The sequence below is a fragment of the Astatotilapia calliptera genome, chromosome 11 (genome assembly GCF_964374335.1).
Source record: "Astatotilapia calliptera chromosome 11, fAstCal68.1, whole genome shotgun sequence".
In the NCBI taxonomy this organism is placed as follows: domain Eukaryota; kingdom Metazoa; phylum Chordata; class Actinopteri; order Cichliformes; family Cichlidae; genus Astatotilapia; species Astatotilapia calliptera.
This window is the reverse complement of record NC_137432.1, coordinates 9481651-9603546: the sequence shown is the minus strand read 5'-3', so window position 1 is coordinate 9603546 and position 121896 is coordinate 9481651. Positions and strand designations below refer to the sequence as shown.

At 42.3% G+C, this 121896-nt stretch overlaps 6 protein-coding genes across 13 annotated transcripts in view; 1 reads left to right on the top strand and 5 right to left on the bottom strand.

The window, feature by feature from the left end:
* Positions 1–1700: 1700 nt before the first annotated feature.
* Positions 1701–6834, top strand: oprd1b (opioid receptor, delta 1b). The gene is made up of 3 exons (XM_026185893.2): positions 1701–2288; positions 3594–3949; positions 4128–6834. The coding sequence occupies exons 1-3, from the start codon at positions 2077–2079 to the stop codon at positions 4655–4657; spliced, it is 1098 nt and encodes a 365-aa protein (XP_026041678.1). The 5' UTR covers positions 1701–2076; the 3' UTR covers positions 4658–6834.
* A 7741-nt stretch (positions 6835–14575) lies between these two features.
* Positions 14576–22508, bottom strand: rcc1 (regulator of chromosome condensation 1). The gene is made up of 10 exons (XM_026185826.2): positions 22376–22508; positions 21066–21162; positions 20559–20746; positions 20267–20446; positions 19799–19895; positions 19576–19698; positions 19296–19436; positions 19072–19191; positions 18830–18982; positions 14576–15343 (listed from the first exon to the last, which is right to left on the bottom strand). Exons 2-10 carry the CDS (start codon positions 21142–21144, stop codon positions 15168–15170), a joined length of 1257 nt encoding a protein of 418 aa, XP_026041611.1. The 5' UTR covers positions 21145–21162; positions 22376–22508; the 3' UTR covers positions 14576–15167.
* A 1620-nt stretch (positions 22509–24128) lies between these two features.
* On the bottom strand, positions 24129–48489 carry phactr4b (phosphatase and actin regulator 4b). Of its 6 annotated transcripts, none has more exons than XM_026184770.2 (16): positions 48269–48489; positions 41775–41889; positions 41473–41517; positions 36612–36782; positions 35435–35515; positions 34130–34633; positions 32499–32822; positions 30144–30275; positions 28595–29120; positions 27976–28277; positions 27658–27856; positions 27421–27476; positions 27092–27153; positions 26866–27003; positions 26589–26665; positions 24129–25647 (listed from the first exon to the last, which is right to left on the bottom strand). In XM_026184770.2, exons 3-16 carry the CDS (start codon positions 41483–41485, stop codon positions 25632–25634), a joined length of 2601 nt encoding a protein of 866 aa, XP_026040555.1. In that variant the 5' UTR covers positions 41486–41517; positions 41775–41889; positions 48269–48489; the 3' UTR covers positions 24129–25631. The 6 variants fall into 6 exon arrangements, with proteins under 6 accessions (XP_026040555.1, XP_026040556.1, XP_026040554.1 ...); XM_026184771.2 differs by lacking the exon at positions 48269–48489 and adding an exon at positions 47311–47452; XM_026184775.2 differs by lacking the exon at positions 30144–30275 and having other exon boundaries at positions 24135–25647.
* A 12563-nt stretch (positions 48490–61052) lies between these two features.
* LOC113032724 (endothelin-2) lies at positions 61053–63689 on the bottom strand. 2 transcript variants are annotated; one of them, XM_026185784.2, is made up of 5 exons: positions 63447–63689; positions 62853–63009; positions 62523–62636; positions 61850–61903; positions 61053–61735 (listed from the first exon to the last, which is right to left on the bottom strand). In XM_026185784.2, the coding sequence occupies exons 1-5, from the start codon at positions 63562–63564 to the stop codon at positions 61660–61662; spliced, it is 519 nt and encodes a 172-aa protein (XP_026041569.2). In that variant the 5' UTR covers positions 63565–63689; the 3' UTR covers positions 61053–61659. The 2 variants fall into 2 exon arrangements, with proteins under 2 accessions (XP_026041569.2, XP_026041568.2); XM_026185783.2 differs by having other exon boundaries at positions 61053–61738; positions 63447–63684.
* A 5196-nt stretch (positions 63690–68885) lies between these two features.
* Positions 68886–106012, bottom strand: hivep3b (HIVEP zinc finger 3b). The gene is made up of 9 exons (XM_026184113.2): positions 105741–106012; positions 79446–81795; positions 78820–79106; positions 76655–78688; positions 76172–76320; positions 71777–71952; positions 71519–71620; positions 70089–70756; positions 68886–69907 (listed from the first exon to the last, which is right to left on the bottom strand). Exons 2-9 carry the CDS (start codon positions 81442–81444, stop codon positions 69248–69250), a joined length of 6075 nt encoding a protein of 2024 aa, XP_026039898.1. The 5' UTR covers positions 81445–81795; positions 105741–106012; the 3' UTR covers positions 68886–69247.
* Positions 106013–109928: 3916 nt separating this feature from the next.
* serinc2l (serine incorporator 2, like) overlaps positions 109929–121896 on the bottom strand; it is a 17064-nt gene continuing 5096 nt past the window's right edge. The window contains exons 1-10 of one of the 2 annotated variants that reach the window (XM_026183929.2): positions 121010–121169; positions 120104–120265; positions 116402–116589; positions 116196–116275; positions 115926–116060; positions 115517–115686; positions 113693–113783; positions 112454–112604; positions 112162–112371; positions 109929–111673 (exon numbers count right to left, since the gene is read on the bottom strand). In XM_026183929.2, the coding sequence (XP_026039714.1) occupies positions 111535–111673; positions 112162–112371; positions 112454–112604; positions 113693–113783; positions 115517–115686; positions 115926–116060; positions 116196–116275; positions 116402–116589; positions 120104–120265; positions 121010–121048 (1365 nt within the window). In that variant the 5' untranslated portion in view covers positions 121049–121169 and the 3' untranslated portion in view covers positions 109929–111534. Of the gene's footprint in view, positions 111674–112161; positions 112372–112453; positions 112605–113692; positions 113784–115516; positions 115687–115925; positions 116061–116195; positions 116276–116401; positions 116590–120103; positions 120266–121009; positions 121170–121896 lie in introns of those variants that run through there. The other variant, XM_080307767.1, reaches the window with a different exon arrangement.

The following is a 121896-nucleotide window of genomic DNA, read 5'->3' as shown; positions in this document are numbered from 1 at the left end:
AGACAGAGCATGTCAGTTTTAAAGAGTACAAAAAAGACAATGGGAAATCTCACAGAGATTTTAAAGGAAAAGAACAGCAAGTTAGAAAATGATGGAAAAGTAAAGGATCACTAAAAGTCAGAATCAACAGACATTTGACTGAACATCAGAAATGTTAACCTGGCTGCTCTCAAGGAACAGTCCTCCTCACCAGACTTCATAGCACTCAAACACTGAACAACTGGCAGATCAGTCCAGTACAAAACACAAGCTTGTGAAATCTAAAAATGCTCTTTTCTTAGGGAGACACAAATAGTCTATTTCAAAGACACTGCAAAGGTGTTACCTGCTATGGCTTACCAGAGATTATGGCTCTTCCATTAACTGGAGGTGATGGTTTGATCATTGCCTGTCTGTATGGCAGAGTTTCCATGGGCAAGATACTGAAAACCTAACATGTTCTCCAGCATGTCCATTAGTAGGACAAATGCTGTATGTATAGCACAAACACACTGTGTGAATGTTCCTAGTAAGTAAGCACTAAATAAATGCAGTCCATTTACCATTTAAATGCTGCCCGTTCACTGCTTTGTGCTGCGCTGATGGCCGTTCCTTAAAGGTCAGTCTGCAGAGTGCATCGATTATTGCAATTTTAATACAGCCACAGGAGAATCTGTATCTGTGCATGTTCAAAAAAAACCCCACATGTTAGAGAAAGACTCAAATGCATGACACACTCAATTTCAGGAGCCATAAAGCATTACATGCTGCAGCCTGTTTGTAATGGTTTTTGATGTCCAGGTTAATGGAAAGGCAGCTACAGATAAATGAATGCTTTCATTAAAATTGGAAAAAGATGTCTGCTTGGCACTCTCAGAAAAAGAGTAATGAAGGACCTATGATCTGCTGCCAGCTGTACATGTTAGGCTGTAAAGCTTCAGTAAATCTAATGTTAGTAAACAAATTAAATGTTCTAATAAGTAAAAACACAACAGTGATACAGTGATATCCAGGGACAAGAAAAGCTTCATCACATTTATATTACTAAAAAATGGCCCCCACTTATTAAATATTCACCCAGAGTAAATACACAGTTCTCAAATGGAGGCGCATATGTATTTGTAGGCTTGTGTCAGTGTGTTTGCTCATATAGCTGTGATCAGTACTGTGAGGGTCATAAGCCGGTAATTTGGGACATTAGGGTTTTACAACTTAGACTCTTTAAACATTTGCAACCCATCGCTAAACAGTTATTGACTGATCTGCCATAACTAGGATGGATGACAGGAACAGCAGGAAAACCACAGGTTTACAGAGCGTGTTTGGCGAGATCTATTTAGGCAAAATTACTAAATTAGGGTGCAAAGGTCACTGATAGGATTCATGAGTGAAATGATAAACTGGTTTAACCATTAAAAAACAGTTAACATAATTGAGTTGTTAATAAAGCTGGTGATCTGGTGTCGTTTTTAACATCGGCTGACTTCCTCGTTTTACCCTAATACATCATTAATGTGTAAAGTTCTTAAAGTGTTTCACTTGGCAGCGTGTTTTTTCTTTCAAAAATATCAAAATCAATAAAAAGTTATCAAAGTATCACTTAAGATCTGCAGACTTCCATGGGGTTTTCACAACGACCTCCCAAAGGCGGTTCCAAATCACATGACTTCATTTGTAATTCCCTAACATCCACGCACTTGCTGCTATGCAGTAATGCTATCAAAAGCAAGCTAAATGTTTCCCTGGTGCTGTCAGGTGGTAACGTGATGGTGACCGCCCGGTGAGAAGAGTCAGGCTGTAGAACATGTTATGGCATCTTGGTTATGACTGGCAATCGTCTGATGATGAAGCATTTTTAATTCACGCGTTCTGAAAAAAAGTCTCTTTAGGCAAGGTAAGAACTTGTCAGGGAAACGGTCTGCTTGTTCTTTGTGCGCCAGTGCGCAGAGACGCACGCGCCACTCACACGCGGGCGGGCGAGACGCAGAGGCACAGCTCTCACATCCTCCGAGCGCCCGATGACTTAATTTGTCGCACAGTTTTCGTGCGCTCGTACTTCTCGAATTATTGCGCTCTGTTCGCACCTGGATCCCCGCAATGGAGTTTTCCACTCTTCTCCCGGACTATTTCTACTCGGTCTCAGTAACTCCTTTCAATGTTACGCGCTCTGAGGATCTGCTTTCCATTCCTGGCAACGAGACCAACAAGGACAGAAGACTTGTCATCCACGTTTGCATCACGGCTCTCTACTCTCTCGTCTGCGTGGTGGGACTGGTGGGAAACGTGCTTGTAATGTACGGGGTGGTCAGGTAAGAAGGACACGCTATTCAGATAACGATAACCCAAAGGGAATGTGTTGAAAGGAAGACAAAATAATTTACTTGCTCGACACGTTTTAAAAGGTGAAAAGCGACACACTCATGCACATATGACAGAAACCCCAATATGGATAGGATAAATATGTTTTCATGTGATCAGGGTTTATTTTAAATGACCATAAAGTACTCTGTATGTTACGTATTAAAATATAGCAGAACAATTTCACATATTTCTATTCGAGGGAAATCCATTTTCACTCTCGTACTTTATTTGTGATGGTCCCCTTTGTAACTGCCCACAGTGCCAGTTGCGCCTGAGAGCCGCTCTCCATCACATCCACCCACCCACCCACCCACCCACACACACACACACACACACACACACACACACACACACACACACACACACACACACACCTCCCACATGTAAGAAGAGGATGGAGCGTAATCTACAGTTTAGCCCTGAAATTATTTAATTGCACCAATTATTCCTGTAAGAGAGTGGGGTTGTAAATTGAGATGATAAACCAAAGCTCAACCTTAAAAAGCGATACTGTGTCGATATGATGTATTCTCGATTTTGGGGATTTCTTTTTTAATTTTTGAAAAAGAAATGAAGAAAACTTTAAATATATCACTCACACTCCCAGGCAAAGCAGTTACGCACATGATGAGATCAGTGCTGTAATACATAGATGTCTTAATACCTGGGAATAAGATGTGTCTCCCACAATCCTTTCAGAGTCTGATATTTTACAGCAAAACACTTCAGAAACATAATTTAGTCAAATGTGACCCACAGAGTGTCATGTTGTGGGCTGATGTGGAGCAATCCATATTAAAAGAGCCAGGCAAATGTTAAGCTGGCACTCAGAAAAAAAACACACACACACACAAAATAATTTTAATCTAAAATCAAGTAGGAGTTTGGAGGGCTTTGAGCTATAATCAATTCATTACATGGAAATGTGTTTTAATGGAGGCTCCAGAGAAGCTGACGAGCTGCTGTGCATTTAGTGTAGCGCTCTAATGACATTATGCACCTAAAAAAATCTTATTTATTTAGAGGAAATAGCAGATTATTGGTTTTATGGTTAAATGAATTAAATAAAACTTTGTAACTTTTAAAATTTTAATGGAAGTCGTGAGTCAGCCACACGAGACATCCTCTTTGTGTTATAGCAACAGCCAGACCTTGGGAAGAAATCCAGTCTCCTCCAGCTGACAATTGTTCCCATCCGCTGTGTGTCACAATCTGTTTAAAGTGTGCTCTGCACTTTTCTTCCCACCAAACAGGTACACGAAGATGAAGACAGCCACAAACATTTACATCTTCAACTTGGCTCTGGCCGACGCTCTCGCCACCAGCACCCTTCCTTTCCAGAGCGCCAAGTACCTGATGAGCACGTGGCCGTTTGGGGAGCTCCTGTGTAAAGTGGTGATAGCCATTGACTACTACAACATGTTCACCAGCATCTTCACGCTCACCATGATGAGCGTGGATCGCTACATCGCTGTGTGTCATCCGGTCAAGGCCCTGGACTTCCGCACGCCCGCCAAAGCCAAGCTTATCAACGTCGCCATCTGGATCCTCTCCTCTGCTATCGGAGTCCCCGTGATGATCATGGCTGTTACCAAGGTGACAGAAGAAGGTGAGGGAATTTTCATTGCTGCTGTTAAAAAAAAAAAGAGGCGCTGGAAAATACTATTGCTCTGTGAAAACATACTGGCTGTTTAAAAGGAAAAATAAAACAGACTTTTGAGTTGTGTTATTAATTTCAGTTAGCCTCTCCTTCTTTTATTAAACTTGCAATTGTTTTACCTCCTCAGGAGTCACTTTGTGCTCTCTTGGATTTCCTGAACCGGAAAGGTACTGGGACACGGTGACAAAAATCTGTGTATTCATTTTTGCCTTCGTGGTGCCCGTCCTGGTCATCACCGTTTGCTATGGGCTGATGATCCTGCGTCTTAAGAGTGTCCGTCTGCTTTCTGGCTCCAAAGAGAAGGACAAGAACCTGCGGCGGATCACCCGGATGGTCCTGGTTGTCGTGGCGGTTTTCATAATCTGCTGGACTCCCATTCACATCTTCGTCATTGTCAAGACCGCTGTGAAAATTGACCGCAAGAATCTCCTGACCATGGCCTGCTGGCATATTTGCATAGCTCTGGGCTACACCAACAGCAGTCTGAACCCTGTGCTGTATGCCTTGATGGATGAGAACTTCAAAAGGTGCTTCAGGGATTTCTGCCTGCCCTATCGCTCCCGCCCGGAGCAGAGCAGCTTCTCCAGAGTCCGCAACAGCACGCGGGAGCCCGCGTCCGTTTGTGCCCCTGCGCCGACAGCGAAGCCGCCCGCCTGACTAGGTATGGATCAGCTGGGTGGGAGAGCAGTGCATGATGACCTCCAGACTGAAGTCACGCAGTTCTCCACCACAGGAGTCTGAATTTAAACATGCAGGCTTCTGAGCTGCTGTTTAAATGAATGATTGATTGTTTTTGAAACTTTTATGTGTCACAAGGTTTTGGGGTGGGGGGTTCTTTCAGGACAATCACAAACATCCCCGTGTGTCCCTGTGTATGATAATATGTATTTAAAAATGCATATAAATTACTGCAGTGTGTAAAAAAATACACACCAATAATGCACCTATCTCAACAGTACATGCGCACTGGGAAGCCGACAAGCTGACTTTTAGCTTTAACTGTGTTTGTGGGATTTCACATATTAGGTAAACAATGGGAGTCATTGCACCATATGTGCTCAGTCCATAAATTAGCAGGATATCAAGAAGGACGTTGATCCTAAGCATACAGACATTGCCAGCAAGGTGTATTTTTATGGCCAAGCGGTGGCGATTGTGTGATTGGCTGAGTCAGTCAGCTGACCACAATCAAAAAGATCATATGTTTTCCTTACTGAAAACCAGACTGACTGATGATGCCAGTCGTTGCTGGCAGAGCAAACACTGCTGTCTCCTCACATGTGTGGAGCACAGACTTTCACTGATTTACAGACAAATATCAGACCCGGGGACTTTATTGATTGCCGCTTGTTATTCATCTAACACTAAAATTGTGGGATCGTTTCATAAAAGGGCTACCAATCTGTTAATCTTACACACAAAGGTTGATTTGATAAAGCTCTTTCAAAGCTGGTGACCGTTTTAGCCAATGTGCACTCTGCCACTTTAGCTGGCCATGTCATCAGAGTGAGGTAGAGGTTCCTTTTTGTTTGGCATTTTTGTTGGAAGTCTAAAAAGTGTCTCAACAACTGTTCAGAATGTGCACTAGTTTTCTAACATCTTATTTTTTCATTTACAAATGTTTATTCTTGCAATTTAACAATTAGAAATTGCATGTTTATTCTCTTTCGTTAGCTCTGTTAGCTAGTAAAACCTCCACTATCTTATTGCTGTTGAGCTGAGTGATAATTCTCCGTGGGCTGGTCACTAAAAGCAGATTCTTTCATGTCAACACGTTTAAAAACTCACTAATATCATGCATGTAAGGTTGAGGCTTTATTTGCTTTCTGTCGGTGATATTTGAACTAGCAGATGTTTCACATAAGGAAAGATGCCGGTTAAAGAGATATCAAAAAACATGAAAATACTGCCTTCGTGAATAAGCAGCGATGACTGTTTGGCTGACTCTATGTTTCCGCTCCTGTAGTAGTTAGGCAATAACCAAAAAGCTGTTCAGCTGGCAGATGGGTGACAAGCTGAAGGGGACAATGGAAATGCAGTGGAAATGCTGTTTCAAGTCAGCGATAGATCACTAAATAGCCTCAAATTGACCTGGAGGAAAATCTGAATTAGATCAAATGCATTAGTGGGCAGGAAGAATCTTCTTAAACATATTAAACCTAATGGACAATTTTCCAGTGATGATTGCTGGACATTTACACAAGAGAGAGAATTCAAATTGATGCCTCTCGTTTTGATAGTGCAGCAATGTAGTGTTGCTTTGGCAGTATTGTGTATATACACGAGTACGAACTGTGTCAGATCTGTACATAATATCACGGTGTAATGATATTTTTCAGTATTTTGATTGTGATTTATTTTATTTCAGTGTGCTGTTTAGCTGTCGTACCATCGAGTCAAATCTGATATAACTATATACACATAGTTAAAATGTGAGGAGAAGTATTCCAGATCTTGAAAGGAAATAGGTCTCTGTCTCCTGTCTGGACAATCTCTAACTGGGTTTTTTTATAGGCACAGTAAAAATGTCCTGCAGTGTGGATGATAGTATTTTCAGCTGAATGAAAGTAAGTAATGCCTTTTTCAACTTGTGTTTCTGTGTTTTTGCATACAGATGTTTGACTGTCTGTGCTTGATCTTTAAAATCTGTTTATATTCTGCAGTATCTAAAGTACTTTAATGTGCATATGTAATAACTGCTTTTGTTTTTGAAAAACAAAAAAAAGCCCCACTGTCATACAGACTAGTATAAGTTGTATCTTGGACTTTTATTTTGAAATATTGTTGATTATCATCACTGTTTCAATAAAACATCCACCTGTATGTGATCATTATTACAGATCCTGTTAAAAATTACTGACACTGTGGAAGTTTCACATGTGATCTCTTGGTTGGATTGAGTGTAATGAGCAGGCAATGCAGATGGGACATAGTGTCATCTGGTTGCCTGAGCGTAGGGCGTTGGGGTAGGCACAACACATTTAAAGTCCATCTTTAAATTAAGCACAATTTGAAATAAGTGTGGAGTAATCCTGTGATCTTTGTATGAATGGAAGGCTGAGGCTGGTAATCCCCTATACAGCACTGTGCAAAAGTCTCGAGACACCACTCACTTCTTTATATTTTGCTAGGAAAATGGGAAATTTATTGGGAAAATTGTATGGGATATGTATTGAAACACACGTGAACATTTGCGGTTATTTGTTCTGTTCTGTGAAAATTAATAGCCAGCTCTTGTTCCCACTGATGCAAATTACGATTTCATGCAGTGAAGTCATAACAACAACTGGTTAAAACTGGTTTGTTGTCTGGATTTTGATATTTATCTACCTTTTTATATTTATTTAGGTTAACAGTCTAATCATATTCTGATTATTAAAAATAATCTGCTTTTCTTGTCACATAATAAAAAGGCATACAATTCTGTATTCGCACAAGTTATACACTTCAAATGTAAATGAAGCTGTAATAGACTGATTACAAATCATTTAGCTGCACCTGATTATATAATGACTGTCGCTTTTGTATGTCTGTATATCTCCTCCTAGACAAGTGGACCAATTTTGATGAAACTTTGCTCAAAGACTACTAACTTCTGCATTTTATAGAAATTCCACAATCAAATTTATTTGTACATTTGACAGCTCAATCCTGCACCAAATGAAACTGAACGCCAGCATTCACTCATGCTCTGGAATATCAGATAAGAACAGTGTGTCAGTTCAAACACATTTCTGAAAGACTTTGTTCATGTGGGATATTTATTTGATAGCTATATCAACAAGCCTTTCCACAGCCTACCTTTCAGCTGGTTTGAATGCTGTCCTTTTGCAGGGGCAGCATATGAAGCGTGGTTTGTTCACAGTGGTAACACCTGGTGTGCAGTGGGAAATGGACTGGTTCTTATATAGTTTTTATTCTGCACTATACTGACGCATTCACCAACTTATACAAGCACTTTTATATAGTTTATATGGTTTTAGTTTCATGTACTTTTAAAAACTAAACATTTCACTTACAGGCTACCACGGCTAACGCTGCAATGCATTCTGGGTAGCTAGTTCAAATGGGTTGCACTCAGAATCCTGAATTGAAGAATTCAGAAGAAACTTCTACCATCAGTTTTGCTCAACTTCAAAGCCACAGCACTGATGACAGATCCACAATGTGTGAATTCATGTCCAGTGCTCTTACATTCAGTCAGCTGGCTACAGCGGCCGTCTACACCTTCAAATTACATTCTGGTTTCTACAAGTCCTGCTTACAAACCAGAGTTTATGTTCCTAACTTGTATTTCTTTTCAGAGACCTTTGCATTCTTAAGCTCTTAACCGCTGCTCCATCTCAAAGCAGCCTTTCCATTACGTCCCATGACGTAATGTGTCATTCGGTTATGTCGCAGAGACTTTCATTTCAATGGAAATGCTAGATGCTTGGTCAGCACACCAAGAAATATTTCTGGAAGAGAAAAGAGGTAATGAAACACACATGGGTACTGAAGACACCAGTTCAGTATTCAGTATCTACAGGCACTTTGATCAAACACAGTAAAACAATCACAGACAAATGCATAGAAGATTTACCCAAACACCACCTACAGCCACACACAGAATCCAAAGTGGAAGACACACTGGCATTTTTAAGCCTGCTCGAGTGGATGCTGTGTTTGGATTCTGTAAAAAGAATCACACCTGTTGAAGGTCTGGGACATCGTTTTATTACGATGAAACATCTTCCCAAGGACCCTGCAGTAGATTGCTATGTGGAGTCATCCCACATGAGCATGAAAGTGTGCCCACTCCTCAGTCCAGAAAATGAAATCGAAAACTTTGTTACCTCAAGTGAAATCATAAAAAACAGAAAACAAAGCAGTCTAGACTGTCATCCACTTCTGACAACCGTGCGATTGCAGCTGAAATCCAAAGAAACCGACAAAATAGAGCAGCTGCACGCAACAGGATCAGCCCGCATTTAGAAGGCTTGCATAGCATGCAGAAGATGACATGTCTTGGGGTAAAAAGGTCAAACCAGTCTCTGCAGATAAATCAGATCAGCAGAGGCTGGGTGTCAAACCTGGGATAACCCCCCCAAAAATCTGGTAGAATCCAATGATTCTAGCATGGAAAGTACAAGTACCTGTACAAGTACAGACAGGGGAGAAGGAACAGTCAATAGAGATCCTGCTAAACGTTGGATTTCATTACGGAAAGGGGTCAAAAACTTTTTCTTAAGGCTAGTTGGCTTTTCTTCAAAAATTGAAGAAACTTAAATTCTTTACCATCAACCCTCCCCAACCGGTCATGGCAGATGGCCTGGTTCTGTCACAGGTTTCTTCCTGTTAAAAGGGAGTTTTTTCCTGTCCACTGTTGCCAAAGTGCTTGCTCACAGGGGATCATCAGATTGTTGGGGTTTCTTTCTTATATTGTGGGGTCTTTACTCTACAGTATAAAACGCCTTGAAGCAACTGTTTTTTGTTAATTTTTTAAAATGTAAAAAATAAAATGTAATCAAGTCTTACTTTCAAGGTGTTTTTTGTTTTGTCACTGGTGTCACTGTCTCTGGGTCTGCCACTTTTTGATAAGTGTTAGCCTGATCTCCTTCAAACTTGAATTGATCAGGACCCTAGTAGCTCCAGAGTTGAATTTGAGGTGACTGGAAATACAGTATACGAAGCAAATACTGAGTTTGAAAGTCGAAATTTGACAAGATTTATTCTTCAACACACCCTGAACGTCATTTCTTTAAGCAGTCTTCAGGAATAGTTCTCCAGGCTTCTTGAAGGACACTCAGAGCTCTTCTTGGGATGTTTGCTGCCTTTTGCTCTGATCTCTGTTAAGGGCGTCTTACACTGCTTCACTAATACTGAGGTCGAGGCTTCGGGGAGGCACATCCATGATTTGATGGTGGTCCATTGTGCGTTTTTCTATCCAGGTATATTTTTTTACTGCAGTGAGTTTGGGATCACTGTCATGCTGAAAATGTAAGCGTCTAGATGATATTGCAGGATGTATCAAGTCCAGATCTGATTAAACTTTTCTGCGTTCATAATTCCATCAATCTTGACAAAATCTGTCTCTCTGTCTCGTTTCAATTTGGCAGAGTTTTTTTGGGGAAAAAAATACTATTTTATAGCTGTCGAACTGTGTTTTATTCTGCATTTTTAAATAGATTTAACTAAAGAAATGGGAACAAATGATCTGTTTTTGTGACATGTGGCTAGTAACACAGAGGCTAATGATGCTATTTAGAATTTGTTCTGTTATCTCTGTCATGTGTAGACACAACGCTGGTTCATCCCTTGCCTTTCTATGTTTCAGTGATTCATAGGTCAGTGTTAAATCTTGTTAAGTAAACAAACAAAAACAAAAATCACTCTTCTGCAAATAAGTGAAAGACGAACTATTGTTCAGGAGCGCTTAAAAAAAAGAAGCAAAACATAAAGAAACAAGTGTTGGTTCAAGACTTTTGCACAATACTGTATTATGCTATTGTTAACAAATCCCATGAGAAGACCTAAATCAACATGCTAGTTTAACTCCCCACAACTTAATGTCTTCTGCTGCGCCTCTTTGGCTCTATAGCAAATCAAAATTAAAGAAATAACGTGTCCTTGTGATTGATAATGTGCTAATGTTGTGCTGGCTCTAGCGATGTGTTTTTAATTATATTTTATTTTTTAATTTTATTTACTCGACTAACTGGTACTCATCTTGAAGAATACAAGGACAGGACGAATTGCGCCGCAGTGCATTCAAAACAATTAAGACTCTCGCTGAGCAACTGCCTGAGAAGAAAACACTACAGACACATTTAACACTTAAGTGACACATGCTTGCAGCGAACGTCAGCTAGGCTTCGGGAAGATGAGGCGAACACAACAACATCTTGGCCATATATATTTATTTATTGTGGCTGATGGATTGTGTGTTCAAATGTTCATTTTTTTAAAGACTGATAAGATTCTCTGCCCAGAATGACTGATGATGTCTTAGAAAACAGAAACCTATAGATGGCATCAGGCTCTCTGCTGAAAGTTGAAATATGTCACTCAAACGCCTGGAGTGAGAAATGTTCAGTCTTGATGTCTCAGACGGTCCTGTGTATTACATCACAGTGCTAACAAAGAGAGACCAGACACATCTGTGATTGGGGGAGTGAAGGAGAGCAGAGCTTGCTGAAGATTTCTTTGAAACCTCACTAGAAGCGTGCTCCTTCTGACAGTCACATGGCTCTGCCTGCACGTTCGCTATTTAAAAGACAAAGCATTAAAAAAATATAAAGAATTTAGTTAAAAACATTTGTCTGGCTTCTGACGTGACTGCATGCTCACCCCTCAAGCACCCAGATTTACAGCACTGCCACAACTGTGACATTTGCTTAATTTTTTCATTGTTTCACATTTTCTATAAAACAAGTACAGTCAAACACTGAGATGCTGTGGTCTAGCTGCAGAGTGACACACGCTTAATGAAGTGCTTTGGTGTTTTAACCCTCGCTCACGGCGGCTCATATGCTCAACAGAATGGAGAACAGAGAAAATCTCACTGAAGCATTCACAACAGCGCTGCATTGTGTGTGTCCCTGCTCATATCGCTTTGCTGGGAGCAAAAGCTCAGATTTGTTGTTTGGCTTAATAAAAGACAATCATCTTGTTTGGGAAACTGGGATAAATACACAACTTGAGCTCTATTATATCGCGATGATGCAGTCATGTAAATCTTTCAGTATAAAAAACATAACAGACATCTCTGCATGGCTGACAGCGTGTTTTCACTTTACAATCTCATCTAGGCTGACAATGCAGAACTGGGCAGAATATGAGCCATCTCTCTCTCTCTTTCTTTTTTTTAAAGAAACTGTTAAATGTCTCGGTTTAAACATCAGATAGTTTTTGTGTGGTATAGTGAATAAAATCTGGATTTATGGGATTTCCAAATCAATGCATTATGTTTTTATTTACATTTTACACAGTGGTTTGTATATAAGTCATTGAGTCAGGGACCTATCCTACATAGGAGGCCTGGCTGGATGGTGTAGGTACTAGAATGAAGAGGATACAGTCGTGAAACTTTACAAGCAACCAGTTCAGGTCAGAATAACAGTTTAAAGATGTGGTTTGAGCCTTAATTACTCAATTCCGTCACGAGACTGTCTCAGTTTCCCTCTTCCCTGCTGTCAGTTAGCTGCTGTCCATGAAGGTGACTTAAACCCAGTGCTAAACACAGTCCATAAGACAGATACATCACATTTTGTTGAAGTGATGCGTTGCATACAATTGTGCTTTGCTAGTGTTTAATGTGTTGTGTTATCCTATCGGGACAAGACGTCTTTTAAAAAAAGCATTATTTTCAAAAGATGTTGCGTTCTTTTAAGCCTCTGCACGGCTCTTGATTCACTGCTGTGGGCCTCAGGAGATCCCCTCATACCAGCGGATGAGCAGTTCAACCTATCAAGGCAGTCACTAATAACTCCTAGCATGGATCACAGAGGACGGAAGACCAGCAGCTTAACAGCAAGAGAGTCATTTATTCACTAATAAGATCTGATTTCGGTTCGCCAGCGCACATGCTCTCAGGCATGTTTTCTCCAAGTGAGACTCTCCTCCTATTAAAGCCTGACACCAAACAACATCCTAACATGAACCATGTGCCTGCTTAAAGACAATATCTGCACCTACTGAATGTAGTCTCTTTCCACTTGCTAAATGCAAGTCATTAAGCAGTGCATCTTTAAAGTGCTTTAAGTTGAATAAAAACACACATCAGTGTGAAGTGTGCCGTTTGGTCGATATCAGTGTTTCTGAGGCTGCTCCTTCTCCTCTCTACATTTAACCTGCCTAAACACACATTCAGATGCATATTATCCAAACTGTGTTAATTCTATATGAGGCAGAAATTCGATATAAAGACAGATTGATTTGGACAACTGCTTCCTGCTGCACGCATTTAACAGATTCTTACCAGCAAATGAAAGAAACTCGGAGAAAAGCCTCTCCAAAGAATTCAAGTCATCAGCCCACTTTGGATTTTCATGATTAGGTCACACTTGAGAAATAGCACTCAAGACTTTATGAAATAGCATGTTAATTAAAAAAAGCAGCAGGGTAACTCAAGAGCTGCTACATCCCAGATTGATGCAGAGCTACATGATGCTAAATTTGTGATGTTTTCATCTTTTTTTTTTCACGTGATGCTGCTCATGAAGAGTCTGTCAGAGGTGTGTAGTCTAAAGCCCTGCAGAGAGTGGTACCCAAATATGAGCTTATGAGAGACGTATGTAGATCTCCGAGTGACTGTGCACGTGTGCAGGTGTGTGAGAGTAGCTGTTCTCCTCTTTTATTTGTGAAATGAAGAGGATCAGAGCCAAAAGTGAAAGGAACTAATGGCAGGATGTCACTGCCGACTTCCTGTATGAATGTGAGTCTTTGTGCTGAGAAGCTTTTGGACTATAATAAGATGAATGCTTCAGTATGTGGAAAGCTGATAAAAGCATCAATCCTTGACATCTCCTGGCAACCTTTCCAAACTCTGCAGATTCAATCTCTAACATTTAGCCCACTGATGCCCTGAAGGTGCATCAAAGGAACACTATATTTATTACAGAATCAAGGATCTTTATGTGATCTACACTGGAGGTTCTTTAACAAGTAAAATAAATAAATAATTAATGGTTATTTAATTAGAAATAACATTACACACAGAATAAATGTTTCAGGTCTTACATTGGATTAACGAAATAAGGAAACATTAGTGATATTGATGCAGAACTGCAATGCTTTGTTCACCCACAGGGACTTTATTAGCTACACGTGTCCAACGTCTCCTTAATGCAAATATCTAATCAGCCAATTACTTGGCAGCAACAAGGGGAAGATGACCTCAAGTTGAAACCAAACATTAGAATGAGGGAGAAAAGTGATTTAAGTGACTTCCCGCACAAATATAAGCTTTACAGAGAATGGTCTGAAAAACAAAAACAAAAAATCTATCCTATGAGCGGCAGTTCTCGGGGAAAAAATACCTTGATGAAGTCAGAGGAGAAAGGCCAGACTGCTACAAGGTGATAGAAAGGCAACAGTAACTCGTAGCGACATGAAAACATAGATCCATCCTGCCTTGTATCATCAATTCAGGCTGCTGGTGGTGTTGTAATGGTGTGGGGAACATTTTATATCGCGTATCCATCTGCTGAAGACTGCTTGAGTTCACTGTACTTGAATGGCCTCCACAGTCACCAGATCTCAATCCAGTAAAGCAACATTGGGATGCATTGGAAACGCAGATTCTCATCATGAATGTACAATTTATAAATCTGCAGTAACTGTGTGATGCTGTCATGTCAACATGGACTAAAATCTCTTAGCAATGTTTCCAGCATTGTGTTGCACGAGTATTCAACAATAAACAGCTCAGTGAGTGGGCCTCTATTTGCCTTTTCTGTAGCACAAATACACACACGCACACAGACAAATGTTCTTTTTACAGTTAAAGAAAAGCAGCAAGGGTTTACTATCAAAAAGCTGTAACCAGGATCTTATTAATACACAGTAAATGAAATGAAGTAAATGTGTCTTGTATTTTCCTTAAAAAAGAAATCAGCTTTATTTTTCAGACAGGAAATGCAACAAAATACAGGATACAGTATGATGTGTTACCAAATGTCCAAACAGTTACAACAAATTTGTGTGCACTGGGTAGAACGAACAGTAGTCGCACATGTTAAACTCACCAGGCGTACAGGTCCTGTCTGACAAAGATCTAATCTACTTATTGCTTTAATGAAAACATTAAAAAGACTATTTTATGTCCTTAAACATCCTGCACTGCCATTTCGTTTATGTACATGCACAGTCATAAACATCACATATAACATCTTAGAGTCATACAAATGACCAGATGAAAAGACTTTAAAGGACTGTCAAAAACTAGCTTTAAAAAAAATAGTCTTTCATTTGTCATGATCTACCAAAAACATCACAACATTCCCCAATGCCAAGGGCACAGGAGCTTCCATAAAAGAGGACAAACCTCACCTCTCCCCTCTATCACGCACGTCTCACACTCCCTCGGCTCAGCATAGGAAGTCACATTCATCAACACCCTTCCCCTGATTTAGGCACCCTGGCCCCACCTTGAAGCGCCCCCTTCACTCTCTGTCAGTGCAGGACATCAGCTCTCCTGCTTGTCTTTGACCAAAAGGACGGTGTGCTGCCCTCCACTGGAGGCCATCAGTACTTCACGGTTCTCCAGCTGTTTGCCTGTCATCTTCACAGGACTCCACTCATCATCTTCCTCTCCAGTGCCAAGCTGCAGGTTGGTGCCCATGCCCCAGGCATACACAGATCCTGGAGTAGGAAAAAGTGACAGTAAGGAGAGCGAGCAACCTTTTATTCTCTAAGGGTGTCGACTGTGTGAAAACCCAGGAGTGAAAGTTTAGTACTTGTTGCACTGTGAGTGATGGCTCTGATAAGAATCCTGCTTCACAATTTTGTGTCAGACAGTCAGTCACACATTTACTGAAGACTTTTTTCCATATCTAAAAACTTTCTAACCATTAAAGAATAAGTTTGGACACATTATTGAATGTTTTTTCATTATTTTATATAGATACAAACTGAAGACATCAAATATATGAGGCAATATATATAGAATTATTTTGCAAAGAAAAAATTGATAAATTATTCTAAATATGTTTTATATTTCAGATTCCTCAAAGTAGCCACTTTTTGCTTTGTTAACAGTGTTGTAAACTCTTGGCCTTCTCTTAATGAGCTTCATGATGTAGTCACCTGAAATGGTTTTTACTTCACAGTTGTGCCTTGTCAGGGTTCATTTCTGAAATTTCTTGCTTTCTTAACAGAGTTGGGACCATCAGTTGTGTTGTGCAGAAGTCAGGTTGGTACACAGCTGACAGCCCTATTTGGCAACTGTTAGAATTCATGTTATGGCAAGAACCAATCAGCTAAATAAAGAGAAACGACAGTCCATCATTACTTTAAGAACTAAAGGTCAGTCAGTCCAGAAAACTGCAAAAACTCTAAATGTGTCCCCAAAGTCCAGTCGCAAAAACCATCAAGAACTATAACAAAACTGGTTCATATAAGGTCCGCCCCAGGAAAGGAAGACCAAGAGTCACCTCTGCTGCTGAGGATAAATTCATCCGAGTCACCAGCCTCAGAAACCGCAAGTTAACAGCACTTCAGATTAGAGCCCAGATAAATGCCACACAGAGTTCCAGTAGCAGACACATCTCTACATCAACTGTTCAGAGGAGACGAATCAGGCCTTTGTGGTCAAATAGCTGCTAAGAAACCACGACTAAGCAAAAAACATCAAGAAACACAAGGAATGGACATTAGACCAGTGGAAATCTGTGCTTTGGGTCTGATGAGTCCAAATTGAGATCTTTGCTTCCACCCGCTGTGTCTTTGTGTGATGTAGAAAAGGTGAACGGATGGTGTCTACATGTAGGGTTCCCAACGATGGTGTGATGGTTTGGGGGTGCTTTGCTGGTGACACTGTTTGGAATTTATTCAAAACTGAACCAGCATGGCTACCACAGCACCCTGCAGCCACATGCCATCCCATCCAGTTTGCGATTAGTTGGACCCAAATTATTCTTCAACAGGACAATGACCGAAAACACACCTCCAGGCTGTGTAAGGGTTATTTGACCAAGAAGGAGAGTGATGGAGTGCTGCATCAGATGGCCTGGCCTCCACAGTCACCTGACCTAAACCCAACCAAGATGGTTTGGGATGAGATGGATGGCAGGGTGAAGGCAAAAGTGCCAACAAGCGCTCAGCATCTCTATGAACTGCTTCAATACTGTTGAAGGAGACTGTTCAAGGTGACTACCTCATGAAGCTCATAGAGAGAACGCCAAGAGTGTCCAAAGCAGTAATCAAAGCAAAGGGTGGCTATTTTAAAGAATCTCAAATATAAAACATGTTGAGTTACTTCACACTTTTTTGTTTCCTACATAATTCCATGTGTGTTCATTCATAGTTTTCATGCCTTCAGTGAGAATCTTCAATATAAATAGTCATGAAAATAAAGAAAAACCATTAAATAAGAAGGTGTGTGCAGATGTGACTGGTAGTGTAAGTTACAACTGGTAGTTAACGTACAGTAATAGCTTCAAGTAGAGCTGGGCGATAGAACGATAACGATATGTATCGCGATATAACTTTTACTCGATAGAGAAATTAAGCTATCGCGATAGACCTCGCCGCTCTTGTCCTCTTAAAAAAAAAAAAAAAAAGGTCAGCCAATCCAAATTAAGCAGCGCAGAGCCGAACCAATCACAGCCGCAGCGTCACGTCGCGTGACTTGTTACGTGCAGCACAAGTGCCAAGCCGCACGTGTGTTTGTTTGGGAAACAGCCAGCGGGTAATGGAGGAAATGAGTGTGCCGACTAGAAAAATCAACCGAGCGTGACCGAAGAGAAAACAGATGATGGTTCCAATGCCGGAGAGATTGTCGAACGGAAGAGCCATAGAAGTTTCGTAGTGTGAAGGTATTTCGGCTATTTCAAGTCTGACAAAAAACAGAGTAGCGTGCACTGTAAATTGTGCCGAAAGCAAGTCTGGAAATACAATGAACTGGTGCATGTGTCACACTGTGCGCCACGTTATTGTTTCGGTGAAATGAATTTCTACAATACTGTTACTGTTAATTCTACTCTCTGCAGTGTTTAAATGCTTACATATACACACAGTTACTGTCCCTCCACACATACGACTCGGTTCTGCTTCTATGCCCCAGCTTTGTTTACTTTTTCCCACCGAGGCTTCTAGACTTCTGATTGGCCAACATTTCTGCACGGTTAGGAATCTAGCGCCACCTGCTGCTTTGGCATGTTCATAGCAGCGTTTTCCTTCATTTCTGCCTTTATGTGTGGACGGGATTAGTTTTTAAAACGAAAACGGAAAATCTCCGTTTTCAAAAATACCCGTGTACGTGTGGACGTAGCCTCAGTCTCTGACTGGAAGCGCTAATTCGTCATTCGGCTTTTGTCAGACTAAAGTAACTGTTAAAACTGTTTGAAAAGCTAAGCTATACAACAAGGAGAGATTGAGAATTTCCTTTTAGTTCTCAGTTTATTTGATATTGACAAAAGTTAGTCAGTTTTGTCTGTTCTTCTGTAAAACAAACTAAGATTTATTTTTAGAATTAATATTTTGTTTCTAAGTGGAATTGACAATTTAGTCTGATTCGTTTGTTCTATTTTGAAACTTAAACGCTTTAGCGGCTGCCTTTTGTGTAGTTTGCAATATTTGCCTTTATCTATCTGAAAAAGTCTCATGTTCCTTAAGTACATCTACCCTGTTGAACTTATTATGGGAAATAAATATTTAAATAAAAACAAGCTGCTGATTATTTCACATTTTACTTGTGAGCAACGGCACATTTAAATCTTACAAATATAGTTATTTGGCTTATATCGTGATAGATATCGTTATCGCCTGAAATGAAAAAAACATATCGTGATATGAAAAAATCTCATATCGCCCAGCTCTAGCTTCAAGTATCCCTACAAAACAAGGTTAACTGTGATCTCCTGCTAATAAACCTCACATTACTTTCTCTTCATGCCTAAAGTTGGATTAAACTTGCTGCCATCTCACTGTCACCAGCAGCAATGTCTAAACAAACAGGAAATGAGGGGTCATGTGTTTGTAAGATAAATTTAAAGCTAGGACGATTTAGGGCAAAGCATAGTGTCTCATTGCACTTCAATGCTTCAGAAGAAAATAATAACAAAAAAAAGGGGCTGCAAACAGACTCAGTTGTTTTACTCTTCCCATCCTGATTGCCTTGGTTCTCACCTTCTCTGGTAACTGCATAGCTGACAGACGCCCCGCACGACACTCCTTTAGCCAGCTCTATCCCCATCACAGGTGTGGGCTCGCTCTTCTCTTCAGCCCCTTCTCCCAGACCAAGACGACCATACTCTGCTCTTCCCAGGCTATATACCTGCCCTGAAAGACAAGAGTCCAACACTCCAGCTGACTTGAGTGCTAACAGATGATGCGTAACATCTGCCTGCAATTACACACAGCCAGCTTACCTTCAGCATCAAGGCAAAGTGTGTGATGCTGTCCTCCAGAGAAGTCTACCCAGGCAGTGGTCGAGTTCTTGAAACATGTAAGCTTTACAGGGACAAAACACATCTTGGTGCTTTTGGTGCCTAAAAAGATTCATTTGAAATGATACAGTCACTGTCGCAGTCACAAATAGTACATGGCAGTAGAGTTTACAAAGGATAACGCAGGAGTGACGAGTCACACTGACCCAGCTGGTGATAGTTTGAGAGGCCAAATCCATACACATGGCCCTCTTTTGACACAGCAAAGGTGACGTACGCTCCACAGAAGGCGTCAACGAAGTGAACTTTCCCTTTCACTTTTACCATCTGTGGAACCAGCAGCCGCTCTGAGATCACAAAAATAAACAGGAGTGATGTATAGAACATTAAAGACAGTATAAAAAAGAAACATTTATGTAATCAGATATTAACATAAATCTACAGTTTTTGATCCACCAAAAAACAGAAAAGGTGTGTGCTACGTACCAAGGCCTTTCCTGCCTCCTCTGTTTGAAAAGTGTTCAGGCACTCTTCCCAGCTGCCCCTGCTCAGCTGAGCCAGACGTGTATAGATTTCCTTCCAGCGTCACCATTACCACGTGATCATTACCTAGTAAAGAAATCAGTTACACAAATATCCCAGTTAGAAACTCATTTATAGTGCACACATAGTAACATAAAGCACTAAACAAAAACCTTTTCTTTTTTACCTGAAACTATTTTAACAACGTGTTCTGTTAAAGGGACTTTAACTGGTAGAGCACACGTTTTCATCGGCTCCAGAAGACCAATAACTCCATTATTATCCTAAGAAAACAGGGTAATATGCAGACAACATGTTAGACAGTCAAAACATTAAATAAATTTCAAAGTCTTTTCCCTACATTGTGTAGAATTACAAGAAGATTATGATTTTATTCATTAAAATTAAATGCTTTCTGATTCCACTGCATACATACTACAATATACTAAAATAGTTTTTATACATTCATTTTACAGCGTTAATAAATGTTTAGGAACAACATTTAGGGTTTGGATAATAATATAGTGCTGAAGGAAAAATGATTTGAAACCTTTGAACAAAAACAATTACATAGAAAGTAATGGAAGGGTGATAAAAATAGTTGCTGAGACAGCACACAGGACCAGACTCCCTAACTAGCAGGGATAGCACTAACCCTGAAAGAGCCCCAGATGTACACCGATCCATCCTCTGTGAGTGCGGCTGTGTGGCTGTCCCCTGCCGATACCTGGACCACCTTCTCATTCAGCGTCACCTTTCCCGGGATCATCTCAGACCCCTCCTCTGATGTGTCCCGACCAAGAGCCCCTTCGTCATTACAGCCAAACGTGTAAATCTAAACAAAGAAAACAGTTTACATGAGAAACTAAGAAGCTCTTTGTTAAACGCTACAAACAGGTTGCCATTACATTTTTTTGAAGTGAGAAATAAGACAGATGTTTGCTTACATTTCCAGTTTCGCCGAGGCACACGGTGTGCATGCCTCCAGCTGTCACCTGAACAATTTTCTCTGGCAGGGACAGAAGTGCTGGCTTCTTCCTTTCAATGACATCTTCCCCTAAACCCAACTGTCCAACATCACCTTGGCCCAAAACAAGAACCTGCCCCGCCTCTTTGAAATGACTCCTGTGTGAAACTGAAACACATATACAACCAGTTTCATAGTGAGCACTGAATTTTATTGGTTTGATGGAAAACACATGGAAAATGATGAAATTAGTAAAAAGTTAGTAAAAACACTGACAATGCAGTGTGATACACTTGGGAGTCAAAAGCCTTCCTCTCACATATGTCCATAATACTTGCTTAACAGAAATATCTTACTTCAGCAAACTCAAATACAAGTGGTGTACATGTTTAAATGCAATGCCACTTTTTAGCTGGACTATCAGTTGTTCAAACTGAATCTGGTTACACCTTTATAAACTCCTGTTTTGAAAAGGGAAGTGACTTACCTTTCACCTTTTTGGAGTCTTTATCATCTTCCACAATAGCAGCAGACTTTCTCTTGGTGGTTGTCTTTTTGGCAGGCATGATAGCAACACTTTTGGACTTTAAGAAAATATAAGGTTGTGTGTAAATTGGGTAAGTTTCTTAACTAAATGGATAATGTGAGTTAAACAGTACAACAAAGTAATTTAAAGTACGCTAGAATTCTTACACCACACAAAATAAAAGAAACAAAAAGGCTAAACAGATAGTTATTAGATACCACAAATGTCTCAAATTTACAAGGCAAGGCAAGGCAGATAATTAAGTACATGAACAGCCGACATTTAACCTAAAAGTCATTTGCATGTCTACCCTGGGGATGAGTAAAGTATACATCCATCTCTCTATATTACTTACCGATACTCATAATGAGTATTTTAATTGCAGACAGAAAAGCAACGTGGACCACAATAACAAAACACTAGTGTAACCTGGAGAAAACCAGGCTACACTAGTATGATCTCTCTAAATACAAAAGCGTTTATAGACCACAATCACCCTCAAACCAGAGTCCAGACCACAGTGGTCCTGACTCTTAGACAGCACTACAGACTAGCCAGCAGACCAACATAATACACAAAAAGCCTTTTGTTGTTGTTCTAAGACTGCCCAGCAGTTCTTAGGGTTCAACAGCTGTCGGAGCCTAACTTCAATGGTTCTTTCACCCCACAAACAGCTGCGCTTCAGTCACCCCTGCTTCTCATGCTGATAAGAGACCACTGCCCACAAAAATAAGGACACGTGGTACAGTTTGAAATGAGAGTCAGTTTTAGCTTTTGGTCCCCACTATAGATCGTACGACAGACGCTGGGATTTCATAAGGAAGTGCTTGGATAGTGCTATCATCTCCTTTACAGCGCTGGACAGTTTAAATTAAGCTGCGTGATCTAACGCTGGCAGTGCCCATGTGTCCCTTGCTAACATTCAGTTAACTTGGCTGCTGAACGAGTTGTATGTGGTTTAAAACATTGACTGTAAATGATCGTGTCACAACGAGCAACGAACACAGCGAGAAAGCAAGATAGTAAATATAAGTTGTTACAGCTTAACCAAAGTTAGTTGGCCGGCATTGAAAGTAAAGCTTTTCAGCCAAATGCCGGCTAACTGTTTGCTAGCCAATGCTAGCTGGCTAGCTAGGGTGTTAGCGTGACATTGAATGAATGAAACCGAGAAACATAATTTAACAATGTAACTGCGTGCGATTCAGTGGTGCAGTATTTCTCGATACTTGTTTAATCCATCTGTAAAGTGTAGGAGGTGATAATTAACTGACCTGTGAAATGTTGAAGAGTGCAGTTTGAAGTGAACGTGCACAGCCTGGTTCCCGGTCTCGAGACGTGCTACGTTACGTTCTGTGGAACCTTTGGAACGCCCGCCTCATTAAAGAGACAGTAACACTCAGAGCCACAGGAAGATGGACACAGACAGATGTTTACATGTATATATGTCTATCTATCTATGATAAAGTGCATCCGGCGAAGCCATGTATCTGCATAAATTAAGTAATACTTGGTGCTGGAGGAAGTACTCCTATCATCTTTCTCAGAACTGGGACAGGTAGCTCTGGTGAATGAATCGGGCTACAGATCAGTTATAAATGTAAAAGTACTAACGTCTGGTGGAACACTCAGTTTTTATTATAACCAAAGATATGAGAGTATTTTCTACTCCTACTTCTTCTTATTTTGGCTGTTTCCTTTAGGGGTCGCCACAGCAGATCATCTGGCTCCATCTCACCCTCAGTACCTCAAGTACTTCAAAAAGTGCAGAATTTAGGTAAAGGTACACGTCAATAGCTGTAATAGGGCAGTGTATTATTGTTAACAAACAAAAACACCCAACAACAACAATGTAAAAGTAGTGGTATTTTCATCTAAAGTTGAATGCGTAATATAAAACCTTTACCTTATATAGTTAATATTTCTGTTATCTTGTACAGCTCAATAATTAAGCAAGCTGTATGTAATGTAAAGAAAATGCTGACCAGCTGATATTAACACAGAGACTGTTGGGAATCTTTTGATTTTCACCTTAATCCATCTTGTATCACTTTTATGTCTAATTGATATTAAGAGATAAAAATTTATCAGTAACCTACAAACCTTTTTTTTTTTAGGTTGTCCCTTATCTGTTGTATATTTTGTAACTAGATTTCCTTTTGTCCAACCCAGACCTTAAAGATCTGTGAACATATTTTACCTTCAGTCTTGTCTTTCTTTCTTTAGCTGACGCTAAAGCTACTAGCAAAACTCTCAATTTTCTCACTGTGAAGACCTTTACCTACACATTTAATCCCAATAATATGAAAAGTGCAATTTCAACTATACCTCTCGGTTTTTTGTACACGATGAAGACATACTGCTGTAGTAAATGAAAGAAATCTATTAGCACAAACAAATAAACAAGTAAAATTACAGAAAAGGTTCTGGCAGCTAACTGTCCAGACTTTTCAGTAATTACAAAATTGAAAGATGTTGGTAATTCACACAAGATTAGTTTTTCATTGTTCTAATTATTTACTTATTTTTACTGTGGGCCCATTGTAAAAATAAATGACTATAGTCCATATGAAAAAGCAGGAACTTTTGATTATTTATCTATGGCTTAATTACTCCCATATGGGAGATTTTATCAGTAGGAAAACCTGTAAAATTTCTAAAAATATAGTTAAAAGTTTAAAATCTATTCCCTCCTTCACATATTCCAAAACTACCATCAAGTGGCCCAGATTGGAGTCTTTGCGGGAACAAATCTGGCCCCCAGGGCTCATGTTTGACACCTCCACCCTTTGGTGTCAATCTAAAATATAACCTATTACTTAAAATACATTTTAAATTACACTAAAGGCCTTTAAACCAGCAATTAAAAAAAAAAAATAATCAAAAGACAGTGCAAAAACTTAAATCGCCACCAGGTGTTGCTGCAAACCCACTGTTTCTTTAGGCGTTCCAGCTTAGACAAAAGACTCAACCTGAACAGTCATTTGGTCTACTGGACCTCAGTTGCAGAGTTGTTTCACAAGAAGGTTCGAGGAATTGCAAGATTTTTAATTAGATCCAGACTATTTACAATTAAAAAGAAGACTGTCAGCTCATACAACTCCACATTCAATTAAAAATGAACTCAGATTTACAGAAAGGTGCACTTTCATATTCCCATTCTTGTAGCATTTAATCATAAACTCATGTTCTGCTTAAAAAAATAGCAACCTATAATACTTTTATATTTAAAATTTCTTTTCAAATAAAAGGAAGACAAGATATACAGAAGCATCAGATAAACCTATATCAACTTATACACACAGCACTGAGAACCCTGTAAGCTACTGGCCAGACAAGACAAGGTAAAACACTTCTGCAGTTTCAAAAAGTTCCAGCCAAACTGAGTTTCTGTTGACCGATTATGCGTTTTCAGGTGTGGTTTTTTTCCTTTTTTTGTGATAAATCCCTGATCTACACTTGAAGCAACTTACATTTAACTCTTAGTTTAGACACTATCGTAACGACCTTATTTAAAATGGCTACAGAATGTATTGCATGTTCAATCTTTAAAGGGAAGTACAAAAACTTACAAAAGAAAAAAGTATAAATGAAGAGAGATTATCCAGACGCGGTGGCACTGGATTTTGTAATGGCTCATGCAGTGGGTTGCAGAAATCAGTGATATGAAAACCAGTATTGGGTGTGTTGGCACGCATTAAAACACCAACAGCCTCCTGACCTTTTTCTATAGCTATTAAAAGGCCGACTCACATCACAACCACAAACACAGGCAAGCCAAATAATAATAATAATAATAATCATAATAATAAAGAAGGCTCAAAGAAAAGCTGTCACTACCCTTGTGATCAAAATTGTAATAGAAAATATTTTGTGCATTACAGAATATTTTGCAATGAGATCTCTTCCAGTTTCACTCTAACGTATCACAGCAGCAGTCTGTAGAGTGGATAACAAACACACGATATCCCAGAGATGTCCAGTTCTAAAACAGAATATTTAAGTCTTCAGCCAACTCCTGACCGTTTGTGTCTATTATTACTGTGTGAAGTGTTATAGGTCATCATTATTGTTACCATTTTTATTCTACGTTATTACATTAGCAAAGATGAGTTAGCTTTTCCATATACAGTAAAGAAGAAGAAGAAAAAAGAAAAAGGCAACACAGGACGAGGCCGCATTAAAGGTTGTAACTATATCCGAGTCCCTGAGGGGCACCACACAACAGCAGAGTGAGAGTAAGCCCTGTAGGTCCTTTGCCACTTCTCCACTTTATTGGCACGTGGTTCCCCCTGCCGTCTGGGAGAAATACTGCATCTGGTCTCCACCCACCAACACCTCGGTTCAGTGAAAGCAATGTAGTGAGAGGGCGATGGAGGACAAGCAAGAAGCATTCTCGTGTGGAGTCGGTTCCAGGCTTTCCCTGATAACAGTACATTCAAGAGGCGCAAAAGGGCGATCTGTCTGCATAGGGAGCAGATGCTTCTTTGCCGGAGATCTTAAGTGCTTCTTTATCCGGAAGCAGGGATGTTAAGGCCGATGGAACCTAAAGAAACAAACAGCTCTCATGAGGCAAGATCACACCTTTGTAATCCTTAAGCTTTTAATGCACGGAAATTCATTATATTGCTATTTAAGGTACAGATTTTGCTCTAAAAGTCTTCTTCTGCCCGTTGTTAGTGCTGGATTCTGCCATTCAACCAGGCATGCACAAGAAAGATGACTACATGGATGTTTACTGGTCACAACTCTATTAATGTAGTAGCAGATCACCACTGCTGCTAATTCATATTTAAAGTGTTTAGGTGCAAGCAACACAAGATGGCTTTAAGTGTAAAGCAATCACAGGACACAGTGCATGTGTAGCTAAGGCAGCCGATGTCTACAGACTAAAATAAGTGACATCCTGAAGGTCGTTAACAATTGAAGGAGTATGAAATAAACAGTGTTGACACAGTAGCAAGGTAACAAGCTCCTTTGGCTAAAACCTGCTGTTGGGGGGGAGATGTCTTCAGGATGAGCGCCAAGGTTGGCTGCAAATGGCAGGAAGTGTTCAAAGATGCATCACTCTCAAGTGTGCATTACATATTTCATTGTTTCCCTGACACAACCAGGAGAAATAAATAACAACAAAAACAAAACTGTGTGGTGTTTGCATGGCTTCCCTGTGCTCCAGGTACCCGTCTTCCTCCCAAAGGCCTAGGTTTTGGGTGGTCATGCATGTTAGCTTAATGGGTGATTCTAAATTGGCCGTAGATGTGAACGCGAGTGTGAGAGGTTCATCTGTCTCTCCTTTAGCTCTGCGATGGACTCATGAGCTGTCCAGAGTGTTATAAACCAGTTTCTCGGTTTATAACAGCTGAGATAGACTCCGTACCCCACCAATATGAAGTAGTGGTGTAGAAAAACAAATCAGCAAAACACAGTACCTCACTCATTTGACCAAAGCAATCAATCAGCCAGTCAAGTTTCAACTAAAAGGTCTACCTTGTGTAAATTCTGCTCTCTTCATGAACCTCCATTTCAGTGCTCTTATAATCATTGAGCTCCTTCCGGATGGCCGCCTAGACAAAACAGCAATTTGGTTAAACATGAACTCAGAAAGAAAACGAGACAATATACTGCTAAAAATTACATTAACCTAAAGGAGTTGCACATGTTTAACATTTAAAATCATATGTTTGTAACACTGTCTTGGACATTTTGTAAAGTGCTGTATCAGAAAGCGGGTGTGCCGATAAAGCCTTTATATGCAGCTGATTACCTTGTCGGCAGGAGTGAGCTTAGTCCACGGCTTGTCTGCTCTTCTATCGTAGTCCTGGGCATCTGTGACTTCCACATACTCGTGGAATCGCAAGATTTTTCTTGCCTGTAGTTCTGCAACCGTGGGTCTTTGACTCAGCTACAATAAAGATGTTTTTTTTATGTCAGTTTAATATCAGGTAAATACATGGTTTAACACTGGGATGTTTGCCGGCGTGCTGCTTCACCTTTCTGGTCAGCCGTCGCTTGATCTCTCGAACTTCGGCTTGTCTGTCAGCCTGATTTTTAGCTGAGGGGAGAACAAAGATGGGAGAAAGAATAGAAGAGCCAAATTTAGACTTTGGCATAAAAGGCTTGGTTTGATGGCAGGTTTAAAAGCAATTTCTAAAATTAGATATGTGCTTGTTGTTGACAGATGTGAAATGTACTTTGTTGACAAATGCTGAGGCAAAAGCATCAGACGAAAGAATGAGGAGGGGTTTTGCTAAAACCCAGAAACAAAGGAGTCCAAACAAGTCAAGGATCATGAACAAAGACAGAGAGAGTTAATACTAACGCTGGAGGATGTTTCTTTGCTCGAGTTCCTCAGCAGTGGGTCTCTGACTTAGTCGCCTGAAATTAAAAAAAAGAAAAGAAAAAAGAAAAATGGAGTCCTATTTTTACACATTTACTTCACTTGGACATTCAGGTAATAAGCAGGTCAAGGATCTTTTAAAAATTGGTCTAATTTCTTCAGGAAATGCAGTTTCACTGCTGTCATTTTAAACAATACAATGATACCGCTCATCTTTACCTCGTGAGTGCAGTGCCGATTTGTGTGCGAATGGCTTCCCACTGCTCTCTGCTCTGCCAAGTGAGGCCGGTCTGTCCTGGAGGGTGGTCATCTCGGCTGCTTCTCTCCTGCGTAAACCTATCCCTGTCGGGAGCAGAGGGACGGCTGCTCAGCTTCAGAGCCAGGGTGTCCTTTCTCTTCACCCTGCTGGCCAGTGCGCCTGGATAAAAGCCAAGCGGAGAGATGCAGTAAGCTGAGAAGGAGCAGCAACACTGCACAGGTTTACAAAGAGTCCAGAAAAGCCACTAAATGACCTCCGAATCAGTTTGTTATGCTTACTCATCGGGGGCTCATCCTCCTCATCTTCATCTGAGTCTTCATCTTTATGAGGCACAGGACCATCTGAATCACTGTCCTCCCCGTGCATGTCGTGTTCGCCTTCCTCATCCTCATCCTCCTCGTCTTCTTCCTCGTCGTCGTCATTGCCGTTTCCCCGTGGGATCACACAAATGCCAGCGTCACCGACCAAGCACCGGCGACTCCTTGGCTCCAGCTCTGGCTGTGGAATCTCCCCATCATACTCCTCCTCTTCCTCATCATCTTCTTCCTCTTCTTCTTCCTCTGAGTAGTCATCCTCAGATCTAACAGGAAAAAAATACATGCATATAAAACATTTTTTCTGGTTTTTTTGGGCTAATCCTGAAGACGTGTTTTTCAATGAATTTAACTGAAATATGTCCCTCCAGCTATATCTGACTTTACAATGATGAAGACTGGACTTTTTTTCAGCTTGAAATGGATATACAAGTAAGTCCAAAGTGTACACAGCTTAGAAAATGGATGAAAAAGATCCGAAAGCTACATGCAAAGACAGATCACGTGCAGACTCCATACTTCTTCACCATGTACTGTCTTTGTATACACTGATTCATAGACTTTTCTGTGCAGAGAAACTTACAGTTTTAGTGGTTGAATGCTGACAGGCAGAGGGCGACCTCCTCCTTGGTACTCTAGAGGTGTTTCGAAAAGCAGTGTGTGTGCCCGCTGCGACCCATCTGGATGTGGCTGAGCCGGGCCGGGACTGGACAGGGCTCGCTGGATCATGATGTGCAGCGGTACGGGAGCCGGGCGCTGGGGAGACTCATTGGTCGGGCTCGGTGGGTCGAAAAGCATTGGTATGGGTTGGGGGAGAGGATGGGGGTAGGAGTGCTGATGGTGGAGGTGGTGGGTCTGTATGTGTTGGCGGGGTGGAGAAGGTGGTATGTGAGTCGGCAGGGGAGGGGACGGAGGAGGGGGAGGCAGCTGGAAGCCCAAGGGGAGGCTGCTGTGTTCCTCCAGAGAAAGTGGTGAGGGGATGATGGGATGGCTTGAAGCAGAGTCCTCTGTGTTGCGTTTGGTGACTGGGGTGGTCCTCTTAGGAGGCATCGGAGGAGAGGGTTTGGCCGGAACAAGGCTAGCGCCCCCTGTTGCTTGGGTGAAGTCACCTGCAAAACGAAAAAGAGCTAATCCAACCATAACTGCTAAAGAAAAACAGCTACAGCTTAGGCGTGTGAGTGATTTGCTAGCAAGTGCTTTACTTTTGAATCTAGTTTGTCACTGTGACGCAAGTGCACAAGCATCAGTCACACATGTATAACATACCCGGTATGACAGAAGACACACGAATGCTGGGATTACATGTCTGACTGAGCATTACTGCATCCGTACAGCAAGTTGGTTCACATGACGGCCATGAACGCACACTTTGCTCTAAAAGACCAGTGTGCAGCGAGTGCTCCAGGTCACAGAGACAAAAAAGATGCATCCATGCTCTTCACAGCCAGACTAACCCCGCACCGACACTTTTTCTATTAGCGTAGTAAAGCTCCTGAAGCTCCTAAACAAAAAGCTCAAATGCAAACCTTCCAGTTTTGCATGCACATTTGCATATTTGCTATTTGGCTCTTAAGACTTCAGAGGACAGCTTTAAGGCAACATTTCTGTTAAAAGCAGACATAATAAGTGAACAGTGCTGACAGACTTACAACATGCAGTAACCTACACTGTAATGGACTTCCTCTCTATAATAAGTCGAGCCCTTATGTTAGAAACATTTTGCCTTTTTATTCTTCGACCCATTCAGTCATCCATTCAAGTCCACCCATCCATCCCATTTGAGTGAGAGCTGAGTGGATTAGAGACATAAAATTCATTTGATGCATAGCAGAACACAGCTGGAACCCGCTAAAGGCCCTCCCTTATTCAGAGGCAAAATACACTCAACTGCACTCACACAGAAGTTGTCTCCTGCATACAGTAAGCACACTCATTATCAGCTTGTTATATGCATGCGGCTCTTATATACCAGGTCCAAAGCAATGAAGGCCGGTGAACAAGTTAAAGGCTTTTCAGAAGACATATGTTGGCAGCAGGAAAGGATGCGACATGATGAAGTGTGCAGACTCTGAAGAGGGCATTCCAGAAATTGGCACCCCAGCCAAAGAAATACCAGGGGGGCATCCTTTTACCTGAGCGCAGGCCTCCAGCCCGCCGGCACAGGTAGACAGGCAGGGACAGGTAGACATCATAGTCGCACTCTCGCTTCCAGCAGGACCAGTAGAGTGGAAGCTGAGCGTTTTCTCCCCCCTGCAGGGCGGAGACTAACAGGGACGAGATGGAGGCCTTCAGCTTGTATGTTTAATGAATGCAGCTACTTTCTGGTGTCGTGTTGTTGATTTCATAAGTTACGGCTGTGGTCAGAAGTTTACATCCACTCATCGTGGGCATGAATTTCATAGTAATTCTGGGCATTTAATGATTGATTTGAACTGTTTCAACTTTTCTTTTTCCAGGGTGGAATGATTGTGCAGCAAACATCTTTAATGAGTTAAAAAAAAAGAATTTGGTGCACACAATTTAAATTATTTTGGGTTTCCTCTAATCCACACAGAGTCACGGATCTGACTTTTAAGTGTAGTCTACAGATTTTCCTGACTGAGGTCGGGTCTTTGGAAAGGCCATTCGAGAAGCTTAATGTTATCCTGCTTTATCCATCCCAAAACCAGTTTTGTTGTGTGTTGGGATCATTGTCTTGTTGGAATTTCAACCATCTAGCTGCTGATTTGAGGTTGAAGAAGTTGAAGAATTTAGAGGTAGTCATTCTTCTTCATTATTCCATCCACTTTATGCGATGTACCAGTACCCCTGACAGCAAAACAGCCCCAGAGCATGATGCTACCAACACCATGCTCGACAGTACCATGTTCCTAGGTCTTGTCTGACTACAAAACATTTGTCTAGAAGGAATTTGGTTTGTCCATGTGGGCAGCTGAAAATTTCAGTCGAGCTTCAAGGTGTCGGTTTTTTCTTTGTCGATATCCTCTCAGTCCAGTAAAACCAGTTTACCGTCATTCATATCATATTCGGTCACCTTTCTCACTCAACATGTGTTAATAGACCTCTCTGCTGAGTCATACCTTTTATTAATCTCTGGCTGTCTTCCACAGCATGTCTTTATCCTGTCTTCCTTCTCTCACCCCAACCGGTCACAGCAGATGGCCCCGCCCCTCCTGAGCTGGAGGTTTCTTCCTATTAAAAGGGAGTTTTTCCTTCCCACTGTCGCCAAAGTGCTTGCTCATAGGGGGGGTCACATGATTGTTGGGGTTTTTTCTCTGTATGTATTATTGTAGGGTCTACCTTACAATACAAAGAGCCTTGAGGCAACTGTTGTTGCGATTTGGCACTATATAAATAAAATTGAATTGAATTGAATTTCATATTGACAGTTTCGGTCTTTTTCCAAAACTTGGCAAAGTAGTTACATATCCATATAACATGATCTTATGTAAGTAAAGTGTCTGGTTGAGGTGTAACTTGCTGAGGAACATTTATCCCAACATTAGTGGGGGTGAGTGTATATATTTGAGCCTGTATGTATACTTCTGATCGAGTGGATCGAGAAAACCCAGAATAAAATCAAACTTGTGCCCCAAATTCGTGTTTTTAAAGTCATTACACACGTACGCTCTACGATCATTCCACCCTGGATGATCATGACGATGCCAGTGATGAGCGGATGCAATCTTTTGAACACAACTGTATATAAACAGAGTTGCACTATGAGGGAATGGTACTGTTTCCCGAAGTGATAATCACTAAACAAACACATAGGTAAGAACATGATTACTATCCTTGTAACTGTAACAGTATCCGCTTCACGGTGTGTTTTATTAACACCTTTTGTCTCAGTTGTTCTTTGTCCATAAACTTGGCCACAAAGCAAAGAAGCCTCCTGGCTTTTAAAATACAGTCACTTCATAGTAAACTGTCAACAAGTGTACTGAGAAATTAGATTTCGAGGAGTTCTCTGTAGTGTAAATGTTAACCTGAAACTAGTTTAAGTTCCTAACTGACTCATTTTGTATTCTATTTGTGTCAAGAACAACAATTAGTATAATAAACTGATGACAAATGGGGCATTTTTGTAATCCCCCCCTCCCCCCCTACTGGGAATTAAAACACGATCCCAGATGAGGCAAAACCACAGAACCGCTACACTGTATCTGTGGAAGCAGTGGCCCACAGCCACAGGAGTCCTTGTTATCCTCATAGCGTAAAATGCTGGAATACGTTTCTGCTACAATAATCCAGGCTTAATAAGTAATTAACTGGGGAAAAGCAGCTCGTGCTGTTAAGATAGTATCGTATACAGGATGTTGTGCTGAAGAGTTTACCATCAGTAGTGCACTGACGCATAAATGTACATACTGTATACGCCAGCTGGAAAACTACACGCTAACTGAGCAGGGGTTGGATTGTTGATGTATGCTTCCTGTCCCTGCAACATCTGTTAACCTAAGAAGCTACTGTTAGTAAAAGCTTACCCAGCATGGCCGCGTTGCCCCTGTTCACAGGCTTGGGTGGAGGCAGAGGGGGCTGCTTGGCGGGCTGAGAAGTGGGGGTAAGGGCAGCGGCTGAAGACTGCTGAGTGTTGGAACACGCAGAAGACACCGATCGAACAGGTTTGGACGTCACACCCGACGGAGAAGAGAACTGGCTCGTGGGGTGGTTGGATGGAGTTCGAGGTGGACACTCGCTGCCAGGTTCAGGGGTGGAGCTCACCAGCCATTTTGGAGGCATGATCACCTGTTTGGGTGGCAGAGGTTCACGTAGGGTGTCCAGGTCAGGAGCAAAATGGCTGTCTGATTCTAAAAAAAAAAGGAAAAAGCAGCTAACCATATAGTTTTATATCATAACATGTAATTCTGCTTATATAATTTTAAAAGTTACAGCACGTCAACTGAGACTGATAAACTTAAGCAATACATGATTGGTTTTCAGCTGCAGTGCATATACTGTATTCTATTTATGCATGATCATAAGAAATACACTTCAGTGAATTAGCAAAATCTCACCAAATATCCCAGTGGATTGCTATAAATGTTTCAGCTCAGAGACTCAGCGATGAGCCACTTTTCTACAGCTCTAAGCACTCCAAGCACTCTCTGTGATAGCACTTGTTTGAGAATGGCATTATCTAGGGATCAGCTGTGAAGATAAACAGAGTAGGCGGCTGCAATTACCACCAAAAAAAACCCACCTCCCTCTGCCCACCCCACTATACCCGCGAGCCGGCCCCCACGCTGTTCCCACCGCTGCGCCCACGCCATTCCTGCCGCTCTCAGGTTCGGGGCTATTTATTTACAGAAGTGTTATCAGTGTGATGCCATGTAAATCAAAGAGGAACTAATCCAGGGGAAAGCAGGAAGTCAGACTGAAGAACAGAGAGAGAGGAAGCAGGAGATGTGATAAAGATAGAAATGCGAGTGGGAGAGGTAAAAAAAAGTAGCATCATTAAAAAGAAAAAAACAAGGTAAGATGAAAAGAAGAGCAGAGCAATGACACATGAAGGAAAGTGGACAAAATTTTCTTTCTTCTTTGCTGCAATGACGTGCTATAGTGTTTGCATACTTTTCAACTCCTAGCATGTTTACACATTGGCACAGAATAACCTGTCACGTGAGCGATAACCACACAGCTGAGATCTAAAAACAGAGCTAAACACCATTATTTTTGAACAAATTCTATTTTTCTGGGAAATCAATTAGCTGTGGCACTTTACCAATTATCACTGAGCTCACTGTGCTAGCCTTAAAGGGCAATAATGAGTATAGCGATCGCGCCACATTAATTAGGAGAGGAGAAGAGAGGACGAGCTATTCCCTCATGTTCCTGAATAAGAAGCATAGCTGGAGCAGGCCTCCCGGGAGCTGACAGGAGCCCGTCTATATCTGGGAGGACAGCATATAAGCAGAAAAGTGACAGCAAAAGGGAGGGGATAAGGTACCCAAGAATCACCGACTTTTCGAATATGAAGGAGGTTAAGGTGTAAAAGGTGTGCACTTCATCGGTTATGGCCTTACACTGACAACAGCAGTGCTGCTATGATTGCAACTTGTAAAAATTGGTGGAAAAATTCAGATTGCAGGGAGGACAACTACTGGAAGTGACTCACCTCTCCGGGCCCTCCCCTCCTCAGCAGATGCATGCCGAGGGAGTGTAGGCTTCCAGTCTCCTTCTGCAGGCCGACTCCTCCTGCCGTCCTCGGATGGGGCCTTCTGCAGTCCTGGCCTCTTTTGCCCGTCGTCAGGGTGAAGCCTGCCACCATGTCTGCTCTCTTCCATTTGTCCGTGAATGTGGCCCTGCCAGGCCATATTAGACTTCCACTCGCCCTCCCCTTGCGCCCGTGCCCCAATCCCTGCGCTTCTCCGTCCATCGTCATGCAGTCCTGTTCCCCTGGAGCCCAAAGCTCCACGGCGGTCTCCATCTGAGGGAGAACAACGGCCCCTTCGGTCATCTGGCTGGGCGAGCCATGCAGGGTTCATCCTAAAATCTGAATCTGAGGGGAGTTGGCCCTGGTTGCATGGGCTCCTGACACCACTGATGACTCCTCCTCCTCCAACAGGCAGAGTGTGGCCATTCTTTACATACGACTGCTTCACATTTTGTGCTTCTCCATCTAAAAAGATTGGTCAAAAACACTTGGTGAATACTCAAATAAATACATTAGAAGACTGAATGATATTCTGAGCTACTGAGAAAGTGCGGAAGGACATTACATGCTAAATTGATACATCTTTTAAAGTTTTACATACTGGTAGTGCTGTGTTCAATATTCTACAATTAACCTGATGCATGGCAAGATAACTGATAACTATCCAACTGAGCCATAACACTGTTAAACATACTTTTTGCTGCTTATTTCTTCTTTAAATCTGGATTTCAGATACAGTGAGGGGTGATTTTTGGGGAGATTTTAAAGACTACAAAATCAATACAGAAACTGTTCAAAAATAATTGCTATTTGCAGTTTTCTTTCCCACAGTAATAAAATGTGCCCTTAACTCAAGCCCCATGGACAGTCAGTGTTTGCCGTGATGAAGAAGCTGCTGTAGATTTAATAAATGGGCTCCTGCAACAGCGGGACCAGCAGAACGTTTGCACACCCCCCCTTTCTAAGCTATTTTGCTGCAAGGCACAATTTGTTCCACTTTTCCTCAGCTCTGGAGAGTGGCAAGTAATTTTAAACAGACATTGCATTACTTTGAGAAACAGCAAGGTGAAAGCAGTTTTTTCTCAAATTTGTTTTTCTAAATTTGTCTCAGGCACCTGCTGCATGGGAAGACAGCGTTCCTGCTATCATGTGCTGAAGACTTAACTGTACCGTCTGAGTGGGCGTTATTGCCTCGGGGCTGCTGCTGTCAGACGCAGACAAAGCTTTGCAAAGATATCACATTTTGAATCACACAAGTCCCCTCACCACTGTCCGGGACCTCCTTCAGCACCCCCTGTTCTATAAGCTCCTGTCGGGTGCGCCTTGTCGACATCTGCCTCTCTAGTTCTGTCAAGAGCAAAAGGAAATGACATTTTATAGACCATTTTTTCACCAAGATATTTATGATTTAAAATTTTCACTGTGATCTCATGCACCAGAAGCAATATATATAGATATATATATGTTGTGCTAATTCGAGTCACTGAACTGGACCTCTTCACCATGCTTTCTGGTTGTAAGTTTCCCATATTATTCAGTAACACTTAGAATCAGTTAGCAAGTATCTTTATATATAACATACTGTATATAACATGTGGGTGTGGCTTCTAGGCCTGAAAAGTGAAGCCAATTCAGAAGTGTCTTAAATCAGTATACTTTTAATGACCAGCAAGGGCAACTCTACTGGTTGCAGAAAGAAGTCAGATTGTACAAAAGTACATAGTACTCTACAAAAGGATAAACACCCTGTAACTGTCAAGTTTCTGCGATACTTTGCTCTCGGTTTTTCGTACAGATGCAGCGGTCTCTTATCACGTCCGGCATCAAACCATCGAGGAGACAGCCAAAAGTCTAGAACTTCAGTAACCAGCAGGTGTCACAGTAAAAACATCCATCTTTCATATACAGTCTATGGACACGACTTTCCTGTCCTGCAGGTTTTAGATGTGTCCTTGATCCAACACAGCTGATTCAAATGGCTAAATGACCTCCTCAATATGTCTTGAAGTTCTCCAGAGGCCTGGGAATGAACTAATCATTTGATTCAGGTGTGTTGACACAGGGTGAGATCTAAAACCTGCAGAACAACGGCACTCGAGGCCAGGAGTTGCCTAAACCTGCATTAGATGATATGTTAGAACTCCACCCTCTAAATGTTCACAGATGGCATGTGCCACACTGCTAAAGAGACGATTAATTAGCCAAAAAGGACGCTTCAAAACGCAAGGGCACCATGATATACACGTCATCTCTTAACGAGACATCTTGTATTCATCTTATTGTATTATGTGCACTGAAAATAGCGAGAGACAAACTTGCTTGTAACATTTGGGCGGAAACATGTTCACAGAGGAATTTTAATGACATTTGAATACAACTGATATGGCCGCTGGGGTGAAAGGAGAGGTGGCATTCGCAAAGAGAACAAGTTTGCAGCACAAACCTTCAGAAGTTTCTTTGAACTTCTCGCTGCTTTTTTTCTTCCTCCACTTCCACGGCTTGAAGATCTTGCCAAGGGTCGAGAACTTGCCCTTGCGCTTCGGGGGAGGGGTGCTGTCCCCGGTGCTGCCTCCCTCTCCCACCATTGTGCTGTGGTGCTGCTCAGCTTCATCATCTAAAACAGAAAGCACAAATTTAAAACAAATACAATAGAACTTATAACATGAAATTATAGACACCCCACTCAGCAGCGGCGCTTTCTATTTTAACTGAGCTCATCTGCTGCTTTTTAACGAGGGCCAGGATCATTATGGCGGTTATTATCTTTAGCTGTTAGTTCTCGGGGGCCGAGCGTGCTTTGGCAGGGTGACGCTGAGAGCTCACGGACTCCTCCACGTATCCACAGCTAACAGGAGAAGCCTAACACTGGCTCTGAGCCAGGATTTCTCGCTGTCAAGTACTCACATTCCTTAACCGGATGGAGTCTAGTGCCTTATCAGCCTTTCAGCCCTCGCTGCTCCCATAGAGAAGAGGGGCACACACGAATGCAGACATAAGCAGCAGAAAAAGGTTGTCAGTCATTCTGCATACATATATAAAATATATACACATGTACACACCCACACATACAGGTAACAAGAAGCAAAAGCTCTTTAAAAACCACTAATTATCATTAGGTGTCACCAAGGCTTCAAGAACTCAACTCAAAAGCAATCTGCAGACATGGCTACATACTCTGGGTCACATGACTGACAGGCCAACTGACAGCGCGCTGAGCTTGGAGAGGCTTTCAAACAGGCTGCAGCTGCTGTATTCAGCAGACATAATATTTACCAGCAGAGAGAGAACAGAGTCCGATGTAAAACATCCAGTCTCGGGCTCACACAGGATGTCTTGGCGACAGTAATGCCCTGCAGTCTGATTCCCACAACAATATGCTCTCACACAATACTGATGTGGCTTACTTAGCAGTCCAGGGAACACTAAAACAACAAAACGTTATTCCTGGATAGAAACTTTTTCTTTATTTGAGACACACACACACACTGATACGCATACATCAGTATCAGCTAGCTGCAGTCCAGCACCCCTGGAGCTGGCAGGGTTTCAGTATCTTGCTAAGTGACACTACAGAAAGGCGAATGGTTGCTGACACAAGATTCAAACCCATTTTTTGCAGCTGAAGGACAGGCACATTAACTCCACACTGCTGGCGGTGTAAAATTTGAGTTGAGTGTTTACACAGACCTCAGAAGCCTGACAGACTGTAAACCTCGGATAGGAAAACAGTTTTAATCACAATACTTCAACTTCATACCCTACTGTGAGTTTAAAAATGGCATTTTTGACAAGTAGTTAAAAAGCAGACACTAATCTACCTTGAAGAGGGGTGCTAAGTGTCCAGCTTGCATGGTGGTGGGACTTAAAACAGCACGCCATGAGGACGCAAGGAGCATTCAGCAACCAAAAATCTACTGTCCTGTGTATATGCCAGCATCAAATCACAGATGACGAAAACGCAGGAGACCAAGTTGCAGAGAGTTGACGGAAACTACAGCAGAGAGTCCGGAGTCGAGAGACATGTCCACGCTGTGGAAATCCAGCTTATCTCTGCGAGGTAGAAATCTGAGGACTCAGACCAGCTGCCATAACATCCAGATTAAGCATTGCTTAAGGCAGCTTCTCCGCGATCCAGAACTGAGGTTCTCACACACAGCAGACCGTTCTGTCAGAGACGCCTCTGCCACAGTGGCTCAGCTGAAGCCAGTGAAGCAGGATAAGAGCTGGCTGTGCCAGGCCTGCACACTCCAAAGCACTGCAGAGATGACGATGGCAGAGGACTCAGCCCATGCAGCAGGCATCTATTTGAAAGCTACGACTGACCATATCCTCAGCGGTCTTTTCCGTTAGCCAGTGAAGCTCGATTATAAAAGGTGCCAATCCACTAGTACAAAAAAAAAGTCCTCAAAAAAGAAACAAGTACAGAAGACCCAAATCAGCTGTCACGTTCAAGAGAGCTTGTAGATCCACTCCAAATTATTCTTCACAGATACAGAGAAAAACTCTCCAACATGCCATTGTTTCAGCTGTAGTGTGAAGAGGTCTGGCATGTTGTGACACTATAGCTGAGTGTGACTGTGGGTTTTGGAATTGGAGTAGAGGGTAAAAAAAGGGCTACAAAGAGAGAAAAAGTACAGACATAATGTGGCGGGCTGGGATGGGGGGGGCTGGAAACGCAGTCACAGAATCAGGGTGGAGTGCCGTTTCCTCCCAGAGAACAAAGGCAGCCTCTTCCCCTCATATTCAATAACATAGTCCACTGTACAGCTCATGGAAACACTATGCTCGAAGGTACAACAGGGAAACTAATGAATGATGATATATAAAAAAATAGCTCCATTCATAACAGAGCTACATTCTTAATAGTGTTACTCTAATGAGAAAGTCTGCCCAGATAAGCCACAGCAGACAGGAAACACGAGAGTGTGTGACTGTGCTGGTGTCTTCCTATGACATAGCCATATCCAGAAGGCACACCTACTACTCCCCCATGCAACTGGCCAGATTTCCCTCTAACCTCATGATTCACTGAGTCATGGCAGGCTGGTCAGGTGAGCATGTGGGTAAAGGAGATTGTTGCTGTAAAGGAGCATGCTATCCCGATCGCTAACACAAAAACCAAAAGTCCAGGCGGATAAATATTAGGAAATACCTCCAACCTCGGTGTAACAGTTACCTTTGTCAGGGCCGATTATGACATTTAATCCACTTACGAGCGCTGACTGTTTCCTGCGAAAAAACGTGTTCCCTAACATTTTCAACAATTTAAGATCCAGTAGAAATAAATGTCATTACATGACACTGTAATATGAGTAACGTTTTACTGCTGTACATCTTTTTACTCACTACTTGCATAAAATGCACGATCATATAACATCGTGCGGCGCTTAGAAACTTGGAATAATTGGTGCGGTACAAAATTATGTAAAACCTCTGAGCCAGACAACATATGCAATCTGATGTTCCTGTGCAGTGTAACATAAGAAAATAAGTGCACAAGTCATGCATGAGTGTGTTAAAAACACTGTAGAGAATTAGCCACATGATCCCAGTGATTTAGCATTCCTTGTGGTGGTAAACATGAATGAGGGGCAGAATTAGGAGGGAGGCTACGCAACATTTGTGCAAAGTTTATTACACAATCACCAATCCTCAGCTCTGCTCTATCCTCTATCCTTGAAAACTAGTAAACGAGAAAATAGTTTCATGTTGTTGATGTTAGCGATGGAGGAAACCACAGCTGTGTAAAGTACACCAAGAATGTAAGCCCAGAAACTCACCACTGCGGCTATGTTGTTGTTGTTGTGGGTCCTGAGCTGAGATCTCCACACGGAGGCTCTGTCCCATGATCCAGCCCCCGAGGGGCCCCTACCTGTCCTGCACCTTTAAGTGTGCGCCTTACACGATACAGATCAACTCCTTCACCTGCCGTGCTTCTTCTGCGACAAAGTCCCCGTATGCCCTAAGATCTTTTATGCTTCTCTGTGTCTGTCATCTAGCCGCCTTCTGTGCCTTTTCTTCAATCCTTCCCCCATCCCTCCTTCGCACAATATCCTCAGACCTCCCCTCCCTCCCTCCTGGAGTTGGACTCCCCCTTCCTTGCTGACCCTCCCTCCTTGGCTCATAGCACAGGTCAGCATTCACTGAAAGATGCCTACCATTCCAGGGAAAAGACACGTTTTGTTTTCAATACGGCGCGTGTTGTAGTATGCGGTGCAGTGCGTGTACTCAGTAATATCCGTACAATGTAAAATATTCCTTTATAGTGAATTAAAAAGAGTTAACCAACACAGAAGACACTAGACCTGAAGCTGCAGATCTCAGACCACAACACACAAGATATAGTTATATATACACAACTATAATGGAACTATAGTAATGTAATTTCAATCAGTACCCTTGACCAGTAGAAATGCTTTGCAAGATCAGATGCATTACTGTTTCTAAGGAAAGGTCCAGTATGCTCTCATCGCCATCAACAGAATGACACTGACCAGGTTGAGTGGACAGTTTGATCAGAGAAATAAACATTGCACTTTCTATACAGGGTTTGCACGCTAACATTAGCTGACTCCTGCTCAGTAACCTAATGTTAGTGCAGGGTGTTTATCATGCTGCTCGCCTCCTTTAATGTCTCCAGGCACCATTTTATACACTTTTTTAACTCCCTTATATCACATTTTAAAAAGACTTGGAAGGATTAGCATGACTTTGAAATATGTTTGCCAAGAAGCACAGTCTTGTATCAGGCTTGAAAATAAAGAGGAGAGGCAAAGAAAAAGTGAGCACTTTCTGTAAATGAGAAGAAAAGCGGGAGTGGACCCCCTGAATTAGTGCTTTGATTTCGTTTGACGTTCGAGTGTCTTTAGAAGAAAAAAAAAATCTCATCTGAGCCTCAGAGGAATCCAGAGCACTGTGCTGTGTCATTATGCCTGGATAGATCAGAGCTTTGTGAGCATTTGGCTGCATCTCGAGCTGCTTCTAAAGATGGAGAGCTAGTGTGTTCGGCAGCGTTCCTTTTCTCTTCCTGTGCCCCACATAAAGCCACCACGCCGGGCTGGCTTCCAGCGAGAACTGAGCCAATCCGCATGACTCCAGAACCTGTTGGCCTGACCTGGATAACAGACTGGGACAGGCTACTTCAGCAGGGAGGGAGACTAAGTCAGGTACGCACATATGTACATAAACATCCCCAGCCCTGTCTGACAAGAGTGTGCAATGAGTCATTCACGATGGGGGAATAAAGTGAAACACAGCATTAACACTGCATTTAAAAAAACCACAACGCGTAACTCGGTACTCACCACGGTTTTCCATTACAGAGTTTGAGGCACACCAATCAACATCTCCTGAAAAACACAAGTTTAATACATGAGCAGACACATTCTCAGCTCTACATTTGTTTCATTTTATACCTTTATATAATTCATTTTATTCTGTTATTTCAATTTATAGTTTTTAATGCAATTTTTCCCTTTTATGTATTAGCTATAACATTTTAGATTGCCTTCAGATATAAAGCATATGATATATAAATAAAACTCCTGTGCATTGACTTCTGTATATTTAATTGGATTTGTGCAACTGCAAAAAGTCGTACACATACACTACACAAAGTCATGGGAGGGGTGTGGGTGGTCGGGGTTCTTGGCAACAGTACAGCAGTATTTTTTCAGGTCTCTAGCATGTTGACGATGCCACCTCCAACCATCCTATCCACTCTGAAAGAGAGAAAAACAAGGTCGATCACATCACAGTCTGACATACAACACACAACTAGGAGATCCACACTTCCCAGGAATTTTCCGATAAGACTGCGAAGAGAAACCGATTACACCTGGGCGTGAAAATACAGGCACACCGACTAAAAGTCACAACTAGACAAATAATACTCCATATCTCAGAGCTTGAACCTGTCCGGGAATAAATGTCCGGAAAAGATGTATCTATGAGTTTGGATGAAGCAAAAAAAGTAATTTCTAATACCAGACTGAATCTATTGTGTATTTGAAGGTGCGTGCTGTAGGAGAAAGAAAGCAGAAGGAAATACTACAAAGGCCTTTAGAAGCCCCTGTGTAACAAAAACTGATACAATTTGGTCAGACTTTACAGAGCTTAAAGCAGACTATAGCTCCAGTCCACTAAATCACAAAAGGTCTGATGCCACAGTTTGTATCCATTGATGTATACATGGTGACGGTAATGAGTAAATGGCTTTCTGGCATTCATTCAAATCAGAGTCGTGTGTAAAATGACACTTCAGTTATGTAACCGCTCATGGACAAGCTCACAAATAGCAATTTTATGTACTCAAAGTGGTGCACCGTCCATTCTTTGCAATAGAAAAGCTGGAAAACAGAAGCAAAATCACAACACAAAAGCTTTGATAATTAAGGCAGCAAAGAAAACCAAGCAGAAATATTTACTTTTGCAGTACTGACTGATTAACAAGTATAACTGCTGTATAATTAGAAGTAAAAATACATTGTCAACGATATAGTGTTGATGCACATCTAGCTAAGCTTTGTAGCACATTGAGTCAACACTATGTTTTTGGGAATCGTCCTTCATTTGGTCCATCTTCTGTCATGTTGCCTTCAAATACTAACACAAGACTGCAAAGACTTTACAACCACACTGGTTTGGACCAATCTACTGCAGTTTTAATCAAATGGATTAAATCAATCATACACATACTGGGTATATTATTTAAAGCAGCGGTCCCCAACCCCAGGGCCATGGTCTGCAAGTCATTTGGTACCGGGCCGCGAGAGTTGAAGCTCGTGTGTGAAATTTATGGTTTTCAGAGTTTTTATCATTAACTCGGTTTCCCTGGGTCTTTTCCCGTGTTGTAGTTGTGTGTCTTATTTTGAAATAAATATTAACGCGTTACCATAGCAACCAGAGAGGATTAAGGGGCAGAGAGGAGGATGTTGTTGGCACATTTCAGGAGGGCGCTGCTAATAAAGTTACACAATTACACAGTGAATTTGCGCTTATCATTATATTTACAAAATACCACAGTTTTTGTCTTGGTCGTATCATTTTATTTTGTTGTATTTATCCGCGACACATTAAAGGCCGGTCCGTGAAAATATTGTCTGACATTAAAGCGGTCCGTGGCGCAAAAAAGGTTGCGGATCGCTGATCTAAAGTATGTAAACTGTCGGGAATTTTGGGGGGACCAGGTGTTGATGTCATGCACACTTTGCTTGAGATTTGTTTGCCATCTTGGACGTGTCATAATGACCAGTTGCTATGGAAAAATGTGCATTCGCCGACTGGTTGGCACTGGTTCCTGGAGGTTGCTGGCTCTCGCTGAATCAAATTACGATTGAAAAACTCTTCCTAGCGACTGCTTTGGTTTCAGGCAGACTTCCATGGTTGACTGCAGTTTTTCATGTTTGTCTGTAAACACTCACTAACAACCATTTCCATGCAAACTCAGGGTGACTGCAGCAATGTGCTAGCAACCAAAGCAAGCACAAGGAGGTTTTTGCCAACCAGAAAGGGAATACAGATTTTGTGTGACTGGGGATATAGTAACCACTTTCCTAGCATATGCCAACAACCTCCAAATTGGCTGACAAGTTAATTGTCACATGCTTAGTGGAATGATAATATCAAAGGGCTAGGTATAGATTAAAGCCTGTTGGTGAGATGAGACAGAATGAACTAAGGCAGAACTCCACCCTCTCAAATCTACTGTGTTGGTGGGTTTCTTAGTCATATACTGCAGGAATCATATACTTTCTTTGCACATGACAACATCTGAATGGTGGGGAATTATTTCATACATTTCTGACATTTCTAGAAAGTTATAAATAAAACAATATTACGAGTCTGTTATGGCATCTTTAAATCTCCTTCAAGTGACTATTGTTGTGATTTTGCACAATATTAATACAATTAAATTGAAATGATTTAAAGTTTCAGCTATAAAGAAAATAAGTTGTTATTTTCTAATTAATTCATTAGTTCTAGTCCCAGCTGAACCTGATTAATAATTCAAGACAGTGTGTTTGTTGATTGTTTAAATGGTTCAATGACAGAACAAGACATGCAAGCATGATTGTACAGCAGAGCGCAAATTAGACATTCTTAGCAATAAAATAGCTGAAATGCTATGGAAGCCACATCTTTTAGAGAAAATCAGGCACAAATGTTTTCTGCAGTGAGAAAACCACAAGCAATCTAATGTGAAAAAAACCAAACAAAAACGCTGGTTATAATTGTCAGTGTACGAAGTGGCCCAAACCCAGACCATAAAGTTTGGCTTTGGGCCACAAAATTCCTTCTTGCTCTTAAATACTACTGATGAGCCTCACTGCAAGGCAAAATTCTGGGTTTTAATGGCCTTCATATCATCTTACATTTGAGTAAATTAGGCAAACTGCAGCTTTATTGCCTTGAAATCTAATGGTTTTGCCAGTGAGGGATATATTAAGAGAAAGTGTGCTGGCTTTTGTTACCGGAGGCCCTTGACTAGATCATTAACATTATCACTGGCCAATGTCCTACCCTGAAGGTAAGCTCTGTCAGTCTAAGGAAGCTGTGATCGTATTGCAAAATAATCCAAATATCACATATATAAACGCAAACAGTTCACTACATATATAATTCTGGATATTCAGTTTGGAATTCTTCTCTATTTCTCCTCTAGGGCAATTTTCTGGCAGGTCAGAGGTCAGCTTCCCTTTCAAAAGAAGAAGTGTAAGTAACATCACTTGCACATCAAACAGGCCAAACAGCACTGCCTGAAAGCCTGAAATTACTGTAGCCTTCGTAGTGCAGCCATTCGCATACAGACTCACACAGACTGGATGAGAACCCTAACACCACTGAGACGAGGCAGATGCATTTGTGGTCAGAGATGAAATTTTTTACACTCCCGCCCAGTGCCACAGCCTTGGCTAGATGACTCAAAATAATCGAGCTGTGCGGTGAGTGTTCCACGGAAAGAGAAAATATCTCTAGGTCTTCAAAGTACGAGCGGATTAAAGGCAGGGGGTGGAAATTAAAACACTGGGACTTTTCCATATATATCTATACATATAAACAGGATTATTCGACTACACTTCACTTCAGGCTTTTCATAAATAAAGAACTGGCTTGAGGAGATACGTTCCACAGGAAAATATTGTTCTGTTTCACTTGCTGTTGTCACGCTCACAGCCAGTCACAGATAAAAAAAAGGGATGTTCATGGCCTAGTTCCTTATTGAGTTGTTAACCCTATACCTGCTTTTTGATTGTACAGAACAGATCGATATGAAAGTAATGTGTTTATCGAAACTATGCAGGACCTCTGAGTTTTAACCATGAAAGATACCTTCTCAGAGGCCCCTAACAGCTGCCATATATCGCTTCACACAGCTGGACAAGCAGATCGAAGAAAACGGGATGCACACAATCAATTAATGACACAAACTCTTAATTCGAGCTGACCTCTTCGGAGAGAAGAATACATAAAAAAGCCTAACTTACCTGCCCACTTTATCAATCACTATTCACAAACTACATCCCTGCATGGCCGATTATTTCAGCCTGGCTTCCAAATCCCAAATGCACCAACCAGGTATGTGAAAGTGACTGTTAAAGACCGCCTAGAGGTCCCGACTGTGTAATCTTCTGCGGAGTGCACACACCCTCACTGGCGCAGTCTACTAGTGTTGATTCAATTACGATGGGAGCGGAAACGGCAGCAGCTGGCTGAGTTATGCCATCTTTAAATAGCAGTCTGCTTCTCACTCCAGGGTTCTGGGCACAAAAAGCTGCCAAATCACTGGAAGAAAGTAATTAACTCCATGCTTAAGTCCTAACAAGGTAGACTCTAACAAACTGAACACAACGAGCAAATGTTTGAATACAAGTTATTATGTGCAGCAGGTAGGCTGAGCTGAGGCATACTTACAGGCCAATTCCAGTGAGGTATCAAAAAGAAATAAGGATTGTAAAACAGAACATGGCGATCGAACCCATGTTGCTGTGTCTACGCTTGGACCTTTCTGTAGCTGTCTGTCCCGGGCTGCACAGTTTCTACACCTCTTTCCGAAATGGATGGACGAGGGTGTCTGTTCCCAATCTGTGCTGGGAGAGCGTCATCAGAGCCTGCCCCAGAAAAGTGCCTCTCACCACAGGGACCAGTGCCCCACTTTTACAAGGAGCCCAAAAAGCTCCTCGCCTTTGCTAAACTTTTCTTCTGTAGTGTCCTTCCACCTGCGTGAAGGCTGCACTGCAGGGGAACCAAGCATAACTTAAGTGAAGTTATTTGATTATCGGCGACAAGCTCTGCCATGGCGCACATGCATGTTTACACACCGGAGCCCACTTCTGCTCCCTGCCAGCGGATGCCCTGTGAACGAGGATTGATCTGAGACATTCAGCAAAGAGCTTTTAAGGAATGTGATGCTCAGACTAGTCTCATCTGCGCGGTTTAACCAAATGAATCAGGCACAGTCGACAGCTTAACCATTGTGGTTCTCCTCTTAATGGTCCATTAAAGAGGAGGCTTCCAGTGGGAAGTGGAAAGAGCCCGAACACAAGCCATGAGCTTCTTTTTTTCTGCAAGAGCACATTAACTTCAAGAGTTATTATGGTGGATGGAACCACAGGAAATGGATTTCATTGCATGTTTAAGGAGAGAAAACACCTGATGAGACCATTAGCCAAGTTTTATCGTGTGTCAGATTCAGTAGCTGCATTGAATGCATTGAAAAGAAATTGAGACAATAAAATAATAGCCTTATTATAAACACATTTTTATTCCTCTCCATCAGGAGGCTCTCTGAGATGGAAGTTTATCAGCCTGGTCTGGAGTAAAACTGAATAATTTACTTCACTCTCATTTCCTCATGGCAGTATAGCTTATAACGTCCTTGAAGTATGCACTCTCCATAATAATGGGCTGCGATGAATCCGTATAAGAAAAGAAAAAATTACAATAAATATAAATTGCCCTGCCAGACTGCCATTTCTCCAATCACACTTTGATGTCAGACACATGCACATCTTTCATCGCTGCCCTAACAATCCATGTCCTAATTAGACCTACACGGACAGCGGATTTCTAATTGTATCGCCGAGATTAAACTGACTCTTACTTAACCGGTTTTCATTCCCGAGACAAAAATACAAAATTACCTGAGAGGTTGAATCGGGCAATGTCGTAAAAAAGCATGAAATTAAACAGCTGCTACTCCCCGGCACCAGGAGAGGAAAAACGGGAGCCCGTGCGAGAAGGCTCGCGGCACCGACCTGCCCTCTCTCTCCCCGCGAGCGGATCTCGCGCCAGTGGAGTCAAGATGCTGCTGAGTGAACGAGAGACCGGAGTCAAGTTAGCCACGCAGCGAAAACGGCGACTTCCGGTGTCACACCTCAAAATAAAAACTCTGCCGGTAGACACATTTTATGAAATAGAGTAAATAAACAAATAAACATAAATAGAGTGGGGTCTGTTATCCCCCGATTTGTCATTGTTCCTGACATTTCCGCCATGCTGTGATTTATCAAGCCTACAGATGCAGGCCCTGAGGCAATGTATTACCCTTTTAATTATTACTGTGAGCTGAAGATGGGCCTATAGGTGTTACACCCCACCATAAATGCATCATATGTCCTTAAAAGTAATCCATGTTTTTTTCTTTTTCTTTTGCACACCAGCACCAACACTTACACAGAGATAAGACAGCTATAGGGACAATCGTTTTGGCCATTTCTCTTTCTCAGTATATATAGTTTAGATGTAGCATATATGGCACAATATGACGCGGATAAATAACCGGTCTGCGGACCTTCCGACGACATTCATCGGCACACACCATGCACATCCTGATCATCCAGATCCTTTGTTGTGCACGGTCTCCTGAGCAGAGCATCAGCGGGGAAAATGGAGTTCCAGGGTGTGAAACAATTGCAGCAGGAGCAAAGATGTGTGCTGACCCTGTGGCACTCGCTTTGTGCAGAAACACAGCACTTTCACGCGCAGCATCGCACTGTGAACGTGCAAATCGCTTTCTGAAAACGGCTGCTTCGCACTGACCAACTTGAGAGCGCAACTTGCAGGTTATTGTCTGTGCAGACATCTCTGCAGCAAACTCACCGTGTTGTACTCGCTGCTCGGGAATCAGCAGCCCTACATCCCTCCTGACGAACGTCCCTCCTCCGCCGCCTCCTCTTTTGAAAGTACTTACAGCCGACTTAAAAATAGCAGCCCGGTCATTTCCTCACCTCACACTTTCCCCTTCTTCCAGTGCCCGGTCCAAACATTTTGCGCACTTACCGGAAACCATCCCGAGCTGCGCATCTCGGTACCGGTAGTCCTCAGTGGGAGCGACAGCGCCGCATTAGCCGTTGAGAATACGGCTTCTCTCTTTGTTGTGAAGACTTCAATACCCACCAGGCTTTGCAGTCCACAGCTCTGGGGTGGGAAGGGGGTGGAGGGGCATACCGTTATGTTGTCCAGCTTCACACTCTCAGGATGAAGACCCTCTCTTCCCTTCCTTAAAAATAACAAAATAATAAAGGCAGCCCTGACGTACAGATTGAGCCTGCTATCATTTTAACCCCCATATGACATTTTATTAAACACACACCCTGAGTTATAACGCTGTAAGAATGAGACTGATGCCGAAAATAAAATACAACCATTTAAACATTTAATAATAATAACAGTGACAACAACTATAATAACAATAATAAACTACATTAAGTTATTGATGGGATTGTTGTAAAGCAATAATCTCAGTGTATTATATGCTCTGTGAAATTCTGTATTGTTCTTGTTTTTCCAGTATCTCTTCATAGAGACCATTCTCACTAAATCGATTGGCTGCTTCCATTTTGGGGGCGCTTATGTTTGATGCTTTTTGAATTATTTGATGATTTGTCACAAAAAAATATCAAAAAATCTTCTTTAGTTGAGTAAATGGGAGGAGTAAAGCGGACCAATTAACCAACAGTGTGGGAAAAAAATCTTCAAAATTTTACTCCCAAGTCATAAAAAAAGAAAACTAAAGAAAAGAGCATTCTTTAAACAATGTATTCCTCTGAGCTAACAGATGTATCCTTTTTATTCCTGCTCTTTTGGCCCCATAGTGAAAATTTAGAATCAACTTTACTTAACTCTGTTTCAGCAGTAATAAGGATATGAAATTACAGTCAATTCTCTACTGAAAACGGGGGACTGTGTATAAAATGATAGTAAATAAACACTTCATTCAAAATTCATGTCAAATTCCTTAAATAAAAGCTTAAAGTCTTCACTTTGCTCAAATATTGATTTTTTTGATCAGTTGTGAACAGAGTCCAGCAAATTATGGACCCAGCTGAATGGCAGTCTGACAGCAGCTGTTCAAACTCTGAAACAATGACGCCTGCATCATGCAGAGGAACTGGACACACTCTTTCAATTTCAAGGATTTATCAGAAAATTTAAAAAAAAGATGATTTAAAAGCTTGTAGATCCACCCTAAGCAGCAATAACCTGAAGTAACTGCAGAGTTGCTATTGTCTTTCCTCCTTGTTGATGACCAGTTAATGAAACATTTAACTAGAAGCACCTGGCTGCTACTTACCCTCTTAATTACTATGGGAGCAATAAGGGTACCCTTCATTTTCCACACACTGCTTTTCGGCTTAGTTGTTATAAAATAAATAATGATATGGTGCAACACATCACATTTACTTTCAACATCAGATTATTTTTTGTCCTGATAAGTAAAACCTTAGAATTGAAAGCAGCTATACTTTCTTTTTCACATGACTTCATACACATTTAGATATAAAACAGCAGGCATGTTGAGGGATGAAAAAAGTTCTGGGAATGGGAACATTTTCTTCCAGTATTGAAAAATGGCCGTTACACCTTATTCTAGTTTCTCAGGCATCTGGGGAAGTCCTGTTCTCTGACTGCAATTTTACCACAGACCTCAAACTACACAAAGAGAATAAACATAAATTTCTGCTCATGGAGAAGTGAAAAAGGCTTACCATATTGCTAATAAAGTGTCCATGAGAGGATCTAGATCAGTTGACCTGTCAGTATCATTAAAACTGTACTTGCTAACTTTCATGCATTCCATCTGGATAAACTTTGAATTGCGTTTAAAAATCAGAAAAGACTGCAGGGTAACACCTGCTCATGGCACACCCACCAAACTGAGGGTAGAGAAGGCTGTGAATGCATATAACAACACCTCATCATTTGCTGGCAGCAGTAAACACACAGCATGGGTCATTTAAACAGCTTCCCCAGAATTTCCACAAACTGTCTTTTTCAAACCTTTGGGTATCACAGGTTACATCCCCAGATCAAATCTCTATCTGAGTGAGCGGACCAGCATGTTCTGCTGACAGTGAATCAGATAAGAACACTGTTGTTTCCCTAGAGGAGGCACCAAGTTCACAAACTACCCTCAAACAAAGTTAGACATGAGATTGCGCTCAGTTGCTCAACTGTAACTGAATAAGTACACTTGGCAGATGTATGTGCATTTGTTCTCTTTTGAATGTAGCTAGTGCCACATATGTAAAGATAGGTCCACACAGCCACAGCATAATGCAGTCTGGGCCCTCATGCTAACTGTCTGATGAAAACAGATAAATTAGTATAAAGTATAAAGTAGTGAATTCGAGAATTAATTCCTTAACAAATCTTTCAGTTTTAACTGTTTATGTACTGTGTATAAAAGCTGTCTGTGTAATGGGAGCATTTTAGTATATAGTGCATATATATTTCTCGAGGTGGGATAGAACTGTTATCAGTTATCTCTTAACATCCACAACCTCACCAATACAGTTGCTTTACTTGTTAAGGACATTTTTTTTCTTTTAAAAAACTAGATACTTTTACCTTTAAAAAATGCTCTGAAATATTTGTATTAATGGGACCTTTCACTTCTTTTGTTTTGTTTTTCATTTTGGGTGTGCCAAATGGATAAACATAACCCTACCCTTAACCATAAACCTTAACCTCTAACAATGCTTCTCTAACATATGGGGTCCCACAAGGGTTAGTTTTGGGACCATTATTATTTTCTTGCTTGCTTGCTTCCATTAACTGTCATTATTTATTGTTTTAATGACATTTCTTATCAGTTATATGCCGATGACATTCAGTTGTATATGTCTTTTAAGCCTCATAAGCTGGATAGGCTGTTGACCCTAGTCCACTAAAAATCCAGGTTACTAACTGGATCTGTTACCTTTTTTCAACAAGATGGAGACCACGGTGGTAGCTCCTCTTGAACTGCCAAAAAGCTGATTCAGTTCATCTGGACGTAGCGTTTTCAGTGGGAGATACATTTCGTCACTCATCCAACTGACTTCTTCAGTCTCAGCTGACTGCAGGTTTCCTCAGCCTTATAAACAGTACGTTTGCACAATGAATGAAACTAACACCACTGATGAACAATGGGCTGGGAGGTCAGTTTCTTGATCATTAATATGCAAACTGTCATGACGATTGATCATAGTCCTACCCTGGAACACCACCAAGTCATTGGTTCAGGTATGTGGATAACACCTGGGTGAAAATCAGATCTCAGGATGTACCACTATTCGCTATTCACATTAAGTCGGTGGACCAACACATCAAATTCATCAGGGAGGATAATGAAAAGGCAGGTTAGCCTTCTTAGACTGTGAGATTTCCATCAGTAATGGGGCACATTTAAAAGTCGATGTTCACCGTAAACCTACGGGTGTCATCAGGACGCTACAACACAGAGTAAACACCATCCCCACAGATACAGCGACCAGGGAAGTAGAAGAATCATATCAAGAAGGCCCTGAGTAAATGAGGTTATCCCAGCTTTGTCAAAGCTAGGAAGGCACCTACAGAAAGCTCCAGACAATCCAGGAGAGAAGGACAACTGTTGTTTAAACGAAAACCCTTAGCGATCCCTTATGTGTCAGGAGTATCGGAACAGCTGAGACGTATTTTTCTCTAAACACAGAGTCTCTGTGGCTTTTAAACCCCAAAGCACATTGAGTCAAAAATTGGTCCACCCCAAGGATCGGGTCTCCTGGCACAAACAGAGTAATGTAGTGTACGCTGTTGATTGCCAGAAGGATTGCCGGGATTTATACATCTGGGAACCTAAACAACCTCTGGCGAAGCGTATGACACAACACAGAAGAGCTAACTCGTCAGGCCAGGACTCCGCAGTCTATTCACACCTACAGGCCAGTGGACACTCTTTCAATGACGAGGATGTGCACATCCTGGACAGGGAGGAACGCTGGTTTGAGCGTGGAGTCAAGGAGGCCATTTAGGTGAAAAGGGAAAGACCATCTCTGAATCGAGGAGGGGGCCTAAGGGTACATCTGTCGCCATCTTACAATGCTGTGATTGCAGCCATTCCCCAACTCTCTGTGAATGGTACTCATGGCCATTGATCATTGATCAATAGTCTTTGATCAGTGGTTGTTGATCAATGGTCATGACATTTTGCATATTAATGATCAAGAAACTGACTTCACAGCCCGTTGCTTGCCAGTGATCTGGTTTCAGTCATTGTGTAATGTACTGTTTATAACGTTGAGGAAACCTGCAGTCAGCTGAGACTGAAGAAGCCACTTGGATGAGTGACGAAATGTTTCTGCCACCAAAAATTCTACATCCAGATGAACAGAATCAACTTTTTGGGATTTCTTTACCTGGATGATTGAGCATCAAGACACTCCTCTTGAACTAGAGTCTCCTCAGCTGAACTGGAAAAATTTTTTTCATGTTTTTTATTTAAATAAGCTAAAATTGATACTTTGAGCCTGGCTACATTTAACATTGAACATAAATTCTAAAACTTAATATATTGCATAATGTTACCCTGCCCCCAAACCCCTTTAAAAATTTGTTGAACCCATAGCATCCAAAGCTGCTTTATTTCTTGTTTTCATAACAAACCAACACCAGAGCACATTTTGAATCAATCATGGCCACTTCAGATTTCAACACAGGTTTTGATTGTTACAATGACAATGCCGTGAAGGTGTGTGTAATTAATGTTAAAAATTCTGGTGAAATATACATCCATTTTTTTCATGACAGAGCAGATCTGTGATTATTTCTTAAAATGAGCCACTTCATGTTGTGTTGTTTTCTGGATTTTACTGAACTGAAATGTTTAATTATTCAGGTTAAATCCATTAGGAATCATACAGACCATTTCTACATGCAACATGCATATACTTGCTGCATTTGATGCATTTTAACCATATAGAGTACAGAATGTAACACCTGCATACGTGTAAAGAAATGGCTTTGATTTTGCCACCCCACCTGATTTCCATGCCACCCAAAGAAAATTCCTCTAGAGCCGCCCCTGCTCCCAATAGATCTTAGGAATCGTTTCAAATATTTTTTTTATTTTATTTTAATATCCATTTTACAAAACACACTGCTGCTCACTGCTGCTCTTTGTTCACAGGCTCAGAATTTGTTAGTTGTTCCTCAAACCTGACTAAAGACCAGGGAAGACAGAGCGTTTTAGTCTGTGACACCAAAGCTCTGGAACAGTATACCAGTACATTCAGCTGACTTTGATAATAAATAGTTTAAAACCTTTTTGATTAAACAATCTTTCTGTTGAGAATTTTTATTGGACTATTATTTATTTATTTTAAAAATTATATATCTTCAATATGAATCAAATTATCAGCCAATGTGTGTCCCGGCAGTGTTCAAATACTCTGTGTTTGGGGTGGGGCAGTTTTTTTGTTTTGTTTTGTTTTAATGACAAACTTTTCCAGATTTACTTTCCCCTATTTTTAATTGAAAGCACAAGCTTTAAGTCTGAGCAGCAAGTCAATAGTAAGTACCTGTTTCTTATTATTTTCTCAAGTGAAATAATGATAACCAGAGGCCATCTACTGGTCAACTGCAGTGATGACATGCTTCTTCACTCCAATCAACAAATACACAGTTTTCACTTTCACTATAACTTTATCATCACAATGCAACTTGGTTTCTTTGAGCGTATTCTTATGTCTATTTTGTAAAAGTGTGCCAACAATTTAATAACATAACAACAGCACGGTTCAAGGCTGTTATAAACAACAACAAAAAATAACTATATAACTATATTATTATAAATGTCTTAAATCCTCTTTCAGTTGTTTATCTAGTGCGTGCAATCAGCAAAATCCTCACTGTGTAAGATAAGAAAGAAAACGAAAATGAGTACAGTTTAGGAGGGGAGTGTATGAGGTGTTATCTCTAATTAATATAACCCCAGCACTGCACACTTTGTGTGGAAAGTCTGACTGTATACCACTGTGGTCACATCAGCAAATTCTGAACTGTTTATACATCCCAAACACAGGTATTTATGACATCATGATTGCTTTAGATGTTTTAGGTGTTCCTAGTTAAGGGAGTGCTGAGGGCATATCTACAGCAATAAAGCCTATCAAGAAACAGATGACTAAGAAAAGCCACATTCTGTAATGTTCAAATGATCACTGAGAGATTTCTCAGTGTTTTTCACTGAGAAATCTCTTTAGAGCCTCTGTAGAGGCTTTAATCTGCTAATATTGCTAAGGTCTGCTATCACTGATAAACTGAGCATAAAATAACCAATGGATAACCTTCCTTGAAAATGGCTTTTCTTGGATTTACTCCACAATCATGACAAGATCTCGTAACAACTCAAAGCGAAAGAGTCGTTGAAAAAGTCAACAGAGCACATTTCTGCTTTCATAAAGGATCAGTTTATCCTTCTCTCAAACAGGTCTTTGCATTTTGTCCTTTATCCTAATTTTTTGCTGATTTCTCTGAGCCAAGTTTAAAAAAAACAGCTAGGTACTGCACAGTGTGGAATCCTCCACGGGTTAAGTGGTGCATATGTTGACATGAATGGGACAGGCAGCTGTTTCAGCCAAAATACAGAAAAATGATCCTGTGCTCTGGTGGTAAAGAATGACTGCAGTGCACAATGGAGGGTAAAACTCACACTTGATTTACTGTAAAGGTTATTTTGTGTTTTTGATCGCAAGATTCAGTAAACAGACTGGAAATAAAAACAAAAACAAAACAAAACCATCCCTTATAAAGGAACAGCTGTGTGCATATATGAGCGTAATGTGTATGTGTCTGTACTGTATGTGGCTAACATACTGGGCTATTGCTGTGTATTTTATACATATATGCAAATTGTGCTTTAATGTACTTTTCCCCATTTTTAAATATATTCTTCTTATTCTTATTATTATTAGTAGTATTAGTATTAATGTATTCCTTAATGTTAAGCACCTTGATCAGTGCTTGCTGTTTTAAAGCTGTTTATAAATAAAGTTGGCTTGACTTGTCTACATACCCAGAGAACAGTTGTGTATGTGACAACATCAGTCTGTAGTTGTTGATAAGAATTTTTATGAATACCTAATACAGTCCTGTTAAAAAACAACAACAACAAAAACACAATGCAGTTATTTGTAAAATCGTTTAAACTCCAGATTTAATTGAAAAGTGCACAAAAGCAACACATTAAAAGGTGAAACCAAGAAAAACAAGAATATACTCATTCTGAATTTGATGCCTGCAGCACATTAAGAACTTGAGATGGTATACTTCCTATACAATACTTAGTAATGCTTAACACGCTGGAGTATGTGAAAACTAAGTTATTTAATAATGTGATCTGAGAGTGTATCAGGTGAAAAGATGGGAAGAGGTTCACCAAGCTGTGAAATATTTCACGCATGAGTGGTTCAGCAATTTAACAATAACATTTCTCAGTGCTATTTGAAATTGGTGCTTGGGGTTGGAAATACTTCTGAATACAGTTCTTGCACGCTGAAATGCTTCTTTGCGATACATTTTGTAAAATAAGGTTTAAGCAAGAACATAACACGCCACCTTTTGTGTAACAGAGATCATTTAAAGTGGACTGAAGTCCTGTGGTCCAACCAAGTAAATTCAGATTTTCTCCTGAAAATGAAGGAGACTGTGTCCTCTAGACTAAAGAGAAGGGCCACGTGGTGTGTTCTTTGCAAACAGGTTTAAAGCAAACATCTGCAACAGTATTATGGTGAAAGATTTTTACAGGATGGACCAGCATGGCTCAGTCATAAAAAAAAGTTTAGGAGCTAAAGCAGTCAACCATTGACAAAGTATGACAGACGAAACTTGCTACAAGAAGATTTGATGCAACACAGTGACAAACATGCTCCTCTGCCAGCTTTTTCCAAGTGATGCATTCTTTCCAAAATGAAAAATGTCTTATTTTCAACATCTGCCGTCAGCACACAGTTCAGCTTGTTATGTTGTATTTTCAAAGAGTCTTTAAATGATTTGCAGATGACTACATTCTGTTTTTATTTACACTTTAAACAGAACACTAGCTTTTTCTTTCTTTAACCTCCTAAGACCTGAACTCTTCCATGGCATGCATTTTTAATTTCTCTTTGATATTTGGGCATATTGAGATCCGATGAATGCAAAAACAAAGAATCACCAGATTTTTTTTTTAACTTAATTTTTGTTTCTAAGAAAAATGAGAGCCACATATGAGGATGTTTGTTTTAAATTTTGATGAAACAGAGGCAGTATAATGTCCTCGTAAGTGGATATCAGGCACTTGTAGAGCAAAATTTAGTATTTTGGTCTAGACAACCAAAAATGTGATGTCCACATATGTGGACGCCAGGTCCTAGGAGGTTAAATCAAACTGACAAGGTTGCACTCCTTTATAGTAGCAAACACCATTAAACGCACTTAATGGTGCCCAGGATGAACAGAAGGAGGACAGAGGGCTTTTCAATTCCTATGCAATTATCTTACACATTTAACATGTCCACATTTTCTTGATTTACTGCTGAGCTTTTATTCTTGGTTAAGGATGGGTGATACAGCAGGCTATTTTAAGAGAGGGAACATGCTGTTAACGATCCTGATCAATGCCAGTTGGCTGTGACCCAGAAAATGCCTTTTGAAGTAAAGCGGAGTGCAGAAAGCCAAAGCATTTCAGGAATGTTTACAGAGTGTGCTGAATCAGTAGGGGCTGTGTGTTATGTTATGTGATCATTTGAAGCTAATTAAACTCCAGGGTCACTGCCGGTGCGGTGAATGAGTCATTTGGAGAATTCAGTGTTGTGCAACTGCATCATGCTTACCATATGAATAAACAAGATGGATTTTCAGGAAACTGGTGTTGACTGTATGATGTCTGCCTAGTTGTGAAATATACACAGACAGGTATGAAATATTTCAGCTGACAGGTCAGCGTCTGTGTTTGCTGAGAAAACAACTCTCACGTTACAAAAGCATGAACCCAAACACAATCTGTCACTTACATAACTCATATTAGGAGAGCTGTCAGTATTGGTATTAGGAGAACACAAGTAATAATTATGACTTTAGAGGGGTTTAACAGCTTCGTCACATACCTGCAGGTGAAGAAATGCTCTGTATCCCAGACATGCATTTATTCTGATCAATTATTGAGTCATCATTCCACGAACTACAGTTCCTCACCAAAACTCTGCATCCCATGAAAGATGATTAAAGGAATAGGCAGGAAATTATATCTGTGGAAAACTATGGCTCTGAGAGGTACTTATGTCAAGCCTGAATTCTGCTGTACGTTGCGTGTTAGTGGAAGGAGCAGCTTCACAGACAAACTGGCTTTTCAGAAAGAAGCACACTGTAGAAACTATTTGTGCTCTTGTGTTTAATTAAAACAACGTTTCAATATAAAGCACAAACGTTGCAGCGCAAGCTAGAATCTCCAGTACGGTCCGCATCTTCACCACTTTGTCAAAGGTTAAAACACAGCTATACTCAATCAATAAACCAGGTGACCATGATATGTAACTCGTACTGACTTTAGGTGTGTGTAGCCTTCAGTCGTCAATGGGCAAATCAGTGCTCATGTATGCAACACAATGCTGAATGTGACACAGAAGGAGTGAAGAACCGGGAGAATAATGGACAATTGGACTTATCACTGAGATAAAGAGAGTTTGTCTGATTGGTAAAGAGGAACTTCCTGCATTGGAGATGGCTGAAGATGGCAGAAGCAAGACCTTGGTATTTGTATTGTATATCTCTGTGCACAGCATAATCATGATCAGTAAGTCACGATAAAGACAGAAGAACTGGCGATAAAATACACGGTACTGCCATCATTTTTCCCTGACCCATCCAGGTCACAAGTATATAACATCAAACCACCAAGCCTGCAGGCTGCTTCTACAAACATTTGTGAATGGGTCGCTCTCAGGAGCTTAGTGAATTCAAGCGTGGTACCGTGATAGGATGCAACAAGTCCAGTCATGAAATTTCTTCACCACTAAATATTCCACAGTCAGTTGTTAGTGGCATTATAGCAAAATGGAAGCAACTGGGAACAACAGCGACAAAGCAGTAGTCCACGGAAAAATCACAGAGCCAGCTGCAGTGAGATGTGTTCTCTGGCCTTGAGGCAACTCTTATTGTAATTTGTCAAGATATAAATAAAACTGAATTGAACAGAACTGGAACAACGAATCACGCTGGCAATCCAGGGTTTGGTAATTGCTGGGGGGACAGTATTTGTCTGACTGCACTGTGCCAAGTATAAAGTTTGGTGGAAGGGGGGTTATGGTGTGAGCTTGTGCTTTAGGAGTTGGGCTTGGCCCCTTAGTTCCAGTGAAAGGAACTCTTAATGTTTCAGCGTACCAAGACATTTGGGATGGCCCCTTCCTGTTCCAACATGACTGCGCACCAGTGCGCAAAGTCCATAAAGACATGGATGACCAAGTTTGGTGTGAAAGAACTTCCCAGACCTGATGGAACAGCTTCCATTCAACATCAGTGTAACATGGTCAGAAATTTCCATAAACACTCCTGCACAGTTTAGGCTGTTATAACTGCAAAGGGGTGAACATCATAATAATCCCACTGGATTAAGAATGGAATGCACATCAAGTTCATATGTGTAGGTGAGCAATGGCAATATAGTGTATTTGCTCAGTGCACTATGAGCTATTACCTATAATTTGATTGATTGTAGATGAATTGTTTCTTCTCTTGCCACAGCTTTAACCACTTTATCTATTTTATTTTAAAAATATTCATAAAATAATTGGAAATGAAGGGCAATCTACCTGCTCACCATTATTAATCCCTGTAGTGTGGCTTTATAGGACTGAAAAAACAGCATCCTGATGTGGTTACAAGTGCAGTGACGCTGTACTAAGACACTGAAGTTGCAGAACAGCTATACAACCACTACAAAGTTTCACAAAATCAAAGGTCAGGTGTTTGTACATCGACACATGATTCTTTTTTAATCATCATTTGACACAAAATTGGAGAAACATTGTTATTGTATTATTATTGTACAGCCACTTGTCTATTACACCTCCCACAAGGTATCTGTAAGACACACCACTGAAACATAACAGCTACACCCAAACGGCTTTTGTCTTTGTGGAAACCAATTAAACACAAAATTGGCAAGTGCATAAAATTCAGTTTAATGTTTGTCAGACTTTCTTTTTTTTTTTTAGATCAAGAGATAACTCACTCACGTGCAATTTAGGGCATAGTGCATGTCCACTGTTTTGGATTTTTCCAGCCTGTTTTCATACACACATTTCAATTTTACATCTTAATTTACTAACTTTTTTATTTTATGCACCATGCTTGTATTTTCTGTATCTGAATGAAATTGGAAAGCAATTTATATTGAAGGACAAAAGCTGATCATTTATAAAAGGCCTGAGTAGCGCACTCTCTACTGGCAATGGAGAAATACTGCCAGAGTGTTGGTGGAAACCAGTAAAGCTCATCCATCAGCAGTAACGTGGTTTACTAGAGCCTCTCCTGTTCCAGCACCATGGACAGAGTTCTGCACTGAGACAGCCTGTGCTTTCTCACAGCTTAGCTGACACAGTCATATTTCTTTGTAAGTTAATTATTAATCATTACAGTCATTACAGTTGTTTATTACTGCTGTTGGTCCCTCTTGGCAAGCAGAATGAGGAAATGCCCTAATTTAAAATGCATGACCACAACATCAACCCCGAATGAACGTATATAGACTTCCTGTCATTTCCCTGCTCTCACTTCTTCTTTCATGTATTGCAGGTAGCTTGTAAGGCAAGGATAAAGCAGAGTATCAGAGCTGTGTGAAGCGTTGTGAAACTGCATCTGAAGATGTCTGCTATTACTGTGTCCACTGTGGATTCAGGCAGTCTGTTTGTGAGGAAAAGCTGAGACTGTGTTCAGGCCTGTTTGGAAAAGTGGGCTGCAGGGGGTCTCCCCAGAAAGCGTTGAAGGGAAGTTATGACCTGAAAAGAAATGCAGTCAAGCAGGAAATCCTACTCCAGAAATAAAAAGGCATACTATCACTCGTGTGTAGCTGTTAGTGTTTTTTGATTAGAAAGTGAGGGCCGGTCAGTTTTCTTCCACTTTATCCATTTGATGACAGATAAATCATCTCTGATAATTGCTTCCTTTGGGACTTTGACGCTCATCTGCCCTCTTACATATTCACGTGTGAACGGAGAGTATGTGCTGTACAAACAGTCGGTAAGGAACACGGAGCGAGTGGGAATTTCAAAGCGTGTTCTCACCCTCTGGTTTACAAAAACATGCATTCTTTCCATAGATCCTTATGAAAACAAAGCCTGTGCTGCCTTTGAACAGCAGGTAAACTTATAACTGATGTGAAGCGCAGATTCCTGAACCATTCACCCATGTCAGGCCTCTGTTTGATCTCTGACAATATGTTTGATCCACACACAATTGAATAGCAACAGCTGCTAAATATGGTTCCCTCAGATCAATTTTCCCATGTGATTTATTAAGAGTAATCACCTCTCTGCTTTCCTGAAGCAAACACAGGACGCCACAAAGTGAAACGTAAGAGACATAACATAAGACAACGCACACAACGTCATGTGCATTTTCTTTATTGTTTGATTAAAAGAACTGACAGCTTTATAAATGTATTTACTTTTACACACAATATGCTTTTGTACAGAAATCTTGTAATATCCTTGAAAAAAAAACTTCATTTAACAAAGTCAAAAACCCCCAATGATAGTGAAAAAGTTAATTTTATAAGCTGTAGTATTAGAGCTCTATAATATAGTAAATAGAGTCTTATGCAACAGCAAAAATATGACTCGTACATACGAAGTACAAGTCTCCTCTTCCTCTTTCTGTCTTCTTAGTCGGTGCTGGCCTGGCCTGTCTGCACAGTCACACAGCTCTGACACACCAAAAGGCAAAAGTCACACATGACCTGATAACTCATATCAGCTGCGATCCTCTTCTTCTGTTTCCATTACGCCTGCAGAACTGGCGGCATATTTTCCGCCCCCTAATTGCAGGTACGAACAGACGATCTTTGTGGCGCTTTGGCTTTTCTCCATGGCCTTCCTGTGTGGGACTCATCTCTCAGCCCTTTGTTTCCCCTCCTCTGTATCAAAGGAGGGTAATTTGTTCAGGTGCTCACTGCTCTCTCTCTCATTTTCCCCCTGCTCCAGTAGCTCCACTGTTTAGCCAGCGCGCTTCACCTGAGCCCACGGAGACTTGCCTCTGTCTGAATCATGTGCACCCTGCGCCCTCTTCACTCTGCTGCACACAAAAAAGACAAACGTCAGCCACCAACTTCAAATATCATCATAATCATCATAATATAACTTATATATCGGTTTTAAAGGCATTTTAAAAACTTTCACAGCTCACCTGAGAATGCTGACTGAGTGCCGTTTTTGTCTTTGCAGAGTTTTGATTTCAGGGCTGCAGAGAAAGAGCCAATAAAACACCAATAGTCATGCTTAAGCTGAAGGTTGTCACTTTAAAAACTTTTATTGATCATGATCCAGCGCTGCTTATTTTTTAGCACTCTGTGTTAACCTAAAAGACTCTTATCTTTACAGGCTCACTAAATGTTTTATGTTCCAGGCCCACAATCAGCAGTTATCGTTTCTGTCAAGGTTTGAAGAATGCTGCCATTCAACCATGCCTCTTCTTGTGTTCTCTGTTTAGCGCTTCACTGATATCCAGATCCAGATACATAAATCACAGGACAGGGACCAGGCCGGCTTTATTACACGATCTGTGTAATCTGCACATCTAAGCCGATCAGAAACAACCTGCTTGAACTTTGTACGCTTACTCCACTCCCTCAGCTCCAGCTGCATTGTTTTGACAGTCACACCCTTGGACAAGTGGGACTCAGTGAAAACATATTTAGGCTAATAATAGCACGAGCTGTTTCCTTATACCTACTTCTCCCTGTCATCCTCAAAGGGAAATATTACCTGCCTTTACCTACAGTGAGCTAAACATATATTCTCAGCTTTGCCTTTAATCTAGTGCTTTACATTGAGGTTTTGAGGCTGTATGAGGTGCTCACCTGAGATAGCAGAATTTGGTGCAGGGTTGGTCATCGCGGTTGGCACATGTGCAGCGGCCAGTGGATCGTCTGCGTCGAGAAAAAGCACCACCAAGACCATAAACTGTTGTCTTGCTGTAGAGAGAAATACAAAGTCAGTGCCTTGCTCGTGATATAACCAGCCTGCAGACTTTGCTCTTTGATATCTCACTGCTGCCGACTACAGTGATAATGACAGCAAAGTTGTTCTGCAGCGTCTGGGCTGCAAGGCTGTGAGATGTGTCACTACTATACAGGAAAATATGCTCAGAGCCTTCAGGCATTTTTCACGGCGCTTCCTTTTAAGCTCACCTGGGTGTGTTGATCCATATGATGTCCAGGTGGCAGAAATAGTGACACTCTGAGTCCAGCGGGTTAGAGCAGGCACAGCGTTTGGTCCTCAATCGATGTGTTGGGACTCTTTCTTGAACCTCCACCTCCATCTGGTTCATCACTGGTAGACCTAAACCTAGTCAGAGATGGGAAGGGTTAACCAAACACAACATCAGCTCCAGCTAAGTAACAATACCTGTCAGTAGTCTGGCTCACTTTCGTTATTTTCCACATATTTAAAAAGATATATATATATATATATAGAGAGAAACACCGATCTAGATTCAAATTGATTCTGATCATTTACAATGACCAAGCAAATGAATCTATGAATACTTTGGCATAATAAGGACTCACAAACACTCCAGTTTCTCTTTGTGATTTTAGGTTTAAAAACAGCAGCAGCTTTAAAGGTGTTACAAACAAGCTGCTGTATGTTGCATATTTAACATGTCACTGCGCACAGTGTGGCTGTGATTAATGCCAGTGTGTAAATATAGTTGATTGTAGGCTGTTGTCTTACAAAAAACTGTGCCATGAACACCCCACTGAAAAAGAATATATAGCACTTACCATCTTGCACTGAAGCCCAAAGAGTGACGAGAAGCAGAACGCTGCTCTGAGCAGACATAGTGGACGGATGGAGCTCTGCAGAGACTGTTATCCATACAGTTGCAACTGTGTTCTTCATGTGCTGCCAGTGTCTGGTCTGAAGCTGTCTGAACTGTGCCACTCTTTTTTATACATCTCCTCGCCCCTCTCACTTGATGACACATTGAAAGCTCCACCCACATCTGCCTGTCATGGACTTTCAGTGTAGGACCCCAGGATGTGTGAGCTTGTGGCACATTTTCCAAGTATCTGCTGCTCTGGAAGTCATCTGTAACAGAGGTAAATGTCATTTAGAGATTACATTTGAATGACATTTATGATACCGGTCTGATTTTGAATGAGGGATTGCCTGGCTTTGTGCTGGTGGATAAGGTGAGAGGTGGAAGAAGGGGATGGAGGAAGACGTGAGGTCTGAAGAGTTGTTTATCTAATAAAGCGGAAACACGGGGAGGAGGAACAAGACAATGGATCACTGTGACCACTGTGGGAGGGGAGATGCTGCGATATGCTGGTATGCAATGGAGACATTTTAAATTAAACTAACTTTGTCTTCTCAGTAACAGTTTCTGTATTGTATCAAATGATCAATAGAATAAAGGTTAATTGATTTCCAGAATCCCAGCACAATGCTTTTTGTTTCCAAAGATTAACATGCAGATATATCAGAGACACTGTGACCCTTTTTCTTGAGTAATCAAGGCTGTAACCCTAACCCAAAGAAGTATAACATGAAACCGTGGGTGTGCTTTGAAAACTTGTGACACCAGATCAAAATCACACCCCTCCATCCTCAATCCGTGGTGAAGTTGAGCACACAGATAGTGTGGCTCATCCCTGCCCACATGCACTTGGTCTCTCGGTCAAGTCAAGCCAAGGCAGGTCAGCCGTGCCAGAGTCACGCAGATAGCCAAATGGCCGCCTTCAAACATGTAAATACATTAAGTACACGTTGGATTATCACTATTGCGCTTCATTGCTGTCATTTCCCAAATGCTCATCAGCTATCTGATAGGAAAATGAAGTAATGAATAGCAAAATTTTGAGTATGTCAAGCTGTTATGATGAAACAATACATTTTAGCCATTGTTTTTTCCCCATTCTAATGACAGAGGAAGCATGCAAAGCTGCCAGTGACAGATGGACATGAGAGGATGACAGAATCTACTGTTTGTTTGCTATAAGAGCTGATAAAAGCTTACGCATGAATGTGCAGAACAAGCAGGAAGCAGACAGCACTTTTCCTCTGTAGGGCAGGCATGCCCGGAAAACACTTGGATATGGAAAGTATGCTGGAAAAAACACAAGACAGCGACTTAAACATAAAATAGGAAGAGGTGAACCTACAGTGGTAGCCACAGACTGACAGAAGCGAGGCTGCCATATCGCGCCAACACCAGTAGGTGGTAGGTGAAGTGTCTTGCCCAAGGACACAACGACCAGGACAGACAGAGCAGGGGATCGAACCAGCAACCTTCCGGTTACAAGACGAGCTTCCCAACCCTCTGAACCACAGTCGCCCCAATACGTGGTGCACTCTACGGCTCAGCCTCTTTTACACCAACTTGGCACAAGTCTATCAAGTGTCTAGATGTAATCTGACAGTCTTGTTTAGGGGAGGGGAACACATTTTCCTCTTACATAAAAATGTGGGGATTGTGTGATGTGGTGTGACCGCTATCACTGCTGCTTTGTGATTGGGGGAATTCTTCACATTTGTCTCCCAGAGGTTAGTAGTTCAGCTCCCTGAGAAACACAGATGTGTCCTCCTAAAGCACACCCCCGGGGATCGACGTGTCACATTAGGCAGCCCTCTGCATCACTGCATGCAAAGCAGTGGAAAAGACAGCAAGCAAGAGGAATAGCCAGAGAGTGTCTTTATATTAAACCACACAATGATGTCTTTGCAGGCTTCTGTCCTGGAAGCTGTTTACTTTTAATTAAAAATCCACCCTCCTCAGTTGACTCCTTGATAAAACTTCCTACTATCCCAGCAGGGCTCCGTAAGGCGTTGGCATCTGCAATGTTTCGGAGGAGGAAGACGAATCTGTTGCTTCAGACTGCTTTTGATGGACTAAGTGTCTAAAAATAAAAGTGCCCCACTGCTGCCTGTTTTTTAATACTTTCTGTGCAACATTTTATTCACACCAGCTCTCAGGTTTTTGGCTCCTCGTCAAAAAAACTGGCGTGTAACGGCTGAGTAAGCTTTACGTAATCTCTTGCTGGTTGTGTGATTAAACATTGCTGTGCAAACTAAAAGTAAGACCAAAAACACCGGATGGCCTGAGACGCGATGGGAGAGATACTGTTTATCTGAATATTGCCCTGTGTGTTGATCTTGTTTTACACTGCCCGACGCACACCGAGAGTTGCGCGTGCCAGCGTGATCAGAAGATTGTGAGGCTTGATAAAGCTGATCTTCATAATCTCAAACTAATTCTTTAGAAGTGATAAATATATGTGCTTTCATAATAAAAAAAATGGGAGTAACAGAATGACACATATAGACAGTCACAGTTCTTGGAACTTATAACTTCTGGTTAAGAATTAGAAGGTGTGTCACCTGCTGACCCCAATGAAATCTAAAGCCAGTGAGACCAGGAAGCAGACTTGCTCCAGTGGTTCTGAGCTGAGGCTTAGGAGTACGCCCTGATTCTAGCATAGCAGCTTCATGGAAGAGAAATATATTTTTCATCTGAAACTGGTGACATCTAGTGGGGGTGCTGAAGCTGTACAGCTGCCTGGCTCGCTGACAGAAACATCTCGAACACTCAGTTTGATTGTGATTACTGTGCTTGCTGCTTTACAGGCACGAGAGCTCAAAGGATAATCTGCACGAACATATTGTGAACAAACCCTAGATCTTAACACACCTTAACACATATTGAACTGTGCAAAAGTCTTGAGCTTTCTGAAGGTTTTTTCAGTGGTTTTCTTTGGAAGTTGGCTGCTTTTTCACTCATTTTCAGTTTTAAATATAATCTTTACCTGTTAAGAGGAGACTGTCATAAAAAAAAACATCATTTGTTCCCATTTGTTTAGTTAAATCTGTGGCACATGCCATAGGTTATCTCAGCACAGTGTGCTCCATAGAAAATTGAGGAAACTTGATAAGTGCAGGGCAAACACGGGTTTCAGGTCTAAAAAACAACCTACGGCAGATGAACAGTATCTTAAGTCATGTCATTATAAAACAGAAGAAAACTGGAGGAGATCCTAAGTGGGCCAGACCAGTGAAATTCCCCTTTCTGTCAGTATAAAAATGTTTAACTACACATTTACTCACCACATCCTCATCTAGGTTTGACTGCATTTCTAATAGATAATGGCACATGGTTTGAGCACAGATTAAAAATGCAGTTTGGGGAAGGCTAGGCAGATCCCCACATATTAAAGAGAGGTGAATGAATGTTTATTTTAAAAAGGAGGTAAGGTAGGGCATTAAAAACGAGAAGAAACGGCTAGTGGTGCAGGGGACATGCATGAGGTGTGGGCCTTCTGTCTGACACCCCTGGGCTAAAGCATCTGTGCTGAAGGTCTATGCTCTATACTTACAGAAATTACAAGCTTGCCTAAGAGCGTCCAGCATGTCTTGATGAATAAAGGTTAGATTGTACAAGCTCTGTTTGTGCCTCATGCACTGCATGTTCCAATAAATCACTGCATCCATTTCCCATTTTCCCATCAAAATAACTTCAATTGCATTTTATTTATATAGCACCAAATGACAACAACAGTCACCTCAAGGCGCTTTTGTATTGTAAGGTAAAGACCCTACAATAGTACAAAGCTAAAATCCCAGACAATCATATGACCCCCTCTGAGTAAGCACTTTGGCAACAGTAGATATTTATCATATGATTTTAACGTTTTGTCTGCTTTTCAACTGAAGCCAATGCTGATAATGTTAAGAAATCATCAAATGTGTGAAAACAATTTGTCCTAAACTTGACAAACTGTTCTGTTCAAAATGTTCCGCTAAGGCCAAAAAGAAGAAAGTCACGACCTCAGAGTCTGGTGCATTTTTTGTTTTTATTTCTTTAATGACTAGAAATTTTGCTGTGTGAAATCCGCAGGGCACTTGATCTTCTGGTACCAGCCGACGACTCGGCGTCTTAACTTTTTGTCACCAGTTCAAGATACAAGAACATCATGAAAAAGACACACAGATGTAATAAAAAGTTTCTTTCCCCCCCCAATAACAAAAAGTTTAAAAAAAAACCCCAAAAAACAAAAAACCTTGAAACAATAATAATTATCATCAAAGAATAATAAATAAGAAGCACTCTTCCCTGTACAGACATATATTCTAGTCTAAAATCTCTTGTAATAAAAATAGAACTTCAGTGCATTTCCTTTGACACATTTCTGCTGCCCCTTCAGCACGTCTGCGATACAACTCTTAGTTATCCTGGCATTAAAGCAATGGCCTTTACAAAAGAAACAATCAAGGGACAAAGTATTAACCCTCCAGAAGAACATTTTTAAAAAAGCTGATATAAAATTTCACAGCCTTCTCTTTACTATACATCTCAAAAACACAAACCTGGACATAAAAGGCACAAGTAACTACAATTTTCAGTAATACTGGACAAACAAAAATGGAATTCTTTTTGATGAACAATTTTGGTCATTTACAAATGTATTTCTATTCCTTTCACATTGACAGCCCTGTTTCCAACAAAGTCAGGACCTGGATAAAAATGTGCATAAAAACAGAGTGCAGTTAAATGTGCACGTTTTGTACCCTAATATGAGAATAGCAAAACTTTTATTACTTTATATTCTTACTGTGGTTTTTGTTATGCTAGATAAAAGAAATCAACACACAGACAGGCAACCATGACGTGAAAAACTGGTGCTATGGTTCGAATACTCAAAAACTTCTTTAAATTCTTCTGTAAATCATGGATGCTGTGTCCTGCAGGCTAAAGACATATACATCTGGCTTGTGCTAAATCAGGTTTAGGATCAGCATGTGGTGCTATGTGGATTGTCTTTTTTTAGGCATGGTGATATACATTCTGCATATGACCATGAAGGCACCGAGGCTCCATCCAGGTGCCAGCGCTGCCCGCCTCTCACTCAGACTGCTGCAAATATTTTTCTTAAGAAATGTAGAAATAAATATAGCAAAATGATCCCAAAATGTTCTGAGTATTAAAATTGTGTTTAAAGCAAAACTAAGAAAAAAAGGTGCTCTCAGAGTTATAGAACGCGGTGCCCTCCTTTCCACAACACTTGGTGTTTTAAAGGGTTGTGCTGCTGTCCCGAAGTTCTTTAAAGATGGTGCTTAACATGACTTCAACTTAAAAATGTGCATATACAATTCAAAAAATTAATGTTTCTACTTTCAACATTTGTTATATTGTCACCAATTTTCAGTTTAATGTGAGATTTAAATCATTTGCAAATCACTGTATTCTGTTTTTATTTTACCGTACATTTTACAAAGTGTCAAAGTGTACCAGCTTCCTTTGGAAACAGGGTTGTATTTACATTATTACCATATATATATGTATATATACATATACATATACACACATATATATATATATGCACAAACATTGTTTTCATAAAGAAAAAAGTGCATCTTTATAACAAACCTGAATATTGCCAAAACAAACATTTAAATGAACAATAGTATTGAAAATGTATATAAAACCCAAAGCAATTACAAAAAAACAAACAAACAAACAAAACAGACTAGTGTAGCAAACAATAAAGCAAAATGGGATACACGATGCATCGAAGTGTAGACGCTGTCAAGTTCTCTGGTCTCTTGTGGCGGAGTCTCCTTTAGCTCCTCCCGCCACCATATCACTACCAGATGTTCGTTCCTCCCTCTCTGGCTGTTGTCCGATGACACTCGAGGCTACCGGGGGTGTTAGACTAGGGGGTGCTCTTGAACGGTCGTCACTGGCGCAGTGCTCAGTGGTCTCAGTAGAGGACCCGTGGGTGTGGACGGAGCTGTGCGAGCTGCCATATTGCTTTGAGTCTGTGGCCTCCAACTCTGGTTTGGAAAATGTTAGTGCTGTGCTAAGACCTTGCTGCCCTGACTGGCTGGTTCCTGCTGTCTGGTGCTCTGACCAGTGGTCTCCAGGAGTCCTAAGCCCTTGAGTCCTGGGGGTCCCGCCCCAGTATGTTTCAAACCTGGCCAGTGATGGCCCCTCCATTGGGGGTGATGTTGGGGACGTCGGGGTAGTAGCGTGGGACCTTGGTCTTGCCTGTACAATTTGGATCCCTCCTATTGGGATCATCGAATAAGGGACCTTGGCTTGCTGGGAGTGCATGGGAAGATGGCTGAAGATGTTGTCTGTTGTCTGGAGGCCAGGATAACCCTCACAAGTGGAAATGCGAAAAGCAGGTGGAAACAAGCTGGTGTCTGACCATGTTGGCCCTTCTCCTGCTGTTCTGCTTTTCTCCTGTAGGTGGAGCAAAGACTATGTTATTGCTAGCTCATGAGCCTGCTCTAGTACACAAAGTCCTGAGAGCTTTTTGAGAGACAGTGTAGAGAAGACATATGGATTGCTTAATGTTTCTCTGGTTAAAAGTGCAGCCACATATCTGTGACTCGTCTATGAACTAATTAGAAAATAGACTTACCACTCTCATGTGACTACCTGATGTACCAGGGTTCTCCCACGGTAAGTACCCAGGGGTTCTGTGCTGCATCCCCAGGGGCGAGGGAGGCGTTGGAACCTGTGACGATCGGTAGCAGCTGGGTGAAAGGGGAAGGAGAGGAGAAAGGGGTCTGATGGGAGAAGGTCCTCGTTCGGGGGAAGGTGAGACATGTCGGCTGGGTGAGGGGAGCTCTGTCCTCGGAGAGAGGCTCTGGATGGGTGACGAATACTCCAGGCGGGGGGAGAGGCTGCGGCTGGGGGAACAGCTCTCACTGCTTGGGGAGAAGGCTCTTGGAGATGCTTTCCAGCCTCGCCGGGAGAACACTGCTCTCCTGCTCCCCGGCGAGGCAGCTCTTCTGCCGGGCCAAACTCCACGTGGGGAGGGCTCCTGACTGGTGCAGGGAATGGGACCCGGAGGCTCGGGGTCAGGAGTGCCTTGCTTCGAGTGCCTGCTGGAGCTTGAACGCCCCCCTGTTGATGGGTGGGTGTCAGACGATACAGAGGACGGTGGGTTCTCGTGGGACGTGGACTCCTCTTCCTCTTCTTCGTCATCGTCGTCGTCGTTGTCTTCGTCGTCATCCGACTCCTCCACGTCAGAAAACTGATGCTCCTCCTGTTCCTCCGAGCCGCACACACGCTCTTCACTCCCTGCTGTTTGTGCAGACACAGAAAAACACGCAGACTTTAGATATCTATTCATGCCAACACCATGGGCCCTAAAATCTCATTTACTGGATGCGCAAAGTCGTGCAATAAATCCTCACACAAAAGTCACAAAACAGCGATTTACAGGAACAAGCACAAAGCGTGAGGACAGTCAAAGCAAAGGACAAACCAAACCCGGCACCCTTCAAACGCACTTTATAAATAGACTGAGAATGAAAAGGAATTTAATTGAAAAGCGCCATGCCTCTATTCACAAACTATCTCAGCAGCCTTGTGAATGGAAAGACAGTTTAAATGGCGCATCCTTGGCTGTGATGAGTGTAGTCTGTTGGCAAGAAAGAGACAGCGAGAGAGAGGAGGGGTTGCAGAGGAAGGTTAGGGAGGAGATCGTGAAGGCTTTGAGGCTTTTTTTCCAGCTTTGACGGGGAGGTGTCAGCTGTGGCAAAAGGGCTCAGCTTTGTTTCGTTATATACCAAGAACTCATCCTTAAGGACAGGTTACAGCAGCCAGACTGTTGCAACAACATCAGGACGCTGTGGCATGTTCTGTATTCTTCATTTATTTATCTTATACTTTTTCAAATTTCTTATGCAAGGCCAGAGGGAGGAGAATAGAACATCGTGTTGCATAAGCTGTCAGTGCTGAACAGCTACTATTCTTCACAGGCAGGAGTTCATCCAGCTGTGTACCAAGATTTCTCCACAGGGGGAAGGCAAGTATGTGAGATTCATCCAACACCTGAAGTACCTGTTTCCTCGCTCTCCGGCTCATCCAATGATGACTCAGATACACCCATTGCCTGGCATTTTTTCCCATGAGCCTTTGACTTCATGTGTTTTGTAAGGTTTCCTAGGAAGAGAAAAAGAAAGAGAGTTTAAGACAAATGAGATGATCATTTTAGCAGCACAGCCAATAATGTGATCACTGGGCAAAAACAGCATTTTTACATTTAGGACCAAAGAGCTCATCACGTTTTAATAAACAGAACCCAAATTTTCCATTCACCTTTGGTTTTGAAGGCAAAGTTGCAGTGTTTGCAAATGTATGGACGGACATCGGTGTGCGTTTTGATGTGCTTTTTCAGCATGCTTGGCTTCTTGCAGCGGATGCCGCACTCTCCGCATATGTACTTTCCCCTGCCGCGACCTCTCACGTAAACATACTCCTCATTGGACTTATACCTATGAGAAACAGACAGGTAAGAGATCAGAGACAGCAACTTTAAGGCTGCATTTATTAGATTTTAGGTCACTTGAGGAAAACCGGAACAAGCTGTAAGCACAACATTCACATTACCCCATTTGCAAATTTATCACGGTTATGGTGAGCAGATGCAGGGCAACATAACATTTAAGTCCAGTAATACCCCCTCTTTCTGATTTTATGTCTCTGTCTCATCTCGAAAAAACATTTTCCTCTTTATCTTCTAAACTGGTGCAGTCCCTGAATGTGTCGCTTGATGTGAAAGCGACAAGACCGGTTATTTCTGTACTGAAAACAGCACCACTATAAGCATACATTCACTGAATGAGTGTGTGTGTGTTACTGCTAATAAATACTCATAAAGTGAACTTGAGACCAGAACCAACCGAGGCAGATGCAAAATAATCAAACAGGAAGTCGACTTGTTTAGATGTTTGCTTCGACAGTCACACTCTGACAGACAGAAAACACTTAAGCATGGAAGAAATGAATGAGTGAATGAGGCATATTGCATAAAGCGCTATATAAGAACCAATTCATTTACTATTTGCCATTACATAACAACTGGGGACTAAGTAATCAGTGATGAGAGCCATTTTTTCTGAAACTGTGTCCAAATGTTCAGGCATTTCTACAATATATACAAAGGTCCGCTAAGCAGGGTGTGAAAGCATAACAGAAAACAATTATTAGCAAAAATATTAGAATGAGAAGGGTTAGATTAGAATCAGCAGTTAACCTAACCCCACTAACTGCATGTCGTTGAGGTGTGGGAGTACCCGGAGTACGACTGTGGCCTCACAGCAAGAAATAGCCATCTTCAAACCTTCTGCTCAGCGTTCAGTTTGTGTGTTTTTCCTTCCTGCGTGATTTTAAAAAGCTTTTTTTATTTTTATGTCAATATAATTCAGCTTTGATCGTTGTTCATTAACACTTAAAAAACATAAAAACTTCAGACTGTGTATTTTTTTAACCTTTTAAAGTCGATTTGGCACTTAGTTGTGATGTTTTAGCTTTGCGGTATGGGCCTTGAGATTGCAACAGGGCAACGAATGTATTCACAATGACAACCCATTCAGCACAGAGCAGAACGGCCAACCTGAGGAAAACAAAGGTAATAGAAAACCGCAGATAAAATATGAGACCCGCTCATCCAGATAACCTCAAATTTGGCACTGCACTTACTCGTGTCCTCGGCAGCGCACCTGCCAAGTTTAAAGTGGATCTGATGAATGTTTGACGAGATAGGATGAGATAAGACAGCCAGACACACATACACATATTTCTTGATTTATCTGAGAGACAGAGCATTATGTTCGCCAGCTAGTTTTCAGTTAAACCCTGAAAACAGCTGCTAGGAGCCCAGAAGGTGATAATGAAAGCTGCAAACCCCAAAGCCCAAAATATGCACTCAAAGATACTTGGAGGATTACTGCAGAGTGCAGTCATCATTCTTTCTTCTTTCACATTGCACTGCGAGCAAATTCAGTGATAATAACAAAGATAACTGTGGAAGTTAGTGATTGCAGCACAGATACATGCACAAACACACACACACACAAAACTGAGAAACAAGGCTTTCTTTATGGTGCAGGTTGGGGAAGCCCCACCAAAACCCCTTCAGCACTGAGTCCCTCCACTACACCCTGGTGCAAAGAATAGCAGCTATTCTGCTCTGAACGGGTGGCCCTGCCAACAACATCAGCGGCTAAAGAGAGGGAAGGGAAGCCTGGCTATGGCCACCAACCTAAAATAGATACTACATATAAAAATCAAGCAACACATTTAGGTCTACTCTATAAAAAACATTGTTTATGCACAAACTTCATGTTTACCAAAAGGCTATTTGTAGACACGGCGTGGCACAGAGGTCTTATATCTGAATGAATTGTCCTCTATGAAAAATCCACTACTCATGGGGAAACTCACAAATCATTCTGAATTGTAAATATCCAATCTGTGCCGACTGTGTCTAATTACAGGATGTCACGACATCTACGAGACACCAGGCTGTGAATGTTCCCCGTTGTATAACAGAACCAGTAACGGCAAATCATAACAAATTGTTACACAACTGTAAAATAGCCTCAACAGTGAGAATGTGTTGTGTTCATTCAGGAGCTGGCTACTGTTTACCTGCCGTGTATTTCTTGCTACTGCTAAAAATATCCACCCACATATCCGAAAAGAAAAAAAAGTAAAGTATGAGAACTTCACTTCAGTTATCTAGCATTAAATCAGCAGCATATCTCTCGGTACATTCAGTCAAAAATCATGTTTTAGCTTTATGAGAGCCTTGTTGGATGCTGGGAAGAATAATGCTTCTAACCAAAAGGAGCTACTAAAGATGATTAAAACATATTTAATCCTCATTTGAACAGAAAGAAACAGAATAAACTAATATTTTTGTCCTCAGTCTGTCTGAGTGGCACGGGTAAAGTGTTACAGGGTGTAACAAAACATGCATGGTTAACCATTTGCACCAGAGAAAACAATCATGTTTTTCACTGAATCAGTTCAGCTGCTGCCCACATAAACTTCCCCAGACTTTCACCATGACTAGTAAAAAGCATTTATTGTTGCCCATTTCCTGAAATCGATTATTGAGATGACAGTGTGGTACTATTAAACTCCAGAGAAGCCTGGAAGCAGATAAAATCTGGCAAGCCACTGGAACATAAACAAAGCTGCATGATACATATTCATAAAAGACTGCTTTCTAGAATGAAATGAGTGGCACACAGCTATGATTTCAAAGTCTTGACAAAAGGGAGACAGGGATAATGAGTCGGGATGAAAAGCATTCTGTTCTCTTCAAGATTGAGTAGCTGTGACCATTTGCATGCATGGTGGAAACGCAGGAGAACATCAAGGAGCAGGGATGAGAGACAGGAAGGACACAGAGGAGGTTTTGGAGGGAATGAAAACAAAATAATGTGCAGGTAAGTGAAACTGGAAGAGCTGCCAGAGAGAAATGGGCAACACCTCTGGGGTTTTTTTGTGGATGAAAGTGCACTTCCTGAAGTTCAGTGCCTTATCTACTGTTACACGGACAGCTTCTTTACACCTGACATTCATGCACCTAAGCAGGAAATGCAGGGTGTGCCAAGTGTTAACACTCTGGAAGAGAAAAACTCAAAAATAGAAAATTTACCAAAACCAAACCAAACCAAAAAGAATACCAGTATCATAGGAAATTATCCACGTAAGGCAACATTGTATACCTTCCTTTTATTCTTTTCCACTCAATTCAAATTTTAAAAAAACCCACGTTTTTCAAAGTGCTGTACAGAAAACAACAAGGGAATAGATAAGAAGTACATAGATATGAGATATAGTGGGTGCTAAACATGCAGTCACAGTCAAAAAAGGCACGGGAGACACAGTGAGCAAGTAGGCAGACTCGAATGACATTACGTAAAAACAAGTTTTAAGTCTAGCTTTCAAAATCTCAGTGGAGGGAGCAGATTTGACTGCACAGTTTGGGGGCAAACACAGAAAATTCCCAGACTCCTCTGAGTTTAAATCTAGACCGAGGGACGGTCATCAGCTGACTGGGGGGACCTGAAAGCTGAATAGGAGTGTAAGGAACGAGTCAAACCATGAAAGGCTTAGTGGACAAACAGGAGGAAATCATAAAATAAAGATTTAATCAGATACATTTAATGTGGAAACTTTAGCTCGGAATACTCAAACCTCGGGAATAAAGCACTTGGTGCTGGAGGAAAAATCACTCAGACATTTGTGGAAAGCATTTATGTGTTATCCTGATCTGGTCTGTAGACAAATATGACAGCCTCGACTGTGACTCTGACTGCTTGCAGACTGCTTCATACTGTGCCTCCGTGTGACTTTTTATAGCCATAAAAATATTAATGAGAGCCTCACAAAGTTGGAGACAACCTTTTCCGCCCTCTCACACACACAAACCCACACATACACACACAGACGCTGCTAGCTCTCCAAATTAACACCTCTAAAACACAGACATTCGTGCCAGCAGTGAGAGGAAAAAGCTTGGCTACAGGTACAAATGAAGTCCCTCTGGACTCGTGGCCTCCCATCTGTTATTGTATTTTCTCCATGCACTCTTGTCAGCTCTCCATAGGCTGTTTTGCAGTCAGCGGGCATTGGTTTATGAAGAAGTGTAATGAGGAGCTGCCATATTTTGAAACTATAGAATTAAACAATTCTTACCCTCCTTCAAAGATGCAAACCCGAGAAGGCTCGCTCTGCTTGGAGGTGGATGGTCTCTCCACTTCTCGCATCTCTTTATTTTCTTCCTTCTTTTCAGGCTGCTGCTGTTCCTTTACTTCAGTGAGGGTGCTGGGTGGGGTGGCATGTACCTACACTCAAGACACACATGGGAAAAAAATTCAAAACAACTTATAATAAAATGTTAAGTGCTGTTAAAGCAAGATTCAGTATAATTCCAGTTGTTTATCATTATGTTTTTCTAATGGCACAATTGGTGACCATGTTAGAAAATACTAGCATAGTATGCTACTATGCTAGTATGCTACTATGCTAGCAACCTAAAGAGATGAAGACCGCAGAGCTTTGACTTCTAAGATGTAGAAGTATTCAAGAGAAAAACAGACCGTGAAATGTTCTGATGTAAGCAAATTAAACATGGTCAACATTTAAGTGGAAATGTATGTTTATTGTGTTTATGTTTACCTCTGACACATGCGGCGTCCTGCTGTTTTCAGGGGCCACTTTGACTTCGGCTGGAGTAGGGGCCGTAGCCATGGTATAAATCTCAGAAGTGTGCTTCTGTTTAGAGCAGAGCAGAGACAGGGCGACCTTTGTGCTGATGCCTGGCAAGTTGGGGTTGTGAGCGCTGACGCTCCAGGTTGAATAAACTGAAGTGCGGGGGTCCCTCTGGGCAGATGGGTTGGGTTTAACATACTTCTGGTAGCACCAGTTGACTGAGGTTGAAGTGTGGAGGCTGGGGAACGAAGATGCGCTTGCGCCCACCTCCACAGCTGACACAGCTTCCTTTTTTTGGGTGATCTTCTCAGTTGTTTCCTTCTCTTCCACCTTTTCTTCCCTGTCATTTTTCCTTGGCTGGTCTTCTGGCTGCCCATGCACATCCACACTCGTTACTTCTAATGTATCTGATTTCTTCTTTTCCTTTTCCAGCTTTTTCCCAGTTGCCTTCCTTTCTTCTTCCTGTACTACCTTTGGTTCCACACGGCCCTCCTCCTCTTCTTCCTTATGGTGGCCCTCCTCCTCTTCCTCCTCCTCTTCCTCCTCTTTAACTCTTTTCTGGTGACGCTGGGCTTCTGTGCTGAGCTCAAGACTGGCTGCAGGGGACAGCATGCGCTTACTTCCTCCTGCCCCTAGTGGACCGTATCCATCTCCAGATCCTGAGGCCAGCTCTGATGACAGAGACAGAGGAAGAAGGCTCTTGACATCTGGAGAGGGGACTTTCAAGTAGCTCCTTTGCAGTGTCTCCCGTTCCACCTGGCCCATGATGACCATAGCCGTGCAAGAAACTGGTTCCTGTGAGCGGGTGGAAACCAGAATCTGGGAAAGTGTGGTATACATTGCACTGGCATATGTGGGTATATGAGTCTGGAGGCGTACTGGCACCACGAGAGACACTACTGGTGCAAGCTGTGCCAGGCATGTGGCGATGACCGGCCTCGGGTGGTGGTAGGAGATTGTCACAAGGGACTCCTGAGTCAGTGAAGAAGACACAGAAGAAATGGGGGGTCTGCTTTCTGTAGTTTGAGGAGAAGAAATGTGTGTGGTAAATCTTGGAGGAACGGGCAAGTACATGGCCTGGCTCGATGTATTCCTGGAAGAAAAATGGCGAGGAAAAGGGGGAGGAAGCTGATGGAGGGGTATTCCCAACCTTTCAGCCATGTGGATTTGTACTGGATGTATCTGTACAGGCGGGGATTCTGTGTGTGACTGTAGAAATGCTCTTTGAATGATTTGGGTGGATAGTACTTCCGATATGGCTGTGGTGACCGGGAGGAGCTGGGACAAAGACCCTGGGGGAAATGCTTGATGCCCTCTGGGGTGCAAAGGAAGCACCTCCTGAGAGGATAAAGAAATTTGTGGCTGTAACAGCTGCAAAGCCTTTCCAGTGGCATCGAGGCTAAACTGGGAGCTTACTCCAGTGGAGTACAGAGGAGAAAGATTAGAGTAGGAAGGACCAGGTTGCGGACTCTCTGCTCTGGGCAGCTGACTAGTTCTGCCTCCTACTTCCTGTTCTGGTTCCCCTAATGGAGCATGCTTCACTAGAAGACACTTTCTCCTTTCCTTCCAGGAGGATGCAGACTGCTGAGGAGACAGGGATCCATAGTCAAAGGACTTACTTCTGATCTCTGGGATCTGCTCCGTTTGTTGTGGACTAGCTGGGGCCTGCTCTGAGGCTGAGCGCCTCATCTCCTTGTGGCTTTGGTGGTGTTGGTGAGAAGCAGATGGCACCATCAACATCTGGGAACTTTGGCTACTGGGAGCTCGGGCAGCTTGCTCTGATTGTGCTACATCCTCAAAAGAAACAGAAAAGTTTGAAATGTTGCTTTCTTGACTGGGGCTGCGAGGCAAAGACATAGACTCAAAGCTGGACTCTCCAGAGGACTGGGCAGCTTCTGCCAGCCTGAGTCTTTTCTTCTTTGGTGGCAGCTTCTCTGCAGGGAGCTGGGCCAATGTCTGACTTCGTTGAGGCCAGTGGAACTCCTCTACTCTCTCTGCCTCCTAGGACAGATACATTTTTTTATAAATTTAGTATTTAAGTCAATGGTAATGATGCTAACTTGGACAAATGCATTGTATGAAGACTGTAAACAAGCAAGAAAAAAAAACATAATTCAAAAAGGTACATTTACCTTTGATGAGGATGCTGTCAGCGGGGGTGACACAGGTGGCATTTCAGCATCGGGCTCCACAGTAACAAGTATCTCCGGCACTTGAATATTTGGCTGACGGATGAGGCGAGATGTAGAGGGTGATGGTTTTGGCTCAGGTTGTGTTTGCTGACTCTCTCTGAGGTCTGGATCTTGACTTTCCATAGATATACTCTCTTGCTTCTCAAAAGAGCTAGTGTGTTGGATGACAGACACACCCTTCCTGTCCTGCTGCTGCTGTTGGTTTGGTTCAGTCTGTAAGGAAACACCTAGACACAAACAGTAGAAAAATTAGCTCCCATTATAGGGCATCAGTATTGTGCTTTTGAGTGATGCAACTTAGCATTTTGTGGATTCTATTCCCATCTACTGTACAGTGCTACGGGTTACATGGTAGTAGTTTTTCCCGCTTTCTGTTTAACTATGTTAAGACAGTGATGTAGTTTTAGATATTCACTGCTTTAACTTTTAGGTATATGATAATCTGCATGTCTCAGATGCTAAAATGGCATAGAAAAGGTCTTCAAGAGAATAGCTGTATCGATTATGCAACTTAACATAATGATTTTAGCTAAAAAAAACATATTTTGTATGTATGAGAGACAAACCTGAGAGGGCCTGCTTCTGCTCTGGTCTGCGTGGTACTGGAATGAGGCCTCCAGAGCTGCCAGACACAGCTACAGATCCAGGACTGGGAGGATCCTCCTCCAGACTCTCCTCTTTCCTCCGCTTCCTCACAGCCATGGCTAACGCTCGAAACTTATGGTGCATCATCAGCGGGCGATCTACACTGCACGCTTTGCTTGCATCCCTGCTCTCTTGCTCCTGCCCTGGGCAGATGCTTCTGTGGGCCTCGAAGACTTCACTCTCTTGAAAGCGGGCCCCACATGTTCCACATTCAAACACGGCGGGACTCTTTTGCTGTTGTTGTTGTTGCTGTGGCTGTCTGGGTAGTTCGGTGCCTCTTGTTGAGGAGGAGGAGGATGTGGTGGGACTGGGCTCCTCCAACATTGACTCGGCTCCCAGGGGAACCTCTATGGCAGGCTGGCGCTTGAGCATACGCTGCGCATGGCCGATCCTCATCTCTGCGACCACTGCTTGCTGCTCATCAAAAGATTGGCAGAGGCGGTAACCTCTGGGTGACATGGTGCCAGAGGCAAAGGGCTCTCCTTGGCTGGTTGATATTGGCATTGAGTGGCTTCTAAGCAGAGGCACTGCTGACTGGTCCTGCGTACCCGGTGGATCAGCGTCAGGATTATGGATGTGCCTCAAACCACTGGGGCCTGCGGCTTCTCCTTTGGGATCAAAGGCATAGGGGTCTTTGGGGGCAGTAAATTTGGGTGACTCCATGCTGCTCTTCCGTGACAGGGAGGAGCGTCGAGGCTTAACGCTGTCAATCTCACTCGTGTCTACTACTGCTTCATTGATAGTGATGAGCTTGGTAATGTGTTCTATTACTTGGGTTTTGGGTACGGCGAAGGAGATGTTCTTCTCCTCGGTTCCTGAGGGTGAGGAATGTGAGGGATGAGGCTGCTGCTGGTGGGGACTCCGCTGCTGCCCTCCCAGCCTTCCATATTTCCCTAAAATAATTTCTGCGTAGGTTTTGGCACTGGAACTAGGAGGGCTAACTTGGCATATGTCAGTACTGCCTGATCCGGAGAAGTAGCCCGACTCTGTGCTGCCTTTACTGCCAGGCCCAATAGAAGAAGATGATGTGGAGAGGGAAGAGGGTGGGTCATCTGGAGAAGCCATGGGCCCACGTTTTCTCTCACTAAGCCTCAGTGCAAGTCTTTGCTTGACAGCGTGGGAGTCTTCAGGCCTCTGGCTCTCCTCTGAGCTTCTCAGGCGCTCCTTACCTCCTTTCCTATGCTGCCCCAGCATCTCTTTAGAGGATTTTCTGTGCTGGCCTGTCTCGTCCTCAGACTCAGTGCTTTCTCCCTCTGTGTGTTCCTCAGGGTCTTCTCCAGCGCCACTGCCTTCTGCACCACTCAAACTGGGCTCATCTCGACTGGACGCCAGACCCGCTTTAATACGATGGGCATGGGACTTGCGGTGTTTGTATAAGTTGCTCTTGGTCTTAAAGGAAAACCCACAGGGCGCACATGGGTAGGGTCTTTCTCCTGTATGCGATCGTATGTGTTTCTGAAGAACGCTTGGCTTGGCACATGGACGGCCACAGTAAGTGCACACATATTTCCCTGGTTTTTGTGGTTTCTTCTCCCCTTTCCTAGGTGAGCTAACCCCTTCTAGGCCCTGTTGACTGGAGTGAGTTGGAACGCCGTGAGCATGCTCACCCTGGGTGGAGGATGTAGAGGGGAGGGATAAGGTTGACGAGGAGCTTGTAGAGAAGAAGCTGCCTCCTGAGGGACCTGGGGTATCTGAACGCTGCCATGCTACTGCTTGCTGCTGCTGTAACCGAAGCAGGTCAGTGCGCTTGGGTTGGCGGTTTTGTAGGCGGCCCAAGGCTCTGTGTACAGGACGAGGATTAGAAGGCTGCTGGGGTTGCTGAGGTGGACAAGAGCCCAATGAAGATTCAGATGTCACATGCTGCTGCGCTTGCCTTCCAGAGCGCTCCCCATCAGCCGGATGGCTGGGCTCAGCCTCCATAGAGTGGGGAGGAGACCTCACAGACTCGTAACGAAAGGCTCTCGGAGCCTCATTGGTCTAACCGCATGGCAGCAGAGAGGTCAGAGGCATAGGAACATTGACAGACTAAGTTGTAAATCAAAATGGAGCACCTTTTTCAGAGTGGGCCAAAAGTTATGCAAGAGGACAAAATGAGGCATCATTAAAAGGTGCCCTGGAGCCACATGGATGCAGGTAAACATGGATCATTTCTCCGTTCAAAGCAGCTCTGCTTCTATCTAGCCTCAGCCATTTTAAAAGTCCTCCCAAGGTCTTTTTTGCATCTTCTTTGTTCGTTGGCAAGACTGTTAGTTGTTCGTCTTTTAAATGGGTCTAGAGAAACAGAAAAAGCAAAGGAAGCAATGAAAGCACTGAATGAGAAAAAGGAAAATTAATCAATCATCAAGCAGATTTCTTTCAAAAAAAGGTCCATGTGAAAATACTGTAAACATAACATTTCCCTTCTTCACTTTCCAGCAAAGTTCCTCTAAATAAAACCAACAAAACAAGACAAAGTAGCAATTAAGGTCCTGCTGTTTTGACTGCAGTCAAAAGTAAGAAATCAACAGATCATATTTAGAAACAGAAAACACAGTGGGCCCTGTGAGGAAGACTTAGTGTGCTTTTAAAAACCAAAAGAGTTACACCGATAAAGGGGAAGGTCAAAATCATTGGTGTCTTATTAGCAAATGTCATATTAAAATATACTTCCACATATCATATTATGAGAAATTGGGCTACCTTTCTTGCTACTGAATTGGGTCAGTGTTGTCATGACGACACTGACAAGGTAAGTGCATCAATAAGTTATTGCTCTCATCTGTCCTCACTTAAACTCTTATTAAGATAGTGGGTACTGCAAATCTATATTAAAATGCAAGGTCAAGCTGTTCTACATGGGAAACTGAGCATGTGCTCATCTGATGTATGCACACAACCCCAAGGTGTGTGCACAGCTCTTGAGTTCCTTAGACTGTGACAAATTAGAAATTAAGACTTCTACTCCAAACAGTGGAATCACAATCATATCTAACTGACGGCCTGCTTACTGGGCAGGAGTCTGAGGAGCCCGAGGCCAGAAAGTCAACATCCAAACTACAGGCACCAGAAAAGGAGACCGCAGTGTCAGGGCAAAGAGTCAAAACAAATGTTCGAAATATAGTCCTTGCATATCTGATCTGGCACCGAAGCTCAAGGGTGTAAATGAAGGGGGTTGCTTTCTAGTGGAGAAGAAGAACTTGACAGCAGCTGGGTGTCAGTGTTAGCCTCTCGCACTACACTGCCACCAGGGTGCAGTGTTTATGAGTAGTGTCTTCACACAGAGTCTACAGTGACACGGTCCTGTAAGACCTTTCATCTGCTCTTTCACACTTACACTTTCACACTTACACTACTAAAAAGCTGTGTTTATGAGGAGCCAAGTATAGCTCATCAGAGAGTCAGAGATGAGGCTATGATGAAATTTCATATTTTATCAAGATGTATGTACTGCAATATTTCCCCACTTACTGCCAAGCCTGCACTCCATCTCAACTCAAGACACGGGATTCTTGTACCAAAGCCAATCAAAACACACTGTGGGAATGGATTGGGTCAATCATAACATTATTGCTGAGCAGCCGTGCCCAACTGCTTACAGTCCCAGCACAGTCACGTCCAGAGTATCAGTCACCATCTAAGACGCTGATAGTGCTTACAGCTCCCTGTGTCGGAATCTGCGCTTCACTGCTCACTGAAGGAGAACACCACGTGTGTTCACTTCACAGCTGCAGACCTCTGCAACAGTGCAGACAGCATGCACCTAACGTGCCGCACAGATACCGACTGAAAGGGGGTGAAAATGTACCTATTTCCTATTATACATGCATATAAAGTACTAGGAAGGAGAGAGCTGAGGAATGAGGAAGAGAGAAAAGACTGAATCAGTGATCCAGTGGCTGAATAAACAGACCCTGCAGAAGACTGCGGCTTAAGGTGCAAGGGGTGGCAAGGCAGCAATGACAGTTCTTTATAACGAGCTACGCTTTTACTCTCTCCATATGTCTAGAAAAACACAGCACAGTCAGCCTTCATTAGAGCCAGTTTAAAGTGGAATAAAAAGAAAGTGAATCACTCTTCCTCCTGGAAAAAAAGCTCGCCAGATTCTCAGCTCCATTTCCACGTTTCCACACATCTGCTAAGGGCCCATCATCTATCTGTACAGTGTGTGTTTCTCTAAGCAGACTAGTGCTTTGATTACAGCAGACTTTCACCATCAACACTCAGCAATTACACGACATAACAAACCAAAACAGCATTAAAATTCTCCATCTTCACTTTTCTGGCTTCCATATTCTCAGTTTTACGCGAGGACTTTGTCTAGGGTTCAGCAATAGCTTTTGTGTGTTAAGTCATGGGGACACATTACTCCCCAGGCCCAAATTAAAATGAGTTAGATTGTGAGTAAATGAAGAGTTGACTGACTGAAGGGTAAATACCGACACGCTTAAGAAAAGAAAAATGACAAACAAATATAGTGGGTTAAAGAAAAGAGAGAAAGAAAAGGACAAGGAAAAATGTAGCCAGACAGACAGTTAAAAAGAAAGTGTGTAGAAGGACGATTCTGTGCAGTGAGCATGAGAAAAGCAGACAAATAGCCTTCCTTAACCCTGCCGTAATAAATGTCTCTCTTCATGTAGTCGGCTATCAGGGTGTAATTTTAATGATCCCAAGCATAGCTGTTGATGCAGCCCTTAAACAGGGCAATTAGAAGGCTTTAAGGTTGGGAAGAGCACTGCTTACATTATTCATGGCAGTCTAGACTGCCAGGTTTGAATGGGGAAGCACACAGTTAAGGCCTTCCCAGGAAGACGAGGGAAAGGAATGCAAAAGTCTAGGCGACATTAAACCCTAACACACACACACACAGACACACAGACTCTTCCGCTTACAGAGTACATACAGTGAACAGCACTAGCCTCCTCACAGCAATGCCTTATAATACTTAGTAGCCCCAAATCCACTCTGACAGATCTGACCGACCAATCAGCCGCAGCGCCCCGAGGTGACCTACCCCCGTCAACCGATCCTCCTGTAGTTTGATGAGGGGTTTTCCTTCCTCATGATTCTAATACATACACTAGTGTACTTAACAAAAAAAAAGATCACATTAAGACCTTGTATCATACTGATGAGGGTGAAGCAAGGTCGATCTTTGCTCTATTTCTAGACTGAGGTGCGAGCAGGAAGTTGCCAGCGCAGCTGTCATACAGTGTTATATTCTTTTTATCGGTGATGTCAGATCAAACCCCACCCCCCGAAAAAAAAAAAGATTTCATCTGTCCTGAACCATTGTAGCAGCCTTATGGTGCATTCAGAGATTTGTGGCGTGAACTAGTTTTTTATATCTGCTCCAAAAATGCGATAACCAACCAGCTCAAAAAGACGAGAGGGCAGAATGAGTGAGCAACGAGTGCAGAGTGTGTGCGTGTGTGTGCGTGCAAAAGGGGCTTTGTCAGCAGAAACAGACGTTACTGCAGGTACCCAAGGGAGCCCTGACACACGGAAGAGCTCACACTCCATCTCTTTCACACACACACACACACACACACCCACGTGCTGTCACACACCGTCACACCCTGTCTCCACTCATCATCTCTGCCCAGCAGTTATACTTCTAAAACTGTAAAACCCTCACCAGAAAATGCATGTACTTAGCTGTGGTTACACATTGCAGCTTTACCTTTTTTTTTATCTATATATAAGTAAATGCTAAAATTCCAGAGAAAAACATTATTTCAGATAACTTGTCTTTCAAATAACGCTAAATATCTGCAAAATAATATGTTTGGCTGTTAATTCCTTTTTTTTTTCCTGTACTGGTTTCGATTAACATGTACAACAACGCAACTAACTTTCATTCTGACTTTCAGTATATCCGTCACTTAGCTCAATAACCACCACAGGAGCTTTGTCAAAAGTTCAAACTTGACCCACGAGGAGGGTTTTGTGTTCCTTCGTCATATCCTCATCGAGACTCTGACATATTCATGTAGCTGGTTATGACGGATAAGATTAATGCATAGGAATACTTTGCACTCTGATAACTAATAAACCTTTTTACGTGCTGTCTAAAAAAAATCTGCTGTCATACCCTTCAAACACACAAACACACAGATCTCACCCCATCCCATTCTTTCTTACTGGCAGCAGCCTGGTGCAGGTTCCCATGGAAACCAGCCTACTCTGAGCAATGGCAGATGGAGAGGGAGCTGGAGGTCTAAATTTATCTCCCAGCATCCTCTCTGACTACAGACGCACACTGGCAGCAGGAAGTGAGGAGAGGTACTGCTTGGCCTGTGCACGCACTGACAAGTTGGCATGACCCTTGACATCTAACTCCACCCCTCCCACCCCTGACCCACCTCTTTTTAATGACAGCTTGAACCAATAATTGATCATTTTCAGCATTCACAGACGTTTTACTGCATTCCTAAAATTGTAAGGTAACTGGAAAATGAGAAAATTCCTAATACCCCTGCCATCATCGCCAAAAACTGTCGATCAAACTTGGACCCAAAATGCTACAATAGTCTGAAACGTAGGCAGGAATAGTTTGATTTGATAGACAAGAGGGGGAAAAAAAACCCACGGATGCTGAAAATCACACTCGCCAAGGGATATCAGCGCTGTCAGCCGCGTGGTAAGGAAAACGCTGTCTGACAAAACACCACATACCAGAGTCCTCACTCACTCACTCCCTCCCTCGCTGAGCTCTTTGCGGGACGCGCTGGGATCGCCGTACCTCTGGGTGTAAAGAAGGATTTCGCAGGGCTTCAACAAGACTGGCAGTTCACAAACTGTCGCCGTGTTCATTTTGATTAAACACAAGCCAGCGAACTGCAGGTCAATACCGGTCTTTAAATCAAACAAGGGAGAGCTCAGCTGGGTAATGCACACCTCCGTGTTTGAATTACATCTCTGGCAGCACAAAATCTGCCGCTCTGCTCACAAAAATCAACCACAACAATTAACTGACTACAACTTGGGCTAATTGCAGGCTGCCAGATTTGCATTGTTTTATTTATGGCTGACACCTTCTCGGATTTAAATCATCTGTTTCTTTTGTAGCGACTTAGTTTGAATTATAACCCAGAATTTGACTCAGAAGTCTTCACCTTTAATTGGCGACAACCTACACTTACATCCACTTTTCCACAAAACTTCCTCAGAGACTCAGATGGTGAGGGAGACTCTGACATTAACTAAATCTGTAAGTTGTATCGTAATGTCTGCATACTGTAATTTGCTTAATGAGAAACCACAGAAAAAGACTTATTGACAACTACTTGAATCCTTCAACTAAAAAAAAAAAACTCTTCTGGTTATTGACTACTCAAAAATAAGAAACTAAACTTTTAAATTTCAATAAAAAATATTTCAAACACAATAACCAACAATGTGACTCTTAATAACTAACTAGCCTGTTTGCTGTGGCTAACAGGTACACTAAAGTAATGATGAGGGAAAGAGAAGGTGAAACGAGGAAGATTAAATGGATTAGATGGATCAAAATAAGAGAGGAAGGCTGGAAGAAAAGGATAGGGTGAGTGGGGTGCAAATAGAGAAAGAGAGAGAGCGTGAGAGGGAAAGAAACAGACAGAGTTTAGATTACCTGACAGAGCAGTCTGGTCTTCCCCCTTAGAGACGCTTCACAGGCACTGTGAGACAAGCTGGGAGAGCCAGAGAGTGAGAGCGGATATGACTGTTTGAGTGGGTGTATTGCAGTGAGAGACGGAGAGAGAGAGAGGGAGAGAGGGAGAGGCTTGGGGTGAAGCAAAAAAGGAGAGATGGAGAAAGAGGGAGCGAGAAAGACACTAAATGAATGTTTCCACTGTACAAATGCAAAGGGAGGAGGAAAAAGATGTGGCGAGAAGAAAGTAAAGGCGACTCACACTCACAGAGCATCTGAAAAAAAAAATCGCCTCATTGCAGTAACATCATTAATTGCCACATTTCTTAGTGCCAACAGAACCGTCACAGTGAAACCAAAACCCTCCGGCTTACACGATCAGGACAGGATCGTCGGCTGCTGTTTCTTTAACTCGTCACATTGCGCGGCTGTGGTACACCTCGACAGACAGGATTACAAACAGGTCTTGCACGGGGTTTTCCCTTCAACGCAGAACCCTGGAGGCGATTCCTTGCAATTATCGCCTCCTTATCTACAAACTTATCTTATTGTAGTGGCAACTGTGCCACAGCAGCAGCCTTCGTTCCTAAGTGACAAATCTTTTGCTGACATGGACGTGTCTCGTTTACGTAAACCTTCCAGTTCCAGCCAGAGTGCCACTGTGCCGCATCTGTAAATGAATTCCAGAGTGGCATCCATTCAAGCAAGCCCCCGCATTACGCAGAACTCGGGCTAGGCCTATCAGCAGTGCAACACGAGGGAGAGAGAAACAGAAAGAGAAAGAGAGAATTTAGAATGAACGGAGGTCCTGCTGTTCCACAGAGCTTTGCCTCACTGGCAGAGCACAGGAAGTGTGAGTCACACACTCTAAAATAAACACACTCGCACGGCGTCGAGCCGGCACACAGAACGAGCGGATGGCTGGCCCGCTGATCAGAAGGCAGGCAGAGAGAACATGGATCCATGCAGGCCAGCAACACGTGCTGACCTGGTTGGGATTCACCGCCTGGAAAAAGATGATTGTCTCCAGCTCTAATTGCTCTCCATATTTCTTTTCATGCTTCTCTTTTCAACCTTCTCTGCCACACACCATCTTTTTATTCCCCTCTTCACGTTTTTTTTTGCTTACGTCACCTCTTCCACATGCACCACGGCTGGATTGTCCACATGTCTCCCCATTCTTCCTCCTCTGGTTCGTGTTTCCTCTCTTGTTTTATTTGGTCGCATTCAATAGCAGTTTTGTTCAGGACTTGGTGATTACCCCTGGCTCTGTGCGGCTGACTGCTGTAAGGGGACTGTGCTAGCCTGATGCTGGGCTACTCTCACAGGCTGCTGGCCGAGGCACTGTATTGTGTCTCCCTGAATGTGCTCATTGTCACCATTTACAGCACGCACCTTCTATACTGTACTTCCCTGTGAGGGACCTTCACCCATCCGTCATCCCTTTGTCCTCTGTTCCTAAGACTGAAGACTTCTGACGGGAAGGTGGGGATGTCGGGGGTGGAGGCTGACGCCTGGGAACAAAACTGCCACTATGGCAGTGATTGACAGGGAAGTCGCTTTACGCAGACCTAATGATTAGTGAGGCCAGGGAACGAGCAGCAGATAAACAGTCGGATTTGGAGCAAGAAAGAAAGCTAGGATGGCTTAAGGAGAACAGGACAGATCATATTTTGAAAAGTAAATTAAAATGGGAAGTGCAGCAACTGTGAAGGTGGGACATAAAGCTTTCATTAGGCTATAATAAATGGTAACTGTATACTACCCACTGGCCCAAAGCAAGCAAGACTTACAGTATGCAAAGCTGCGCTCATTTACAGTAAATGGAAACAAAGGCTCCCCTGTGGTACGGTCACACGAGGCAGCTTCATGTGTACTGCAGACACCTTCATATATAACATAATGCAGGGACAAGAAACACCTAAAATGCAAACATTGTATTATAAGAAACACTGTGCCGTTTTGAATCGGCCACAGACTATAATTTAGACCAAATGAGTGGTTTGCGCATTTACAGACAACCATACAGATGGCATATTTTTGGACTTTCACCTCATAAACTGCAGACATAGGCAGTAAAGTGGGCAAACACGGTAGTATGTAGAGAGGGTTCTCTCTGTTCCACGGGCAGATTATTTCAGACTTGTGGTCTTCCAGTAAACTGAACCCCTCTGTCCATAAAGCTGTGGTATTATGATAGAAATAAGAGTCATTTAAAGAGGGAGCGTTCCTAGTCTACAAAAGCTGCAGTGGCTCGGTGTTGATCTACCTGTTTGTTTATATTTGGAAGACAAAAAAACAAAACAAAGAAGAAGAGTGCCTTTTGAGAACTAAACCACTAAATCTGGTCATTAATCAAAAAAATACACTCTGACTGTGTCACTGTTTCATGCTCAGCCTCCACTTCAGAATATAAACTTTGTATGACAAGTTTAATCACAGCAATATCTCTGACAGGCCACACGTCAGGTTATACTCCTGACTGTAGGACTCCAATAAACAGTGAGCACTGCTCAGCTGAGGTCAAATGGAGTCATTTTAAAAGGAAAAAGGATTGCTGGACAATCCCTTGGCTTAGTGTAAACATGCATCCATTCTCTGAACTGCTTATCCCACTAAGGTGGCAGGGGAGTTAAACCTTTCCCAGCTGATGATGGGCCAGGGGTTGGGTACCTCCTGGGCAACGAACACTGGCTCATTATAGAGCAGCACAGTCATTCAGGCTTACATCCACGCGTATGGCCGATTTAGAATCTTCAATTAACCTGAGTTAAATAATGTTATACATGCTTTGTGACGATAATCTGCTGCCTGCCCTGTTCACTGCTCTGACATTCAGGGCTGCATGCAGCGAAAGTAACCTGCATGTCATTAAGCTGGAGGGAAGCAAAGGAAACTGTACCTGGAGAAACTCCACATGCAAAGGCTCCAGCAGTTAATGTGATACCCAAAGTTTAAAATGCAACATCCATTTCTAAATGTCCATCCATCCATCGCAAACTAAGATGCTGATGCGATGTCGAGATGATATTCGGATGTCGAGGTCAGGTTGTAGGCACTTCCTGAAAACGTGAAATTGCTACATTTTAGCACATTTGGTACTATTTTCCAGACGATGGAAGATTGGAGATTTGTGTGCCTTCCACCAGTGGCTGCTAATGTCGCCTGAAGCAGCAAAATAAATGTGTGGTTTTAAATCAATAAATATCTGATCGATGAAAAATATCCATAAATCTAAAACAAACTGTCAGCATAACTATTTTGGACATGTTTTTCCCGAGGGTACCTGCTTGTTGGCATTCAACAGGATTAAGGAAATAAACTGTATTGACAGAAGTGCTGCTCCACCTATAGGAGCATGAAAGTCACGCCATGAAGCTCCCTGCACTCAGTTTCTGTTCTGATGTTAATGCCAGAGGAGCTCTGGACGATGGCAAAAGAACAACAAACGCTATATAAATATTGAGAACTCTTGCAGAAATAGCAACTCAAGTCCAAAAAGATCTGTACTTGTGTTTTGATTATGTGAAGCCATAAACATTTGATCAAGTTATTATTAGCTTTGAACGATGATGGAAAAGACCTCAGAATTATGGAGAAGTTTTACTAGGAACAAAGTCCGGCAATCAGAAGCAACAATGAAATTGGAGAATTTGTCAACATCAGAAGAGGTGTACGGCAAGGGTGTGTGCTGCCACCTGGCCTATTTTCTCTGTACAGCGAGCACATCATGTGCAAGATTGAATGAAGCCAGGAATTGTGGTCAGTGGCGCCTAATTAATAACCTGAGGTATGCAGACGACACTGTAATCATTTCAACATCTAAAGAAAACTTGAAGAAAATGATCAGTTTTATGCCACCAATGAACTGAATTGAATCCAATGAGCTCTTTAGATTGACCTATCCTTTCACAAATGTTTGTAAAGACACTCAGTGGCGATGGGACTGAAAACACCTGACTTCAAAGATTAATAGCTGTACTTTTGTCCATATAGTGTAGCAAAGCCAAATTTACAAATCCAAAGTATCAAAAAACCCCATTGATCTTATAATGACCAGTTACAGAAAGGGAACCAAGCGGCCAGCTAATGGAGTTGAACATGCAAGTCTTTTGTTAATGCCGATTGATACATACCCAGAGCAGATGTGATATCTGACCCTGCAAAGCATTCATAGCCTTTTTTTTTTCCACTCAGCACCTCTGCATTTTATTTTTTAAACAAATAATCTAAATATTAAATAATATAATGCTAAATCCCTTTCTTGCTGGCTATTCCTCTAACTTTTCTGAGAAACAAAAGAAGGTAAACTTTAGCCACGCACAGCATACTCATTATCTTTTTCTTTACCACGCTGCTGTAGCATCATTAAGTGCCAGTGTCTATATATCTGACAAAGTAAGCTTTATATTGTGAGGACAGCTACCAGGAAATCGCGTCCGCATGGCTGCAGAGGGTAGTGATTATGGAAAGTAGCTTGGTGCTCATTGGTAAGTGTTACCATATATAGAGGCAATATATCATTTGCAATTTCTAGTGTAACGGCTAAACCCGGTTATTATATATCTGCACAGTATTAGTAAAAGTCTTCTGAGATCATTTTGACTCACACTTCAAAGGCAAAAAGGGTCTTCTGACATGTAACAACTTCAAAGTGAGCAAACGCATTGCAGCTGAATGGGGAGTTACTGTAACAGAAGTGAAACAAACGGAAAAAAAGAAACAAAACCTGTCTTCGGACAGCTCAGTGCCACACATCTGAATGCATAACTTGCAGCATGCAAATGACATACAAGAGTGACAAAGCATTGTGGAGGGAGGGAGGGAGGGGTTAGCTTGAGCAGATAAATATAGAAAGAGGAACTGACATTTTCAAAAGCTGTCCTCCCAGCGCTCGCAAGTTTCAGTGATGCGTAGATGTCAAGATCACAGTGCACAGTCTCCCACGCAGCCCACCGTACCTGCCGTTCACACTTGGCTGCTTTAAATTTGCTCTCTTAGTTGTGGTGCGAACTGAAAAGTGTTGGCTCGAGGCAAACCTGCGATGAGATGAAGGTGTCCAGTTAATTGAAAGGAAAGGGGACAAAGATGCAGCTCTTGGTATTAAAGCCATGTGACGAGCACGTGAAAAGCATCCACCTGAATCTCTTGGCAGGTTACCTGTATAAAAAGGTTAGAAAGTTCTCAGATTACCCAACAATGAGGGGGGAAATATGCTATAGTCAAAGAGCACCCTGATTGCGTTTATAGATTCCCACATCAAGCGATTTTTTATCTTGTGACAGCGATCCCTTGGTGCGGTTACTTTTGTTTTTGCTGAATCGATCTATTTTTCTCGATGAAGTCACCCAAGTGGATTGCTCCCCAGCGATGGAAAAGCCGGTGCTAGTTCCTCTTTTTGCAGCTGCTGTACTGCATCCTGTGTGAAGCTGCAACAGGTACGACTTAGCGCTGGCTGCTTGGTGTGTGACCCGGCGTCAAGCTTTATCTGCACATCTAAGTAAGGGGTTATTTTGTTAATTCACGCCGCCATGCTGGAGCTGCTCGTGCTTTTACTGAGGCCTACACAAACACAGACACGGGGGAAGAGTCAACAGGTGGACGCTCACCCTGAGTGTGTTCAAACATGACAGTTGGCCTACAGAAAGTATCAACACAGCAAACCTCGGTCCCCACCTTCCTGTTGCTCGGTTGGCAGAAGGGCATTCTTCTGATCAGGGAGTTTACTCAAAGCTAGCCCAGGCCAAGTAATTGCTACCCACAGTGACAAACAACTCCATTCAGTCTAAGTGTCGGTTTACAGTTTACTCTCCCTCCTCCACTGCGAGGCCCTGCTGACCATTCTGCTTGGTGCCACGCTGCATTAGTGGCCTGTCAACAGAGCCTCTCCTGACGCATCAACGCCTCGTCAGCCTCCAGACCCGATGCGCTTATATACAAACACCGTGTGCCACAACCCGTCTGTTTGTGTGTTTATTTCTCTGAAAGTGGAGGTGTGTGTTATGGAGAGAGAAGGAAAGAGTGCGAGACGCAGAATAACAAGACAGAGAAGAACAGAATGTGCAAATGCGTAGGAGAAAGGCAGGGACAGAGAGAGAGAGAGAAGGCTCTCGCATGTGGTCATTTCGTGTTTTCATAAAGTGCCTACAACCTGTCCTCAATGATCCATTTGCCATCTGAGACCAACTTTAAAAGGCTGTCAAATGCATTTACAATATTCAGCCTCTGTGTCTTGAGACCAATGCCCCCGGTCTGAATGAAACAGTTAGTCAATCACGCACAGAAATCGAAACAAAAAGTCAAACTGCACGTTTTCTTTGTGGAGTCATGAACATGTACAGATGCAGAAAAGTGTTATAAGTTTTTACTTTTCCCTTAAGCAATTATGAATGACAGTGATGAGATTTTTCATTTTCCCAGCTCCGTGAGCATTAACGCTGTCAGCATTGCACCCCATCCTCAACATCTGCGATCAAATGCCACAAACCACCTTTCCAAAACCTGGAAACTGAATGATGCCCACAAACATCCATCAGTCCATCCAGCTTCAGCGTATCCAATTTAAGGTCCGAGGGAGGGTAAAGTTATCATAGGGCGAGACCTTGGGACAGGCTGCCAATCGGCCGCACTCCTTGCACACTAACAAGGTGAAAAACAATTGTCACAATGAATAAATACAGAAATATTTGACCACCGTTGCGCTGAAAGTAAAGAAACCAGAGCATCAAATAAAGCATCTACCTGCCCTGATATGTTTTTATCTCACTATACTGTAAGTTTTCAACTGGAAAGCTTGTCGTTTTTGCTTGATGAAATCATATCCAGTCTGATAACACAAGACAGATGGAATATGGATATACTGAAGGTTTAATGAGAACAAACGTGCATAATCATCGTGCTGCTTTCCCTGCGTTCATCTCGTCTTTCCAGCTGAAAACCCTAGAGAGCTAAAGAAACATAGCTTCACTGTACTGTAAACACGTGGTAGGAAGAATTAAGATGTCAAGATGAGTGTGTCAACACTTGCACGCTGCTTAGAAACAAAGTGCCAGCATTGAGCAAACACTTGCACTTGTCTCTCATTCCAATACCAAAATCCGAGTGCTACTTTACGGAGGTAATTTGCTATTAACAAGTGTGTGAGAGATCCAGAATTTATGTGTGATGCCTTTGTTTACGCTTTAGATGAACCATGGCAAAAACTCCTGCAAACCAAATGCCCCAGACAGACAGAAATGTGTCACTGGCTACACTCACTCACGCTGGGATGTACAGTCTAGTTTGGCCGTTTGGGATGGTAACGCTGCCGTATCACTACAAAGACACGCTGCTCATGAAGTGTCATATTGTGCGTTTACGGTATGTGACACACGCGCTGTACATGAGCATTATTCTCTCTCCTGACCACCCAAACTAGAGATAATTGAGCCCAAAGGTCATGTGACCCGCTTTAGGGGTATTAACTGTGCATTCCTCCATTTGTTATCGGCCCATAAAGATCTCCTCTAAGGGAAACCTGACTCCAAAAGCCAACTCGCCACCTCTTCTCCCTCCTCTCCCTCCATCCCTCCCGTCTCCAGAGTTGCATCCTTCTGCCTGCGAGCCTGATCATTTGAATACAAAGCAGAGAAACAAAGGTGTCCTTAAAATAGAGATGCTGTCTGCAGTGTGCTTTCAAAGAACCACACTGCAGAGAGAGCGAGAAAATAGAGAGAGGATGAGAGGGGGGGAAAGGGAAAGAACAAGAAGGAGAGAAAGACAGCAAAAACAACAGGCATATGGTGAGCAAATGAGACACTGTATTGATGTAGGATAGGTGGACAGACACATTGATTTCCTGCTAGTTCTTCTCTGGTTATGTACGGCTGATTTGTCATCCAATCCAGGTTGAAGCACGGTCTCTGAACTTGCCCTAAGCCGGGCTTCACAGGCTTCTCTGTCTCAGTATACACACAGTGGATCATTATGTTACCGCTCAGAATGTTTTCTGTGAGAATCGAGCATGATAGAGTGCATGACGAAGCAAAAGTATCAATTCTATCACCAATTAATTAAATGCTATCCTAACCAATACTCTTACTGCAGTTTAACACAGGCACAACAACACCTGAAAACAACACCTTGACAATGCAAGTCACAAAACTCAGACTCTTACATCTCCCTGTTTAAATGTGGTACTCCGGTTCCACCGGAGAATTTGGAAGAAACTAGCTGCCTGGCACCATTTGCTTTGCGTACCGTCCACCTTTTAAATAAGTACATAGATACTTAGTGGCATGAACACAGAGGCTTTTCCAACCCTGCAGATTAAATCAAAGTGTTTAGGGACAAAGTCTTATAAATAGCAACCAATCAGAGATCCCCTTGGAGTTTCACAGACCAGGTGAAGGAGCAAAGCTCTGTGCAGCATAAACTGTAGAGACAGCAGTGAGAAATGAAGCAAATAAGGTGGTTAAAATCATCACTGGATGATGGGGAAATCCTGCACGCTCAACAATAATTGGATGGCAGGCTAACTGAGAGGTGAAGCTCAGCGTGATAAGCTGACAGGTGTCTTCCAGACTAAACATGCGGTTAAAGCGGTTTCAGGGAACATGATACCACGCTCATATCTAACCATTGAACATGCTACAGCTTAAAGCCAATCAGCTTAAAAGGGTACGAAGGTCGGATGGGCTGTTTCAGTTTCGGCACCTCTCACAAAGCTCATAAGGCATCTCCTTAAAACAGTGATTTGTTTAACCTGTTTAAAAATCAGGCAGGTTTTTATTACTGGACAGAGCTGTGACTGACTGTGTGTCTGTATTATACTAAAGCATTTTACCATAACAAACGACTCCGACTTTAAATATCCACTGAAGGCTCATAAGTGTGTTTCCAAACTGCTGAACTGCTCTTCTAAGGAAAAGAAAAGCTCTAACTGGATGGCTTCCATGTAACAAGCTTACATGCTAAGCTTTTATATCATAGTTGGACAGGAGGAGATGCCTTTTCATGCACGCTGGACAGATTGTCTGATTTAATTTTCCCCATTCTGGGAGATCGTGGCTCAAGAGTTGGGAGTTCGCCTTGTAATCAGAAGGTTGCCGGTTCGAGCCCCGGCTTGGACAGTCTCGGTCGTTGTGTCCTTGGGCAAGACACTTCACCTGTTACCTACTGGTGGTGGTCAGTTGTCCGGCAGCCTCGCCTCTGTCAGTGCGCCCCAGGGTGGCTGTGGCTACAATGTAGCTTGCCATCACCAGTGTGTGAATGTGTGTGTGACAGGTTGTGTAAAGCGCTTTGGGGTCCTTAGGGACTAGAAAAGCGCTATACAAATACAGGCCATTTATTTACCACTGCTGGACCCAGAGAGCACTTTTAGATGAACCTCTCAGAAAACTCAACAAACTCTAAATTTACAAAACAAATCTGTGCCCTTGATTTGAGGAGGAGCTATTTTTGATATTAGATTTAGATCATCTTTTTTTTTAGTCATCATGCAGCCTTGAAGGTTTACTGCATGGTGTGAAGGTTACTCTTCTAGCTGAATAAAGTATTTACGTATAACGCAGTAAGGCGGTGTTTGCCAGAGTGTCAATATTGTGAGGTAGGAGAACGTGGAACAAAGATTAAAAGATACAGACTTGATTTTCTGTCTTCTTTTCAGTCTGTAACAAAGACAAGTGCAAGTGTTTGCATTCACACTACAAGCTAAACAATCAATAAGTCACTAAAGTCTGTTCATTTTCTAGAAAGCTGAAAAATAAGGGAAACCCTGATGAAGAGCATGTTTGATTCATTGGTTTTTATGGTCAGCTTCTACAGATCCAGTCTAGTTTCAACTAAAAGAAAGCACATGAATTGAGAACAGCACCAGAGTTCAATTAAATGCATTTTTAAAACAAATCAGTTCAACCAAAATAAGGTTTATTTTGGTTGAACTGGACCCGAGTGTCTAATGTCATCGTGAAAAGAGTAAAAGATGAAAACAGGCCGTGTACTCCGGTAACAGATAGACAGAGTTTTCTAAAAGTACGGAAACTTGTTTAGAGACCATGTAAAAAGCTGATGAGCAAGTCATAAGTCTGAACCCACAAAATTCAAACAAATGGCAAGATGTGCCCTCCAGTGAGCCGCTAAACTGAGAGTGAAAATCTAATCTAAAGACAGAAAATCGAATCTGCCGACTCTCAGATAGGATAACTTTCATTACTGTAGCAGTCTGACTCAAAAAAAAGAAAACATCGACTGTGCATACCGTCGAAGTAAAACAGTTTCTCTGCAAAAACGGCGAAATCAAGGAGGCTCTGATTGAGAAGATGGAGCGAAAGACAAGTGGACGAGTGACGACTGATTGAAAGTCAGCGAGAACACTTCCTGTACCGATACCATAAACATAAACTGATAGATTAAAAAAATGAACATCAGTTTGCAGACCTGCCCAGCCTGTGAGTACAGCAACTGTGGTTTGGCATGTGTTGTCAGCTTCGGCATGAATCTTAACTTAAATCTTAACTAAAATGTGAAAAAGATTACTGAATTGGACGGTTTCAGTAACAGGGTGTTAAGCAGTTACAGTAGAAAGTGTGTTACTGCACTCCCACCCATAGAAGAACCTGCTGCATTTTACAACCTTTGGCTTTAAAATGATAACGTCGCTATTTGGGCGCGTTTCGATGACACACAGTCAGCAGGCCTTGGCAAATGAGAGGCAGAATACAATGCAGCACACTAGTCACCATGAAAAACTGCACTGGGGATAATCTGATAACACTGTAGTTACACAGAAAAGCAATAAACTGTGCATTACATAGATTGATGGGGTAAAACACCGGTACCCTCAACAAAACAAACCACAGCTCCTGGGTTTAGTGCTTCATGAGCAAAAAAAAAAAAAAGGAAGAAAGAAAGAAGAAAAAGTTGAGGAGAAGAAAAAAACGTTTTCAACTTCTTGATGAAAACAGCAGTTAACCTATGACACGTGTTTCACCATGCTCCCCGTGAACAGTAGTTACAACTGTAACCAGTGAAAGAGAGTTTCTATCCTTGCAACACGCACAGCTCGCACTCATAAGACAGTGCACGCCATGCACCTAACCATCGAATCCTGCAGAGCAATTTCAGTCCGGGTTTACAATCTCAGTGGAGAATGCAGCTCTCCATTCTACACCCTCCAGCCCCCGTCCTCTCCCAAACCCTCACTAGGGTTTCTCCTGATCTTCTTCTTCTGTGTTATTTAGGCACTCCCACAGTAATGGACACTCTACTTAGGGGGCTGCGAGTGGGAATCCAGCCCCTGCCACTCCAGCTCGTGAATATCAGCTTCTCAGATTTGCTGTGAGCATCCACTAAAACCTGGAGGCTGTTGAGAGAGTGCGAAACAGAGACTGGGCCTGGCGAAACAAAGAGAAAAGGACTCTCCCTCTGTCTTTTACTTCAACGCATGCTTCCAGCCGTGCATCTCAAGCGCTCTCTGTGGAAGCTGGTGTCAGACTGAGCCAGAGGACCCCTGTGACGGTGTAAGACTGCTTTAATGACCCAACTTTTCCTTTAGCTCTGGCCTCTTTCCTGGCTGGGAAACCTGTCATTAAGCAGACATAGAAGGCACGGGGAGGAGAAGGTGGGGGTCCTCAGAGGAAAAGGGCACTACCATTAAGCATATTAGAGTTGCAGAATGTTGATGAGAAAAAACAAAACAGCGTTTGCAGTGACTAAGCTGGGGCTGCTCCCTAGCACTGTGCTGACGGAGCAAAGCTGGGAGAAAAAACAGGGAGGAGGTGGGGGACTACCTGGGTGCAAACATTGGGACTGCTGACTGTTTGAGGTTGTTGAGGACAGCAGGATTACATAATAAAAACCACTGTAACATCTCAGACTTAGGAAGAGCTTCCTACAGCAATCTCTGTCTTTTCCCTCCAAAAATAAACGCTCTCATGTCTCCCGCAGTCGTCTGCTTTTGTTATGGTGGCAAATCCTTAATTATGACTTGACTTATAACACCCAGTTAATTTAATTTCACCGCTGCGTGCCGCTAGCTGAATAGTACTGCAAATCCTTTAAAAGGGGCGAATAAGGAATGGATGGATAGATTTATTTTGCAGGATTTTCAGCCTCCACAGTTTGCCCTGTGTTTTGGGAGGGGTCTCCTCCCAACTTTACCCACATCTCATTCATCTTAGCTCCCGGGAAAGCCAAGACTTTTAGCATCCAGTTGTGGATAAACATCCACATGCTTTTTTTTTTTTCCCATTTTCTATCATCTGTTTATTTTCCCAATTACACTGGGTGAGTCTGTGTCAGCAGCTCTGGGGTTTTGCACTGGCAGGAGGCGGAGAGAGGGAAGGGAGTATCCTCTCCCAGGGTGAGGAAGTTTCTAGAGGAAGCATGGTACAGACAGTCGTGTGCGTGCGTGTGTGTGTGTGTGTGTCAAATACCTCGTGGTCATTATGATAAGTGCAGAAAGAAATATATTTACAATTGTGTAACAAAAAAAGAGCCAAAATATAAAAGACAGTTTTCTTCCTTCTTTCCACACATCCCCTAATAATGGGGCTCGTGCTTTGCCTGCTGATCCGCTCAGATTGTGTCACAAATGTGTCATGAGATTACTTCACTAAAGCCACGGCGTGTTGTGGACATCCTTCACATACTTGCAGGCCTTCTGGTTAATTCTGAGGCTGACGGATAAACTCGTCTCAGTAAGGATTTATGAGGCTTTTCACACAGACAACTAAAAAAGCAAACGTGGTTTTGAGACCTGAAATTTAAAATTTAAACTTAAAAAACAAAAACAAAAACAAAAACAAACAAGAAACTAAAACATTATTTCAGGCTAAGAAGACAAACAGATTTCTGTCACAGCCCAAAGTTTTCAGGGCCAAACTGCATCCGTCTGCTTCTAAAATGAGGCAACAAAATGCAAGCAGTTAGACAATCAGAGTGTCAGAAAGCCCACTGTTTAGCTCCCTCCTCATTTAGAGGCCAAGCCAGAAAGTGAAGCACACCTATAATAACGCTAATTCCTCAATAAACAGGAAAACACGGGTCTGTGGACTGGTGGAATTTTACAATGACAGCCAGGGTGATAATTTTTCTGTTTGCCTGTGAAAAACACGGGTTTGTTGATCACATGGAGCTATTTTAAAAGCTTAACTCGACTTAGATTGACTATTAAAAACAGTGACTCAAAGCTGTGCTACAAAAACAAGTTTTGTTTTTACATTTTTCTGGATTTATTTCATTTAAAGCCTGACAAAAAACGACATCAGATTAGGGAGACTGCCACAAGTTGGTGAATTATCTGAGTGAAAAAAAAAAGTTCCTCTGAATCAGTTCCTGGACATATTTAACAAAATAACCTGTAATCTTTGCAAATTTTAGACCTTGCCTAAATAAATCAAACCTGTTCGACAAAATCAAACCAGGAAGATTTCCCACCCCCCGTATCCCCTGCACTTATTGCAAGCAAGGAAAGACCTTTTGCTTTGGAACGGCACCAATGTAGCGTGAAGAGATACATCTGACAGTGTTACACTGGAATATGACAGGCACTTTGATTTTATTGAAGTACAGCAGTCGCTCTGTCTTCTGTCTAGGCCAAGCTAGGAAAGTTATCTGTAGGAATGCTCATGCAAATATTGACCTTCAATTAGGTGAAACAGACACCCGCGCTTAGGGGCTGCAATATGGAGACATCAGCAAAAACATCGTACAGGCAAACACGTACAGAATACATCTAAGTGTGCAGAGTGTATGTAAACACATCGTGTGTCAATACGCCTCCTTTTAATGCCAGTGTACTGACAACTGCAAAATCTGAAGACTTATAAAGGTAGTTTTAACCTCAAACAGGATGTCAACAAAGCATCTGCAGCATCACAAAACCACAAAAAACACGAGCTATTTGGTGCTAACACAGAACAAACGCAGACCAAAATGTGGGGAGTTTCATGACCTTTAAAGTATAAAGAGAGAATGGCCTTCCCAACTGACACCAGTTGACCACACTCTTGCATAATTAACAGCATCTAAAGTGAGGTGTTCTTTGCATGACCTTACCTGACAACGTCAGGGCATAGCTTGCCTAGAAAGACTGTGAGAAACAGCAAATAGATGCACGTGTGCAGCCCACAGCCCACATGTGCATTTTTCAGATTAATTATATTTTTAATACAGCATCGTATTCACCGGTTCGACCGATATATTGGATCACACCGCAGGGCATGGCAAATATATGTAAAGAAATAAATAAATAAGGGCATGCCCCGGAGTTCCCCGTAAGCCAACACAGCTCACATCATGTAAGGCACAGCAAGTAAGAAAGAACGGCGCACTCTCCCTCCCTCCCCACTTCAGTGACAGTGACATGGCTGGGGAGGATTGTGCTGGAGCATCGCCTGCTGTCTTGATTTGCTCGGCAGATCCACGGCAGGGTTGGAAGGATTCTGCCCTCCCAAAGCCCTCTTACCCTCCTGCGGAGCAGAAATCCCCTCCAATCCTCACTTACTGCTCCTGCAGGAGTGCCTTACTCACTGAGACAAAGGACTCCATTAGAGGAGAGGAGAGAAATCAGCTCTAAAGAGAGGAGGGAAAGCTAGTATGAGGACATGCACACACACATATATATATATATATATATATATATATATATATATATATATATATATATATATAACTATATAAGTGTTCAGCACTGTGTCTGCATCGCCTGCATAGTTTACACACTCTCATGGGACTGATATAAGATGAGACAGATTGAGAGCCTGCATCTGAGGACACAGCAATAGGATTTCAGAGAAGTTAAAGCAGAGGTAAACACTAGTTATCTTTGCAGGTGTCAGTTAATGAACACAGATTAGAGCGGTGAACAGGCATCATCTGGAGATTGCAATCTGTGCAGATGCATTGCACGCTGAGGGGTGTGGTCAGAGCGGTGTCTTGGGAGTCGGCGAGTGAAAGCGAGAGATTTGGAAAGTGGTGGAGATATCTGGTAGTGAAATATAATAACTTGCCTGCACCATCGATCAATATGCACACTGGGTGCGTTCTCTTTCTTTCAAGCCAACAGATGCAAAAAAAAAACAAACAAACTGGAGGATTATATGCCTGACCTCCAAAAAGTGCGATTTAATTCTTTCACATAACTGCTAACTCTAAAGCTGAAACTTTATCGTGTGTGTTATCACTTTTGCTTTTGTGTTTTTTCAAGCACTGATCAGCCTCGCCCCCAGTATTACACAAAGCTCAGCAGTGATATCCTGGCGGAGCCCCCTTTCAGACATACCTGTGGTGTGGAGCACAGAGGCTTACAATCATACTACAACAATAAGTATTGCAAAATGCCGGCCGCTGCAGACAGCAAACCCCGTGCACAAAAATGCCCTCCGTGTTGATATAAGGAGAAAACACACAGATTGTTGCATATCCTAAAGACAACAACAGAAAATACAAATCTGGTGATAATGGCAATTTATTGGGTCTCGAGAAAAGTTGGGAGTTAGGATGTAATCAACTTGTCGCCTATTTTCGAAGAAGGATTGTCATTACGTGCAGCAAACCTCTCGACATTCCACTTGGCTACCAATGGTGCTCGAGTGGGTAATGATTAACGCTTACGGAGGGAGTGTTCGAGCGAGTAACCACTTTGTTGCGCTTTCTCTTCCTGTAAGAACCTTCACTGCCTGCACGGACATCACCGTCCAAGATTATCATTGTATAACCTGGACGAGCACACCTGGGAGCGGGCCAGGTGGCGGCACTAACACACATACGGCACAGACTCTGGTCCCTGCCTGGCAAACACAAAGAAACTCCATTTGAAGGGGCCAGCCAATACACAGGCCCGGGTAGGAGGCTGAGTGTAGGCCAGACACTGATAAACAACTGTAACCCCTGCAAACAAACACAAACACACACACTGACCTAAATGACACCAAAGCAGAGTCATGCACTACACAGAAGGCCACAGGGCTAGATAAGTGAAGAAAATGCTTTTTAATATTCAGAATGCATTACAGTGTTACTGAATGCCTGCAAAAGGATTATTGGGCTACTGGGGCATTTGTGAAGTTGCCAGATTGGCACTCCTGACCTCCATTTTACTCTGTGTGCATTTGTGCAATTTGTGTATCCAAGACTTGTTCCTGGTTTACTGTTTACTGCCTCTGAGCACTACAGTGCATCTATTCTTCTCCGGTGCCTCGGAGGAGCAGGATTAGTGACCAGCCACAGAGAGATGAAAGATGTGCCCTCTTACCACACATCTTCAACATGTGTTCTTTTTTCCCCCATGAAGATCCCAATAAAACCCCTCAACATCCTCTCGAAGAAAACAAGACTTAAACCTGCTCGCACACACCAACAGCACCAGAGCCAACGCTCGGTTTGAATTTTTGTAGAAAGGTGTGACGCCGTCCGTGAAACATTTCGCGTTAAAGGTTCAGTCTAAACTGCCAAGCTCGCTTTGAAAAAAACCACACATGCTCCCCGACCTTCCTGCTCCGGTGCTACAGTGCTTATCAGACCTTGCTGTCTGCAGGGGATGCATCTGAAGGTTTGAGCAGGAACTCGACAAGACCCCTTGCTGCCAATGGCATTTCATGCAGTAAATCAACACGTTGCCACCTGCAAGGTTGAGTGAGAGTGCGAGAGCTGCAGAGGGTATGCCAGGTGACTGTGGGTGCACGTGAAAGTAGGGATATGGGGTATAAGCTGTTATTAATTGACCAGAACTGGCCTGTTTTCTCAAGTGGTACTCGTGCCAGTGGGAGAGACACCAAGACATAGAGCAGAGTCGAAGTTCTTTAGTAATCACTGTTACTCCTGACACTTATATTTGCTCTTATTGTGCCTGATCAAACTTATTGCTCAAGACTTCAGCTACGACACTGAATATTTTTTATATAGTGAACTGGCATTGCTAATCCGTTGACTTGTGTGTATACACACACACACACACACACACACACACACATATATAAAAACAGGTTCCGCAAGACCTTCGTTTCCAACTTTAAGACGTAGTAATCTCTGACAGCAGGTATTTTGTCCAATGACCAAATCCTCCACGATGCGAACAGTCTTGGAATTCTGCAAGGAAATGGAGCGGCGCTCTCCTCAGGTGCCTGCTGAGCTAGCGCCTTCCTTCAGCCAGCAACACCACAAACTGGTCTTGATCCAGGCCAGAGTGGAGCACCGTAAGTTCGCCACTTTCTGCTGATTCACTAAGAAATAATTGCATATAGGCCTCTCTCCCTTTTCACCCCACACCACCTTTACCACTATGGTGTGACATCTTACTGTATCTTTGTGGTGGGACTTAAAAGAGTACAGCTGGCAGACGTCGCCAAGGACGCTGCAGCATAGAGGGTGCTGTGTTTGTTTCCTTTTCAAATGCTTGCACTGATGAGGTACTGAACCTCATCTCCTATGTAAAACACAACAAAACAAAACAAAAACGAGACAGCATCAGCTGGCTGTGGTCTTCATCTACACAGAACAACAGATTTCAAGTGCTATGATTTCAGATTTCAATGCTTTCCTCCCCACTGCTGTCAGACTCCATAATAAAGACTTTAACTGATCAAGCACACACATCCATACATGTGCAATAATACTAAGTGCAATAATCCTTTCTGTCATCGTTGTATTTTTACTCAGTTGTATATAGTATTTGTATTTGTATTCTATTTTTATCTTATTGTATATTTATTTTATTTTATTCTACTGTATATAGTATTTTATTTTATTCTATTCTGTACAGTTGTGTACTGTATTTATTCTTATTGTATTCTAATTTTTGCCTCATAACTTTTGCACTGTCCACTTCCTGCTGTGACAAAACAAATTTCCCACATGTGGGACTAATAAAGGTTATCTTATCTTATCTTATCTATCCATATCTCACTTCCTGTAAAAGTAACATCAGAGGTGCAAAACCATGACTTTGCCTTATGCCAACTTCTGATTTTACACAGACAGATAGAGTTACACTAAAACTCAATGACACAACTTCAAGTAGATGAAAAGACCAACAAAAAAAACCCTGTTTTGTTAACTGAGCCCATCTATCATATAAAAGCAGATCAACAGAGTACAAAAGCATGATGTCATCGTCCAAAAATCTGCCAAGTGTAGGTGTAGCCCATTACAAATAACTTCACAGGCCTGATCGTGAATCGCGTGTTTATGCGTAGCGTGCGTGTGCTAGCCCCCCATCCCCACCACTCCTGCTCTCCTCAGCCGGTTAGCTATTGAGGACAGCCGGGGTGAGTGAAGGTGCATGATGAAGCATATGCTGTCAGCTGTATATGTGCAGCGCCCCTGCCGCTACTTCAGCGTACAGTACTTTGGTGAAAAGGGGGGAAAAAAACTCGCTCTGCTGCTCGGGTCCGCTACACGCAACACATCTTTAATCATTTATCACCAAAACGCATCGCTCAACTTCATATCACACTCACGCTTTTCAAAATAAATAAACACCAAAAATAAAATAAAATACGGCCGGGATCAGCTGTCAACTTCACACCGTGTACCCCTCCCCTCTCTGTCTCTCTCGCGCTTTCTTTCTGACGAGCACCACAAGCCAAATGAAAGTAAGTAACAAACAGCCGACACGGTTCATATTTACCAGCTTGCTACAGTGCTGGCGCTGCAGCCATTTATCCCGTTGCGAAGGAGCCAGAAGTCCGCATTTCCTGGATTTTGATGCGCCGGGATCAGCTGCTGTGCGCCCGGGTTTCTGTGCAGGGAGGACCGGAGGGGCTGGTTGTGCTTCCCACTGTTGTGTCAGACCGGACAGCGATGCCACGTTCAGCAGATCGCCACAAAAAAACAACATCTCGCCCTACGCAAGACACACTCCGCGGTTCAGCACCACCCCGCGCGGTAGGACCGGTGGGCACCGCCCTCCCGTCAGCCTCCACCAGTGGGCTGGCGCGCCGAGCTCCGCCTCATGAATAATCATAAGCTGTAGAAGGACGCCATTGGTTGAGAGGAGCGGTTCCTGGTTAATGCTGTTAATTCTAATTAGCTAGACAAGCTCGCGCAGTGAGCGTGAGAGTTCTGGAGTCAAACTGAGCCGTTTATCCACTTTGTTTTCCTCCGTGGACCTACACCATCACCGCACACCTCCATCCTGTACCACAACAGTCTACTTGAACGAGTGACTGAGATGACATCACACAAAAGATCTTAACAATGATTTGTTATGAGCTGAAACCATAAATGAATTAACTTCAATTGCGCAAGGGTGCTGTGCCATTCTGCAGTTTTAGGACCCGATACCAAGTAAATACAGGGCCAATGTAACGATATCCCTAAGGATACTTTTAACCTTTAAAGGGAGCGTATGTAGGGAACCGTGTTATGTTTATGAGATGAATGATCATCAGTTAGCCAAAGTTGAACCCATTTTAATGGCCAATTGATTACTGATTTTTACTTTCCACAATAATTGCTTGATATAACGTTATAACAGGCCTGGTATGTAAATGTGTCTGTCTCTAAATCATATTGGGTATGATTCAGAGACAGACACATAAGTATTAAGCCTATCCTGCTATCGTGCTAGTACCGTTCCAATATCAATACAAGTTTAGGGATGGACACTATCGATATTTGGATCGATCTGCTCACTTCTAGTTTGCAGTTTTTGGCAGACACCCGGCTGCAATGGGTGCTGATCTGTTGACCATGGCTCTCTGACCTTCTCCTATTTGTGGGCCCATAAGTAGGGACTTATGGGAGGTAGATGCAAAAGGTCAATGAGAAAGGCATTCCTGGAGATCAAATGGTAATCAAAGGCCAGTGGACATCAGAGTGCACGAGTTGTGGTAACTGGCAGCCGGAGCTTATCTCTTCACCTGACTCACCCATCGTCACTGCCAAGGCATCCAGCAACTGAATTGCACATGTCCTGATGTTTCACTGGAGAATGCACTTGTGAGCGTACAGTTAGTCCTGCTCTTTTGTGTCTCATATTTTCTGAGCTGTCTGTGCATCTGCATCCAGCACAAAAACTCTTTGTTCTCGTGGCTGAGAACAGCTCTGCAGCGGAGAGGGGAAAAGGAAAGGAAAAGTGCGAGGGAGGTTGAGAGGGAGGGGTGGATGCGAGGAGAGGTGTAGAAACGAGAGGATGGGAAAGCAAAGAAAAACGGCGTTAGGAAGTGAGAGACGGAGGAAGAGACAGTGAAAGGAGCGGGGACACGCTGTGGTGTGAGCGCTCCGGAGTGCTACAATATGACTCTGACGAGTTTATGTAACCAGACCGGCCTGGCATTTGGCTCACAGCAGACGCCGGGTGCGCTAACTATTATATAACTGCATTAGCTGCTCCTCTGAGCTGAGGGAGAGCATGCGCACACACTCAGACTTGTAGACTTCCAGCTTAGAGCAGAGGGACTGCTTTGCACTGTAGCCTGTGCTGTGCGAGAACGTGGAAATACAGAGGAAGTTCATCAGTTCAACAGGAACGAGCAGAGCTGTTAGCGGACCATACATATTTAGTGGAGAGAAACTGCACAGCGCAGTCTGTCGGGCATCAGCATCTTCCCATCATCCAGCAACAAGTTTCCAATCCCGAAAAGCCTAATTGGGGCTTAATGTTGGGTAAATGTTTCCAGTGCTCGTGCAGTATGCCAGCAGGGTCCAAACTCAATTAGCTCCCCTGCATGCAGTGCATAATCCAATGGGCCTGGATTCCACTCTTAAAACCCAATTACACCTCAGACAGGCATTTCCAGTCATTCCGTCAAAGAGGTGGTCAGGGATGCATAACCCCTAACAAAAACGGTACTTATCTAAATCAGCATCAGGAGAAGTCAACACCGCTCACTGTTCAATATTTGCAATATGAAAGTGCGAAACAAAACTGAAATAGTCTCATGCTTTAGTGCGGAGGCGGAACTCGTTCTTGACTAAAATGCGGCCAAACACTGACATTTGCAAGCCGAGATTAAGGTCAGGGCTAACACTGCAAGTGATAACGATTGTCTGAATCAATCTAAAATTAAAAATCCCAGCAGGCCTAACTAAGCATGGCTGCAGAGCTACACTAAGTGGCTCATAATCAGCACATTACAGCTCCCGATTATTACGGCGACAAATTGCATCTGATGATAACAGAGGAAATGAAAGTGAGATTTATGACGCTGGAGCCAATGGCCGAAGACGAGGAGAGTCTTAAATCTACTCAATGAGAAAACCAGATCTCACATTTGTACACCTGATGATAGCAGGGGAAATAAAAGTGAAATTTATGACGCCTGGCTAATTTGTTCTCGGGTGCTGGTGCTGCCTGAATTCAGAGGCTGTTACATTTCAGATGGGGCTAATGAAAGAAGAGTGTTTGTTTAATAAGTCTGATTGTTTTATAATGTAAACGCTCCAGTCAGTGAGGGAGAAATGAAGAAATAGGAGATAAAACAGTTTTGTGGGGTCAAAGCGTCAGAGATTTGGAGGATGTGCTGCAAGCCTGCTCCTGTCAGAGGACAGACATGGCTTCTTTCAGTTTTGGTAGTTTACTACAAATGCCTGTGCGTTTGACAGTGATTACACAAGACTTGACATGTACTCTGTTTCTCCATGAAGTGAAGTCACATGTCAGGCACAAGTATGCAGACAAAAACTGCAAAAAGCCAAAAGGAAAGGCTGGCAAACATGCATGCAATGCGCAGTGTTCCAGCATCACCACATCACAACAAGCCAAATGCAGAAACAGAGCATTGGATATCACGCCTGCAGCTGCAGTTAAAAATTGTTCAGTTTTTCAGTAAAGTCCTTTACGCAGATGTTGCAGCCACACAACTGCTGTAGCCACACAACTGCTGTCCTCTCCTGTGGCAGTTGTGTTTTCCCGGCTTGTCCAAATTTAAATCTGTTGAATAGTCATAATTGGACTCCAACAAGTAACGTACATGTTTACAGAAATGGAAGAATGCACTTTGCACACCATAATATTTTCAGAGCTGTTTTCTTTAAGGATTTAGTGAAGTGTTGTCATCTTCCCCACAGTGTTTAGGAAGTCTTTGTTTCCTCAGCTTAAAGTGAAATAAATCAGATTTCAGTCTGTCAAACAGGCACAATCCATCAACTCAGGATTGAAATGGATAGGCTGATGGAGGGGTGTTGCTGCAGGAGGGTGGAGGTCCACAGGAGGCAGTATGTCCTGAATATTTCCACATTCAGAGCCGACTGGATTGAGTGAGTGCAGCAGCCAAAACCAACATGTCCTGTCTACCAGCCAGGCAAGGAGGAAATAACACAGCGGAGATTGGCACACACTGTGCTGTCTCTGTACCAGCAGAGAGGAGCGATTGCACACATTTTGCTGCTTTGATTTCGAGTTAAGAACAAATGTGTAAAACATGGTGAGAGCTGAACCCTTTTATAGACTGGAAATGGTTCACTTTCAGTTTAGCGTTGTACTCATGTGACAACAAGATAACTACAAGTACAATCAGCAAAGCATTAGCAGCTGATGAGTGTCCCCCAATCACACAACTGATGGACAGATAAAAATCAGCACATTAGCGCCTGTGAGCTCCTTCTCAGTCCCAGACTCTGGTGCCTCATCACTTTAATCTACATGTTAGGAAAAGAGTGCAATCAGCCTGCGTCCACCATTAGCACCCATAAGCATGAAGGATTCATGTCCAATCTATAACACGAAACCTGAATAGCCCTACAATGGCAAAGCCACCAAAGAAACAAGCACAGCTCTGCCCACAAACAGGTTTTGGTGTAAAACTCCACATTTGTAGTTGTGATTTATTTATTTAATCCAAAGTTTGTATTGAGACTCATTTAAAACAATGAGTGGAGAAGCGTTTCATCTTTATTAAAAACTGAGTCTATACATAAATTACGTTTACAGTTTATGTTACAGACCAGTGCTTTATGGCATGCAATGACCAGATCGCCATGATGTAAGGCAAGGTGTAGTAAGCACATCAGCATTAGTGATCTATTAGGATACTTTTTGAAAAGTGGAACTACAGAAAGGCACTTAATAGTGTTATGAAATTTTAAATCATGATCCAACATGAAATTTATCTGTAATATTCCCCTTAATGTGACAAAATATATAAACAACGTTAAAAAAAAGTTAAATCAATCAGAAAACTTTTGAAAAACTGCATTCACTACACTCATATGCAGCCAAAGAAACACAACATCCGATTCATGTGTGTGTCCAGCGAAATGTCTGAAAATGACAACTGCAAATCAGGATTGTACCAAAAACTTTTTCCACAATTACAAAATATACTCACCTTATTTCAACTCATTCCAGTCAGACTGAAATTGAGGTAACAACTATATAATGCATATGTAAGAGTACTGTATCACCATTACAGCCATCGAATCACTACGAAAGTCAATACCAGCAATAAAAATCAATAACAGCAATTTGAAAATGCATTATTATTGTTTTGTACATTGAGACATTTAAAAATCCAGTTTTTAGCCTAATAATTCACGGTGCAACCTCCTTACTATAATGGCATTTGTAAATGCAGGTAGGGTGGGATTTATGCTTCACCTCCTGAACCATACCACTGCACACTGCATGACGCTGACTGCTACGGATCAATACAAGAATCCTTGCTGCAAACAGTTTGCTATACATGACATAAACACTGTTGTCTGTGGCTGTCAGAGGCATGGAAAAGCTTAGCACCGGAGAAAAATCATCTTAGCTTGGAGCAGACGAGGAAGAGCTGAGATTAGACTGGCTGTCTATTAGGACACTCTTGCTCAAGGTGCAATCACATGTATTTGCTTGCAGCCTAGTAGCCGCGGGGAAGCCCTGTTATGATCTGAAGGGCGTGCCATATTAGTCTTATCTAGTTTTCACAGTCACCTCATTCTGAGGCTCCCGATCAGGGCTCTCCTCGGTGCCCCCTGCAGTAAAGGAGTACAGCTAATCAGGGGTATTCCAGATTGAGCCAATCAGAGAGCTCTGATCTGAAAGACCTTTAAAAGGGAATCTAACTGAAATGTCTGAGGTATTGAGAAAGTGCCTTGTTGCTAAGTCGTTGTTATGGAATTTAAAACTTAGAACGGAGGTACTGGTGCTTATATGCTCACACTACAGAAGGTAGGGCGGCAAGCCTATTAATGTGAGTCACTGGAAAATGAAAAATTCCCATGGGTAAGTAAAGACTCTAAACTTACCAAACATTTAAAATCTTCTTAAACAATATCTGTTTTAATTATTACACCAAATAAGCCAACCAAGAGGTGTAAACCAACACAAACACAATAACAACACATACAAATGTAAAAACAAAAACAAAACAGAAACATCAAGAAATAAAAATTCTTAATAACATTCTTTCTGTTTCCTTCTTAGCAACTTGACTTCACCAGCCGCCAAAAAACAGAAAACAAATAATCAAATATAAGTGAAAGATGATGCACGCTCAGCTGAAATCCCTGTCAGGGAAAATAAGAGGGGCAATGAGGGTCCAAAGGTAAAGCCCGAGGCCCAGCCAGCTGGAACTCATCTTCACCCAAACAGCTGGCATAGTGCTCTGCATGACCTGGGTGTTGGTTTCTGGTCTGTTGGAGGACACAGAGTGAAAAGCAGCAATTTAGTTTACACCAACTCAACCTACCACATGTTTGGAAATTCATCCACACTTCCTCTATATACATGAATTGGTCACAAAAGAAAGAAAAAACAAAGATACTCTGGTGGTGGGTGAGGTTCATCTAAACCGAGATGATTCAAGAGGCTGACATTCAATCTGTGCTGAAAGAATGAAGAACTTTCAGGTGAACTAGTCTGCCCTCTGGTGGTTCGATTGGAGGGTGTCAGAACTTTAAACCGCCACATAAACATTGAAACATGTTTTATCCTTTGTTTTGTTTTTTTATCTTTAAATGTTTTACCAAGGAGCTCCACTGCTACTGTGCCGCGATCACAAGTAGCTGTATGTAAGTAACTGATAAAGGTGAAAATTATGGATTTTAAATTCACCGTCAGGGTCAAAAGTCTCATATCGTACCTGTTGCTTCATGTCTGTCAGTCTGCTGTGAGTACTTACTTGTACCAGTTGGTAAGAGTCATCATGATGTACAGAGAGGCCAGACAGAGGTGGAAATGGAAAAAGGAGTAGTTGTAAGTGACACTCTCCTCTTCATTGTCAACAGCCCTGCGGATACCATCCTCTCCAACCACACCCTCTCCACCTGACCCTCCGCCCTCCTCTGTCTGCATCAGCTTGTTTACCTGGGTGTTGCTGGATGAACGGATACTGAGGGAGAGACAGAATGAGGAAGTTTAACAAAAGCAAATAAAACAGAACATATATTATTTTCCGGCACTGCTAATCTTACCTGGCATAGAGAGTACAAAAGAGGAAGATGATCAATCCCACAATGCCCTGAGCATCCCACCACTGCACCTGTCCTGTAGGGCTGCCACCAGACGGTTGAGTGGTGTTGACGTTTGACACTAGACTCAACAGGCTGGGGTTACACTTACGATCTGTGCACAGAAGACCACAAAGAAATTGTACACACCAATTATAAAATGATTTGAAAAGCACATTATTATACAGTGAGAAGGTCTGCAAAATGACATATTAATGAATTAAAGTCTCTGACTTCCATCTTGACTATAATGGCAATACACATTTTTTAATGTTTTTTTTCCTCTTCTGTAACTAACAGCACTGAAGATGCAACTTTAAAGTATCAAAAATCCATGAATACACCTTTTTCCCTTTACTGTTAAACTTCTAACATTTAAACGTTTAATTATTTATTCAATGTTTTTCATCTCAACAGTGTCTTTCACACTAGTGCTTCACTGGTGTGAAAGTTGCTTCACAACTCAACTTCAATTTTATTTATATAGTAGCAAATCACAAGAGTCAGGCACTTTAATATTGTAAGTTAAAGACTCGACAATATTACAGAGAAAACCTCAACAATCACACAAACTCCTATAAGCAAGCACTTGGCAACAGTAGGAATGAAAAACTCCCTTTTAACAGGAAGACACCTCCAGCAGAACCAGGCTCAGGGATGGGCAGCCATTTGCCAGTACTGATAAAGTGTGAGCAGAACAATAGGGAAAAAAAACCTGACCTCTGACCTTGAGGTTGAAGTCACTCACATTCAAACTCGTCTGAGATTTTTAGCAAATACACCTATCGTATTCATTTGAAAATCTGACGTCACCTCGTTCTCCAGTTATTGTATTCACTAAATTGGTCGTCCACAGCTTTGAGATGACGAGTCATTACATCTTCAGCGTCACGTCAGTGGGACTAAGATGACTACATCTTAACATGAATGTAACTAGTCAGCACAACACTGCCCATTGTGACTACTCACAGGGGACATGCAACTCACATGAAAATGAGACACAGAGGGTGTGCTAACTATTAGCAAAAAGCAGCTCTTTGTTTATTTAAAGTCCCAGGGAAAAACTCACCTTTCAAATAAAAATGCTGCGACAAATAAACAGCAAGTACATATAATAAATGACAACAGTCAGGAAACAGGAAAAAAAAAAGCATGCAGGTAAAACCGAAGGTAGACTTAGGATTAAGAAGCCAGAAGACTCACTGGGATTGTTGGTCATCGCAGACCAGGTGACATACATGGTGTAGAGGGAAATAATAGAAGCCTGAAGCAGACCAGAGTACGGTTGAGTTGCCTGTAAATAGAAAAAGTAAAAATATTTAACAAAATAATAATAAAATAAAATGTTCAGCTGCTTTGAAAGGAAGGTTTATTTAACAGTGTTTGAATGTGCTGCTTGTTTGCATCACAAACTCAACAGAGCCTATGAAAAAAATACTCATTCATAAAGACTTGGGGAAGAATATTGACAAAACACTCAGAAAACCTGACCTCTGACCTTGAGGTTTAGGCCACAGAGACTTTAACTCATCTGAGACTGAAATAAATATCATAGTTTGATCTACCAATAAAGTCCTACGTTGCATGTTTTTTGAGTTATCACATTTACAATCTTTTGGGTGCACGCCATTCGCCCGCCCATAGGTTGACAATACCCCATCAACCTTTTACAACTAAGTGGTAAAAAGTACTTAAAAGGATTTAAAGGTACTTAAAACTAAAAAGTACTTAAACCATCAAAAGTTAACTAAAGCCATTAACAGAATGCAAAGAAACAACTGCCATGAGTTTCTATACAAAACATGGGGGAAAAGAAAATAAGAAATAAAAAAAGAGACATTAAGTGAACTTAAAAATAGGTGTAGTGTACTTTTGTGATACACCAATTTGTATCACAAGATAGTGTAGCAACCAGTCTGCCCTAAGTCCAATGTGAGAGGAAGAGGAAATGCTGATGGCAAGGCAGATATGAAAGGTTTTAGTTATCAGGGCAGCAAACATTGCCTGAAGGACCTGGAAAGCAGCCCTTATTACTACCAGCACTAATTCCTGGAAAGAAACCAGAGAAAAAAAAATACAAACAGCAGCAAAACGCAAACATCCGGGTTTCTTTCAAGCACTGGTATCTGCCAGAAAACAAGTTCAGTCCGCTGACTGCGACAGGGAGGGTGGCAGGCTTTCTGCTGCAGCCGATGAATGTACTGCTGTCTGTTAGCTATGAAGCTAAAGTGTATGAAACAAATGAAGTAGCTGCAAAGGTACAGCTGCCATGTCGCTACCAACCCAGGAGGTGAGAGAAAAGGAGATCAGTTAGAGAGCACTGAATAATGCTTACATGAGTTCACATACAGCAAACGAGGATATAGCCTACTGTAATTAATTAGGTATTAGGTTGGCTGAACAAGTTATTACAATTTTCTTAGAGCTTCTCAGATTTTCTAAGCTGTTTACATTAAAAGTTACACTTTTTGACTATAAAAATAAAAACCTCACTCTGCTTAAGCTAATAATAACAATGTGTTTGCTGTATGTGAATAACAGCTATGTACCAAATCATTAACCAGGGTATTGTTTGCATTTACCAACCTCCTCCATATAAGGAGGCTGTATTCTATTCCAACTGTAAGAGTAACAGACGAGGTACTTCTGAGCAGGTCACATGTGTGTCACACAGGGATAACGCAGACCACCATTTACTGTCACATCCACACCTAAGACTAATTTGGACACACCAGTTAACCTAACAAACACGTTTTTGTACTGTGATTACTGTTACTGCAGAACATGCAAACTACACTCAGAAAGCCAGCTGACCAGGAAGTTGTTGCACTGCCCCAAACTTAGACAACATTCAGTTTTTCTGTTTCTGGTAAGAGAGTTGGGCTACAACACAAAACATTTGCCTAGCTCTGGTAGACACCGTTCCCTAGTGGTTCACATTTTACAAATCCAGTAAATACCTTTAACCTCTTGCAATCGCTCCTGTGCGGTATCCAACATGAAGAAATACAGTTTCCATGTTTGTACCTGTATCTTTGGTAAGACGGAAACAATGGAGACGATGACGCAGAAGATAAGGTTGAGGCTGATGAAGACTTTGTGCTCTGTGCAGTTATCTGGCATTGTATAGTAAATGTAGAAAAGCACCACAGCAGCGATAGCCAGTGCATAGTGGAGGACAGTGAAAGACAGCAGCCCTGGAATTGAAATGAATACACAATAACATTAATGATGGTATAACAGGATTATTATTTTAAGAAAAATGATGAAATTGACTCGGGCAGCAGAGAAGCTCTGCTTCATCCTGTGTCAATGCCAGAAATGTCACATACCAATATAACTCAATGCTAAATCAGATTTTGTGCGCTATCATTATTTTAAAAAGTCATTACAGTATCAAATATGGAGTCTATCACGAAACTCTTGAATACGTTACCTGCAAACCAGCATTTGTTCCCATTTTCAGCATTTTCTACCCAGGCTTTGTTCCAGGAGTGGGCAAAGTCAATGAGGAGTATGAGTTGGATTATAATGAAGATAAAGGATCCCACCAATCCGAAGTAAAACCACACTGTGAAATGAAAAGGAAAAGATACAGCATCCTCAATCTGCTGAACAGGTATGTGTATATTCTCATTATCATTTCTCAAGAAAAGGATATAGTACAGTTGCTGTTTCTTGTAATTCAGCAAACAGATATTCATACCATCGTGAAATGTCCCATCAGGGATGAAAAAGGCTCCCACTGTAATCCCGACCAGGATCAGAAACTTAAAGAACCAGAACCTGAAGATTTACAAACTTACAATTAGTACAGAAGAAATACAGAAGTAGTACAGTACACATACCTCCCTCCCTGAACCCATTCTTCTGCAATTTAATAAAAAAAAAAAAAAAAAAAAAGGTTCTCACCCATTTTGAATAGCTGCACGTGGGTCTTTACTGCTACGGACACGAATCATGATGACACAGAACAGAAAGAAGAAGCAGGTCATGGCAAAGCACATTCGATACACAGACTTGTACCCCACGATGACATTACAGTCAACCTGGTTTTCAATACCAGGTATTGAAGTTCCGCCCTTGCAAAATCCTGGGATCTGTGGAACAGATGAAAGTCAAATCAAACAAGCTTGCAGTTAAACTTAACTAAAAAAGTAAACCATGTATCAAATAGCAATTCAATTACTACTGGTTTTCAGAGGCACTGCAATACAAGTCGTGACTTAGACGTATCACTGTTTCCAGCTTAATTGTTACAAAAAACACAATGTTACGGTACAGGGTGGGCCATTTATATGGATACACCGTAATAACATGGGAATGGCTGGTGATATTAAAGTCCTGTTTGTGGCACATTAGTATAGGTGAGGGGGCAAACTCCTCAAGATGGGTGGTGACCATGGTGGTCATGGTGCGCTTACCTGCTGCTCTCTGGCAGGTAGCTCCATGCCCTCCTGGGTTTTAAATGCACCTTAGAACACACATGCATCAACACTACAATGAGCGGGTGGAGGGAGGTTTGGAGTCTTCTTTCACCCCCGTTCTCTGCGGCCTGCTGGAGCGGGGGGGCTAGGAGGAGGAGTTGGCCGTCCGACTGCGGTCTGGAGTGTGGGGCCTTCCTGCTGCTGCGGAGTCGGGGCGGTCTGCCTCTCCCCACCGCAGGGAAAAGGGTAACACCACCTGGGTCTGGGTGCAGTTCCCCCCTCCAGGGGTAAGGGTACCTAGACCCGGTTCGTAGAGTACGCTTGGGGAGTGTGATCGTGTGTACAGCGTCTCTTCATGTCTGTCTCCACGTTGGTTGAGTGTGGAGTAAGTGCATATGAGAGCATGAGGGTGGGAATGGATGTTTGTGTCTGTGTGTGCCTGTATGTCTGTGTCTATATGTCAGGTTAGGTGTCAGGCGCCACCTCTCTGGGGACATCTCAGGCCCTCCAAGGTTTGGAGGCCTATCTCCCCCCCCACCACTTCCCCTGCCAGTGGCGGACTCCCTCAGACGTCGGTGCGTTGGTGGTTCTTTGTGTCCGGGGATGGGCGTCCAGGTACACACCGGCTCACTCCTTGGCGGCCGCTTATCGGGGCCTGGAGCCTGGGGCTCGCTCGGGCCACTTCGGAGGTGGCCCCCCCTGGCTTCTGCTCCGCGGCTGCTGAGTGAGCCCTCATCTGGGACTCTCCTCAGCTCTTTCTGGGACAGTGGTGCGGCTGCCCCTCTGTTGGTCTTTCTTGGTCTCTTGTGTTCTGGGGGCCTCTGGATGTCTGGAGTTTTGATCTCCTCCATACCTGCTTCATGCCCTGGAGGACGGGGCTGTGGCCCCCCCACACCCTCTAGCAGATCATTACATGAAGGAACCTTTTAAAAAAAACAAGCGCGTCCATGCTCACAGGTGTACACACGGGTGATCACACCCACAAACTACACCCTTTTTGGCTCCTACCTCAAAGCACACTGTGTTCTGTTGATCTTATGTGCTGCACAATAATGTTTAACATTTAGTATTTACTGTCATATTCCCATATATCATTGTGATGTTGTTTATTCTATTACTCTTGTTCTCTTCTGCTTGTTTTCTTTTTTCTTTCTCAACAGGTGATCCAGGTGATCGATAGATGCATTTTTTTTCTTTTTTTTTTTCTGCTCATTCTGTTGGTTTTTGTTTTTTGCCCTTCTCCCCCGTCCCTCTTCTCAGCTGTTTCTCTTTCCCTCTTTCTTTCTCCCCTTTCTTTCCCCCAGTCAAGTCTGTCCCGTATTCAGCAAGTGAAAATAAAATAAACAATAAAAGGTGAATCAAATGGACCATTATGGCAAGGCTGGGATGGTCAATTTGGTAAAGTAAATCCGTTGGGCATCTTTCTTTGCCTTTAGACAATAATTCTGATGCAAAAGAGCCAAACGGGACAGGCAAAAAAAACAAACCAATATACAATGACCTTTTCTATTTTTCTAGTTTGTAACAACACTGTAAAAGCTGTTGTTGCAGCTAATTTTGTGCACTACAATCAGGATATGACTTCTCAGGTAACATTACTTAAATGGAGATATGAGAACTTTACAATAAATTATTTAGAGATAAAGTAGCTACAAGAAAAGGATCCAACATTAGATCTGCATTATTTTACATACTTGAGTAAGGCTTTGGTCACATAAACCCAGAGACTGGTTGGTGACCCACCTGGCAACCTCCAGTCTCTAGGAAAAAAAAAAAGTGCATTTCCCAGCAGGTTACTGAGTGGCTGTTGGAAGTTTCTGGGTGTTGCCAGGTGAAGTCAGTCATCAAGAGGGTGCTGCAAAAACTTTCTTGTGACTATGTTGTTTGCTACCAGATTGTCACGGTCGCCCATAGTCTGCATGGATACAATGATTTGCCTGCAAACACTTTTCTACTGTGGTGAAACTTGAAAAGTGTGACGCAAACCAGAAACTTCTCCTTTGCAGGCAAATGTGCTGTCTTTCTTGTTTGCATCATTTTTCAGTTTCACTACCACTGTGACAGCAGTTGACAGGGCTCGCAAAATCGCTAGCCCGACGTCCTGGGGCTAGCGATTTTTCCAGTTGGGCTACCAAAATCTCTCTCTGCCCTGCCCGTTGGGCTATCAGAGGAAGGAAAAATATATGTCAGTGCTTTTGCATTCTTTCGGAAATGTAGCTGGGTAATTATGTCATTGGCATCGGTGAGCCACTGTCAATATGTGACATATTGAAATCTGCGCTTGTTTTTTGCTTTCACTTTGCAATTGCGCGAACTGTGTATAAAGAGCGACAGCACTGATCTGTGAGTGATGATAATTTGCGCACCAATTCCTCTGACATAGTCAGCTTACTATGCAAACATGACAAGTGAAATCTCCTGCAGCAACCTTAAACATGTGAAAGGTTGATCGCGCAGAGAATCGCTGAGCGTTATGTGAGTCCGTGTGTAAAAGCAGCAGGATATATATTTTAGTTCTGCTGAGCCAAATAAGACAGGTCTGGGTGAAGAGGCGACCACAAAATGGAAAAGTTATGACAAATCAGACTATAAGGCAAAAAGAAAGTGCAGCTTTATGGTTTCATGGACAAAAGAATTTCTGTGGCTGCAATATGACGAGCTAAATAACCAGGGCTGCACATAAGTGGTCCGCAGGTGCGCATTCGCTGTCAAAATAAAACACGTGCACAAGATAAGAAGTTGCAACGCGTGTTTGCGTACATAAGATTTTCTGGAGGACAGACATTTGTTTAGAACTCTTAAAGATGTCGAAGAAGCTCCTTTAAGCAATTACTTTGGTGTTCCTCCACCTCCAAAGAAATGTCAGAAGGAGTCCGAACCACAAAAGAAGCGCGTATTCTCGGAGAAGTGGTTGCAGGAGGTGAGCTGGCTTCAAACAAATGATGAACGCACAGAGTGGTGCAGAAAATCCCACTCTAGCAGACAAAAACAGTGCTTTTTATATGGACGCAAACGCGCGTTGCAACTTCTTATCTGGTGCACGTCTTTTATTTTGACAGCGAATGCGCACATGCGGACCACTTACATGGTGTATGGACTATATGGTGTATATTATGAGTAGTTGTATGTTAAATACTATTGCATATCATTATATACATAAATATGACAATAAGAACAAAGGTCTTACCTTGCGAAGCTGCGTTTCCATTCCAGGAAGGATCATGATAACAGACACAAAGGTTCCCATCAGCAAGAAGAAGGAGAAAACCAAGCGGGTGATGGTGGAGTTATTTGAAGAGGGACAGCAACCACACAAAAGACATGGTGCTGAGCCACACAGACATGAGGCCTGCCGAGGATGGAGGGGTAGGAGGAGAGAGCGATAAAGAGCGTGAGAGTTGAAGCTGAAGACAGCCACAAAAATATATCACCTGCTTAGGTGTGATGGCACTCATAAATAGGTTAGCTGAACTACTGTGTGGGTAAATTTTAAACATGGCAGTTCCAAGGGTTGATGTTTAGATACAAGTAACATGAAATTCGCGCCTCTCATTTAAATGCTTAATTACAAACAAAAAAAAAAACATTAGAGCGCAAGGTTCCTCCATGTATTTTATTTCATCAACGAAAAACACTCCACCTTTACAGATACCCTAGTTCCCATATATAAACGGTTGAACACACCCTGCACTTGTTAAGCCGGTCTAAAAATGAGCTGGTTTCCTACGAAGGCAATCAAAATCACATGCCTTACATCTGGTGTCAGTAACTCGTCAGCTTTAAACATCAAACGTCACTAACTTCCCATTTTATTAACAACGCGATGAAAATGGCCTGTTCACTTCTGACTAGCTTGCTACGCTAACTGCCCTAAATCTAACGTCGAGTATTGGCAGATTTCCCAAGTAACAGTAATGATCAGCTATTTATAAATGGTCTCACATTTGTTGAAGCTATCACATGCCTAACGTCACAACTAACACTTAAACCTGACACCAATTACTAATGTTATCCTTAGTTTAACCTAACAGTGGGAGAATAAACAAAAGCCTTCCGGAAATATCTAAAACAGACATTCATATGCGATACTTACACAGCTGGCTAAAGAGCACAAAGCCAAGCAAGCCCCCATTTTCACATAAATGTGATGAAATGTATGTATTTATGTTCCGACGCCTTTCGTGTTCCTTCACTAACCCGTTAAAAGCTGCTATGTCTAACACTCGGAAGTTACTGGAGTTTTTCAAAATAAAAGCATACTTCAAACGTCATCAATCAACCCCATAGCTACAGACTACGCTATGTTCTCTATATGAAAAAACTCAAATCATAGATTCTTAGTGTGAGAAGAAGAGTTTATATATAGTCTGAAGCATTTTGAAGAGTTCTGTCAACCAAGAAACATTTTGCAGAGCAGAACCAGACAGTAAATACACGGACTCTGAAACCTACCATCTGTCCTCTCCCTCAGCAAGAGATCATTATCTGCTGTTTAAAAGTAGATGCAAAAAGAGAGCCAGTCAGGTGCTGGCAGAAGAAGCCTCGTTAAAGTCCCTGCTGTTGTCGTATTGCTAGTTCATGAGCACAGTAGGGAGCCAACAGGGATGGGGTTATTAATAGTCCTTTTAATATAACCTGTAACGTGGAAAAAACTTAATGAAATCTATTACAAGTGTGATTACTGAGAAATAGAAGATGGTTTTTTTCCCAAGTAACTACTTCAAACATTTCTCAACTCACCGAACATTAAAAACATACTTGTCAAAAATGTACTTATAGTAACAATACACAGCCAATAAATCACCTTTCAGAGACCTCAGCTGTGAAACTGCACTTACTGCATGATTATTTGTTATCTAGTCATCGCATTTGCAAACTTAGGTGTCCACGCTGCCCGTCTGCCCGGTGGGGTGACGGCAATAACCCATCAGTCATTTACAAGTGAGGCGTAAAAAGCATTGCTTGCTTAAAAACACGTTT

What these genes read in the sequence shown, in the direction of transcription:
- oprd1b (XM_026185893.2), top strand. Translation starts at nt 2,077, where the DNA reads ATGGAGTTTTCCACTCTTCTCCCGGACTATTTCTACTCGGTCTCAGTA. An exon ending in GTAATGTACGGGGTGGTCAG is followed by an intron (nt 2,289 to 3,593) that starts GTAAGAAGGACA and finishes CCCACCAAACAG; the next exon opens with GTACACGAAGATGAAGACAG. An exon ending in TACCAAGGTGACAGAAGAAG is followed by an intron (nt 3,950 to 4,127) that starts GTGAGGGAATTT and finishes TTACCTCCTCAG; the next exon opens with GAGTCACTTTGTGCTCTCTT.
- rcc1 (XM_026185826.2), bottom strand. Translation starts at nt 21,144, where the DNA reads ATGCCTGCCAAAAAGACAACCACCAAGAGAAAGTCTGCTGCTATTGTG. An exon ending in AGACTCCAAAAAGGTGAAAG is followed by an intron (nt 20,747 to 21,065) that starts GTAAGTCACTTC and finishes TATGTGTTTCAG; the next exon opens with TTTCACACAGGAGTCATTTC. An exon ending in AGGAGGCAGGAAAGGCCTTG is followed by an intron (nt 19,437 to 19,575) that starts GTACGTAGCACA and finishes TTGTGATCTCAG; the next exon opens with AGCGGCTGCTGGTTCCACAG.
- phactr4b (XM_026184769.2), bottom strand. Translation starts at nt 40,015, where the DNA reads ATGGGACAGAGCCTCCGTGTGGAGATCTCAGCTCAGGACCCACAACAA. An exon ending in ATCGGCACTGCACTCACGAG is followed by an intron (nt 27,477 to 27,657) that starts GTAAAGATGAGC and finishes TTTTAATTTCAG; the next exon opens with GCGACTAAGTCAGAGACCCA. An exon ending in AGCGACGGCTGACCAGAAAG is followed by an intron (nt 27,004 to 27,091) that starts GTGAAGCAGCAC and finishes TCTTTATTGTAG; the next exon opens with CTGAGTCAAAGACCCACGGT.
- LOC113032724 (XM_026185783.2), bottom strand. Translation starts at nt 63,564, where the DNA reads ATGAAGAACACAGTTGCAACTGTATGGATAACAGTCTCTGCAGAGCTC. An exon ending in TTGGGCTTCAGTGCAAGATG is followed by an intron (nt 63,010 to 63,446) that starts GTAAGTGCTATA and finishes ATCTCTGACTAG; the next exon opens with GTTTAGGTCTACCAGTGATG. An exon ending in CACTCAGTCAGCATTCTCAG is followed by an intron (nt 61,739 to 61,849) that starts GTGAGCTGTGAA and finishes TTTTGTGTGCAG; the next exon opens with CAGAGTGAAGAGGGCGCAGG.
- hivep3b (XM_026184113.2), bottom strand. Translation starts at nt 81,444, where the DNA reads ATGGAGGCTGAGCCCAGCCATCCGGCTGATGGGGAGCGCTCTGGAAGG. An exon ending in GGACGCCGCATGTGTCAGAG is followed by an intron (nt 76,321 to 76,654) that starts GTAAACATAAAC and finishes TCTTGAGTGTAG; the next exon opens with GTACATGCCACCCCACCCAG. An exon ending in CAGGTAGTCACATGAGAGTG is followed by an intron (nt 69,908 to 70,088) that starts GTAAGTCTATTT and finishes CTCCACCTACAG; the next exon opens with GAGAAAAGCAGAACAGCAGG.